Raw genomic sequence first — 135,041 nt, forward strand, 5'->3', positions numbered from 1 at the left:
TTAGCAAACACGGTGGGTTTTTTCTATTATCGAAGTTGTTTAAATTATTAAAAATTATTTTCACCTTTTATTAAGTTGATGTTATTGCAAATCAAATTATTAGAAATGATGGATTACGAATGACTAAAATTAAAATCATAAAGAATAAAAGAACAAATAAATTGAATGCAGGAGATGGATTTAAGAGAAGAATAAAATGTTAACAGTAAACCAAATTATGTCCTTGCCATCCATCATTGCGTCTACATATGGATATTTGTTTTCGTAATAGTCCCAATTAAGTATACCTTGTATGGTGATCTAAATCTATTTTTGAAAAAACATGGTCTAACAACAATAATTATTCAATTACATATATGGTGACTACTAGGCTACTAGCCATGATACAAACTATACAATCAATTAAACTTTATAGTACCAATGAATTGTTTTTTCTTGAATTAAGGAGTGCCTATGTGTACTATAGTTTTTCTGAACCTAAGGAATGTTTGTTACATATGCCTAGATTGAGAAATTATTCTTTTCCCAGTTGAATTCATTATAATTATAACTCAAACATTATGAAGAAAAAAACAATGGTCGTCAACATATGGCAGTATTCAATAAATGAAATTGTGTATAACTAAAGAACTTGATATATAGATCCTATGTATATAACCAATAGTAGCATTTAAAATTTAAAATTTCATAAGTACATTTTAGGACACCAATTTTATATTTACAAAAACATGGACTAGATGATGCATGTATCTATGAACTGATTAATTAAATTGTTGGGGAATATTAATAGTACTGAATTCCATAAAAGTCAATTTATTTTCTCTTATACACTTATTATACCAAAAATGAACGCTGAACTTAACTCCTGTCTCACGTTCGATTTTAATAAATTTAAGCTGTCACCACAATAAAAATAAACGGATAAATGTTGAATTAATTTGGATAAATTTTGTCAATTTAATGGAAGAAATTAAGCCCGTGATTAATGTTCGTGGGCGTGGGGTGTGGGATAACATTATTAGAAATGGAGATAAAATTAAAGAATTAATATGTATCTGACGTGAATAAAAAAATTCGACTTGAATTTGTTAATTGATTGATAAGATTATCAGTAAGATAAAAAATGTAAAGAGTGAAATGATCTTAATCAATAATTGTTTTTCATTCACTCTATGTAATTATGCGGGTATAGAATTTATTAGTTGGAGGATATATATCTTACGAATTTAGTTGTGTTTTATAATCTTTTAATACATGGAACTTACACATATCAAACATGACCTTGTTGTAAGTTTAGATTAATTAGATTCCAAATTGGTCACCCAAAAAAAACCACTACATTTGATTTCAATTAATTAGTTATGAGTAGCTAATTACATTTACTAAGTGTAATAAACTAGCTAATTAATTACTCCTATATAAATCCGTATTGTTAAACTCATTCCCACCTTCACACTTCAAAGCTCATCTCGCGCCATCTCTCTCTCTCTCTCTCTCTCTCTCTCTCTCTCTATCTCTCTCTCTATATATATATATAACCGTCTCTTCCACAACTTCACACACTCATCACGATTGCGAGCACAGATTTATATACATATATACATCATACATACAAACTCTCTCTCTCTCTCTCTCTCTCTCTCTCACACACACACACACACACATATATACATATTTACGTATAACTGCGTATCGAAGGAGAAATGATGGCGAGGAGAATTACTGTTTCGATCGTCGTAGTTTCGGCGGTCATCGTCGCCGTGATTTACATCTCCGGATTATTCTCCGGCGAAGATGACGGATTGCGGAGGTCGTTCTCAGATCCAGAAGCAGAGCTCAAAAAACTTCCGGTAGTTCAGTTGGTCGGAGCTACGCGTAAGCGCGGCGATGAGCCGAGAGCTGTGATTTCTGCTGAAATTGCATCCAGATTCAAGCCGATTTCCAGAGTAAGCGGATTTTCGTCGATGATTTTTGCAAATATGAACATTAGGCATGGATAAACATAAATCAGATGGATGGAAACCTAATTAATTGCATGGTTGAACGCGCAATACACATTAATCTGAAGCGCCTCCATTGATGTTCTTAGATTTTTGCGGATTAAGCTGTCATTTACGCTATTGCAGTGCTATTTTTTCTTCCGTAGTCTATGTAGTTTGCGTTGATCATCTCGTGTTTTTTTTTCTTTTATTTTTACTTTGAATAAGATACATGTTTACTGCGTGTGATTAAAATGAAAAACACGAGAAATGAATCTCCTTTAATTTAATTTACGGCTTGTGATTAGATGAAAACACAAGAAACGATTCTGCTTTATGCCGCAATTTAGAGTTGATTTGGTCAACAGTTCTTCAAAATAAGTTGAATTTATAAAAATGTTAAAAATGCAGAAAAGAGCAAGTGATAAATTGGAGGAAGGATTGGCCAGAGCAAGAGCAGCAGTTAGAAGAGTAGCTTCACTCAGAAACAAATCGGTAATCATCGACAGCAATCATAGTATTTCTTCTTCAATCTATCGAAACCCCAACGCATTTCTCCAGTAAGTGATTCTCCTCTGTTTTTAGCACTTCAAATCCGATCAGTATGTGTAAATATTGTTTTTTTACACCAAAATGCTTAATTAATTGAAATAATGGGTACGGCGGAAAAGCACTCGCACGAGTCAATGCGTTCCATTTTCTACCACTAAATAGCTTGGAATTCCACACACTTACTTTTCATGCGCCATTAATCATTTTTACCCACATTAGACGTATACTTACACAAATTAAACTCATTTTTATCAGTACCTACAAAATGTGAAATGAAATACATTAAATCATGAAATTTCATTTTTTTCAATTGTATCATCCGTGTGTGAAACGAAATCTTTTATTTTTTATTTCTAATGAAACTACGTTATTTTGAGTATTATCAAAAGATGTAGAAAAAATTGATTCTTGTTAATTTAATATTATGCTTTTAAATCTTATAGAACTTACAAAAAATTGATCAATCACAATGACTATATAGTACTAGTATAATTTTGCTAGCAAATTTAGTTGTCGTTACAAAATTTAATAGGCGGTGTGATAATAATTTGGAATTGATGAATTTCATTTTTTTTAATTCCACAGAAAATAATGAGGATCATAAATGAGATTTTGTGTGGTGTGGTTTGAGAGAGGGAGAGGCTTCTCTATGAAGCATATATAAGGGCGATTAGCTAGTCGGCATACTCATTGTTACCCCCACAATCAATTCTCTCTAGTTATATTCAATGCTTAGAAAAGACTGAATTTCGTGCTACTATTACTCATTACCTTTCTGCATCAAACATTGCGCATCATGGCTCTGAATCATCTTTACCTTTACTTTGCCAAGATAGTTAAGCATGATTATGACTCAATTACGAGAGCTTCTTTAATTAACTATAATTAGCTAATCAAAGATTAATTAAAGATGAATCATGGTTGCAGGAGTTACAAGGAGATGGAGAGAAGACTGAAGGTGTATGTATACGAAGAGGGAGAGCTTCCAATAGTGCATGATGGCCCATGCAAAGACATCTACACCAGTGAAGGGAGATTCATCCATGAGATGGAGCATGGAAGCCATAGATTCAAGACAAGCAGACCTGAACAAGCTCATCTCTACTTCATGCCATTCAGTGTGACATGGATGGTGAAGTATCTCTACAGCCCCAACACCTACAACCTCACCCCGCTCCTAGAATTCGTCTCCGATTACGTCAAACTCATCTCCACCAAACACCCCTTCTGGAACAGAACTCAAGGAGCTGACCATTTCATGCTCTCTTGCCATGACTGGGTGAGCACTGATCATCGCCACCTAGTTCAAAGTCCTTGATCATACACAATCTGTTGTTTGTTTGTTTGAACATGGTATCTCTATCCTGCAGGGACCTCGCGCATCAGAAGGAAACGCACGCCTCTACAGCACATCCATCCGCGTCCTGTGCAATGCAAACTCATCCGAGGGATTCAACCCTCAGAAAGATGTGAGCCTGCCCGAGATCCGTCTCTATGGTGGATATGTCGACCCAAAGCTGATCTCTCCTCCTCCTCCCACTGCCCAAAGGCCCCACCTTGCATTCTTTGCTGGTGGCCTCCATGGTCCGGTTAGGCCGGTCCTCCTCCACCACTGGAAGGGCAGGGACCCTGACCTCCACATCTATGAGTACCTCCCTAAAAATCTTAACTATTATGACTACATGCTGAAATCAAAGTTCTGCTTATGCCCAAGTGGTTATGAAGTGGCTAGCCCCAGAATAGTCGAGGCCATCTACGCAGAATGCATCCCTGTGATCTTATCAGACCACTATATCCTCCCATTTAGTGATGTTTTGAGGTGGGAGGCTTTTTCACTGCAGGTGAACGTCTCAGAAATAGCGCGGTTGAAGGAGATTTTGATAGGAGTAAGCGAAGACAAGGTTTTGAGGCTCAAGGAAGGGTTGAGAGGTATAAGGAAGCATTTTGTTCTAAACCAGCCTGCTGAGAGATTTGACATGTTTCACATGATTTTGCACTCTGTTTGGCTTAGGCGGTTAAACCTACGCTTTTGATAAGCAAAAATACTACTATAGTCTATATATATACAGTCTAGTTCTTTTGTAGTACAGCTGAGAATGTGTTAAGCTAGCTATCTGTGTATGTACATGATCATTTGATGGCACGGGAGAGGCGTTCGAAAATGTCCCCAATTGAGAAGTTAGGCCGTTGAGTTGGTCTGGGAATGGATTTTTCGTCATCCATTACTGCCAGATCTATTGCTCCCATCTCTCTCTTCATGGACTTGATGAACTCCAAATCCACATGGTTCCCTGAGATATCCCTCACATAGAATGCATTCACTGATTTTTCTCCTTGTGTCGCGATGTCTGCTCTTACCACTGCTAGCCTGTTCTCCCTAAGCACCCGTGTTATGTGCGAGAGCAGTCCCACCCTGCTGTACGCGCACAGCTCCACACGAAGCTTTTAATGACATAGAAAGGTTTGGCATTTGAACAGTTGAAGTTCAAGCCATACCTCACAGACCCTTCGTTCTATCGCGGCCTCTAAGCATTTTATGACTCTGTCTTTCTCACTCTCCGTGTTGAATGCTCGCCCATACGCGTGTCTCACAAAGTACTCCTGCAGGGCGTTTCTTGTCAAGGATTTGAAATGTGTATAATTGAGAAAAGGAAAGGCATGTGTATGTATACTTGGTATGCAAAGCCTCTGCAAGCATCTACTGAGGCATGAAAGATGACATATTGCATATCAATAAGTGTGCAGACAGTGTCAAACATTAGCCTTCTCCTGTCCTTGCATTGGATGGTGACAATTGAGTAGCCCTTCTCAATGCACCTTTCAATGGACACACTCGTCCTCCTGGAGCTCGTTGGGCTGTCAAAGTCGCGCACGGAGAGCATGAGCTGGTGGAGGCGCCGCTCCACTCTGGTGGTGCTGCTCAGCTCCCCCTTGGGGAGCCCGGCCGCGGGCTTCACCTCCTGGTGGCTGGCAGCTCTATCCTCCTCCGTGGCAGTGGTGGCACGGAGGACTGTGGTCAGGTGGTCCTCGATGGCGTGGAGCCTGTGGTCATCGGTGGGGGTGTCCACAGACTGATCTGATATGTAAGCGATGCAAGCCAGGAGCGCGTTGTGGCTCCACGGGTGTGCCTCAACGATGTTGCACCCCATGTCAGCCAGCGCTGCTGAGATCTCGGAGAACAGCCCTGGCCGGTCCTTACCTGTCATCTCTATCGCTGAGCCTCCCCGCGGCTGACTGCCTTCGGGCTAGAGGCTTTCCCCGCACTCACAGCCTGCACGTTCACCACTCAACTCAATCAAACAACACTAATATCAACAAGAAGGCAAACTCATCAAATCAAGAACTACCTGCTGGATGTAGTTGATCAGTCACCTTGAAGCCCAGTTCATTTTTCACATGAAAAACTGCACAAAACAAGATCAAAACACTCTCTCTCACTTCACAAAGAGAGAAGGATGCATACATACATACCATCCAAGAAACAGCCAGCATCACAAGAGATGTAGCCTTTAGATATGGTGAGGTTCAAATCAGTTAGAGCTTGCACCACATCCAACAAGAGGCTTTGCTTGTGTTCACACAGTCAATCTGTCCATTTCCATCCCATCCATAACCAAATTCTTTCTTTCTCTTCATAAAAATTGCAACTGCACTAAACTAACCTTAACAATTGTGCAATCTTCTAAGCTTTCATTGTCCACATTCACTCTCAAACTGTAACCAACAAACACAAATCCACTTCTTTAAACACACACACACACACACACACACACATATACTCCCTCCACCTACTATTTGAAGTCATACTTTGACTCGTTTTGTAATAAATTGGAGTGTAATGATTTAACAGATTGTGAGGTCCACTTATCCAAAATGGAAAAGAGTAAATGAGACCTTGAATCATGGACATCCCGAAATGGTAAAACGGGACATTATTCGTGGACGGAGGAAGTATATAAATATAGTAGTGACAAAATTTGAAGATCGAGAAACTTAATTACGCTGGCCCATGAATCCTCTGTGGAAGGTTGTGAAAATCAGGATCAAAATAAGGGGAGCAAACTCTGTTCATCCTGCAAACTAATTCAATAAAGATTCATAATTTATTTCAAGAATGCAAGTGATATTTGAGTGAGGTAATTTGTACTTGGGATTTTGTGTTTGTGGCTTCAATTTTTTTTTCAATCAAAAGGAGTTAAATCTCCAGTTCTTGATGAGAGGAGAGGTTTGCATGAAGCAAATGAGCATAGCTCAATCCCATATCACCCACAACAACAACCAATTCCCACATAATGAAACTGCAATCAAATCAACTGCAAAGATTGCTGTTTTCTTTTTTCTTTTCTTTCTAGATAAAATGATTTCAGGATATGTTGCATTTGGAATCGATTAATGAGAGGTTTATATTGATGAATTAGTTAGTAAAAAAAACAAACAAACAGCCTTTTTCATTAATTCTTTTCATCCATAGATGTCTCCTTAAATATTGGGAAGTTGGAATACCTAACAATCTGTCTTAATATTATTACGTGGAGTATTATTCGATTCATAGTGATTCATAATACTATCAAAGTTTAACTACTTTGTCAACCTTTGGCAAAAAATGATTAATTCATACATCTAGAAATTAGAACCTGAAGCTAACAAATACGCATAATATTTTGGACTAAAATAGAAATTTTATTTATACAACAAAGAAAAATAAAGAAGCAAATATATAAAGTGATCTAGCCCTACTGCAAATAACAAATTACTTAAATAAATAGAAGATGACAAGTTTTAATATGTAATGTTATCCTATAGGTAGGCATGCACACGGTTCGTGAACCGCCGGTTCCGGTTCATGAACCGGCGGTTCACGGTTCAAATTTTTGTTGAACCTGAACCGGCCCGCCAAGGTTTCCGGCGGTTCCGGTTCAAAAACTGCCGGTTCCGGCCAAAAACCGGCGGTTCGAATTATTTTTTTTTTGCTTTTTTTTTCTTTATTTATCTATGAAATGTGCGTAAATAAAATTCAAAAAATCACGATGAAAATTGTAATTTTATTGAGAGACTACAAGTTACAATTTACAACAATTACAAATCAAGGAGTTTCGTATAGACTTCTTAAACAACAAATTAAAATACAACGAGACAACTAGTCTACCAATTACAAAAAAGACTTGAAGTTCTAAACAATAAATTTATAAGTACATATATATACTCTTGGTCGGCGAATGAGATGTTTCTACATAACTAAATTGAGGACACCTTTAGCAATTCAACCTTAAATGTTGAGTTTAGTCCAACAATCAACATTTATTGTAGAATTGTCAAAAGTTTCCCGGATTTAGTAGTGTAGAGAAATCTCCTTCGCCGACTAGAGTATATACAAATACAATTATTTAATTGTATTTGCATATTTTTAAATTATAAAGTATAAACAAATGAAAAAAAAAGAAATAAAAGTAAAAGGACTTGAGCTCAACTTAAATTTAAAATTTAAGTTGAGGTGCCTACGTATCCTCAATGCTAATTTGCATTGAGGAATCAAAGTCCACGTAGTTCTCTTACTTTACTTACCTATTTGGCTTGGCCGGCGGTTGACGGTTGGCCTACGCTTCATCCCCGGTGAATTCATCTTGTGATGTCTCCTGACGAACATCCCAATTGAGTTCTTGATCTCTGATGGCAGCTTTGCACCAATCATCAAGTAACATCACGACTTCCATATTTTGCACGGAGAGATTACTTCTTGATTCATCCAACACACGTGCTCCAACACTGAAAGCGGACTCGACGGCGACAGTGGAAGCCGGAACCAAAAAAATCTCCTTGGTCATTGACGCAAGTATGGGAAAATCTTTCTCGTGTGTTCTCCACCAAACGAGGACGTCGATTTGGGCGGGAGTAGGACTTTCATCACTAAAGGAAAAGAGTGAATCGTAATATAAATCTAACTCACTCATCATACCTGAGGTCGACCTCCCGCCGGTGCTGTAGGCATATAGGTCGGCTAATTGGGATTGCGCGTTAGGATCATCATAAACATTTTGAAATGAGAAGGTATGTTGTTGAGAAGGGGGTCTTCTGACTTGGTGGGTACTGTTATACTTGGTTTCATATTCGGTGTAGAGAGCACGCAAGTTATACTCGAAGCTTTGTTGGACAATTGTTCGGTTTGGGAGGTTTATTTCAAATGTTTCGGAGAGGTCTACTCCGAATTCGTCACTAGTATCCGATTGCAATGCTTGAAGTGGACCAAGATCAATAGAACTCAAATTGTTATAGTAAAAGTCTAAAATCCTAGTTGTACCGGCTAATTTCCATTTCGGATCCAAGACCTTTGCAATCAAAAACACTGTTGGAATCTCACTGAAGTACTTAAGTCATTTGTCAATCATATAATATAAAACACACATCAATTCAGGGGAATAAGCCGCATTTTTCATCGCAATTTTAAAAGCAAGTGATATATACATGCAAGGCTCTAAAACACGAACAACAGTGCAATAATAAACACCCGATAATTCAACAATCACATTTTTGAAACATTTGAACAATTTAAATAAACTCATGCTTTGTTCCCAACAACTATCCGACAGATATAAATCAAGAACGAGATAAGTTCTAAAAAAATCACACAACTCTTCTCTGTGCCCCAAAGTAGAATTCAGACAATCATATGTCGAATTTCATCTATGAGACACATCCATGATAAAATTTGTATATCTTACCTTCTTTTGGTGGCAATACTTCTTCCAAGCTTTGCCAATGAGCGGCATTTGATGGATCACTCTAACTGCATTTCTAATATGACTAATATGCTTTTGCCATAAATCAAGCGCATCTTGTACACATAAATTCAAAATATGACATATGCATCTTTGATGAAAATACTTACAGTTAATAACCGGACCACAAGCCGCAATCAATTCACTAATACTTGCAGTATTAGCAGTTGCATTATCAAAAGCAACAGAAAATATTTTGTTGCATAATTGATATTCATTCAAAACTTAAATAATTAAAGAAGCAATTTCGGGTGGAGTGTGTGGTGTGGGAAATTCTCTAAAACCAATTAAACACTTGTTCAAAGACCAACTATTGTCCACAAAATGAACTGTAATCCCCATGTATGAATGTCTGTTAAAACAATCAGTCCATACATCTGAGCAAATGTTCACTTTGTGTCCCAAGTTACCTAGATAACGTGTTAACTCAAACTTTTTCTCTAAAACTTGTCGAACGGTAGATCGTTGAACGGTCATTCGACTTATTTTTTTTACCGCAACGTTAAAAGCACTTTGCATAGTAACCTCATATCTCTTGTCATCATAAACATTAAAAGGAAAATGCTTCATTGCAGTCCATCTAGTTATAGTATGAGACACATTTTTAGGATCATATTTAAAAATTGTAAAATGATTAAAAAAATGAACTTTAATCTTATTTATACAACAAAGAAAAATAAAGAAGCAAATATATAAAGTGATCTAGCCACCAGCCCTACTGCAAATAACAAATTACTTAAATAAATAGAAGATGACAAGTTTTAATATGTAATGTTATCCTATTTCGAAATTATTAAGTACTAGGAGTAGTATATTTGATTTGGATAATCACACAGTATTTAATACCTAAAAAATATTGGTGATATTTGCAATCAGCCAAACGCGATTTGTCCGTGTGATAAAAGGCGCTTATTCCTCGATACGTTTATCTCCGAAATTGTAGGGTCGAATCCGTCGTGGAAAGCATTTTTTCAATATTTTGAATCAGGGCAGGGCAGCACATTCGATTGAGGCAGAGAGAGAGAAGAAGGGGATGGCGATACTTTACGCGCTGGTGGCGCGTGGCTCGGTTGTGCTGGCGGAATTCAGCGCTACTTCCACCACGGCGAATGCGATCGCGCGTCAAATTCTCGAAAAAATCCCCGGCAACAATGATACCAACGCCTCCTACTCGCAGGATCGCTACATTTTTCACGTCAAACGCACCGATGGCCTCACCGTCCTTTGTATGGCCGACGACACCGCCGGAAGTACGTTCACCTCTCTCTCTCTCCACCTTTTTTGTGTGGAGAATTTGATGGCGTGGTGTTGTTTTTTTGTCGATTGAGCTGGAATTCGTACGTGAATATGTTATGTGTTGGTTTTGTGATTAGGATTTTGAATTTTGATATGAATTGATGCTTGCTCGTGTGAATTTTGATATTGGAATTGAAAAAGGTGATTTCAGATTAGCTTCTCTGGATATCGACGTTGGCAGCTGGTTGAATTTTCTACTCTCTTTTTTGATCTTTTTCGCTTTTTTCATGTGGATCTGAAAAGCTACCTTTATGAGTTGCAGCTTATAATTCTGTTTAATTTGTTACTTTTAATGGTGTTTATTTAGATTGAGGTAAGTGTCTTTTTGTTGATCGTGAGGAGAATTTATAAGCTGTTTTTAGTCAATGAAGAATCTTCTTATCTGAAGTAATGTTGGAATCCCTAAGTGTAGCAGCAATACCTGTTCATCAATTAATATTATCTTTTGGAGGCAATTTGTATTTATTGGATAAACGGTTTGATGTGTCGAAATTCGGGTTTATATGGGACTCGTAGCACCATCATTTCGCATTCTGTGTTCGTGGTTCGTTATTCTTGATGTATAAAGAATCATAGATTGTAGTGTTTGAGGGATGTCTTTCCTTCTCTGTTTTTAATCCTCTTATGGCTTTCATATCCCTTCTTGTGTGGTTGAGGGAGATCATGGTATTGGTATGCCCTTCCTTCAAGTATCATGTCTTCACGTGCTTAACTCGAAAAAATTCCTGTTCTTTCATATTCGCACAGGGAGAATTCCTTTTGCATTTCTTGAAGAAATTCATCAGAGATTCGTCCGGACATATGGTCGAGCTGTATTGTCCGCGCAGCCATATGCTATGAATGATGATTTTTCAAGGGTCCTCAGCCAACAAATTGAGTATTTCTCAAGTGATCCTAATGCTGACAGGATAAACCGGCTTAAAGGTGAAATGAGCCAGGTAATTATCTCTTTGCTAACCGTTTGGTCTCTTGGTGTTGCTTTGGTTAATTTTACTTTTGCTACCAAATTCTGTATGAACTGTCAGCTATTAGGATGTCGCCTTGTTGTGTTTAAATTGCGTGCCTTGAGTTTTAGGCTGTGAATTGTGAAATGCATTAGATTTTTGGCTTGATATGGAATCACAATTATTGCTAACCGTTACGGTTGATCTAATTTGAATATATTGCACTGCTATTTTTCTACTGAAAAATACTACTCCGTAAGTATGCTGTCTATTGGTTGTTGTTGCAGGTTCGGAATGTCATGATTGAGAACATTGATAAAGTTTTGGATAGAGGTGATCGGCTAGAATTATTGGTTGATAAAACTGCCACTATGCAAGGGAACACTTTACGCTTCAGGAAGCAAGCTCGCCGTTTTAGAAACACTGTATGGTGGAGAAATGTCAAGCTTACGTAAGTTTCATCTTTGCATCTATTTACCTGTAACTCATGGAAAACTCTGGTCAAAATAAAACTTGTTTTACCGTATGCTAGTTCAGTTTGTATCTCTTTGTGTGGTATTGCTGTGCTTGAAAGACCATCTTCTCCTTCTATAGTAATTTATGAGATCTATTTGGTAGTACGTATTAAATTTTGCAGTACAGTAGAATAGTCTGTCATGTTACATCTGCATTATATCATACATATTTGTTTCTAACCAAGTGATGCTGGGGTATTGTGCAGGATTGCATTGATATTCCTCCTCCTGGTAATAATCTATGTCGTTTTGGCTTTTGTTTGTCATGGCCCCACTCTTCCGTCTTGCCTGTAATGAGGTCTGGCCGAGTGACATCTGGATGCTATTTCTCTTTTCTCTTTCTTCGGTTAAGTGTATGCTCAATTCTTCCGCTTCATATCTCCTTGATATGCCTGAAGAAGTTGTTGCTTTTATGGTCTTGATTCCCTGGTTTGAGATTTAGTCATGTGTAAAGCTTTCTCTGTAGGACTCCAGCTCTATCTAGATGTTTTGGATTCCACAAGGTATTTTAAAAAATATTTGAAATGGTTGGTTTGTTTTGTAATCGACATTTGTGGATATATATAAGTCATGAGTGTTGTTCGTTTGAGATATTGCCATTTGTCTTCTGCATACATTTTCTTTGCTAACTAGTAATAAATTTCGTGAATTCTAATCACGTCGTTGCTGTGCTATTAGAGCATGCCAGAGCTACCCTCTCCATCTGGTCCGGATGACAATCCTGGTACTACACAGAGGTAACTTCATGCCCTAACCCTCGAACGATATTTTCACTTTAACGATAAATGCCAGCTCGACTATGAAACTGAATCTATGTGCGTTACTGTTGGATCATTGGCCACTCGTAGTGGTATCAGAAATCCATCCTAGAGGTGGAATTGATTTTAGACCCCAGAAAACGAGTGAAATAGGTGCATTTCTGTACTCTACCTTTTGGATTCTTTCCATTTGACTGTCATTCTAATCTTGATAGATAGAATAATTTAAACTGGATTCTTTCCATTTGATTGTCGCTCTAATCTTAATAGATAGAATAATTTAAACAAGAAATCAAAAGCAGTCACATGTTGTTGAATGATCGGTCCAGATTTGCCTCCTTTAGCATGTGTTTTCCAGATTGAGGGGCCCTTTCATGTCTTAACCAAAACATAACATCCCATAGTTTATAGTATTGTACCTTTCATTATTAGCATAATATTTGCCAAAATTGTCTTTATTTTACCTATTTGTGTCTGTTAATTAGTACTAAAAGTATTTTGTACCATTTGTGAACTTCAAGTCCGCAAGCTTACAAAAATCCAACTTGCTTGTATGCCCCATCTCTCTATCTCTCTTCCACTCAATTCCTCTCCCATCACCAACCTCACTTCCCCTTCTATATAACAAGGAGATTTGCACTCACCCTTTCTCACACTACTCTCTCTTAACTCTCAACCCTAATACACCACCATGGCCGCAGCCTGAGCTGTCGTGATCCTCTCATTCCTCCTCCTCATCTCGGCCTCCTTCACCTCTGGGTGTGGCACGTGCCCAAGGCTCCCCCGGTGAACCCGTTCTGCCCCAGGGACACGTTGAAGCTCGGCGTCTGTGCTGACCTCCTTGGCCTGGTGAATGTGGTCATCGGGGAGCCCCCGTCGGGCGACTAGTGCTGCCCGCTGCTCGAGGGGGTGGCGGCATGCCTCTGCACTGCCATCAAGGCGAACGTGCTCGGCATAAACCTAGACGTACTGGCGGCGCTCAGCGTCTTGCTCAGCGCTTGCCAGAAAACGGTTCCTCCCGGTTTCAAATGTGATTGAATGCAGTGAGAACTGAGAAATTCATTGAAACTTGAGATTGATGTGTACTGTGTCCCTCTTCTTTGTGTGTGTGTGTGTTCTCTCCCTCTCTCTCTCTCTCTATTTAGGTTTGAATGATTTAATTTCATGCAATAGGCTAGGCAAGAATGTTTGCCTTTAGCGTACTAATAATGCCTTGCACTATTTGTTACCAATCTGCAGTAGAGTATTATTGTGACGATTTGATGCTGCATGTGTCCAAAATTATCAAATTGCTGGATTTATTTCACATTATATACACAATTAGTCTCAATTCATTCTTTAATTGTTATTACTTATTACTTTCGTATGGTAGATTTAAGTTTTAGTCCGTACACACATACATGCTTTGTTTTAACCTAGACGACAACAAATGGTACAGCTCAGTATTTTGCATTTTCTTGAAAAAAAAAACTATCACACTAATTCTTGTGTATTAAAAAAAGTCATTTCGAATTTCTTGTCACGTTCACATCATGGACTCTCCATTTAAATTTACCAATAACTTCGGTGCTAACACATAACAATATGACATGGCCTAGACCTATAATAAGATTGTTAACCAATTTCTTGCCAAATTATGCTTTAATCTTGTCTATATTACTGAAAGGTAGTGCTTATATTATACCAATTATTGATATGAGGAAATTAATTTCATTTCATGTGAGGTGCTAAAACTAATAGATTTTCAACTTTTATAGACATTAATCAATTTCCTTGAACTTCCAATTTCTCATATGATGGATCAGGTTTTTAATTTGTCGTCACTTTAATTGCCAGCGAGGAATTGTTTCTTCTAAAAGAGAGAAAGTATATTGGGATAAAAAATGGAGTCGTAAATAAATGGGGAATGCCTTCTATGCACAAAAGAGGTTGTGCTTCAAAACACAACACTTTAGGAATAAAACGCAGGCATGCTTCTTTATACCCTTTTTCTTTTCTTTTATTTAATTGTGTGCGTGGAAATGGCACAACACCTGATATACACAGAAGGAGATCTATTTCCTAAATAAATAAAGGATAAAAGACATAAATTGTCAACGATGATGAAGGTGGTGGCTGAAGCTGTCAATGACGATGGTGGTACAACTGAAGGGTTTGGGATAGAGATGAAACCCTAATTTTAAAAATAAATTTGAGAATGTCAAATATATGTTGATTTATTGTTCTAGATAATCCGTACTAATGTTTGTGCATTTATTAATAGTAAGAGTATTGAAATCTTGAAAAGAAGTGATGCCACATGCATATCATCACCAATGTGTGATATCTTCATAACAAGCATTAGAAGGGTTCTATTTATTAAAATATATAGTTGCATATATAGCACATAGAATGTGCATAATATTGTGATCATATATTAATGATTTGTATATAAATTTTTTAATTTTTCAGAACCATAAATGTAATTAATGCATACTTTAATTCAAATTTGAAAAAACAATATAGAGGCATTCAAATATTTAAAAAAATTAAAAATGAGGTCGGAGACTAATCAAGTCTTTTAATTTATCCACTAACTATATTTATTATTTTAATATATAATTAATATATCAAATTATTAATTGTATAAATTTTTTTGATTATATAAATTTTGTCACTCTATTAAAAAATCGAATCTTTTAAATACTCATACTCCTATGTTAGTAGACAAAACTGTAAAATATCATTCTCTCTTTAAACAAAAAACTGAAAAGCAAACCTAAAAAGTTAAAAGACGCTTATTCCTTGTAGCGTTTATCTCCGAAATTGTAGGGACGAATCCGTCGTGAATTGCATTTCTCTTGAATCAGATCAGTCAAGGAAGAGAGAGGGAGAGAGAAAGGGGATGGCGATACTTTACGCGCTGGTGGCGCGTGGCTCGGTTGTGCTGGCGGAATACAGCGCTACTTCCACCACGGCGAACGCGATCGCGCGTCAAATTCTCGAAAAAATCCCCGGTAACAATGATACCAACGCCTCCTACTCGCAGGATCGCTACATTTTTCACGTCAAACGCACCGATGGCCTCACCGTCCTTTGTATGGCCGACGACACTGCCGGAAGTACGTTCACCTCTCTCTCTCTCTACCTTTTTTTGTGTGGAGAATTTGATAGCGTCGTGTTGTTTTTTGGTCGTTGGACGCCAGTTGAGCTGGAATTCAGACATGAGTGTGATTATGTGTAGGTTTCGTGATTAGGATTTTGAATTTTGATATGAAATGGTGCGTTTGCTCTTGAGAAATTAGAAATGATGTTTGAATTTGTAGGAGACCTAGGAATTTAAAATGTGATTTCAGATTAGCTTCTTTTGGATATTGACGTTGGCAGCTGGTTGAATTTTGCTCACTTTTTTGACCTTGTCGTTTTTTTTCCTTCTGAAAAGGTACCTTTATGAGGAGTTAGCTTATAATTCGGTTTAGCTAGGTTTGATTTGATACTTTTAATGGTGGAGTAGTTTTTTAAGATTGAGAAACTCGTGTTTTTCAATTGTGAGGAGAATATTATAAGGTGGTTTGTTTGTTAATGAGGAATCTCCTTATGTGAAGTGATGTTGGAATCCTCTGGGAAAAATAACTGATCATCAATTATTGTTATTATCTTTTGGATGTCGTCCACTGTATATGGAGGCATTTGTATTTATTGGATCAACAGTTTGATGTATCAAAATTCGGGATTATATTGGACTCGCGGCACCATCGTTTTGCATCCTGTGTTCATGGTTCGTTATTCATGATGTATCAAGACTCATAGATCGAGTTATTGAGGGATGCCTTTCATTCTGTGTTATCCACCCTCCTATGATTTGCCCTTTCTTCAAGTATCATGTCTGTAAGTGCTTAACTTGAAAAGTTCCCTGTTCTTTCAAATCCACACAGGGAGAATTCCTTTTGCATTTCTGGAAGAAATTCATCAGAGATTTGTGCGAACCTATGGTCGAGCTGTATTGTCTGCACAGCCATATGCAATGAATGATGAATTTTCAAGGGTCCTTAGCCAACAAATCGAGTATTTCTCAAGTGATCCTAATGCTGACAGGATAAACCGGCTTAAAGGTGAAATGAGCCAGGTAATTATCACTTTGATAACTGTTTGGTCTCTTGGTGTTGCTTCTGTTATATTGCTTCCAAATTATGTGTTGACTTTCGGCAGTGAGGATGTCACCTTGTTTTTGGCTTAATATGTTTGGAATGAGTGCCTTTGAGTTTCTGGCTGTGAAATGCATTGGATTTTTGGCTTGATATGGAATCACAATTATTGCTAACCGTACAGTTGATCTAATTTGAACATTTTGCACTGCTATTTGTCTACTAATAAATTGTAAGTAAACTGTCTATTGTTTGTCGTTGTAGGTTCGGAATGTCATGATTGAGAACATTGATAAAGTTTTGGATAGAGGTGACCGGCTAGAATTATTGGTTGATAAAACTGCCACTATGCAAGGGAACACTTTTCGCTTCAGAAAGCAAGCTCGCCGTTTTAGAAACACTGTATGGTGGAGAAATGTCAAGCTTACGTAAGTTTGAACTTGACATGTACTTACTTGCAAATTACGGAAAACTCTGGTTAAAATAAAACTTGATTGAACTTAGAGGCAAGAACTTAGAAGAGTACTGTATATTGAACACTCAGTTTTTACCGTTTGCTAGTTTAATTTTTTTCTCTTTGAGGTGTCAAGCTTATGTAAGTTTGAACTTGACATTTACTTGATTGTAAATTACGGAAAACTCTGGTTAAAATAAAACTTGATTGAACTTATAGTCAAGAACTTAGAAGTGTACTGTATCTTAAACACTCAGTTTTACCGTTTGCTAGTTTAATTTGTATCTCTTTGAGGGGTATTACTGTGATAAAATGACCATTAAGAGATCTATATGATCTTAAACTTGCAATACAGTAGAATAGTCTATATCATGTTTACATCTGCATTAGATCGTATTTGTTTCTACTTTCTAAATAAGCGATGCTTGGTCTTGTGCAGGATTGCATTGATATTCCTTCTCCTGGTAATAATCTATGTCGTTTTGGCTTTTGTTTGCCACGGACCCACTCTTCCATCTTGCCTGTAATGAGGTCTGCTCGTGACATCTGGATGCTATTTCTCTTTCTCTTTCTCTTTCTCTTTCTTCTATTAAGTCAAAGTGTACGCCCAGTTCTTTCACTTCATATCTCCTTGAGATGTCTGAAGAAGTTGTTGGTTTTATGGTTTTATACTTTTATTCTTGGTTTGAGATTTAGTCATGTGTAAAGCTGTCTCTGTAGGGCACCAGCTCTATCTAGATATTGCACTAGGTATTTTCAAGCAAATTCGAAATGGTTTGTTTGTTTTGTAATCGACATTTCTGGATATATAAGTCATGATTTTTAATTGAGTGTTGTTCATTTGAGACATTATCATTTTTTCCCGGGTACATTTTCTTTGCTAACTACTCGATGAAATTTCTTGAATTCTGACCACACTGTTGCTTCTGTGCTGTTAGAGCATGCCAGAACTTCCCTCTCCATCTGCTCTGGAACTGGAAGACAGTCCTGGTACTACCCTAAGGTAATTGCTGTAACTTCACGCCCTAACCCTCGAATGATATTTTCACTGCTGCTTTCACTTCAATGATAAAATGCCAGCTGGATCGACTATGAAACTGAATCTATGTGCGTTACTGTTGGATCATTGGCCACTCATAGTGGTATCAAATATCCTTCCTAGAGGTGGAATAGATTTTAGACCCCACATAAACGAGTGAAATAGGTGCATTTCTATACTCTAGCTTTTGGATTCTTTCCATTTGATTGTTACTCTAATCTTGATAAATATAAGAATATACACTAGAAATAAAAAACAGTCACATGCTGTTGAATCATTGGTCCAGATTTGCCTCCTTTAGCATGTGTTTTCCAGATTGAGGGGCCCATCATGTCTTAACCAAAACATAACATCCCATGCTTTATAGTATTGTACATTTCGTCATTAGCATAATACTTGCCAAAATTGTCCTAATTTACCTATTTATGATTCTGCTAATTACTGTATATTCTGTACCATTTGGTGAGCTTCTCCACAAGCTTACAAAAATCCAACTTGATTGTATGCCATCCCTCTCTCTCTCTTCCACTCAATTCCTCTCCAATCACCAACCTCACTTCCCCTCTATATAACAAGGAGATTTCCTCTCACCCCTTCTCACACTTCTCTCTCTTAAGTCCTAACCCTAGTTCACCTTCATGGCCGCTGCCCGAGCCGTCGTAATCCTCTCATTCCTCCTCCTCTCTGCTGCCTTCACCTCCGGGTGCGGCACGTGCAAGCCACACCCAGCTCCCAAGGTGCCCCCGCCGAACCCGTTCTGCCCCAGGGACACGTTGAAGCTCGGTGTCTGCGCCGACCTCCTCGGCCTGGTGAATGTGGTGGTCGGGGCGCCCCCTTCGGGTGACAAGTGCTGCCCACTGCTCGAGGGGCTGGCTGACTTGGAGGTGGCGGCGTGCCTTTGCACTGCCATCAAGGCGAACGTGCTCGGCATCAACCTGGACATCCCGGTGGCGCTCAGCGTTTTGCTTAGCGCTTGCCAGAAAACGGTCCCTCCCGGTTTCAAATGTGTTTGAATGCAGTGAGAACTGAGAAGTTCAATAAACTTGAGATTGATTTGTATTTGTATTTGTATTGTGTTCCTCTTCTTAGTTTGTGTGTGTTCTCTCTCTCTCTGTAGGTTTGAATGATTTAATTTTATGCAATAGACTAGGCAAGAATGTTTGCCTGTAGTCTAATAATGCATCATTGTATCTGCAGTAATATTTACTGTTATTCTTGTGACGATTTGATGCATGTGTCCAAAATTATCGAATTGCTGGATTTATTTCACATTATATACACAATTCGTCTCACTTTAATTTTATTATTATTGCTATTGTCTTTTTTGTATTGTAGATTCGACTTTTAGTCCATACACACACGTCTTGGTTTTAACTTTAACGACAACAAATGTACAACACAGAATTTTGCATTTTCTTGAAAAACAACAATCAGTTCACGTACATATATTTTGTGGATTAAAAGAAAGTCATTTTGAATTTCTCGTAAGGCCTCAATTGAAATTTACTACTACTACCACCACTACATTTGCTACCTGGCCTAGCCAAAAATTAGGCTTTAGTTTTGTTATATTCCTAAAAGAAAATAAATTACAATTGACAATTATCGATAGGAGGAAATTGATTACATATTATTTGGGAATTAAAACTAGTAGATCTTTAACTATTACAGACATTAATCATTTTCCTCGAAAATTTCCAATTTTTCATGTTAAAACCAGGATTAGATTTTTAGTTTGCTGCCATTAGGTAATTGTCAGCGATGAATTTGATTATTCTTGAAGAGAGAGCAAATATTTTGGGATTCAAAAAAAAAGAGAGACAAAATAAAGACAAAAACGGTGGAGAAAATCGAAGCAGCGCACCACCTGCGCTTTGTAGCCACCTCCCACTTTCTCCTTCTCTAATTCTGGTCTCAATTTCTCAAAACCCTAATTGCACTCTAATTCCAAATTCGTTTTGATGCCCTATTAATCAGGGTCGCGTTAATAGGGTCGCGTTGAGATTGCTGCTGGGTTTTAGTGACTTAGTTACATTGTAGTCATTAAAATATCCAAGTGATCGATCGTTTTGTTGAATTACGACTGTGTGAAGTGATCGGATTCCAGACTTGTGGAGATGCAGCTGCCGAGTCCACCGAAGCATCGCCACGATGGGACTTCGCCTTTGCCGCTGGGAATGGATTGGAGCCCTCCGCCTCGAATTTGGGTATGATTCTGCTCTTAATATTCTGGATATCGATTAATTTACTGGAATTTGAATACGCTTACATGGATGCTTTGATCGATTTCGATAGCTATCAGTTTGATTTTTTAGCGAATTTAGCTGTGTGATCAGCTCGTTAGGTACACTGTAAAGTTTGGGTTTTATGCATTGCTTATTCGATACTGTTAAGCTCAGTACTAAAATTGGTTAAATAGTTTAAATTAGTTAAAATTATGTTGTAAATTTGTAATCCTAAGAAAGAAATTATTTGCTATTAGATCAAGATGTGGTTTAAGAGGAAGTTTGTTTTTAAGCAGAAAAAAGTATTAACTTTCTACTATAAAATTTGCTATAACTGGTAGTTTCCTGAAATGTTGATGTGTGCATAAGCCTTGGTGCTATGACTGGTAGCTTGATTTTATACTTTTAGTTGATAAACCTTATTCATTTTCATTACTTAGACATGACTATTGTTACTTAGAGGGCAATGTTAATGTACTTTGCAGGCAGGGAGAGAAAGTGTTTGGCCTCATGATCCTCAGACAGGATGGAGTTACTGCATCACTCTACCTTCATGGATTGTACTTGCAAAGTCGAGAGATTCTGACCCAACAGTGGTATTGGTCTAATGTTTCTTTGTATGCTCATTACATGATAGTATGATTTATAAACTATACACAGTTATGACTACACGAAAATTGAATATTAGTTAAAAGAAATTGCTTCACTTCTATCATGTTGATGTAGGCCGTGCCCTTGCTTTAAAACCTTTTAAGATTTTCTATGATGAACTTGTCAGTTTCTCCCAGCAACTGGTTGGTGGTACGAAAGCTAGGTCTTATGCAGTTAAGCCAATATATTATATATCTATGCAAGTTATGGCAAGAAGGTTGATGAAAAATTTGTTATGATTTGTATATTCTTACAATATATCACCTTTTTCCATTGTAATTGTCCCCTCTTTTTCCTACGCATGTGTGAAAGGATGAACCTCTTCTCCTCCTTCGATTATAATTGATATCCAGTGTCAGTCGAGGTCCTTTTTTGGTGAATGTTATGTTCCTTGTGACCTTTTCTCGTATTGGTTTTTTACTTGCTAGTGGTTCCAGAATTAACAATTGTAAGGTGCAGTTTTACAGGGTTCAGGTTGGCATACAATCACCAGAGGGGATTACAACCACAAGAACTGTATTGAGGAGATTCAATGATTTCCTAAAATTACATGCTGCTGTAAGCTCAAATATTTTAGATAGGGTTGTGGCATCACATACTTAAACTTGTATGGAGAATATGTATTGCTATTTGTTTCCCTGACTGAGCATTTGCATGTTTTTGTGATAAAGTTGTAGTAATATATTGATTCTGGTATTGTTTTCAACTTTCTCCTGTAGCTCAAAAGAGCCTTTCCTCAGAAAAGCATTCCACCAACTCCACCAAAGGGGCTCTTGCGGATGAAAACAAGGGCAATGCTGGAAGCGGTAAAGATTGTTTATAGCTTTGATTATTATAGTCATAAGATTGCATTGCAAACACTTTTCTTTTTTGAGGGGGTGGGATGAGTCTTGCACATTTTTATGGTTGCTCTTGAGGCCTTATTATTTTATCTCTAAAGCCCAAGCTTATCTCTGAAACAACATAAATAAAAAGTTCAAGAATGGAGATTGTAGATATGTTTTGGAGACTGGAGCTCTCGTTTGTTTTCTACTTCTCTATTTTCAGTTAACTGTTATGATTACTAGAGGCTTCTGTTTTATTACAGAGAAGGAGTTCTTTGGAGGAATGGATGGCAAACTTACTTTCAGATATTGATTTGTCAAGAAGCATTGTCGTCGCATCCTTTCTTGAACTAGAAGCTGCTGCTAGGTCATGTGAGTATGCTGTAATTTGATATTCTATGCTAGTAATTTTTCTTTACATCAATTTTTGTTAAATCTATGGGGTCTGGATCTTCATACTAGAGCTACTTATAAATTCTGTAACGTTACATTTTTTTCTCCAGCATTCCAAGAAGACGGCCTGCAGAGTCCCCCTGATTCACATAATTCTGTAACTACGACAGACTCATCTCATCATGTTCACCCTAATTTAAGCATGTTGGCAGCCGGTACTTCATCCGTGGCATCAGATTATGGCAGTGATACAGCCTATGAGATATCTGATATTGGTTCACATAGCCTTGGAAGGGATAACAACTCAGAAGTTGGAATTGAGGATCTATCATTTTATGATGATGCAACGAGTACAGTGGATAAATTTGTCAAGTATGGCATGTCAAACATCGACGAGGGCTTGTCGATGGGGAATGCTATTCTAGAGAAGCTCGAGAATTTTCCTAAACATAAGCTGAATGCCAGAGGAAAACATGACTCAGAGCAGAACCTGAGTAATGGAAGTTCTTTGAAAGCCTCTCATCACACAGAAGATATGTCAGAGCATCTGGCTGAAAATAGTTCATTGGTTCATCATGGCCGAAAGCTGTCGACTGATAGCATTGGAAGCGACAGGAGCTCTTTACGAGGCAGTGAGTCATCAAGTTTAGCATTTCCAAATTCAAATGGACATGGGGCTTTTGATTTTGGGAGTGCAGCTGAGGTTGGACGAACCACTGGAACTGTTGGAAACTCTGATTATCATCTCCCAGATGATATACACCTGTTGGTCCCAGTGGATCAGCGCCTGAAGATGAATAGAGTACTTATGACAATGCAGCGGCGGTTGATTACTGCCAAGACTGATATGGAAGATCTTATATCGAGATTGAATCAAGAAATTGCCGTGAAGGACTATCTTGCAACAAAGGTATCTGAATGCTGACAGTTTGAACCCATATTATGTTTTGGCATCAGGTCTGTTGAGGAAAGGTTACAAATGTCTATTGGTAACACTGTTTTACAATTTGAGTCCTAATTGTTATCTTTGGCATTTGGTATTAGACTCGAACACGAAAAAAATAATTCTGACGCGTGTGAAATTAGCATTAGTGACACATCTTTTTTTGGCCAAACTTAAATATTCATGAGTTCTCATTTATACCCAGGTGAAGGATTTGGAAGCGGAGCTTGAAACTACTAAACAAAAAAGTAAAGAAAATCTTGAGCAGGCTATACTAATTGAAAGAGAAAGAGTTACTCAAATGCAGTGGGATATGGAAGAACTTAGGCGGAGGTCTATGGAACTAGAACTACAGTTGAATCAGCAACAGGTTCTGTATCCTGTTCATTGACTTCACTGTGGTAGTTTATGTAATCTTGAAAGATCTATAATGACAAAAGCCTATTCCAGTATCAGAGCACAGATGCTCAGCCTTCTGTTTCACCAGGAAATCAGCAGACGGATACGTTGCGCCAGGAGTTGGACTCTTCACAACAGCAGTTTGAGGATTTGTTGAAGCGGCATCAAGAGCTGGAAGTAAAATCAAAAGCTGATATTAAAGTTCTTGTCAAGGAAGTAAGATCATTAAGAAGTTCCCAATCAGAATTAACGCAACAGCTCAAGCAGTCTCTCAGAGAAAATTTTGAAATGGAGGTATACTTAGTTGGACTACTATATTGACTTGTAATATCCAAAACAATTATCATCTCTCGGTCACTCTGCCTACATAACATGGTTCCAACTCTAACGTTCTCATGTCGAGTCTTGAGAAGCAACATGCGAATCTGAACAAACTTCGTTAAATCAAGATGTTGATCTTCTGTTACTTTTTGAACTGCTTCTGGGATTCACAGGAACTTCTTCAGGAAGAAAGAGAGAGAAATGAGCAGGTGAGATCCTCTTGTAGGAAGTTGCTGGACAGATGCAAGATTCTTCAGGATCAGCCTCAGGAGTGCAATATCGACAATTTAACAAACACAAAAGGTGACACAGCTGACAGCCTCCCGTCATTATTGGATCAGTTGGATTTTGTTGGCACATCCGAAAACCAGATAGACCTTCTCATTGCTGAGGTACACTCCTAGCTTTTGGTTTGTATCAATAATTGATCACTATTTCCAAAACATCGATTTAATAATAGAACTTATGTATCCTTGTGGTGATGATGGGAGTTTCATCTTCTAAATGTAATAAGTTTGAGCAGTTATTAGCTGAGGATGGTGATAAGCACACAACTTCCATAGACGAGGAATTGAGGCAGACACTAACGAGTCTCCTAGCCGATAATGGTGCGTTGAGAAAGCAGGTGAACTCCCTTATAGTAAACAGCCTCAAGATGGCGAAATCTAAGGAGAAAGGTGAAACATCAGATGTAAATGTAGGAAGTGAGGTCCAACATAGCAGCAGCTAACTCATGGACATATGTAAATTCAGAAATGCCAATTATGTGTAGAGTTGGATATATACGACATGGGGAGTTTCCCATGTTTGCGGTTTTACCAGCAGGAACGCGTTGGTGTCGATTTTTTTGGTCTCTCGCGGTGCTGTATGCAACAGTGTACATATATATTGATAGTTCGATTTGTATACATAATTCAGAGTCGAGAAAAACATGTGGAATTTGCTAGTTTTTGTTGGATAAATTATCACTTGCTGCGCTGTTGTATTCTATAATTGTGTGATCTGGTCTTCATATATTTTGAAGTATTTTTTAAATTTCAAACTCTAAATAAGGAAAAGCAAATGCTCCTGTTTACCAGCCAATATGGCACAATAATGTAAAGGCTTTACATTAAAGCAAGAAATAATTAACGAGAGAAATGCCATAAATCTATTTACACAAAGAAAGTCGAGTTTCCTATTTTGATATTTCATTGTAAGAAAATTGATGTACATCTACTAGTACTACTATGCAGATTTCACAGTTGTTTTTTTGGTAAAGAAACCACCACCTGAATGGCTGAACATGTTAGCCACCTTGGGCGGCCGCCACGCCGCGTTCCCATCTCTGGCGCCGCCTCTTTTCCGAACATCGTTTCAGTACAGAAGATGATGCTTTCCCTTCAATCTCCCTCTCCCCACTTTCTTCCCAACAAAAAGTCCCATTATTATGGCAGTTACAACCCCCAGAGCAATCAACAGTGGCCTCACAGCCCAGTGGAAGTCCTCTAGATGCTGATACTTCTTCACCAAGCCAGGTAAACAAGCTCGACTTCAGCTGGATTGGCGAGGAAACTCACGTCCTCGCTCCCCATGCTCAGCTGGCCGGGGGAACTTGACAACGAGGCACCCATTTGGCAGCACTTGACAAATCCGGCCAGTGGCCCAATCACCCCCTCTTCCACGAGGCCAGTCGAACCGCAGGCTGAAGACGCTCGACTTGAGCTTCACGAACTGCCCTGCACAGTAAGGCTTAGCCATCTCAAACTGTGAATACATGCCCTTTGATAGGGTCTCCAGTCCTATAAACGCAACAGCTACACTTCCATCGCGGTTACTGAGTGGAGGATGCCAATGGGCTAGTGCTTCTTCTCTTCTTTCTTCAGGCGAACCCAGTCCGCCTGCAGCCAAGCCGAACGTGACTCGTTCCAATGTGGAAACATGAACTCGTAGTGGATCATGAACTCCATGCACCCTAACCAGAACATATCCATCTTGATCCGTATCTCGTTCTAGACCCACCACAGACCCCTCGGGCACATCCATATTTTTGGGGCTGCACGTGTTCGCTTTCCTAGACCGGACCACATCCCCGACTTGCAGGTGATCCTTAGCAAGGAACCACTGTGTATACCCACCGCCCCCTGGTTTGTCTCTGATCATTCTACTTCCTAGACCTGTCCAGCTTCCGTCTTGACAAACTGCACTCTGCGAACTGCAAATTCGTATAAAAGTTCAGTGAAACACAATAAAATAGCAGAGATGTATCTGAAACATGAAACTTGCATCAAGGATCAAGAAAATGATACCTCTTGAAAGCATGTAAAATATCTGCCATCACAGGGCGGCTCTTAAAGTCGTACTCAAAACATCCGATAATAACATTCTCAACTGCAGGGGGGAGGCCTCTGGGAATATGAGGTTTTTCTTGCTTTGTTACAACTAGCTTGTATATCTCCTCAACCGATTTACCACTCCACGGCTGTATCCCGGTTAGCATCTCTAATATGCTGCAACCAAATCCCCACGAATCAGTCTCAACAGATATTGGACATCTCACTTCTGGCTGCCTTTGCTCGGGGCTATATAGGTTGGACTCCTCAACCGATTTACCACTCCACGGCTGTATCCCGGTTAGCATCTCTAATATGCTGCAACCAAATCCCCACGAATCAGTCTCAACAGATATAGGACATCTCACTTCTGGCTGCCTTTGCTCGGGGCTATATAGGTTGGACTCCCAAGTCTTTGATCCATGTGTGTACTAGGCAATGGGATTTCTAACAACACGTAAGGGATACCAATATCCCAATAATTGCCCCGCCGTTTCTATTCAACAAGAAATTATAAGGTTTGAGGTTGAGAATAATGATCCCTTTTGCATGGAGGTCCATAATTCCCTGAGCTATATCTACTCCATACCTGTAATCATCACACTCAAAGTAAGTACTAAAAAATGAGCCCAAACCCCGAAACCAACAACGAACATCACCTAAGAACATCTCCAAGCGACAGCTTCCCCCCATTGAGACGAGCCATTTTGTCCCCGACTGAGCCCTTGTAGAATTGCATAACAATGCATATCTACAAGAACAAAGCAATATAACACTTCAGATTTCTACATCATCATCACCCATTTCCACAACAAATCTGAACAATGCAACAAAAGGCCAATCAGAAAACTCACTCTCTTTTTTATAACCGAAAGCCCGTAGAGCAAACAAACTGTATCTAACCCTTGACACTTAAAAATCAAATCACCCAGTCTATTCAAGACATCCCTAATGTTATCCTCTTTCACCGGGTGCAACATTTTCACAGCAACTTCATGATACTCGTCATGGTCTTGAGACGAACGGTGATGTATGGCTAACCAAACATCACCAAACGCCCCTCTCCCGATCCGGTGCCTGAGCTTAATCCTCGTTGGATCAATCCAGGGGGTCATCCAGTGAGATGATGCACCTAAGGTGGTGTTCACCAGACACTCCATCAACCATCACAAAATCAAACAAAGGCGCAGGCCGATTAGCAACAGCTTGTCCTGCCATTTTCCCTAAATGATCCTATAACAAAGTTATTCACAGAGACCATTCAGCCACAAAATGTGCATAAAATTATCATCATTCCACAACAAAATTCACACAATGCTTTCATAACCTACCACAAAATCCATCAGTTTCTGAAAAAAGAAATCTACGAGATGCTAAAAATGGAATTTCCTAGTGAGAGAGACAAACATCCCCAATTCCTCAATCTAAAATTCCTATCCCGCTAGAAAAACATCATAATCACTAATCACACTCTTTTCATCTCTGGAAACGCCAAAAATCCAATGTCGACACGAACAAATTCTCCAATAGTAGTTTTTTTCCACACACAAATTATATTCATAATTATACAATCACTATCCAACAACATACAAAAACAAAACGAATAAACAGTTTTTCATCCCTTAGCCAAATCAGCTCAGTACCGAGCAGTATGGAGAAGAAAAAAAGTTACTAGTATAAAACAAACACAAAAATCACACAAAATCGTAAGCAAAAAACAGAAAACTTACTGATCAATAGTAGAGATGAAGATAAATTATGTAGCTCAGAAAATATTGATTGAGGAAGAAGCGAACACAGTAATCTCGACGAATTCAATTACGTATCAGTATTGAGGGATCATTTCATAGCTGCGGTTACGAGCTATGAAAGAGTAATAAAGAGTGAAGAAATTGAAACAGAACTAAATAGAGAGAGAGAGAGAGAGAGAGAGGAGTCATGTTGTTTGCGCTTTCAATATTTTATACTTTTATTCCTTTTGATAATAATTCTTGATGTAAAAATAAATATTTTACTATACTTCCAATTCAAAAGTCTTAACATTCTTATAGTTTCTATAATAAAAAATTTCGATTATTATTTATAAAGTTATTCAATTTAATATTTGACTACTTTTGGTATTATTATTATTTATAAAGCTTAATAGTATTCGTGTAGCTTTTGTAGAGTTGCACATTTAAATAGTGAAGAAAGGTACAAAAGCAAGCATGATTTCTCCCTTTATTCGTTATAAATAAAGTTTGCTAATTTGTTGCTTACTACTATTGCCTAATTATTCATTTATTTGTCGCGTTTGCAATATAGAAATAATTTTATTAAATCATTAGCACAAATATGATAAGTGATAACTCAATACCTTGACTGCTGATAATATAAACTAAGTAGTAATAAATTCAAATAAAATGGATTATATCTCAAATAAATCAACCAAAATCAAAATGCATTTCTCAATAAATTCTTATTCAACAAAGACCAGTTCCATTGTTCAACACACGAATTCGCTAATTCCACAAAACTTTCCTAAATCATAATCTGATTAACATGTAACAAATATGAATAAGGAAGCATCAACCATATTATTTCTGCAACTGATCTCTCGTGCTTCAATACCTTTAAAACTACAAGAGTTTTCACTTGATTTTCCAACTCAACCTCCGGGATTCATTCTTTCTGCCCGAACGTCTCAAGCAATTCTTGAAACTTCCCAGCACGTTGCGCGAAGATCTAGAAGAGCAGCCTCTATCTGCAAGCCTCATCCGGGAGTTGGAGCTCGAGCTCGAGCTACTGAACTTGCGATATGGAAACCACCCTTTTATTAAGTGACTTAACCGGTGATCGCGTTTTGACCCAACATCATCTCTTAAATCCCAATGAGCAGCATCTTCCTTAGTCTCCTCTGATATCTCTTCATGAATGCTGTCTTCTTTCTCAACATTTCTGTGTTCAACCTTTCTGTAAATTGAATTGACATGGTTATATAAGTTGTTTTTTGAACCACTATTCATGGCTTCAAAATCACTATTTCTCAACAACTTACTTGTGGGATTCATCATCATCACTAGTGTATGCTGCCTTTGATTTTATCTTTATGAAATTATTGGTACTCGAAGCACGATGAATGAACTGCAGCTGAAAGTGCAAACAAAAATGAAAATTGCCAAGCATAAGACAAAGTGAAACATCAAATTTTCACTACAAAATGTAACCAAAATAAAGATAGTCACTTCTTCCTTTTCAAATTCCTGAAACTTCACTGTTTTCTCAAAGCCCGCCATTCCTTTCGAAGACCTAGGATGTTCTCTCTCTCACTACCACAATCAAGCCGAAAGGGTAAACAGCTTTGTTCATATGGAGTTCACTTTTGGTTCCCTCTTATGTAGGGCTAATTTCTAGTACTAAACGAACTGCAAGATCTTCCGTTTGCTCAATACCACATGAATCTAGCTATCTATCTTCAGAAATCTTGAACTTCATATAGAGTTTAATTTATGTAAGGCTAATTACTAGTACTAAACCATCTGCAAGATTTTTCATTTGCACAATACGACAAGAATCTCTCTATCTTCTGAAATATCGAACTTCTTTTAAATACCCAAAACGTCTACGCAGAGGAAACAGTCATATGATACAAAACTAGAACTAACCTGATCACCATCCTTTATGCCAACCATGCTGATATAATCTCGGTCATTCAACAACATCTCGCCTTCGTGACTAAGGCAAAACTGTCCCCATACATGTTCCCTTCATAAAAGTTCAAATTATAAGCTTAGCTACACCAGTTCATGTTGAAGAAGTTAAGGTCCAATCCAACAAACATACTGTTAAAGTCCAAAGAGATTCAATTTAGCATTCTATTAATTAAATATTTTGAGGACATAAGAGTGCCATAGAATTAAACAAGCAACAATGCCACTAGAGCTAAACAGACATCAATAGCAATGCAAATCTTCAGCTGCTAACAGAAGATATTTTGAAGGTAAAAACTCATTACCATGAAACTCTGTCAGGCCCCTCCTTTGGCAGATGATCAAAAGCCGATTCGACAGCCCGCTTCAGCCCCCCAACGGTTCCCATCTTACTCACCTCAACTCCTTCACAACAAAAAATTCCACAAATTTCATTCAATTCTCATACAGCATTATCACAAACACCCAATCTACATTCTCACACACTCAAATTAATCAAAGGCACACATCAATTTCTACAAAACCTAACAAAACACAGATAACCGCTTGAACAGATCTACATCCACAACATCAAATTCAAAACTTACCAAAAGAGGATCCGTCCAATTTGAGAACCGTAATTCGGAGAGGCGGCTGCTGAAGCCTGTTGTAAGAAGAAGCGCTCCGCCTCGGGACGCCAACGTACGCCGTTGGGGGAAACAAGCGCACAACCGATCCATTCGAGAATCGAGGCTTGTAACGATCGATCTCCACAATCTGCATCATCGCGGAATGCCGCAAAATCGGTAACGAAGAAATCGAATATCGTCAATCATGAGGCCTCCATTTATACGTCTCCTCGTCGCAGATCTCGAAATTGAGCAGGTTGTTAGCAGATTCGGAGGTAGGGTATGGCTTGTGTCGAGAGAGATTCTAGAGAGAGAAATGAGATTGCGAATTTTGGCATTCGCTCTTCTTTTCGTGTTTCCATTTTGCTTTTTCTCTCTCTACGAAGAGTGAATGGCAGTTAATACGGTTAATACCCGCCTTTTCCATTTGTATTTGGGCCTTATTTTGAAGCCCAATTAAATATTTTCAGCCCAAATAAAGGCCCGTTAAAGGTTTTTATTGGGCCTTTACCAACAAATTATATCTTTTTCTTTTGGATAATGGGCTGATAATAACATAGCTGATAGGAAAAATGAGATTTGTTTAATAGGCCGAGAGTAAGTTGAGGTTCCAGTTATTACAATAGTGATAAATGGAGAAATCATTATTTATCTTGAAAATTTTGTTTTCCAAATGTTTATGTTGTTAAATTAGGACTGAATGTTTGTAGTGATTATGCAAAATTTGAAATTTTTATATCATATTTAACAAAATTGACAAAATATTTGTAATCCGAGTAATGAAATCATACCAAATTGAAAAATTAAATTTGGTCAGATTTTTCAGATTTCTTTTTTTTTGAAATTTCGAATTTTCGATTCAATTTGGATTGATTTTTAGAAACAGAAAAAATGTTAAAATCTGAATTACTAATATACAAAATTTTATTTTTCATTTTTGGATTTTTTTGGGATAGATTATTAGTTGTAAAAATTTTGGATATTTTGAATGAGTCCGGATTTATATTATCTCAAAATTTGAATTTGGTATAATTCCAACCAAAAATTCAAATGATCGCTCCTATCCCAACTCGTCCTTTCCTTCGGGGTCGAAACAATTTTGCCGGCTCGCGTATCTCAATTAATGTCATTCAACAAACATAGTACAATTTTCATATTGCAGGTCTCAAATTACTATTGTTCCATTGTCGTATAAAAAGTATGTAGCATAAAAGTATGATATGTCTTGTTCGAAAGCAATGGTCATGAAAGGAACAAGAGGAAAGAAAAGCCTTGAGGAACACACACATGCCTACGTACTACACAATTAGTGCATAAAAACAAGTAATCTTTGAGTCCACAATCCACATCATCTCTCACTTTAAGAATGTATTGATGATTGATTGATGAGCAACTATTTTGGTTCATGAACCTTATCTTACTTTGATTAAAAGATCAAATCACAAGATAATTGTTATTATGATTTATGAATGACAACATATTCATTTCTTTTAGAAGATAATAGTAATTTAAATTATGAAATTTGTTTAAATTCTAATCAATCTTGTATGGTTTAAAAACATAATACTATTAAATTTATACTTTTTAATTTCTTTATTCGTGTACAAAAACGTCTTTTGCTAATGCTCAAGTGAATAGTTTCATTAAATGGAGAAAAAGGGTGAAAAAAAATGCTTCACTTTTTAGCGAAACGATAATATTAGATAATCAGAAGCAAAAGAAGACCAGTTCACTAATTGTATGTCGACACTAAATATGAGACTCGATGGATGAAAGAAAATTCATAACACCAAAATATCTAACCTATATAGGACCAAGTTGGTTTTCAAAATCATACGATTTTTTATGATAAAATCCATCAATAATTCAAAAATGTAAACATATATATGTGTCTTGCAAGAAGATGATAAATAATTTGAATATGGCCACACTCATTACATCAACTTGTAATTTCTAGGATTATTGGGACCTCCCAAACCCTATCCATGTCTATGAATAGACAACATCACTTGGACCCTTTCATTTAGATAGTTGCTCAAATTATTAAATGTATGTAGTACATAATCTAATATATTTCAAAAATTGTGGACATATCAAACTAAGCTTCAAAAATTTCTTTAAAATTTGTTAAATTCATCAAGGTAGTTAGTGTGAATCAGGTGCGGATGCAAGAAAAATGTTGATTTAAGATCTCTCTCATTAAACCTATTTTCTAACTCATCTTTTCCGGTCAAGTTCTTCGTTCTCTCTTTCTTTCAGCAATTTCAATAAATTTAACCATAAAGAAAATAAGGAGGTATTTTTAATATGGTCAATAGTGGTTTTTCATTGAGCTTGTGATGATTCAAACCACCGACCTAATAGATAAAGGAGAAACGTTTTACCAACTAAATTGCAGTATATCATGAAAATAAATGAGTTTGAAGCCCCTACCCTCTTATAGCCACATCACTAGTTCAAATCGCCAGAAAATTGTCTTTTCGAGATCCTGAATTAACAATTTAGAAAATTCAACCTTTTCCACTAGGGTTTTTATGTACGTGCAATATATTGATTGGAGTATGGATTAGACTAAACCTAGAATATATGGGATCAATATGTTTTGTATGTATATGTCATATGTGCATGTGTTTTTGGATAACTGGGACTACTTTGTCGTTCTGCCACCACGAGATCACTTTAATTCTTATTTTTGAAATTTCATACTGTAATTGATTTATTCTAATGATTGCTAATGCTTTAATAAATCTTGAGTTGAATTGCTAAGCTATATATATAGATAAATAGTAGGACTAATTTATTTAAACAATGTGGTACGTATATAATTATAGAAAACATTAAAAACATATATAATTAAATACATTATATTATACAAAATATTAGTAGTAATTTTCATTTTTTAGTGATAAAATATAGTACTACCAATTATTTAACATAAAGAATACGATTTAGAATAGGAAATATGAAAAAAGCCAAACATGTTCTTAAATACTACTCCCTAGAACATAATTATTTCTCAATTGTCGAATCACTACCCCTCTTTTGGCCTACCAAAAACTTTATTGTTATTATGTCCCTCCATCATTTTTATTTATGTTTCCAACCCCACCATATTTAGCTCTCTTTCGATCTAGGGTTTACTTAGAAATTAAAAGTAATGCGTGACATGTATCCTATATTACTATATATATAGAGCATAACATTCAAATCGAAATTGTGAAACTTAGATCTATATTTCATTCTATTTGATTAGTTGTACAATCGAAAGGCATTGATGGAACTTGAACTCGGACTTGCTCTTTCCAACCACAACGCGAATAATAATGGATTCAAGACCAGAAACAACAAGGAATATAGACAGAAACGGTTGTTTCTCGAAGATCAAAGCGCCACCGGAGTTGGGGGTACGACTTTATCGTTGCTCTCATGGAGTGGCGTTGCAGAGATGGAGGACAGCATCGGCCGCCCTCCAAAGTATAGGAAATCCCACGAGTAAGGCTAATATTTTGTAACCGAGCTAAGTGATGCATATCTTTAAATAAAATAATTTTGATATTTACCCCTCTCTCTTTTTTCTTCTTTTTATGAGTAGTGATAGTGGTCACCGAAGATTCGAGGGGTGGCCACCGACGTACTCGCCGCCCCATCACCGTCGGTCACACTTGATAGTGACAGAGCAAGTTGAGAGAAAGTCGATGCACGTGAAGGTGAAGATGGAGGGCATCGCCATAGGGCGAAAAGTTGATATTAGGGATTTCGAATCCTATCACGATTTAACAAACACATTGATGGATATGTTTGCTAAATGTATGTCTTGATATTTCTTTTCTACCAACCGTCGTTTTTCACTCAAAATCCGTGGCAATGTCAACATTGCTATGAATTTTGGTCACCAAATGTCAAATTTGGGATTGTGGTGGAATTTTGTTAGTTGGTTATAATGTGTTTTCGTGCGATTTGACAGTTTTCTTGTGTACAAATATGCAGATAGTAAAATTGAGAGTAGGGAAGAGTACACTTTATTGTACTTGGACAAAAAGGGAGATTGGATGTTAGTTGGAGATTTGGCCTGGGAGTGAGTATATAATTAGTGTACTAGTTAATACTATAATTTTCATAAATTTTCTTACAACAACATACTTAATTTTTTTTTAATATTAATTGCAGGGAATTTGTTGAATCTGTTAGACGTGTCGAGATACTAAAGAATGACAGCAAAATGGGCTTTCGATTATTGTTGTCTAGAAATTAATACCATACGATGTGTATTTGTAATTGTATTTGTGAAGTATTTCATCAAAAAAATTGTATTTAAGAATTCAACTGTACAAGCGTAAAGAAATTGTATTTAAGAATTGTGTAATTACAAGCCACATCCATAGATTATGAAGGAATTGAATCGAACTTCAATTTATTGGTCCGTAATCAGTTAATTTAGCCCTCAGTAAACTGACACGTGTATAGACCAATTGACAGAGGTTAGAGGATACACATGGCTAAAATTAAAGAACTGAAGAGAAATGAGTGCACAAGATTGGTTTGAGAAAAAAATTTAATAAACAATTACTACTTTATACTATAAATAGTTTTAAATTAGATTAGTGCATGATGCTGGTTTTAACATATACTAACTAATAAATATACTTTCAAATTCCTACAAATATTTTTTTCCGCATTCTTCCTAACAACGAGGATGATACTAACAAGAGATATTGTATAGTTTGATAAGGCACATTTGCATGTATAATACTAATAATTTATAAATGGACAAATTGTCATTTATTTTTGAAGTTATAGGCCCAAGTGGAAGATAGAAAATAGCTTAGGGCTTTATAAGAAATTAAACATTTACAATCTTCACCTAATTTTGAGTATTACTGTGCGAATCGTCTATGATCTACGTGAACAGCATGGATCCATATGATCGACATTGGAGTGTCATAGTCATTTGGCAATTTTTTTTTTTTAATTCAATTTGTTGATTCAACAAAATATAAAATATTTTTTTAATCCAATCTCTTGATTCAATAAAATTTAAAATAGTGTCATGTGATACCATGTCAGTAGAAGGCTAATCCCGTGTGGTGCCCTGTAATTGGGATTTGGAAAGGAGGCTAAGAGCATCATCATCCATATTCTTGTCAAAAAGTATCGAAGTGAGTCTGAACCCACTTTTATTTTTTTTTTATTTCATGTTCTTTGACAAGAGCACAACACCCACATCCATGCTCTTCCGCAAAAGCATGCTCAAGGGTCCCACCATTCCATTATTCAATTTAAATACTTCAATTACTAAAAATATATTCACAATATTAGAATGCATTAAAAATACCCGATATCATTACAAATTACTAAAAAAATTTAAAATTACATAATTAGAATCCTAAAAATTAAAAATTACATAATTAAAATCCTAAAATTGAGATTGAGAGAGTTGTTTGGTATAATGTCTTTTTTTTGTGTCTGACATGAGAATATTTATAGATGAAAGTATGAATTTTGAGGTAAAAAATGAACAAATAAATTAAAAGTGTGGAAAAACTGGATATATTTTATTAGGAAGTGTGAAAATATTTTTTTTATTAAATCTGAGCTTTTCATATTTTTTTAAAAAAATAATAATAAAAAATAATAAACCAACGGTCAACCAGAGCATGTCACGTCGTCTGCTCGTGCTCTTGCCGTTGGCACGGACGTGCTCTATGCATCAGGCACGGCCATGCCGTCAGCAAGAGCACAGCGGCGAGCAGGGGTCTGCTCTTGTGGACGGCACGGACGTGTCCTTGCGCAAGAGCACCGATAGACATTCTCTAAGGGCGCAGTAGGAATGCTTGAGCCTGCAAAGCGTGTTTTGGCGTTTGAGCCCACCAGCTAGTGCTCAATGCCTTTTTTTTGTTTGACCACACGTATACCAAACCCAACTAATCTTGCTCGACTGAGTTGCGGATTAAGACCAAAAGTCTATCAACGAATGGCAGGGTTCGAAATAGTTTCACACTCCCAACTGCGCTCCCAACAATTGGTAGTGCTCAATGCCCTTCCTTTAATATTCACTAGTTTGTGCGAGAAAGGCAATTCCTCTCACAGTTTGATGACTTGATCAATAATCATACTAACCTAAATGTTGACTAGCAAACAGCCCACACGTCAAAATTAATTCCACCAAAACAGACTCAGCCTCTCACCAAAATTAAATTCACCAATTCAACTCAACGACAACGATGTTGCACTCTACAACTCCAACCTGGAAGCAACTACTACCACCACCTTTTTCTCAAATCAATTTCCAATTTTCCATTATTTCCAAATTTTCACCTCAAGATAAGGTAATCCAACTTTTGTGAATCTAGTCAACTCTGATGCAGAAATCAATTTACAACAAGATTGGTAAAATATGAAAGGAAAAATGATTCTGAAGCTAGTAAAATAAATCCAATGAGTAAGACCAGACATGAAGCATAAATAAAGATTAGTCTGATAACCAGAAAAGAAGTATAGAGTCATGACGAGATCATATATCTTCAACTTAGCTCGATTCTTTAGATGCTTGCCTTCCAGAAATGAGAGAATCTACATGAATGAAAATTTATCTAGAAACCCCTAATATTCCATACCCAGATTTGGATTTAGCACACTTGGTTACTAAACAACCAAAATCCACTCAAGACAGACAAACTTGCAAGTGATGTCAGATGCAAATGGTTCTAAACAATATTAGTAGCCCTACAAGCAGAAATAAGCCTCATCCAACATCTAGATACACAAAATTATCATATTAGAAAGAAAAGAATAGGATTAGTTGTTCTAGAACAAGCACCTGCAATCCCAAATAAAAATAATATTACAAAACAGAAATGCACAAATGCCAGCAAAATCACCTCAAATACATTGAATATCACAAGATTTAAAATCTAACGTATAGAAAAATTTACCAAGAAATCAGTAGGGTGCATAGTAGTAACCAGCAGGTGGCACTCCGACTCCGTTCACTGGTGGCATACCATACGGCATTGGAGGCTGTACGCCGGGAGCATGATATCCGCCTGCACCGATCTTGGCCAGGCTCATCTGGCCTTGCATCCCGTCTCTGTGATACTGCTGCCACACCATCTGCTCCTGCACCAGCAGTTGCTGCTTCTTCTCCATGTCGGCCATCTGCACGTATGAAGGAGGCGCAATGCTTAAAGACGCAGCAAATGGATCCTGTCCCACGGTCTGGACTGTTCCATCGGGCGCAGGGAGTGCCAGGACTGGTGTTTTACTTGCTCCAGGACCTGGCAGCGCAACACTGCTGGAACTGCCACCACTCAAGTGAGAAGTGCTCACATGCTGCTTAACCATTCCCTGATCATACATGCCATTCAACAGCAACGGATCAAGTCCACCGCCCATTGAAGCCTTTTGCTGAGACAAATGGCTAGCAGTTTCGACAAGAGCCAATTCCCAATCAGCCTTGCCCGACTCTGCAGCTGGATTTTGCCAGGCGGAAGTCACCTCCGATTCCCCATTCGAATGGAATGCTTCCCACGAGCCATTCCCGTTGTTGGCCACCGGTGCAGCAAACAGTGCCAGAGCAAACTTATTACCCTGATCATCAGCAGTCACTCCCTCATCCCTTAGATCCAGCAGATCACCTTGAATGGCAGGCTTAGGAGGCTCAGGCTCAGGTTGTGGTGCGGGGGTATGGTCCTCAGGAGGCGGCAGCGCCTTAGTCTCTTGCACCGGCTCTTCCTCCACAGGAGGAGCTGGTAGTGCCTCCACCTTCCTCTCTGGGCTCTTCGTCACCTTAGCCCTGTCCCTCACAAATTCCTCCAAAGTCTCCAACAATTTTCCAGTAATTTTCTGAACTTCTGGAAACTCAGAAGACCTCGACACACCAATGTCCTTGCACCAGTTATAGACTCCGATCAATTCGTCTATCTGCTTTGCTGAGCTAGCATAAGCATCAAATGCCTTGACACAATCTTGATACTCCATATCAAAGAACTTGTCAAGAAGGACAGCCAAAACCTCACAGATATCAGCATACAGCTTGAAGCTCTCCTTAACAATAGTATACATTGCAACCAGAATCATCCTCTCATTCTTTGCCAAACCCGTAGGCCGGCAAGACAAAAACCGATCCAACAGCCTCTGCAAATGACTCATCTTCCCAAAGATCCTCTCGGGCGCCATCTCCCTAAGAGGAGTAGCATCTTTCTTCGCCTGTGTCGACTCTCTCACATCACCAGACGACCTAGATCTGCGCATCCCATAGGGCTCCTCCCGATACTCGTGACTATACTCATATCCATTACCCCTGTTTGATCCCGGTGGTGATCTATAGTTATACCTATCATCTCTGGCCCCAGATCTCTCAATCTCACCACCATTCCCACTCTGTTTCCGCTCATAAATCATCATCTCCAGCCTCTGATCCAAGTAAAGCGCATAAGTCCTCACAAAAGCCGAATGATCCCAAGAACTCGAGTGCGCCTCATCACGAAAATCAGACATATTCAACAACCTAGTCCCCCTTCTAGTAGCAAACATGATTTCCTGCTGGAAGACAGCATCTCCTTCATTGAGCAATCGATGAATAAGCATCAAACACTTGAGAGCCACAATCCAATCACGCGTTTTCCCCAACCTTCTAGACACAGCGACTACACAGGCGCTAACATACCCTTGGGAAAACGAGGTCAACTGGAGAATCTCCCTCAAATACTTCTCCGACGCCGGATCGTCGTCGTGGCTGGTGGCTTTGACTATGGCGACCTCCAACTCCGGCGCCATGTTGCTCGCGACCTTAGCGATCCCGATACTGGTCTGATCCTTCACCGCCCCGATCGCTTTCCGAATCGTGCTCGGCGCCATCGCTCTACCCGATCTCGTCTATACCCTACGCTAACAACACCAAAAACACAAATTCAACGCAAAATCATACCCTACATCACTCGGTACACTCGATTCAGCTAAGAATCACAAAATTCCAACAACTTAACCAACCAATTTCAATCAAAAAAATATATAAAAAGTAACAGTCAGCTCCATTTCAACGAAAACACAAACTTCCGGCGATTAAATTACAAAAATCAAACAAATGGAGCCTTCAATTCATTCACCTTCCTGAAAATTGAGGAACTGGAGGCGCTGGAGCTGCAGTAGAGTGTGTGATGTGTGAAATCGGGGGTATGTGGTGTAGGATGCGACGATTCTCTCTCTAGATTTGCTGCGAACTTGGGGAGAGAGAGAGGTATGAAAACGGAATGGAGGGTAAACACAATAAAAAATAGGAAAAAGAAAAAGAAAATGAAAAAGGAGAATAGAAAGGTGGATTGAAATGGTGCGGTGAGATCCGGGAGAATCACGGCCGTCGATTATGATCGGAAAATATATATTGAAGGAGGCGGTGGTACAGTTGGTGTGAGTTGCTGCTCGGTTGTCTCGCTCTCGTCTACAACTTTAATTCTGGATGTGTTGTTTATTTTTAGAAATAATTTTGTAAATTAAGGTAATTTAATTATAATTAATTTCAAGTATGGTCAATATTTTTTACAGTAGATCTACATATTTTAATACAAGATTTGTTGAATTTGTTAATGGAAAATTTTATGTAATCTATTGTTTACCTAAGATTATACTGTAGTATTGTTAACTTTCCTACTACGATATTGGTATATTAATTGTATAACAACATATAAATGTATATAAATTGTACTACATTATATTCTTAAACTTTTAAATTTAAGTGAATTTAATTAAAAATTAATTTTAATATTTATTGTATTATATATAGCAATAAGAAAGAAATTATATAGAAAAATTATGTCGAATCGTAATATGATTTTGAGCTTGATTCGAATTAATTATAAAAAATTTCTTAATAAAATATTATTTTTGCTCTAATATACAAATGTTAAGTTTTTTTTTGAACTGTTGCAAGATGATTAGTATGAAATTTATTTTAAATTAATAATGTTTATAAAACGATTTTCAATGTAAAATATTAAAAAAAAAAGTTTGATTATATATACAATTATATATATTTATCACTATCATATTTTGATAATATATATTTTGAAATTATTATCATTAATATTGTAGATATTTGACCATGTAAATTTTGGATAATATGTCACGTCGTCGTCGATGATATGACATTTAAGGGTTGATTCATTAATTTTTATTTAATCTAATGCAAAACAACTAGGACCATTAGCAGTGGGGCGTCCTATGACGCGCCACGTCATCAGTTTTATCCTCCTACCACCACCTGCAGTGGAGCGTCATAAAGCGCGCCCTATGCATTTTCTTTTATTTGAATATTTAAATAACTACAAAAATTGAGAAAAAACTCCATTTCATTTATAAAAATTAATGTTAATACATTTATAAAAATTAATGTTCATATGCTTATGAGTTAGTCAAGAGTAGAGTCACATTATTAGTAATGTAATTGAATTTAAAATTAGAAAAATTCATGTTATAAAAATTACATACATTTTATAAAAATTAATTTTTATCACATTTTCATCTTAATAAATGTATAAAACAATTTAGTTTTCAAGATATCTCAACTAGTGTGTGTAGCCCAATGGTCAGGATTATTGCCTTCCAAGCAATAGACCCGGATTTGAACCCTGGCAAATGCATTTTTTAAGTAAAATGCGTGCCATCGTCCGCGCCCGAGGACGATGGACGCCATCGGGGGCCCCATTGTGGGTGCTCTAAGTACTACTTCTAATAACATATAATTGTCTGACATCGTGTCAAGAGAAAATTGAAACTAGTATATAAATCTCATGTGCCACTCCTTCTACCTACAATTGGTTTTAAGATTGAACCCATGAATTTTTATTAGGCAAAAATATCTTTTCAATTGATTAGTATTCATTAGAAAAATGTAGTTTCGATCGCAACGAATACACACATATAGAATTTATTTAGTGGTTAAAAACGATGCTATAATTTATGACTACATGGAGTTATTGCACTATACCCACAAAAAACTTCTGCCTAAGTTAAAGGAAAACCGCATTAAAACTCCCATGTTAAGATTAGAACCTTCAAATTAATTTAGATTTATTTTAGAGTAAAAGGCAATCGGGCTTCTTTTACATTTAGTTGAGTTTTTAAACTTCATATTAATTATGATTAACTAATCAAGCATATGTATTTCGAAATGTAGTTATTAAATCATGGACCATCTTTAACAACGGCCCATATCTTGGTTCTAGACATTATATTCAGATATTATTCTTACCATAACTTTTCATTGGCCCAATCAAACAAAACTTATGAAACCCAACTTTCTATCTCGAAACAAATTTTAATTTCTATACATAGTCAAAGATTTAACCCCTATTTCTAAAGTAGTAGTAGTATTAACCTTCTATAATCATAATTCATAAACACTTTAACCCCTTTTTCTAAAGTACAATTTCTTTAACATAAAACTATCCCCACTAAATGGCCAAAAAGAATCAATCTAGCAAAATTTGAGAGAATGGAGAGGGAAAGATTGGTTGGAAACAAAAGCACGGGTTTTTCCCGCCTTTTCGCTTCATTCACTTCATTTCACACTGTACTTTATATTCTCCTACACTTTATTACTATATCATCATTACAAAAAAAACAAAAATCAATCTTTAAAAATAACATCGTTCGCAATCTCCAACAATCGGTGCAGTGCACCGGGCGAGAACTTCCTCGCAAACAGAAACGGATCGTGCCTCCTCCTCCTCTCCACCACAACCGTCACAGACGAATTAGAGCCGTCCGATCTCACTTCCTCGTCACCGTATCTGGGCCTACTCCTGCGAAGGGCCCTGATCAGCTCGGGGCCCACCTCATCCGCCACGTAGGTCCGCGGATGCCCCCCTCCAGTCCACGTGCGTGAGGGTGCAGGGCGTGCACCCCCGCAGGTCCACCATGCTCAACAGCGTAGGGAAGTAGTGCTCCTCCGGGTAACACGTGTCGTCTCATATCTTTTGTACTACTAACCAATTTTTTTAAAAAAAATCTTCACCCCAGTAATTCATTTTTTTAACCAAAGAAATATCACAAGTTTGAATATCACCAACAAAAATATGCATTCATCCAAACGAAGAAATATCATGAGTTCGAATTTCACCAACTAATCCGAGAGCATGATGCTTTGGTTTAGGGTGAGATACGGGGAAGCTGGCATCTGACTCTGTGGGTGGGGGACACACACCACTGCTTCACTTCTTCCAAATTAATGGTTATCTAAAACTTTATATAAAACTCATGATAAAAAGATTCAATTTTCATGCCAAACAAATGAATAAAAAAGGGTCCTTGGCCAGAATATCTCCATCAACTTTTATTTTTTAATTTTACAATATTTTGGGGGTGGTGGGGTGGGTCACTCTTTGAACCCAGTGTTTTTTTTCTCCACCTATCTAAATGCATCCATTTTCTCTTCCCCAAATGCAGCAAAAGAAACCCCTCTTTTTGTAGGTGTTTTCTCCTCACCATCATCATCAACAACTCATCTTTGTCTCTCTTGATTCCCTGGAAGGATGCCAAGACCCTATGAGTGTGTGAGAAGGGCTTGGCACAGTGATAGGCACCACCCCATCAGGGGCTCTCTCATTCAAGAAATTTTCAGGTACTTTCACTCTGTGTGTGTGTGTTTTGGAGGTGTTCTTGAAGTGGGATGTGTTTTTGTAGGATTGTGAATGAGGTCCATTGTTTAGCTACTAAGAAGAATAGGGAGTGGCAAGAAAAACTCCCCATTGTTGTGTTGAAAGCTGAAGAAATCATGTATTCTAAAGCAAACTCTAAGGTAGGTTTATGGCTTAGCTGAAAAACTCCCTTAATTTCATCCATATTTAATAGTATTTCTTTTATATTATGCTCCCACTTCATTTTTTGATCTTTGGATAGGCTGAGTATTCTGATCTTGAAACACTTTGGGAAAGAGTAAATGAGGCCATTAACACCATAATCAGAAGAGATGAGACCTCTGAAACTGGAGAATTCTTGCACTCTTGTATTGAAGGTGTGTGTGCTAACTAACATTCTCTTTCTATGTATGGTGATTTTGTAGATCTTAACTTGGGTATTCGAGAAATCTTGCTAAAAATGTACTCATATATTTGTTTGTCTCTATTATGACTAGCTGCATTGCATTTGGGTTGCACTCCTAGGAGATCATCAAGAAGCCAACGTAACGATTCGCCTAGATGCTACCTAAGGCCGGATAATGTAGAGGGTGGTTTTGTTTCTCACAGCAATTTGAGCTTTGAGATTTATAGGAAATTTGCTAAGATTAGCCCTCTCATCCTCCATTGCCCACGCTACTCAACACTCGCCGCCAAGAATTCCTCACCTTCGTGCATCAAGAGTCACGGTTGTAGTTTTCAAGCAAGAAATCCCAGTCATGTCAAAAAAACTGTCATGCTGCCCAACAATTTTGTTCTGGGTGATGACCAAGCTTCTAATTCGTTGAACCCTTGGCATGTGTTTCCTTTGCACTATGGTGATGATCTTGAGCCTTCGAGAGCTTCTTTTCCCAATCCCCAACTCGTGGATAGTGATAAAATTGGTCCCCAACTAAGTTCTCCCGCCCAAACTTTGGACGCTCGTTGTCCATCCAATCATGAAGAAATAGAGCAGCAGGCCGACTGCGACTTAACATTGCGGCTGGGTTCTCTAGTAGCTCCCCATGCTAATATTGAGAATAGTTGTCCTCTACGAGTGCAATATGGCAATAGGAGCCATCTCAAGGATTGAACCACGATCAGTCAAGCAGGCTTGTTTGATGGAGAATAATATGCTGACATTTTACCATGGGAATGGTTTGCTATTATCATACCTTTTTGTAGATGATGATCTCCGATGCTTTTGTAACTATATATCTGCGTTCATCAGGTACACTCTAGGTTGTTAGTTTGTGCATCAAAATACGTGTCATAGTTATAACTGCGTTCATAGTTATTTCTAATTAGAGGGATTCACTCAGATTGATTGTTAGTTTCTGTCAGCTGGCATAGAAAAGCTTGTAGATTTGCCAAAAAAGCTCGATTTTGTAACTTATATGACTAATGAAGTGCAGAATCTCCAATACTTTTTTGCTCTGCCTTGAATGGACATCTTTTATAAGCAGGCTACACGAAGAGCCTAAGACATTCCATTCGTTTCATTAAGAGCCGAGTTTAGTCAACATTGCATTTATATTCTAAATTATGCTTTATTAGGTTATGAAGTGGCTTTTGAAAGAATGGATAGCATTTCCATTATCCTCATTTTCACTTATATGAGTGATTATAAATCATGCTTTCATTATTTTGTGTGGATCATGTTGACAGAAGTGGATACATTGTGGGCCTCCTGTCCACGAAATTTACTAATCATTGTTCTTGTTTATCATTTTATTTGGGAATGAGAGAGCGATAGGTCGTAATCCTTTGACCCTATCGCTCTTTGGATGTTCCCGGAGGGACTAAAACGACCCTTTTCGAGTTCCACTAGAGAAAAAGGTTGTATTTGCCATCATTTAAAGTCTGTCACTTTGTCTATAGCTTTTGCAGCACTGGTTATGAGTTTGTAGGTCCATAGCATCTTTTTTTGCTAGTGACTGCTCGGCTTCTATCGATGTTCGATTGAACAAATCGTCTTCAAACTTTAAGACATGACTCCTTTATTGCTCTCTTGATGAGTATTACATGAGTATGTTTTATTGTAAACATGGATTTACAGTCAATCGGAGAAAGGAGACGATGCCGATGTGGTTAGGGAAGACAGGGGAGACGGCGTCGAGGAGGATGAGGTGGGAGAGATCAAGCAGCTGTAGTTGAACTCTATCTGCAGCCGTTGATGGAGACAAAAGTAAGAGACGGTGCTCTTCTTCTCCTCCTCCTCGAGCTCCGTCAACGGTATGGCTGCGAGAAATCTCTTTATGAACTCTCTGCAACATTCTTTCCCACTGCATATCACCTCGACTTTGCCCATGCTTTGCTTGCTCTCCGCTGTTTTGGCCGCCGGCTTATGCACCTGAATCACAGCCTTTTCATCGAACCTTATCATGTATGCTTGGTTGCACCCCTCATAGAGCCGCTCCCCCAGCGTGTCGATGATGTAATACGCGTCTGCCTCGACTTTCAGCACGAAGAAATGGTCGTTCCAGCTCACGATGTATATCCTCGGCGCCGTGTCGCCGCGGATCTCGTCCCATAAGACATCGAACGACATGGCCCCCTTCAGCGAGTCAAACGTCTCGGCCCCGAAGAACCCAACGAACGACTCATTGCGGGAGATGGACACCGGTCGGATGTCGGCCCTGAGGACGGTCTCGAGGTCGAAGTGCTTGTTGGGAAAGTCCTTGACATAGGCGGCGTTCTCGCACAGATTCCGCCACTCTGACGAGCCCTGCATTATGAGGTCGTCCAGCTCCAACCGCCCTGGCATGGCGTTCGGGTTCGAGTGGAGCCAGTGGGATATCACGGCCACTAGGGCTGTGCAGGCGCTCGCCCCGGCCGCCTTGTCGCTCCGTTGGTCAAACGAGGCGAAGAAAAACGAAGCCTTGAGCTGTGCTTGACCATCTCTGCTCATCAACTCCTTGTCTTCCCATTTACAAACTGCTTTGTCTTTGTTTGCTGTTTCTGAACTGCCATCTTCTTTCTGGAAAAAAAATATATGCAAGTTAAAATTCAAACCAAGAAAAGTACATTCAATTAATATTCTTTCATCCCACTACAATGACATATTTCTGAAAAAAATACTATTTTCTTTATTTTATTATCTGTTCATTTAACACACTATGTGTTGAATAAGAAATGGTCGCTTTGACTTAAAATACGATGGATAAAATACTATTTTGAGACCACACACTGTTCATTTGCTTAAAAGTCAATACTCTTACATAGAAAAGGTCAAAATCAGACAATGTGGATTTAATCAAACAAATTATATAATATCAAGTGAAACAAGATCAAGATCAGACAAGAAGTCTACGATATTTTTACCAAGTCATACACAAAATTTTGATTTTTTTAAACTCAAATACACTAAGACACATAAATCTATTTGAATGTCAACAAACTACAACATTTTTAATAATGAAAACTTAGAAGAAAGTATAGAAATATTAAACCTGCAATGAGTTTGTTGAAGAAAGGCTAGCTGATTGAACCCTGGTCTCCTCTTTAGTCTTAGCTCGTTTGAAACTAAATCGTCGGCTCTTCCAACTAAACCATCGGTCTTTTTTGTCGGGCTCCAAGGTCCTCGATTCCGGCACACCCGGCTCGTCCAAACATGCCTCTTCTAGGCTCAATGATCTCCTCCTTGACTTGTCTCTTATCTCATCCACCGATGAGCATTTCGAATCGATGGATTTCGATCGGCTTGGTGCTGCCGAATTATGGGATTCTCTGATTTCAACACATTTGAACACCATCTAACACATGGATAATATTACAGTAATTACAATTTTAGTGAAATATCTAATCTCATCTAGCTAGGTAGGTAATAACTCAGATCATTTAATAATTCCACACCTTTTCAAACTAGGATGTTAGTACTCGTGTAACAAAATCTAAACTGGTGGATATTTCTAAAGTGTTCATAACAAAGACTAGTTAACTGCTCACCCAATTTAAAATAATTTCTTAAGCATTCAAAACAAGTGGTCTAATCAACCAATTATTTTATTTTATATTAAAAATTACTCCTATTAATAAGTATCATAATCAATTCCATCAAACCAAAATTTTTATATCTAGTAGTACACCATGTTCACATGCAACACAAGTTTGGCTCATTTCCATTATTTACATTAAATTCTTCACCAAATTGTTAGTTAAATGACAACAAAATTGATCATTACATATTTGTGGCCGCAACATTACTTAATACGCACGTTTTTAGATAACTCGATCAATAAAATATGATAAATTACCAAAAAAATCATGAAATTTCACTATTAAACGATGTTTACCGTGAGGGCAGCTTCTCTAGCAATTCCATCAATTTGCAAATTTAGATGAAGCTTCTCCTCAATGGAAGAACTCTCCATTTTCGAAACTATTTCAGTTATGTTAATCGAAACTCCTCCGATCACCGCCATTTTTGCCTTCGAATCTGCCTTCTCCCCCTGTTCCAATTAAAATTGTCATTTTTTTATATTCTAATCAATAGCTTGCAAACCACACACGAAATAAATAATCAAACAACTTACGCATATAACACTATAGGTGACCTCCCACGGCCCGAATTTCTTATCCGAGACAATTGAGAAACAACACGTGTTCTCGAACCACAAATCCTCGTCCCATTCAACTATTCCTCCGCCTTTCTTCATGCCCCGATTGCTCGACCGCTCGACTTTTTTCCGGGGCTGAAACGGCGACATCAACGGCAAAAACTTCGGCTCGCCTTTCCATTTGATTTTGATCGCCACGAATTTCTGCACCGCCGCGCCATCGCCGCCGTCTTCGTCATCGCCGCCGCCGTCTTCCGCCATGACCTCGAGCCTCATTAGCCTCATCGCCACCGCGAACTTCCTCGCCGGGGGCCACGGCGACCACTTCCTCATCTTCACCGCCATCACGAATTCTTTCTCTCTCTAGAAAACAAATAATTGAATGATTTGTCGATTACTCTGATTGATTTATTCTCTACGATTTATTTTTAAGGAAATGAAGGAAACAGAAATGTTTATTTATTTCAGGAAATGGGGATTTTACGAAGAAAAAAAGAGAGCGGAGCAACCGTTTACAAAATTTGAAGGCGACGATGGAGCCAATGAGGAGGCGCCACGTCGAAAGTCGTACGAACAGGGTATGACGTGGCGTGAGGTGGTTGGCCGGGTGTCGAGATACAGTTGTACTTGTATTTGGCGCAGAGTTTGTCGGGATCCTTCGGGGAGCCAATGGTGTCACGCCAAGTGGACGCGGGGGGGAAGGAATTTCGGCACGTGGTGTAGGCGTGAAATACGGGTAAATATAGATACGCGTATTTGACGGTACAATGTACGTATTTTCTTTAGAGTAAGAGAAATTTAATTTTTTAGTTAACTTTCTAAGAAAGGAAGTTGTAAAGGGAAAAGAGTTGGTATGGTATCAAAATACATATTTTTGAAAGGAAGTAGTAAAGGGAAAAGAGTTGGTATGGTATCAAAATACATATTTTTGAGAGTCCAATATTTTGGATTTGTATGACAACATAAAATTTTTTTAGGTAGATTCCGTGTAATATGCTTAACAGGTATTGTGAAATAAATCTATTCAAAAAAGAATATAGCTTAGCGTAGATGAATTGTATGTACAAAATCCAATACATAATATAGGAAATCTTATCCTAATTTTCATATCAAATTGTTAGTACATAAACTCATAATTATATTGCTGCGTAATTCGCAAATCCAATGCATAATATATCAATTATCTTAATTGATCTCATATTAGTATTTATACTCCCTCCATCACTAAAGAATATGTACTTTGTGTTCGGCCTAAATTTTAATATAAAATTAATAAAATAAGAGAGATGTAGAGATAAAAAAAATTAAAGTATTGTTATTAAAAAATGAGTCTCACCTCATTTGAAAGAAAATATTTTTTAAAATAAAAAAAAAATTCTTATGAAACGGACAAAAAAGGAAAAGTGCATGAATTATTAACACCAAATTGCAAATTCTACAAATCCATAACATAATATATCCACCATCTTATTTGATTTCAAGAATTTCAAAGTAAACCAAAACGGCCCATCAACAAATGGGCTAGATCAGCCCAATAACTAATTATTAAGTATTTATTTTAAAATTGATAAGAATAAAAAAAAACCAAAAAATCAGTTGGATAAGAGGCATTAACGGTTCCGAGCTGTGAGCTTAACAACCTACTAAAAATGAACTGCACAACAACCACCGCGGCGGCCACCGCCGATCTGGCACTGCTGAGCTCAGCAGCATCTGTTTCCGCCGGTAGAGAGCTCAAGCTCTCTTCGAGAAGCTCGCCAGTGGTTAAGTTCGCCGCGAAAAGGCTCACAGTGTCCTGTGTTGCGGCATCTTCACCTCCTCATTTGGGGAGGCGAGGGCTAATGTATTTAGCTGCGACGTCGTTTCTGATTCCTCTCCCCAAATCAGCTGCTGCTGCTGAGTGAGTTCATTAATGTCTTTCATTTTATTTGCTTACTTGGCATGGAATATCAGTGGCTTTTTAGGTATATGTGTTATGCTGATTCGGTTTAGATTGTTTGAATTTGGATCAAGCTTATGTTAATTTTTGAATTTGTTTGTGAGCTGATTAGGTTTTTTTAGAACTTAGAAGTCAACATTGTGTATATTAGACACATTGATTTAGTTGTGCCTAGCAGGGAATGGAGTATTAGTGTCATTTTAGGTTATAGTATGTTTTTGCTGATTTGGATTAGATTGTTGAAATTTGAAACAAGCAGATGTTAATTTGTGAATTTGTTTATGAGCTGAGCAGGTATTGTTAGAAGTTAACATTGTGTATTCTTATTGTTCATTATTAGACAGATGAACTTATTTGTGCTTAGAGAGTTGATGAACTAATTGGTATTATTGCAGCTGTATCAATGTTATCAATCTCGTATGGCAGCTTATGGCGGTTCGCCTAAAAACCGCCACGGGGATATGGCATATTAGTATGGCGGATATGTCGGTCAATAATTAAATAAATAAAATAATACTTATATATTTATATATAATTCAGAAAATAGAAAATAATTAAAATATAACATTTAAAACACTTTAAACAATTAATTAAGTATAAAATACAACTCTAACCTCCATGTTTCTTGCATAATGCCACATTCCTAAATACAGTACACATGCAATGTTGTCAAATGTTGGATATGGCGGTGCTATGGCAGCGACATGGTACTATGGCGTTTCCACCACTGAGCGCCATGCCATAGCGCCATGGCGCCGCTATATCCGCTATTTGATAACATTGAGCTGTATATAGTACACACACACACACACACACATACATACATACATACATACATACATACATACATACATACATACATACATACATACATACATACATACATACATGCATGTATCTATGCATATACTATGTCGATGCTTGTTAGTAGTTACAATAATGAGCTATTTTTATGGTTAAAAATGGCTTATTGATGCTAAGGTTTTAAATTCAGTGAAACCTCCCTGCTGCAAGAAGAGATCAGGAAGGTAATGACCAAGAATAAGGCTCCTGGTTTCCTTCGTTTAGTTTTTCATGATGCTGGAACTTTCGACGAGGGTGATAAAACAGGTATCACGTGACTATAATAATATGTGATGTTTAAGTGTGTGAGATCTGAATATGTGATGTTTTATTAATGAAAATGATCTCTTCCAGTTGAAACGCATCTCATTCTTGAAAATTATGAGTTGCATTGAGAGTCATGTATATATCCTGTAATGTATCACTGGTGATTTATATAGAAATTTGGTTTTTTAGCTGATCTTCTCATGTTGTTTTAGGTGGCATGAATGGATCAATAGTTTATGAACTCGACAGACCTGAAAATGCAGGTCTTCAAAAGACTGTGAAGGCAAGCTCCCCATTTATCTGCTTTTGCAACCTTTGCATAAAGTTTAGTCAGCTAACTCCTGATGGATGCATTGTTTTTAGATTCTGGAAAAAGTAAAAGATGAGATGGAATCAGTACGACCAGGTACTTTACGCGAAAAGAATCCTAAGGGTTTGCTTGTTCTAGCAACAATCATGTGCCAGACTAATTCCTTTTTATTTGTGTTTTCTAGTATCCTGGGCAGATCTGATAGCTGTGGCTGGAGCAGAGGCTGTTTTGATATGTGGAGGTCCAGAGATCCCTGTTCGACTGGGAAGAATAGAGGCAACGTAAATTTATATTCTATTTTCCAACAAGAATGCGCTCAACTATGATAGCAATTAGTCTCTCACAAGTTGTATATTCGAATATTGGTTCTCAGGGTACCTGATCCTACTGGGAGGCTCCCTGAAGAGACGCTCGATGCGAAGAACATGAAGCAAAGTTTTCAAAACAAAGGCTTCTCGTGAGTATCGAAATCTGAATTGCAGATTTTCTTTATTTTGTTGTACATTCCACTAGAGCTGAATCTCACATAAAGTTCAGCAGGCTTATTTATTGACAGCATCACTGACAACAGAAGTATATTTCTTTAACATATCTCATATTTAAAACTTAAGTCTTTCACCAAATAAGATCACATTAGTATGAAAGTGTGAATCTATGGCCTATTTCTTGAAGTTAACTATATGTACAGTGATACCCATGTGGATTGATATTCATTCATTTTTCAATCGATAGAGCCCAGGAACTCGTTGCTCTATCCGGAGCTCATACTATAGGAGGCAAAGGATTTGGAAGTCCAGTAGTGTTCGACAACTCCTATTACAAAATCCTTGCAAAGAAACCAGGGTCATCTTCAGGTACTTTAACCCTTTTCTCCTTTGCCATCTTAATCAACTTCTTTCCCTTTTAGTCAGTGATCATCATTTCTCTCTCTCATACACGCAGGCGGCATGTCCAGCATGATTGGCCTTCCCTCGGACAAGGCACTAGCTGCCGATGATGAATGCTACGGGTATGCCATTCTCTGAGTCTTATGTATCTATGTCTGCTTGATGAACACAAACACAAAAAACTGGTCCATTCTAATGTTATGTGTGTCAATACTGATTCAGTAACTTTGCTCTCTTCTTTTTCTATTCAAACAGGTGGATCTCAAAGTATGCAGAGGATCAAAACCTCTTTTTCGAGGATTTCAAGAAAGCCTACACCAAGCTAGTGGACACCGGTGCAAAATGGAGCTCTGCGTGAGCTGAGACGAGCACTGTTTTGTTATCGCTTCTAGTTTAGCTTGTAGCATTGTGTTTGTATTGTAGTATCAACATAAAGTAGACAAAATAAACGAGTTCATGTCCCACCAACGTGCAGTAGAGATGCCGGCTACTAGCAGATAAGTGAGCCGGGCTCGACACCATCTCTCTTTTCAATGAATAAGTTTAGATGAGCATGAGCAGACCCCCACCCTCAAAGGATGGTTGAAACATCATCTTGAGGGCCCTTGTTCCCCTCTCTGTCTAGACAGTTGCATTTAAGTCTTAGAAATGATTTGTGTTTTGGACCACTGTGAGAGAAAGAGTGTGTGTGTTGTCTGTGTTTTCCTTCCACTGTATGTGGTGAAGTTGCTGTGAGATACTCAGAATTTAACTCTATGTTGAGTCAAATCGGGTATGAATAATAATACCATGTAATAATAATTCAATGACAGTAGCATACTACTCCATGTGAAGACAAATATTTGTCTATTATTGAAATGCCATTTTTTTTTATACTCCTATGTTTTTGGGAATGTTTCTGGTTAATTTGATACTCCTATGTTGAAAGAAGGGCATTTTTCTCGTTACTAAAATAGGCTACAGATGTTCAATTTGGGAATGTTCAATTTCTTTGAGTTTAGATTCCTCAGTGTTCATGTGTCGCATTATTGTTGCTAAAGGTGGAATCTTGATTTATATTCTTGATAAAGATGGATTAGAATGTTGGGCTTTTGAGTTAGATTCCTCAGTGTTCATTTGTTGCATTGTTCTTGCTAAAGATGGAATCTTGATTTATATTCATGAGAAAGATGATTTAGAATGTTTGGCCTTTTGAGTTAGATTCCTCAGTGTTCATGTGTTGCATTGTTGTTGCTAAAGATGGAATCTTGATTTACATTCGTGAGAAAGATGGATTAGAATGTTGGGCTTTTGATTTAGATTCCTCAGTGTTCATTAGTTGCATTATTGTTGCTAAAGATGTAATCTTGATTTATATTAAGAGTAAGAAAGATGAATTAGAATGTTGGGATTTAGAGTTAGTTTCTCAATGTTCATTTGTTGCATTCTTGTCTTGTTGATAAAATGGAATTTCGACTAATATAAATAAGAGAGTTAATTAGAATGTTGGGATTTTGAGTTAGATTCCGCAGTGTTCATTTGCTGCTAAAGATGGAATCTTGATTTTGTATCATTCAGTTTCAAGAAAGGGAAGACCTTGTTATGTTGTAACTGTTGTTATGATTTAAAGGGAAAATTTTGGTGGAGGCTTTGCACATTATGTCCAAGATTTTTGATGTTAATTTCAACAGATTGTTAGGTTGAATGGAAGAGATGGACACTGAGAGTGCCGTTCCAGTTGCTGGGAATGGGGACGGATTTGAAAAAGCTGTTCCTGTACGCATCCCCGTCTCTCCAAGTGTAAACGGGGCTCCCAATGGCAGCCTAGAAGTCGAGGGACTCAGTGATAGTCTTGACAATGCTGTCAAGTTGGACCCTGCTGTCAAGCCAGTGGTAGGCGTTTTAAAACGTGTTGTTTGGTTGTTTAGCAAGACAGCAAGTGCTCTAACAAACTAGTATACTTGTAGGAACTTGAGGTTAAAGAGACCACCGTCTTCAAGAACTTGAAACCACTCAAGATCGGTAAAGCATCGAGCCCCAAAAATGGCGCAGCAACAGTTTCAGGCAAGAGCAAGAACAGAAAAGAGGCTAGCAAACCTTACGTTGCTTCAAATGGTAGCGATGCTTCAGAATCAAGCCAGAGCCGGACTTCTGCTATAAGATCAAAGATTTAACCGTCTAATGAGAAGCAATGCTCGGTAAACTCAAAAGCATCACCTGCCCAAGATTGCTCTAAGGTTATAAATTTTAAAAAAAATGTATGCATTGGTACATGTATGGATATTTTTTTCGGGTTTCTTACTTCTTTTCTGATGTTTAGGAGCAACATGGCCTCCCCGATGCAACATCATCTTCCACGAGTGGAGAACAGGCCGAAGAACTTCTGTATGCTCTTTCACACTGTCATATTTGATGGCTATTTCGTTTCTAGAATCTCTCTAGCAAGAAAACTGTGACTGATGTTGAATCTCTTACGTTTCCATAAAAAACGCTCCGTTCCTTTTAATTCCACAGTATTATGAATTTCGTATTCCTGACTATAGGGAGAAGACAAAGCTGAAGGCTCTTGTGGAAAGCCTTTCTAGTAAAATCGAAGAAATCTCACAGTCATCATCGTATCCTTTGTATATGTTGCATTTGCATCCTTTCTCTTGATATCAGAAGGGGTTTGTTTATAGTATCATTTTCTTAATCGTGACATAAATGTTGTGTTTGGTACTTTGGTTTATCCTTAAGCGCGTTGTGGAAGCCCTACTGCCGAAGATGCCATGGCCCGCAGATCGGGTGCTCTACCAACCTACGGTTTCAGCTTCAAATGCGATGAAAGGGCTGAGAAACGAAGAGAGGTTAGCCTTTCCTAATTCATCCTACCATCTGCCTTAATTTGAACAATCTCGCACGTGATATGGTAGCAACGGTTTTTTCCTTTGTCTCGTTCCAATAGTTTTACTCCAAACTCGAGGAGAAGATTCAGGCAAAGGAAGCAGAGAAGACCAATCTGCAGGCGAAGAGTAAGGTAGACCCTCGTATCATATCATGTCATCGGTCTATAGCTTTAGATGGTTGAGTATGGCAACGAGCCGGATTTACCGTTTTCTGTTGTATAGGAATCTCAGGATGCTGAGATCAAAATGCTGAGAAAAACTCTTGGATTCAAAGCCATGCCTATGCCAAGCTTCTATCAAGAACCTCCACCTCCAAAGGTGGAGCTAAAGAAGGTAACTTCACTTATAATTTCGTCTAATCCGTCGTATACTCTGATGGATCGAACAATTTTGAACTCGATGATGTAGATTCCTACTACAAGGCCAAAATCTCCGAAGCTTGGCCGGAAGAAGGCTTCGCCAAGTGCGGAATCCAAAGAAAACGGGGCTCGCCCAGCTAGGCTAAGCCTGGACACGCTCGCCAAAATGCCAAGCCACGACCACGTGAAGAAGCCGATGAGGAAGTCTCTTCCCAGGTTGCCGTCTGAGTTGAAAAAGTTAGTTAAAATGATGACCTGTTTCATGGGTTTTGATGTAAAAGACGATCACATGAGACTTTGTAATAATATGTTCAAATTCTCTTACGATCTCACATCGGACTCGTTTCATGTATTTTGATCCATAAGACATCCCATATCGAACTTGTTTTATGTATTTTGATCCATAAGATGGTCTCACATCGAACTTGTTTTATGTATATTGATTTGTAAGATGATCTCTCATACGATTTCGAATAAATTTTCGATTATGTGCGCATTCATTCAAAACGCCGTCGTAATGAGAACAGAACATAATCCAAAGAGGCTTTTATTAACAAAACATAGAAGACAAAGTGGAAGGAACATAACAAGGTTGCAGAAGTCACATCTCACAACAAGAGAAACCTGCAAAACTAGGGCTTTGGAAAAACTTAAAAACAATCCCTTTCCTCAACAACTGAAGAAGAGATCGTCATGACGGCGGCCTCGAAAACCACATCGCCGCCACGGCCAAAGCCCACGAAAACAGGTCGACAGACGCCATAAAGCAACCGAGAAACAACATCAAACATCGACACAAGACGCAATAAACCCTAACCGGAACCACAGCTGCAAGCTTCCACCCGAGCAACACACTGCTCGGCCGAAAACCTAAAAAGGTCCGAAAGATCCAGCACCCGATGTCCGAATTCTCAGCAACGACCAACGGCCACAAAACAGAAGCCACTTCCGTTAACCGGAAGAGACAACCTTAAAAAACAGCATGAGACGCTGCGAAAAAGCGTGGCCGTGGTTTTGCTGGAAAAATGAAGCGGACACCGGTCCGGACCCCTCGATGACGTATCATGATGGACCGAAAAACCTTCTAATAATAATATCTTTGCTAGATAGAAAATGCTCTTAAAAATCAAGAAATCCAAATTCTTGATTTTTCTGCATTTTAAGAAAGTATGTCACATCTCCACAGCTGCTCCAGAAGCATAGTAACAGCAGCAGAGCTGATTCCGTGGCAGAGCTGGATGTTCAGCCCCAAAAGAGTCGCGCCGAGCATTTTCAACGACAACAAGCTCCTGTCCGACACCAAGGAGCAGCCCACGAGGGAGAGCACCTGCAATCTCAGCTGCTCGGCCCTAGCCAAGAGGGCGACACCCAAATCCGTTACCCTGCAGCCGGAGACGTCCAGCTCACGAAGAACAGAGCAGTTCGTTGCGATCGACATCAAGCTCACATCGCTGATGCCGCTGCATCTTTCGAGATTCAGAACCTCCAGAGTCTCCCCGTGGAGGCTAGCGATCTTGGCAACCACGTTATCGGTTAGGTTAACGCATCCGCTCAGATTAACCTTCGCCAGACCAGCCTCCGGCGTCTGCACAAGAGGCAGGAGGCCCGCATCAGTCACTCCTTCAACGCCGCGGAGTTCGACGTGGGTTAACTTAGTGCACAGCCGGCCCAACATGCTCAAGCCGGAATCACCGAACCCCGGGCAGTTATGGATGGCCAGTGATCGTAGAGACGTGCAGAGAGAATTCAATGGGAATCCAAAGTGCGAGTCTTTGAGCCCTAAGCAGTTGGACAGAGCAAGGGCCTTCAATTTCCCCCCACAGCTAGCAAGGATGCCGAAAACCCCACACTGAGTGATCCTGTGGGTCTCGTCGAGCTTAAGGCTCTCAAGCGACGAAGCAGCTCTGGCAAACGACACGACTCCATTGTCGGACACAAGAGCACTTCTCCGGAGGCCAAAGACCTTCAAATCCGGGCTGCCTTTACCAATAGCTTCAAGGCCCGCGTCAGTAACTCCTTGGCACGAAGCAATCGATAAAGATCTCAGCTTTTTCAAACCTTGGCCCTTACCCATCACCCAAAAGCCTCTCTCATTCACGTTGTGTAGGCCAACGAGAGAAAGATCGGTCATTGCACTCCCATAGTGCCCGATTACAGCAAGAGACACGTCAGTGATATTGAGCCCCTGAAGATTAGCTTTGGTTAGGATGTGGCCGGCTGAAGAAAACAGCCCAGCAATCCCCTGGTCGCCAACAAGTGCGCAGTTTTTAAGCGTGATCGACTCTAGGTTGGGGCAGTATCGGCCCAAAGCTTTCAAGCTCTCATCACCAATGTATGCGCACGATTCTACAGTAACAGATCTCAGATTAGGGCAGTTCATTGCAACCGCAATCATGGCCTTATCGGTGATAGCCGGGCAATGAGAGAGATCTATCTTCTCGAGAGAACGACAACCGGTTGCAATTGCAGACAGCCCTTCGTCACCAACAGAGGATACGTTCCACAGAGAAAGAGTCCTCAAAGAAGGGCAACCACGTGACACAGCCTTCAATCCAGCGTCTGTCAACCTACGAGTGCAAGAATTTCCTCGGATGGATAGCTTTCCAAGACCTCCACGGCTTGCAGTCCCAACAGAAATCGCAGCCAATCTCACATCCGTGGCCTTCTTCCCTTCCAGGCACCTCGACAGACAACCCTGAGGGTCAACATCTACACACTCCTCATCATTCAGATCAACGGATTCAGCCTTCTCTTTAGGCTTAGCAGACTCATCAGCCTTGGTGCAACAGGATACGATCTCAGGTTCCACGGCCTGAGCAACAGAGCTGCAGATCTCATCCGCGCAGATGCTGCTCAAAAGCATGAGCCAACGCTTGGATACAAAGGCGCACACGCTCCTCTCCTCGTCTCCAGGAAGCCGTCTGAAGATCTCGAACAGGCACTCATCAGGAAGAACCTCAATAGAAGGATGTTCCTTCGGATCTTCACTAACAACGAAGGGAGCTGTGACACGAGATCTCTTCCGTGGAGGAAAGTAAACATCGACATGACCCCCAAGAGACAAAAAGGGGCTAGATTCTTTAGGGTTTTGGAACATGAACCCATTATTACCTGAAAAGGCACAGATTTTGGGAACCAAGTCAGCAAATATCATCTTTAACTTTAGATTTTCATCAACAGTGATCAAATCTCACATCTCAACCAAATTCTTAGCATTTTTAGCAAATCAAGAACATAATAAGCTTTCAATCAACCATAGGATAGTGTTGAAGTGCAATTTGCAGCTAAATCTAAAGACTTATGCAAGATATAGGGATGATCTCCATACTATGATACACAAACATTCATCACTATCTAAAAAAGGAAATTCAATTCAATAAAAGGACCAAATATCCTCAACCAGCTAACAAAATAGGGAGATTCAACAAAACAGCACCAAGCACAAAAAGCTAAGGAAAGACTCAATTTTTATCCTTTATAACACACAAAACTAACATACATATTATGATACAAAAACATTCATCAATATCTCAAAAAAAAAGAAAACTATATTCAGCAAATGGACTAAATATCTTCAACCAGCTAACAAAATAGAGAGATTCAACAAAACAGAACCAAACACCAAGACTCAATATTTATCCTTTAAAACACACAAAAACTCAAGAAACTGATCAAAACCCACAAAAGCTGAGAGTCCATACCACTGAAATCAAAGACTTTCGACATGAGATTGTTGTGAAAGCTCCAAAGAGGTCAAATTGAAGCCCAGAAACGATCAGATCAATCAACAAAAAGGATATCAACAGAGCCCCAATCAACACTGAATGCATCAGAGGGAAAAAAAAGTTCAAAGATTGTGAAGAAACCCTATTGATAGGGCAAAAAGGAGCAGAGAAGGAGATGAGAGATTGGTGGATGGTACTAGGAAATGGAAAATTGCAAATGCATATATTAATGTATTGTGCATACGCATATCTTTTGTTGTCAATGTGTGGGGCCTCTTGATTAGCAAATAAAGAAAACTGCAACTAGGTGAGGTGAGGGGTACATACATTGAACCAAATTTCTTGTAACGTTCAATGTTTCTTCTGTTCATTCATTCATTTCATTTTTTTTTTTTTCAAGATTGTATCAAATCCAGGAAATAGACAACTTTCTTTAAATTTTTTTATAGTATTTTACTTATTTCGTTTGTTGCACGTTACACCATAGTAAGTCCAGTGGTTTCACTCATAAGCTTTATTAGTAGTAGTACAATTTATTTACTTTATCCGTTAGAAATCTCCATATGTTTTCTAAAAGAAAACTTGTTAATAAAAAAATTAATAAAATATAAAATAGAGAGAGAAAAAACATTGAACTAATATTAGTAAATAGTGGAACTCACCATTGAATATTGTAAATATAAAAAGTGAACTAATTTTATGGGACGAACTAAAAAAAAGTCATTTTAGGATGTAGAGAATATATATTATGGGGACTATATAAATTTTAATGTGAAATTATTGAAGTAAGAGAGGAAGAGAAAATATAAAGTAATGTAAGTAGATAGTAAGACTTTTTTATAAGGTATCATTTGGTTGAAAAACATAATCAATGTGTTACATATAGATGACCAAATTTTTTCATCACAAAATAATTGCAAATAAATATATACTATTTCATAATTTTTCCGGATAACTTTAAAGCTGGGAGATCAACCAAAATTGATTGAATTTTATAATTTTGCCGACAAATTAATCTTTAAATAGCTCTATTTACACCGTTGATTTATTTGAGCTATTGATTGATGCTTTAAGTTAGAGGGGTTTTCAATTTAGATACAAACGCAGGGACGTCATATTTAATTATTTGTAGGTTGGGACAATAATGTTTAATTGAATAATTATATTAGGCAATCAATACATAGGAAAAGAAAAGGAAATAAATGAGGGAAAAAAAGTGGTCCAAACAAAGAACCTAACCATAACAACATCACATTCAATGAACAATATAAGAATAATAAATAGAGCTTTTGGTTTGGGAAAAATTAGGGCTGACAATTTTCGACACGACACGATAATCCGACACGAATCCGCACGAAATTATTGGGTTGGGGTCAAGTCTTATTGGATCCGTGTCCTTATCGGGTTGACCCATTAAGAACCCGATAATTTCGGGTTGGGTTCGGGTCGGATGCGGGTCGGATACGGGTAACCCATTAAGAAATAATATTATTATTTTTATTATTATTTAAAAAATATATATTACTTTAATTTTTTAATTTCTTATAAATTAGGTTTAAATAGTATAAAATGAATTTTAATTGTGTAAATTAGGTTAAAAATTAAGGTTTAATCGTGTAATATTAGGTTTTAATCGTGTAATATCAGGTTCGGGTTGTTATCGTGTCGTGTCAACCCATATTATATCGTGTCGATAACGGGTTCGTGTCGGGTGCGGGTCGTGTTCGGATTTGAAGGTAGCAGGTCGGGTTCGTGTTCGGATTTACAGTTTCCTTAACAGGTCGGGTTCAGGTTAAACCTTATTGGGTTGGGTCATTATCAGGTTGACCCGATAACGACCCAATCCGCACGATTTGCCAGCCCTAGGAAAAATCACGTGGATTTCTTTTTCTCCTCTATTAAGTTTTCCAATTTTGAATCGTTACCTACAAATACTATAGTATTATTGTAGACTACATTTATTCTGGGATACTTTTCTCATGAAGTATCAAAATTTCATCATCTTCAGTTTTAAAATATGTATATAAATTATAGAACTATTTATTTATTCTTAGTGGGTAAAAAAACTATTTAATTTTTTCTTATTTTGTAAATAAGCGATTGATTTATTCTGATTTAATAAAATCATTCAAAATTACGGTGCTATATAATTTGATGACTTACTTAAATACTGTGACATCATCGTATGTTAACCAAAGCGATATCACGTTTTAAGAACGACATTATATTATATTAAATTTAATAATCTTTATTTGTTGAATTAAGGTTTATATTAAGGTATATTAGCACAAAAACTTTAATTGGTTTCAAAATCAACGAAGGAAACTTACAAAATAACAATAATGTTAATATAAAAAAATTATTGTAAAAATATGATACGAACCACATTTTATAACGTAGACATGAAAGTTGAAACAAGTCAAACTATGAAACCCGAAACACGTTTTCACATTGCCTAACAAATAAGCCAGTCAAAAATATATCAATCATATATTGAAAAAACAAAATAAAAGTACGATTGAGTGTTAACGGTGTTGCCTAAGTCAATTGTGGTAGTAAAAGTGACAATCGTGTATGAAAGATTAGAGACATTGACTACCAATTTTTCCTAACGCGCCATCACATTATTTTAATTTGTCACAATTCGAATGTCATTATCCATCACAATTACATTTCACAATGTATAATAATTTAATATTGACTTTCATTCATTGACCCTAAATCAATTTTATTTACTTCGTGGAATACATGAGAGGATTGAGGAAAGGAAAATAAAAATGTACTTCCCCCGTCCCACAAAAATATGGGCAGATTAGGGCTGACAATTTTCGATACGACACGATAATCTGACACGAATCCGCACGAAATTATTGGATTGGGTCAAGTCTTATTGGATCCGTGTCCTTATCGGGTTGACCCATTAAGAACCCGATAATTTCGGGTTGGGTTCGGGTCGGATGCGGGTCGGATACGGGTAACCCATTAAGAAATAATATTATTATTTTTATTATTATTTTAAAAAATACATATTACTTTAATTTTTAAATTTCTTATAAATTAGGTTTAAATAGTATAAAACGAATTTTAATTGTGTAAATTAGGTTAAAAATTAAGGTTTAATCGTGTAATATTAGGTTTTAATCGTGTAATATCAGGTTCGGGTTGTTATCGTGTCGCGTCAACCCATATTATATCGTGTCGATAACGGGTTCGTGTCGGGTGCGGGTCGTGTTCGGATTTGAAGGTAGCAGGTCGGGTTCGTGTTTGGATTTACAGTTTCCTTAACAGGTCGGGTTCAGGTTAGGCCTTATTGGGTTGGGTCATTATCAGGTTGACCCGATAACGACCCAATCCGCACGATTTGCCAACCCTACACAAAACCAACAATAGTAGTAATGAATATTGAAAATGGGTTTGCCACGAAACTGGCCACAGATATTTTCCATGACCAAAACTTGAATTTTAATACTACTATAGTAGTAGAATATTATTATTGTTAGTTTAGTGATTGTTCAAAAAAATATTACTACTACATTATTTTAGAGTTTAGGTCATCCACGTCCCTGTTTCAATACCCTCGCATCCTTTAATTATTTATGGGCCCCACTACACTTTTTACCCCATCTATTAACTAAGAGACAGTACTTGCAACCATCCATCTCTTAATCATCTCATCCCTTAACTATTCATTCAATTTCATTTTTTATTTTTATTTCCAACAAATTCAATTAATAAAAACACACTTCATTAAATAAAAGAAAATTACAATTTAAAATCCTAAAAAAACAAAAAAAACACATAATTAAAATCTAAAAAAATAAAAAAAGACATAATTTAAAATTTAGAAATTAAAAATTGCACGCTTAAATTATAAAAACTACACCGCCGGGGAATCATCCCCCAAAGGCGGTGGCGGTGCACCCGTTTGAGGCGGAATACCAAGTTGTCTTGCCAAATACGCAATGCCGGCAAAATGGGCTTGATATTGGTAAGGCGTCATGCGGGAAGTGTCAGTCATCGTGGCAGTGAAGTACATGGACATTAGGGAGGGCGGCGGCGTGCCTAGGCAGCCCGCCTGGCTTGATTCACCTCGGCCCCTCCCTGCGCGAGCTCTAGCCGCCTTCGTCGCCTTGTTCCCTTGCAGCCGACGTCGAGTACCAGAGGAGCCCCCTGCATCGGATGTCGGGAACTCAACCTCTTGTGAGGCGTTGCCTTCCCCGCCCTCACTAGACGAGTATTGGCCACTCGCCATGTGCTTCGTGCGTTTCGAGCTCGAGCCCGTGCTAGACTGGACAACGCCAGCCCACCTGTCAAGCTGATATGATATGTTAGTGATGATAAGAAAAAAAGATGAGAGATAGTGTGTTTGTGTGTAAATGAAAGAGGTAATGAGAGTATTTATAGAATAAAAAAGAAAAAAAATATAAATTCAAACGGTAATATTACCGTTTTAAAATTTTAATATTTTTAAAAAAATTAACTGAAAATCGACTTTTTTAAAAAAAATTATTTATTTCGTCAGCATGACGACGCCCACTCGCGGACCGGCGAGTGGGCGTCACGCCTCACGCCAGAGCTCGCCAGCTTCATCAAGGAGGAGGGACACGCGACGCGACGGAAGGGCTGCATCGCTATCTCGATGCTAGCTCGTCTCGCCGAGACGAGTCTGAGCCCGCATCGAGATAGCCATGTGGATGCTCTTAAAATTTAAAATTGAGCTATCTTGATATTTCCTATGTTCTACTTACTACTTTTAGGGTTTGGATCCCCTCTTGTGGGTGATAACTAAGAAGGGACCGTTGTTCCACTTATACCAATATTTTATTTATACATTATAATATTAAAATATTAATTTTTTTTATTATCAAATAATTTGATGTGTGTGCATAAGGCCATTCGTAATGCTGTCACTAAATCGTCCTTTAAATTACTATTCATTGGCCCACTGTACTTTTTTCATCATCTCTTAACTAAGGGACAGAACCTGCAACCATCCATCTCTTATCCGTCCCTTAAATTACTATTCATTCATTTTTATTTTTTATTTTTATTTCCAACAAATTCAATTAATAAAAAACACACTTCATTAAATAAAATAAAAATACAACTTAACATACTAAAAAAAATACATAATTAAATTCGCGAAAAAAAAGATATAATTTAAAATACAATTTAAAACTAATTATAAAAACTACTCCGTCGACGAATCATCCCCCGAAGGCGATGGCAGCGCACTGAAGCCACCTGGAGACGGAATACCAAGTTGTCTTGCCATAAAATGAATTCCGGCAAGTCAGGCTTCGTATTGGGGAGGCGTAATTTGGGAAGTGTCTGTCATTGTGGCGGTCATGTACATGGACACCAGGGAGTTCGAGGGTGCCCCCGAGCCCGAGCTCGCCTGGCATTTTGTGATGAAAGGTTAGATGCAAATTGGAGAGGAAATGAAGATGATTTGAGAAAAATAGATGTGTATTTGTGTGTGAAATGAGGATGAAATATGAGTATTTATAGAGTAAAAAAAATTAAAAAAATTGAAAAGGTAAAAAAACGGTAATATTGCCTTTTTTTAATTTTTTTTATTAAATTTGAAATTATTTTAAAAAAATAAATTATTGCATCAGCGTGACAGGTGGCGCCGGAGCGCGCCACGTCGCGCAAGCGCGTGGCGAGCCAGCTCGCCGGCCGTCACGTTGGCGCGGGCATCTCGCCGAGACCAGGACGAGACGGGGCGCTCCAACGCGTTACGCCGGAACGGAATACGAGCCACCCGCATGACGCATTGCGGGTGGCCTAATAGCAGGGATCCTTTCCCCTACTTTTATGTAGTACTCCCTCCGTTCCGGACTACTCGCACATTTCCTTTTTGGCACGGAGATTAAGGAATGAGTGTATAGCAAAGTCAACAATTGCGGCTGTAGGTGATAATTTTTACTAAAAATGGAAAGAGTACAAATAACTTGGGACGCCCAGAAAGAAAATAAGTGTAAATAGTCCGGGACGGAGGGAGTACAAATTTAAGCAACGAAAAAAGTAGAAAAAGGATTAAATTATTGTCGCATTATTGGAAGCGACAGCATAATCTCTTCAAATCTTTCACACCTTTCTAAAAATAATAATAATATACTAATCTTTTTTCCCGATTAAATACAAACCAATAGAATGAGATCCAAAATTCCAAATCATGAACCAACCAAAGAAAAAATAACCTATCTTATTAGGCGATCCACAACGCCGTTCCTGTACCGTTCCTAAACCGTTCCTTAAATCACTATTTGAGGACCCCACTGTACTTATTTACTCCATTCCTTAATTAAGGAACGGAACCTGCAACCCTCCGTTTCTTATCCGTTCCTTAACTGTTCCTTAAATTACTATTCATTCAATTTCATTTTATATTTTTATTTCTAACCCAATTCAATTTAAATAAACACACTTTAATAAAAAACAAACACACTTTATTAAAAAACACACAACATTAAAAAAAATTACAACTTAAACTTAAAAAAAATAAAACACACACAATAATAAACACACAATTAAACGTGGGAAAATAAAAAACTACTCCGCCGGCTAATCATCCTCCGGAGGCGGTCGAGGTTGAGGGGGAGTCGGAAGGCCAAGTTGTGCTGCCACATGCACAATTCCGTTCCACCAGGCCGCGAATTGGGCGTACGAGAAGCGGGAAGTGTCCGCCATTGTGGCGGTCATGTACGCCACCATAAGTGTGTCCGAGCCTCCCCGCGAGTCCGATCCCGAGGCCGACTGGCTTGATTCGCCTCGGCTCTTCCTCGCTCTAGCCGCCTTCGCCGCCTTCGTCCCTTGAGGCCGACGGGGCCCACGGCTGGATCCCCCGTATTCGTCGGGCGTTGGATCCCCCGTACCCCCAAACACCTGCGGTTCACCCTCGCTGGCCTCACCGGTGTCACCAGACGAGTAGTTGCTGGTCGCCATGTGCTTCGTGCGCTTTGAGGTTGAGCCCGAGCTCGAGCGGACACCGCCTGCCCACCTTTCCTCGTCCTTGACGAGCTGCCAAATATGAAAATTGGAGAGGAAATGATGTTGGTTATATGTGAAATGAGAATGAAGTAGGTGTATTTATAGAATAAGAAAATAAAATAAAAATAAAAAAAGTAAAAAAAACGGTAATATTGACGTTATAAAAAAAATTAAAATTTTTTTTTTAAATAATTATTGCCTCAGCAGGTGACGTGTCCCACTCGCGGGCCGGCGAGTGGGACTCACGCACGCCGCGGGGAGCGCCACGTCGCCGAAGCGCGTGGCGGCACAGATCGTGCCGCGTTTCGTTCCGTCGGCACCCGACACGGAATGGGAACGGAACCGGGACGAAACCATGCGCCGCAACGCGTTCCGCAGCGAAACCGTTCCGGCGGAACGGCACGCGGAACGCCGGCGGCCCGCGTTGCGGGTGCTCTTAGCTATTCTTTATCCGTCCCTTAACTGAACCCCACAAAAAAAATCTTCCGATTTCTTACTTGGAAAACAAAACTCATAACCCACAATTTATTTATTTCTTATTTCTTTTTATTTATACATATTTTAATTAAATTAAACTGACAAATTAATTAAATGCAAAACTCATTAAAATTTAAAAAGCACATACTAAAATGCCAAAAAAATATTTATAGCATTAAAATTCCAAAAAAGTTTAAAATTACGTAATTATAAATCCAGATGTTTTATGGAATTTGGCAATAATCTTGTCGTATATCTCCGGATGTTGCGAGATCATAGTACTCGTGTCTACTAACAAGGCTTCGCACAACGCATTATACATGACCACTCTATCCGCCACTTGAATATCGGCATCAGTGACCTAAGTGATTAATCATAAAAGCCCATCTTGCTCCCACACATCAACTAGGAAATCCACCATTTCCTGTTTAATTTCAACCCCCCAACCATTTCACACAACCAAGAATCATACACAATCAACTTTTTCTCTCTAGATTCGAAAAACTAACCGTCAACGGGATTGGTTGGGGGAACGGCTTGTTGCTCCCAAGCAAACCCTCATATATCGTGTTGAAACTGCACAATCATCACATTCGTATACATTAACCACCTTTCTTTTTTAAGCCAACAAACACAACTCCTTACCTCAATTTCGCCTCTTGTGCTTCTTGCCCCGACTTTTGGGGTCCTTTATTTCCCACCCACTGCTGCCTCGTTTGGTTCCAAAGAAGAAGCCCTTCAACAGAGACAATGGAAATATGACAAATCAGTTTGGAACCAAAGTACTTGACACTAACGAATTCGGAGGAGGTGAAAAAGTACTTGCCATGATTAACGAATTCGGAGGAGTTGCTTGGGCCGCCTGTGCTACCGTTAGTGTCAAGTGTTTGGTTCGAAGTGCTGATTGACGAGGCACTTCTATGAGATGGCAATCCACTATTATCCATATCACCCGAACTGGGGCTCCAGAAGTCCTCTGTTAAACTATGTTTCTTCAGGCGTTGGCCTTGAATCTCAAGCCCCTTAGATGGCTCATCCACGGAAATCACAAGCAGTGGCTTCGTACAACATCCAAGACAACCTCTGCTCTGTTACAAATTAGGTTTGTCACCATACATGTGATTAGTGTATCAGTGGAAACGAGAAATAAGAGATAAAACTAAAAAGTTTTTTTCAACACATGGTAGCCTGAAATTGGTTTCCGTGCACCCATACTTCCCCTTGGCAAAAACTAAATAACACAAATACATATTGGAATGCTGATCGATTCATATTAATGTTTCGGATCACGAACAATATACACATGTAGCATTACGCCACATTTCAGATCCAAGTCATTTGCATTGTAGACAAAAGTTCAAAATTCAAATGAGTGAACTTTATATTCAAGGAACTGCACGGTTAGAGACCGTCAGCAAAAGCAATGTTAGGCTCAATAAACCATTTGAAAGCACCACTTCATACAAAACTACAATAATCTGATCACTGCGAATTATAATATCTCAAAATTATGATGGTATCCTTAGTATCATTAGGCATGAGTGACTGAAAAGTGAAGAAAAACACGAAGATGGCAATCAATCCAACAAACCAGCACATGACGTGGGTGGCAGTTATCATATATCCAAGACAACAAGATGCAAAACAGCCATTAAGCTCAATTTAAGTAAAGGAAAGCAAAATATTCAAGGAAAAATTTCACTCCAACGATTAAAGCAAACTAAGCAATCTAATGAAAGCAAATGATCAAAATAAAAACTTGAAAACTCATTGCACCCTCTCACAAAGTAAAATTCTTTGCATTTATTCTTCTAACTTCCCATACTTCGCCCAAAGAATGCTTCAAAGTAGTAGTAGTAGTAGTAATTTTTAGAACACTGCGAGAGAGAATAAAGGCCACTCCACATAAGTTCCCATCTCTACAAGCAACAAGCACCCATCAGACATAATTGCCAATGTTCTCTAATCGCACTCGTTCCCCATTCACAATGCCTTGTCATGCTATAGCTAATACCAAAAATCGACATACTTACGAATTACTTATGCAAACCTAACAAAGCATGATGCACCAGAAAGAGACAAACCAGAACATTTTGCTGGACACACTACTGTTGCTTGCTAATGAAGAAGCAAAACTAAGATTTCAGACCACAAAAGACATTAAACCCAAAATCTCAAGAAAAAAGTGACTACAAATTCTGATTTAAAACATCTTTTTTTATCTCTCAAGCTGGTCTATATACTCCAAAAGGTGAATTTCCCAGATAGAAATGAACACTCCCTTTCTTGAGCCATTGTACTCAATATTTTAGCTTGATAAAACTATCATCATTTTTCAGCTACTCACCATATTTACACTCAAGAGAACATAAATAACCACCTAAATAAACCAATCATTCCTCAAAAATCAATCATTTTAGGATTTTCTACTAGAACAAATTGATCAATCATTCAATAACACAGTACTACAAAAGTACCTCTCTCTCTCTCACAAAAACACACACACACACACACACACAAATTGACAAACAGATAGGGAGGGGGGCTAAAAGAACTGACCCCATGCAAGTAATCAGCTAAGAAATCTAAGAGGGAATTGGTCTACACCAAAAGTCGGAATTAGCGATCCTTTCCTTAAGCTCAGATCTTAACATCCACCCAATTACAGAGTCCACTAATCTGCAGTCCAAACACACACACAAAATATAAAAAAGTAAAAAATTGATCAATCAATCAACAATTGCAATTGAGAATTAACAAAAACCATAAGCATGACTGCTTACCCTCTTGATCTGATCAACCAGCGTAGAGAGAGAGAGAGAGTTGCTTTGCGCTGGGTGTGTTTAGGGTTTGGGTAAGGACGTATTTAAAACTGAATTGAACTTGAACTTTATCTATTTCAAATAATTCTCGTTATTAAATTAGATTACTAATTTAATTACAAAAACATATTCATTTCTTTAAAATAAAAAAATTACTACTGTATATTAAATTTCTAAACTTGATTAAGATTTTAAAACTTCAAACTTGCGTAATTTTCTTGCTTACTTTGTTTGCATAGATAAAAGAAACTGAGAAATTGTTAAAAAGGCCATTCGTTGGTGTCCGAATGGTAAAATGAAAAAAAAATTAATATTTGATCTTCTTTTTTATTTTAAAAAGATAGTTTTATGTATGTGCCATTTCATAGTGAACGATACATAAAACTATTCGTATTCACTTTAAGTGTGTGTTTAGCCGGCATTGCAGATGCCCTAAATGAACGGCCAATGTGAGATTGACTCATGGTTTATTGAATTCTTTCTCCAATATAAATTGAACTTTAGAAAAGTTTGATTATAAGTTCCGTTAATAGGTGTGCTTAAATAAATATCTCTAGGTAAGATTTCACTTAAGCTTAGAGTTGGAGACCTAATTTTCAGTTATTTATTTTAAACAATAAATAATAAAAATATACTCCCTCCATCCTCAAAGAGTATGAACTTTGGGTTCGACACGTGTTTTAATAAATGAGGGGAAAAGTAAGAGAGTGAACGAGAAATGGTAGTTGAAATAATGTTAGTAGAGGGTGGGGTCCATATTATTATAATGATAAAAGTATTAATGGTAAATGTATAAGTTGTAAATAAAATGGTGTGTAGGGGTTGTATTTTGTTTGAATTTTTTAAAATTAGAAAGTTCATAACTCTTTAGGGACGGATGAAAAAAAATAGTTCATATTCTTTGGGGACGGATGAAGTATATTAATGGTGTGGTTAGACTTTGGAATTATAATGGTGCAATATGGTTGTTAACGAATGGTTAAAGATGGGTTATATATATATGCTTTATTATTTAATAGTATTGGATATATGTTGTATGAAACCTCATTGACTTTAAAAAGAATAGTATACAAATGAAACTAATTATAACGGGAAAATTTATACATTTGGGCCTAAATGAGAACTAATTAAACAACTTTATATGGGCCTTAGCCCAATAGGCTACGAACGGAGTAGTTCATGATGATTCTTTAATATTGGATCTTCAACATTGTGGAAAGAGAGGTTTAATTAGAAAACAATGTGGTAAAATTTATTTAATAGCTATTGATTTAGTATTGTTTAATTAATGGATCAAAAATCAATGTTCCGTATAAGTACAAGTTGATAAATTAAGGAATAATTGTCGTAAAATCACAAAATATGGTCCACTGACTCCATATGTGACTTCTTTGTCTATACATTAAGTTTAAATTTTCTCTAATTTTAATCAAATGAGATAATTGGAATTTTTTGAACTTTATTATTTAAATTTTAAAAGGTTTGAATGTTGAAACGAACCAGTTATGACTTGATTTTGTAGGAAAGTAAGCTAACAAGCCCACAAATTAAAGGATAATTGTGGGAATGATTGTTTAATTAAACTTTAATTAGGGTTGTGGAGAAAGCAGCTCTAAATAACTCACAAATCTTGAATGGCGATATAATAATATTAGTACCACACATTTAATAATGAGAGATAATAATTGAACTTTGAGTTCTAAGATATTTTTCTTCAAAACCCTAACCTAAATCCAAAGTAAGGTGTAGGGAACATTATATAGCAATGGACACTAATTAGCATAGGAGTTGAAACTTGGAAGAAGCATAAATATGGTTAGCATTCATGTCTAAAGAAATTTTGAGCACTACTGTACAATGTGACTAGCTGTAAGATATGTAATTTGGAATTGTGTACCAACTAAAATTTATGATTCAATGTATTTTAAAATTATAATAGTATATCCTAATTATGATAGCTTTTCCAGTACTAATATTAGATCAGATTATTTTTCCAAAAATAGATCAATTAATACTATGATTGTAATAGGATGATTTTGAAAACCATAGTCTAATCGTGTTGCAATAATTCAGTTTCAGTTCATTATAGGAGTATAAGTTTTACGCAAAGAGAGAGATGCCGAATTATTTTCTTATTTCTATATGGCTTGAACCAAAATAAGAGTGTTATTTGTACTAAATATAATTTCTATTAACTAATTTCACGTTATATAAAAAATATGATATATATTCTTGAAACTCAATCGGAAAAATATGGCTTAGACAAAATTAGTAGTAGTATTATTTGAAGTCATTTGCATTTGACCTAATATGTTGGGATTAGCCATCAAGTCATTTGAGTTTCAATAGGTAGTACATAAAAAAGGGACATGGTATAGTCTCAACTTTTTATCCCATCAAGTTAGGTTTTCAAGAAAGTCCAATTTCATTAAACGCACATCAATGATATTGTCTTTACAGAAATATCTAGGTTATATCATTTCCCTTCACCATAGACTCATACCACAACAAGAAACTCACACAAAAGGATAAAAAATACCCCTTTGACGTGCTCAATTAAATATTTTTTAATCTTATAAAACCCCATTTCATTTTGTTTCATACTAACTTATAACAAACACTATTAAATCAGGTAAATTGTGAGAAAAATCATAGTTGAAATTTAATCAAATTCTCATTCTTGTTTCATGATAAAAGAATTACATTCGCCTACGTATAATAATATAATAGAACGACACAATTTTGTTCATGAATATAACATACATCCTTTAACTCACTTGCCAATTATATCTACATATGATTTCTTGACTTTTACATCAGATAGAATTAACAATTTCATCCATCAGATAATTGAGAACAACTTTAAATTTAATGGTCATTTTAAAATTGCAGGACAAACTAGAATTACGCCGAATTTCATGATTTTTTTGGGGTATTTGTCGTATTTAATTTACCCACATTAAAAGCACATCTCTATCTGTTTCTGACCGGCCCTCCTCAAAAAAAGGGTGACATGTCATTTACTGGAGCACAACACTCTCTTTCAAAGACCTAAAGGTAGCAAGAAAGAGAAGTGATCATGTTCTTGCAAGACCATTGGAGTAATTAAAACAAAGTAGTTATGAATCTCTCATGGTTTGGTGGAAGACTTTATTGCAACCACAAAAAAAAACTAAGTACTTTGCCACTTTCTTCCTACACTTTCCACCACCGACACCTCCCATTTAAACACCCTCTCCTTATACTCAATCTTCACTTACCCAACTTATGCATCTCTTTCTCTCTCTCAGTAATTAACAACCTACCTGGGAGAATCATGGTACAACCAAACAAGTTCAGAGGTGTCAGGCAGCGGCAATGGGGCTCGTGGGTGTCAGAGATCCGCCACCCTCTGCTGTAAGGGCATGTGACAGCAACAGCTCAATCGTTTCTTGAGATTTCTTGGTGTACTTGTTATTTAACAAACACGAGCATGTTCGTGTTTGTTAACAAACACGTACACCAAACATGATCATTTAGTGTTCGTTAACGAGCACTAGCCCTTTAGGGATCAAGTGTGCTTGTTAGCGAACTAATATGATCGTGCATGTGTTCATTATCGAGCACTAGCCCTTTCGGGTTCATGTGTGTTTCTTTTTCTGACAAACATGATCATGTAATTGTTCGTTAACGAGCACTAGCCCTTTTGGGTTCGAGTGTGCTTGTTCTCTGACAAACATGATCATGTACGTGTTCAGGCGTGTATGAGATGACTGCGTCATTGTGTACTTGCTTGTTCGTGTGTATGTAGGAAGAAGAGGATATGGCTGGGGACTTTCGAGACAGCAGAGGCCGCAGCAAGGGCGTATGATCAAGCAGCCATTTTGATGAACGGCCACAATGCCAAGACAAACTTTCCAGCCACGAGCAACACCCCCGAGCAAAACACAAATGCGCCTACGTCTCAGGCGGCCACACTGTCGGAGATGCTGGCAGCCAAGCTGAAGAAATGCTGCAAGAATCCGGCTCCTTCCATCACCTGTTTGAGGATCGACAACGACAACTCCAACATCGGGGTGTGGCAGAAGCGGGCAGGGAGGGGCTCAGGCAGCCAGTGGGTGATGAAGGTCGAGCTCAAGAAGACGATGATGCCGTGCCAGAGCTCCTCCTCGTCCCAGTCATCATGGTCGACTTCATCCGAGGTCGACGAGGTCAGCGACGCAATGGATGAGGAGAACAGAGTGGCGTTGCAGATGGTCGAAGAGCTGCTGTATTGGAATGGCTCAACACCTGCACTTTCAAATGAGCAAAATGAAGGCGAAGACAAATAATCTTGGGGTATCAATGTTGCTAATATCATCATCTCTTAAGACAAATTTATGCACATATATGTTCAACTTAGGATGTGTAAATCAGATCTCAATTTGCGGCTAAGATATATTGAAATAAGACAGTGTGCTAAGTCACAAACATACTCTTCCATGGCAGAAACAGAGTGTTAAACCACGAAACCGATGCAAACGAGCTGATGCTACTGCAGTGGAGCTCAAGTAAAACCAGACGAGAAATGTGGGATTTTGATGTGAAATCTCGTGATAAATCGAGGTTTTTCAAAGTAGTCATGTGATGAGTTAGGTGGCGACGAACAAATACAAGAAAATGTTTACAGCGCTGAAATGAAGCCACCTTAATCAGTAAAAAGAAAGGCACATTTCTAACAATCAGTAACTGTTTATCAAACCATGAGAACTCAAGAATTGAGTTTTGTTGAATGATCATTATATTGATCAAGCAATTCAGATTGTCAAACAGTAAAATAATTATGATTACAAATCAAGGCATATAAATTTGTTTATAGAAATAGGCAAAAGATCATGCTTAGGTTGTTTTAAGTTACAGCATTTAGGAACAATAATTTTCTGGCCTAACTGATACTATTCCAAATCAGCTGCCAGCAAATAAATCAAGGATTATAAGTTTGTTTATTGCAAAAACTTCAAACTCATAATCTAAGCCTAATTTCCTCACGTAAAATTCTAGTAAAATGTATTTGCAATCTAATCAGTCACACACATCAGATGAAACAGATCAACAGCCTTTTTACATGAACAAAGACACGCAAAAAATGCATGAATGTGTGTAGCTTTGTAGGGAAGTGAGTAAGTGTTTAAAACCTCAATCAGAGCTACAAATGAAGCGATCATTGCGCAGTGAATGCTGGAGGGCCCATTGAGGGCAGAGCCATCAGTGCAGCAGCTAGCTTGCTTCGACTTCTTGAATGTGCAGCTCATTGTTAGGATCTCTGCATTGATCCACACGATTGCAACAGATATGAGCAGATTCGCCTCTTCAGCTTTCAAAACAAGTTCTGGTAGGCTCACTTCAAGCATTTAGCTATCTACAAACAAGTTAGTATTGTCTCAAGGTTCATGTCTTAACAGGGCAAAAACTATCAAGATTCCTTAAAAAATGACAAAAATAGTAGTAATTAATTTCACTGTGGGAAACCAAGGTAGTAGAGTCACCAAATCCAGTAAAAGTAACCGGAGGAACGGTCGAATTTTGTTTACCAGAGGCACATGTTCATGTCCAACAACCAGAGGAATTCAGCCTAAAAAGCATGAAAACAATACACAGAGATATAAATGCAAGCACACATGATGAAAGAAACATCAACATCCACTGTCTTCTCTTCCAATGAGGCAAGAGGGTTGACAGGAAAGACTTTTCCGAAAAAAAAATGTTCATGCCCCACTCAGCCAAGGACTCAAGGTTGACTTTAAAGATTTAAAAAGCCAAAAATGTCGAAAAAAATTAAGGGATTTCAAATTCCGTGAGGAGAAAATGGTCCATGAGACTACTTATATTGGTGTACACATCATAAATCAAACCACTGCCCACCAACTGACACATACTCAAAGTGATTGGAAGTTTGATCTTAAATGTTGATGACAACTAGTAAGGAACATTCAAGACGGGTAGATGGAACAGATGATGGAACAACAAGTGCATTCACATACTTTAGTGGTAGTAAATGGGTTCTTCAATTGATTGTCCATGCACACCGTGCATCTGTACACTCTCTGTTAGCTGCACAGGTAACAGAGTAGGATACCGACACATACTAATAGTACTGAAAGAAACTTTTCTTTTTCCGTTTCTTTGAAGAGCTTGGCAGAATTATAGAGGAACAGTAGTGCGTTCATGAGAAACACCATATGTAAAGCACCTGTTCTACAATTAATCGAGATATTGGAAAGGTTAAGAGCGTGTAATAAGCCAACAAGGTGCATGTTATAATCAAAATCCAGTGACAGAATCATAAACATAAGCCTTGAGAAATATTACAAATCCATTGTATTGGGCAAATCCATATAACAAGAGCAACTTCAAATAACTAGCTTTGAAGAAACAAAAGCAAAACAGTAGAGGAGGATAGTTTGCCCGTGGGGCTTTGTGCAGGGCAGATACTAACTTCCATAAGCGGCAGAGTGGCCTTAGAGCCATATGATTAAGAAACAAGAACGTCGAGATATGCTAATAGAACCTGAATCAGATTTTATCAGCCAGGTACCTGCCCAAAGAATCGATGGGCTTGTTGGAGATTGCACTTTCCATCTTTCTGCGCCTGATTTTCATCCGAGCAAGATAGTCAGCCGCTATCCAAGCGAAGCTCAACAAAACTGTCTTCCCGGAATCATCCACCTCCTGAACCTCCTTGGACTTTTTCACCCAACTATCGTGGTATGTAACCTCATACCACGCAGACGCCTTACGCTCATAAAGAGCATTCTTCTCATGACTGGGGAGCTGGTCAAATTCAGGGCCCATGCACTCAAAAATTTTTCTATAGTCCTTCCTGAGGGCACTATAGGCATGCTTCAGTCTTTCCTTCAGCTCCCCTTGTTTTTTACTACTGAACTTGGGCATGGACCATATGTGTCCAGTGACGACCTCATCTTCACTATTCACTTTGTACTGTCCTAAGAGGCCAATCAACTGCCCATCATAAGAACACTTGCAGCTCCATGCATCAGCAATAAAATCTTTTGAACCTGCAACTTCAAGTTCTTGATCATAGAAGATGTGCTCTGCAGGGTATGTCAGTTGGGAAGAAGCTTCGTAATCTAGGTCATAAGCATCTCTGGCTCTACGGTAGAGCTTGCCTAAGATCTTAGCTGATTTGTACGACTGAAGCTCTTCTTTCCCCATGAAGTCTGGATACATCTGTGGCCTCAGATCTGGAGGCATAGACACGATCTTTCCTGTTTTGGGGAAGTCAACAGCAATGGCTGCAAGCTCAGCCAACTTAATGCACTTCTCATCCAATGCCCCATACTCACTTAGATCAGCATGAACCACGTGAGCATTGCAGATGGTACCCAGACTTTCGTTCACCATGTTCTTCGTGAAAAACTCAATGATGTCCTGCATAGGCAAATCATTTTAAAACATATACCTCTAAAAACACAGGAATAAGTATTCGGTTCTACAGATTTTGCAACGTAAAGAAATAATAATAAGAAGAATGATACTGAACAAGCAATCAATAGTCACCACATTATTTAAGACAAACCAAATGAATTTCGCATGTGAACACAACTAACCAAGTCTGCCTCATGAAATAATACATCTCTATCATAATATCATCACAGAACAGAAAGACTGTTTGCATACATCACATTGCAGCAGAACCATTACTACCTACCTAGGTGGAGATAAAATCATACAAATATATGTACATGTATAAATTTTTTAAAGGAAAGTGAATTACCGAGTGCGTCACTTCGCGCGGCTTGCGCTTTACTTCCCCAGGCTCATAGTCCATTGGCGTCCAGCTTCTCTTGCTCGGAGGAATAAGAGTATCATCCCACGTAACAAAATAGAGATCTCCATCCAGATCACTCCCGGATGCTTCATTTGTATGCGGTCTCTCTCCCTTCTGAGGGAAGACAAGACAATCATAAAGATGGTGGAGCCCAGGAACATCAACTGCTTCCAGAATCCGCACATCTCCAGGGTGCAGACACGGGTTCTTAGCAATCACTACAAGGCCCATGATCACTTCTAGGTCTTTCTTGGTCTCAGAAAACTCTGATCCATGATTCGCAAAACAATCTTCTAAAGATGGCTTTGAGACCTGAATGAAGCACTGACCATATTCAAGAGCACCAAGCTCATCTAAACATCCCATCAACCACCTCCCGGAGTGGACGAAAATTCTGGACTTCTCCCTAAGGTCACCAAGCTGGGAAACCCTAATGCTATTCAGCATCCCTCGTAGGTGAGGTTCACTATGAGGCCTGAAGCCAGCAGCTAACATTAACGCTGCTGTATTCCCTTGATCAGTGCATGAAGCTGTAAGCACGTCAAATGCCATGTCTGGGTCTTCGAGGATGCGATCAAGTCTTGATACCATTAATTCTTGCATCCTCCAAAAATTTTCATCGTGGACTTCTAAAGCAGACAGTAGGGTGACAATTTGACGATTCAGAAAACCAGGCTGGAATCGCGTCCAAGAACAAATCTCAAGTGTTGTATGAGTTGAGTCGAATTTCTTCATACTTGGACGGAGTTGCAAGCGTGGTCCATTGTTTTTAGCAGGCCAACATGCAACAACACCTTTGAAGCCTGCATACCTTATCTGATAAGCACAGGGTTGTTTCGTATTCAGCTGCAATTTTTCTGCAACTTCTTTTGCAAGATCAGCAGATATCATGCCTATTCCATCAGAGAATACATACTCATTTCTCTCAACGTCAGGAAGCCTTGAGTTAATTTGTGCAAAAGGAACTTCAACTGTAGCATAAGTTGAAGAGAAACACTGTCCCATTCTAGCTGCACATTTCGCAACATTGCGATCAGTGAATTTCCCCATCCATTTTTTGATGAGGTCAACACTAGTGTAGCTGTCTTCAGCAAAGAACCAGGCCGAACGGTCCCTTAGTTGATTTGAGGAAAAGGCCAGAAAAGAGTATCTTCGACCACACAAATGGAACCCATTGTCTAAAATATCCCTCACCCGTTTGAACATAGTGGTCCTTTGCGGGTTGAGATTTTTGGTGATTTCCCTAACAATTTGAGCAGCGTAGTACGTGAGCACATTTTTGTTAAGGGTCTGCATTGCTTCATCCATGAAAGTTACTCGTAGGAACCGATCAGAGATATTTTTGTAGTTTCTTAATACTCTGTTCGACAGTTCAACCGCAGGTGGGAGACAATAGGCTTTCGAAGGAGTTATGACCAATCTTCTAACTTCAACAATATCATCCATCTGCTCTGGCCTCTGAAGGAGTTTAGGATTTTTAATCAGCCATTTTCTCACAGAATCCAAGGCCCTGTAAGCATCATAAATGGGACGCTTGTAGGAATACATGTGCTTAAGGGCAACCAAATTGAGCTCCTCTGATTGACTTCTCAACAGGTCAAAGAACTCCTTTGACATCTGATGTTGATTGATTATGCCTTTGTGCATAACAGCATTCACCATAAACATGACCTTGAAATTCAGACCTTCCTTGAACTCAAAGCAAAAAAATGGATCTGACATTGGCACCCCAAAATCAGGCTCATCCTGCACTCGGAAGCGCTCTTGTGGACTGCTATTCACAATCGGCACTCTGCAGTTTTGTAGATATCCCAATGCATTCTCAAGTTGTTTAAGACTTCTAGGTCGGGCAGAAATTCGGTAAGTGTTACACCTACCAATTGCCCCACTGGGAACAAAATCTGTTGTGCGTATCCATGGATCATCATCATCCAACAAATCAAACGGCATTGATTCTTCAATGTCATCATCTGCAGTTCTATAGTAGAGCTGAGGTGATGAAGCCAGCTGAAATAAAACTACCAAGGAAGAAAAATCTTTGTAGCGCTTGATTTCATTTATTTCCCTTGGTACGAATTCAATCTTGAAATTGCATTTTATTACAGCTGGCCTGGCTTCACCTCTCAGGGAGAATGCAGTATCCTTTGTAAAAAGAATCTGGCACGTCCCATTGAATGGATCAACAAGAAAATCAACACCTGTACGAGGCCCCCTCCAACCAACAAGAAACTCATCCCGGCTCTTCATAGCCCCAATCTCAATGCTGACATTTGGTACCTTATAGGGCGCTGTAGTTCTTCTCCTCTCTCTCAAACGGAAAGGATTTTGTGGGCCCATACTAACCTTCAAAGTATTTCTGCCCAATCTAAGGTCTCCAGAACCTGATAATTTCATTGCCAATGCTGGCGAATGTGCAGCTGCAAAATGCACAAAAGCATGAGGCTCAACCTTCTCGTATTCAATTTTTCTTTGCACCCTCTCAGTATCAATCTCGTAACTTGGATACGAGTCCTGGGGAGTTGAGGAAGTCTTGACTCGACACCTCCAGACAAGTCCAACATTATCTTCAAGGTAGTCCGAAAGCATCTTAGCTGTGACATTACTCTCTTGCCCTCCAAGGCTAATTTGAGTGATACACATGTCTTTATCACCCACCTTTTCCATTGTCTTTTATGTAATAGTCAGGCGTAGCACAAAATCTGCAGGAATTACAACATTCATCATCAAACGACATGGATGTAGAGCCTAAAAATATGAATAGCTGCAATGTGAATTAGCATCGAGAAAAACAGTTACGGAGATAACACGATCTGTGATAATCAATTGAGTATGCACATCACAAGTATTCCAGAGATGTAAAAAGCAACTGGAGAAGGGAAAGGCTGACAGGAAAACCCTTAAAATAGGAAACAACATACACGATTACATACAAACAGATACACTTGGACGGCTATGAGTCTCTGTATCTATCCAAATTCAATTGATCTGTAGTCCAGAACAGTCAAGAATCTGCCACCTTCCCCATAAAACAAGTACCCATATTTGTAGCGAGCCTCACATAGTTTGAGTAAATTAGTTAAATTAAATGTCCTCTGACAAACATATCCAGATTCCGAAATAAAACCCCTAAAATAGAAAGAAAGCACACATAAACAATCAACCTTCTTACCAGCAAATTTCAGAAGCAAACAAGGATTTCAAAGTCCTCCTTAAAACAAATCATCACTCAAAATTCATTCAAATAAACCATTGTTTCATTCACAGATACAATCAACATCACCAAACCGTTTCAAACATGAGTCACATTACGCGTCAAGTAAACATGACCTACACGGCATAAGACAACACAGGAAAGGCCCAAACCTACTGAACGAGCTTAGAGCCAACTCCACCAAACCAATCACTGATACCACTAATCCTTCCAATCACTGAAACGGGACGAGAAACACAAAAGAGACTGAAACGTTTCTCTTCAATGAAAGATAGAATGCACATAAACTGATACATTAACAAACAAACCAATAAAATAGCCACATTTATGTTATTATGTATACGTCAGTTTTCAAATTTCGGGAAAAAAATAAAAAGAAAGACGAGACATTCTTGGCAAAGCATAATCATCAAAAGAAGAAATACACACCCAAACAGACTTTTCAAGTCAATCGCCAAATAAAGCAACAATTCATTTACTACTCAAACTAAAGCCATCCACCAATTGCACCGAACATCATTTAATTTTTACGAATACTCCATGACTGAGAATGCCCATACCGTAAAAGCATAACAAAAATAAATTAAAAATAAACCACTAGCTAGCATTGAAGCAAGCTCATTGTCTCGATCGATCGATCAATTGCTGCATATCATCAAATCACCCAACAAAAACACTAAACTCACAATTTGGCGATTTGGATTGAGCTCACTTACCCTAACGCACAAGCTAGCCGATCAGCACAGTTTTCTCACAGTGTGCGCCAATTAACTGGGGAATGAGTGAGGAGTGAGAGAGGGAAATCAACCAGGAGTATCTTAAAAATGAAGTCTTCAGTGAAGTTTGGGAGAAGTTTCTGAAAAGTTTTTTTCTTTTCTTTTCTTTTCTTTTCTTTTCTTTTTCTAGTAAATTATAAGTGCCAATCACCTTTTTACTGTTTATGTGACAGCGATGTGATTGACGCGGGAACTATTTGTCCTTGCATAAGCACAAATTATACTTTTCTTTTTAAAAAGCACGAAATTTAAATAAATTTCATTAAATGAGTTAATTAAATAAATAATTTAATTAAAAACTATGCATAATACATACTATTAAATACTACAATCTTACAAACAAAACAGCTTCTATATAATCATATTTTTCATTTTAATCTATCTATAGTTATTATAGTCTTCTTTTATTTTGTCGTAAGTTACACTCTCAAACGAAATAAGCTTCATTCTCCATAGACCATATATTCTTTTGATTAATCTCAAATTTTACCAATTCTTTATTATAATACGAGGTGGTCACTACCATGATTTTTGATATTGGAGAAAATTTTTCTCCGTCCAATAGAAAGGAAGTTTTGATTTGGCAGGGGATTTGGTAGAGTATACTTTTATATAGTAATTAAATGTGAGTGATATAAAGTTAGTGGAATATATGGTCCATTACTTAAAATCATCTTAACTAAATCCCCCTTAAAATGTCCCTAATCGTCGAGGCGCTAGGCTTCCTCCAAGTCTTCTCCGACGGCACCGTCGTCCGCACTGCCCACCGAGCCGCCGCCTGCTCCGCCACCTCCAAGGATGTCACCATCGACCCCTCTAAGCCCATCACCGCCAGAGTCTTCCTCCCCTCTGCTGCTGCGTCGCCGTCACCGCTCCCGGTGCTCCTCTACTTCCACGGCGGCGGCTTTTGCATCGGCTCCACCACCTGGCTCGGCTACCACATCTTCCTTGAAAACCTCTCGGCCGCTGCCGAAGCCATCATCCTCTCTGTCGACTACCGCCTCGCCCCCGAAAACAAGCTCCCAGCCGCCCCAGTGGGTATGCTCAGGCATCGAGCCGTGGCTTGACGCTGCCGACCTATCCCGTGTTTTCCTTGCCAGCGACAGTGCTGGCGGCAACATTGCCCACCACGTCGCCATAAAATTCGTTGGAGAAAAAAATACCAAGATTTCAATCAAAGGGATTATACCGATCCACCCGTATTTTGGCAGCGAGGCGAGGACAGAGCTGGAGGCCGAAGCAGGCTCAGTGGAAGAGGTCAAGATGAACGACATGTTTTGGAAGCTAAGCTTGCCAGACAGGGCGGATCGGGATTTTCAAAGTTGCAATTTCGAGAAGGCAGAGGTGGAGTGGGGGTTGTTTCCGGCGACAGCAGTGTTCGTTGCCGGAATGGATTTTTTGAAAGAGAAGGGAGTTATGTGATGGGGTACGTACTCAACAAGCCCAACAGCAGTAAAGCCCATCAGCCTAAAGCCCAAGAAAGAGTATCAGTTCGGCATGACTAAAGAGTATCAGAGTTCAGTTCGGCATAACCAAAGAGTTCGGCCCCAGCCTACAGCTCGGTAAAAGCCAACCAATCAAACTCTGCTCTCAGGTCGGCATCAAGCTCTACTCTCAGATCGGCAAAAGCTGCTCGGCCATAATTCAGCAGTTCGGTCTCAGTATTCGACCGAACTGGGAGATAGCGGACTCATGCATGACCTCCACGACATCCACGACATAATTACTGATGATGTAAGCCACTGCCTAGTTAGTGGCCACGCAGGATCTCATGACCTCCACGACATCCACGACATAATTACTGATGATGTAAGCCACTGCCTAGTTAGTGGCCATGCAGGATCTCATGACCTCCATGACCTCCACGACTTAGGGTGGTGATGCAAGCCACAATCTCAGTTCAATATATAAATAGAACTTAGATCTGACAGAGGAGGACTCTCACTCTTTCGTTCTCTAGAGACAGAATAGATTATATAGCAAGTGTGTATTGTAAGCTGTAATCCCAGATCAAGCAATACAACTCTGCCCTCTTTTCTTCCCGTGGACGTAGATTTACTTCAGTAAATCGAACCACGTAAATTCATTGTGTCGTGATCTTTATTCTCTACCAACATTTACAAACATCAGAAATTCGCGGCTACATCACTGGCGCCGTCTGTGGGAAACAGAGAACCAAATCTGTGATAAAGCGAATTTTTGACCCTTTTTTCACCACAAAAAAATGCATGCCAGATCACATAACTCCCGTGCCTCCGTCCGTGATGACCATGAGGAAGCTAATCCAGCAGCCCATAGGCCTGGAAAGCAGCCTCGTGAGAAGTCTGTCTCCAGTTCTCACGGTGAAGGAACAAGCCGCTCAAAAGGTCCACATACCGAGTCTTCCCAGCAGCCTGATTTGAATGAGGCTGTCAAGTTGTTCTTGGCTGAGAAGCAGGAGGAGTTCTTAGCTTTCCTGCAAAAGAGCCAACAGCCGAAGACGAAAACGGTAGATTCTCCTTCCTCATCCAGACATGAAAGTCACTACCGCAGTAGTGCCGTGTCCTCCAGGAAGAAGAATCCTCAACCCCGACATGTTCCTGTTTCTCCTCGGCACCGGAATCACAGGAGAACTCCTTCTCCTCCGTACCGAAGAGATGTCGGGTTCGCCATGTACGGAGCATTAAAGACTCCGTTCTCGGACGATATCATCCGAACTCCTTTGCCGCGGAACTACCGGACACCGTCAATGACTTATGACGGGCTAGTGGATCCTCATGACTTCTTGGGATGCTATCAATATAATATGGCGAACCAGGGTCTCAATGAGGTCCATATGTGCAAGCTGTTCCCCGAGCTGCTCATCGGGAACGCCAGAAGGTGGTTCGACAGCCTTCCTCAAGACAGCATTCGATCCTACCGAGATCTAATGGATGCTTTCCATAGGAGGTTCTTTCAGAAAGCGGAAGCCCGAATTACCTCGGCTCAGCTGCTTTCTATACGTCAAGGTCGCGACGAAAAGATCAGCGACTTCCTGACGAGATTCCACAGGGAATGCCTACAAGTAGATAATCTCAATGATCTACTTGTCATTTCGGCATTCCAAAATGGAATCCTGCCCGGAGCTCTCTACAGAAAGCTCGTGGAGTGCGGCCCGCAAACAGCTCAAGAAATGTGGGACATTGCGGACCAGTTTTCCCGTGCGGATGAGGCAGACCGTCGAAAACGGTCTTTAGACAGCTCATCCCAAGAAGAGAAAAAGAAGCCCGATCAAAGCGGCCAGGTGCTTCCTCGCCGAACTCCTTTTGAAAGAATTCAAAGGGCACCGGTACAAGGCAGATTGGGGCCACGGCTCAATCCTGAGAAGCCGCCCGCTCAGTTCGTACCATTAAACAAGTCAAGAACGGAAATTTTCGAACTACATTCCGATATGTTCGAAAAACCAAAGCGGATGACGAAATCAGCCGCGCGGCGACCTCAGGATCAATATTGCTCCTTCCATCAAGCCCACGGTCATGATACCGAGGAGTGCCGAAATTTGGCTGCAGGTATTGATGTTCTTGTGAAAACAGGAACGTTAAAAAAATACCAAAGCAAGCAGCCGAAAAAGAACAAAAAGCAGAGAGGTGCGAACTGCAATCCTCAGGATCCGAAAAGGCGTGAAGATCCCGAAGACGACGACGAGCCGCAATATGATGGAGTAATCCAGACTATTGATGCTCTCCCTGCCGGGAAGACTAAGTCGTCCCTAAAAGCAGAACGCAGAGGTTCCAATCAAGAGGAGCCGACACATAAAAGGCTGAAGAAAGACGAAGTGATTACATTTTCAGATGCCGATCCCGTCCCAGCCATCTCTCCTCACCAAGACGCTATTGTCATTCAAGCCGGAGTGGCAAACAAACTGATCCACAGAGTATTTGTGGATACAGGAGCGTCAGTCAGCGTTCTTTTTAAAGAATGTTTTGATAAAATGGAAGTGGATCCAGCTCGGCTCAGTCCGGCTCCACTTCCTCTGAAAAGTTTCGCCCAGGAGGACACCCGCCCTGAAGGTATTATCAGCCTTCCGATCACGGTGGGGAAAGCGCCTACAAGCTCCAATACGATGATCGAGTTCTTTGTGGTAAGAGCTCGGTCCCCGTACAACATCATCCTGGGGAGAGACTGGCTCAACACAGTTCGGGCCGTTTGCTCTACTTATCACCTCACCATCAAGATCCCCACTAAAGGTGGGATAGCGGTCATCCGAGGTGATCAAAAGAGAGCAAAAGAATGTCTGCAGATTGCGCTTAAAAGTGCCGAGCAATCAGTTCGGCACCATCAAGCATAGCAATCACAGCAACCGGAGTCACAGGCAAGCGAGATGACCGAAGTCACTTCAGAGCCGAACTCAATGACCGTTCGGTTATGCGAAGACGATCCATCCAGAACGGTCAAGATCGGCTTCGCAGGAACGCCTCTACTCCGAAAAAAAGACCATTCAGCTCCTCAAGGAGTACAAAGATGTCTTTGCATGGTCTTCGTTGGACATGACCGGAGTGCCCCCCGAGGTAATCACTCATCGGTTAAATATTGATCCTTCAATCCGGCCAGTAAAACAGAAGCAAAGACTCTTTGCGGCAGAAAGAAGCCAAGTCATTCATGACGAAGTCCGCCAATTACTAAAAGCGGATGTACTATTCGAGGTGAAATATCCTTCTTGGGTGGCCAATCCTGTGATGGTCAAGAAAAAAGGAGGAGGATGGCGGATGTGCATAGATTTTACCGATCTAAACAAGCACTGTCCTAAAGATTGCTATCCCCTTCCGAATATAGATAAAAAAGTAGAAGCTTTGATCGGCTTCGAAATTTTCTGTTTTCTTGATTTATACAAAGGATATCACCAAGTGTTGATGGATGAGAGTGACGCTCCGAAAACAGCTTTCGTTACCGATTTCGGCATTTTCGCTTATAAAAAGATGCCATTCGGTTTAAAGAATGCCGGAGCCACTTATCAAAGGATGGTAGACAAGCTTTTTCGGCACCTAATCGGAAAACAGGTTGAAGTGTATGTCGACGACATAGTTGTCAAAAGCAAAAACACTTCGGAGTACGAAGACAACCTCAAATCCACTCTCGACGTGCTCCGAAAAGCCAACCTCAAACTCAACCCCCAAAAATGTACCTTTTTGGTAGATTCGGGAAAATTTCTGGGTTGTTGGGTTTCAAAGGACGGACTCAAGGCAAACCCTTCAAAAGTTCAAGTTATTCAGAACATGGCGATGCCGAAGTCCATACACGATGTGCAAAGACTAACTGGATGTCTAGCCGCATTGAATAGATTCCTTTCCCAAGCAGCCGAAAAGCAACTGCCGTTCTTCAAAGTGTTAAAAAAGGCACCAAAGTTTGAGTGGGGAGCCGAGCAGAAAAAGGCTTTTGACGAGCTCAAAAGTTATTTAGCCGAGCTTCCAATTCTCTCTGCTCCAACAGATGCCGAAGTGATTTTCTTATACTTAGCGGCATCCGATCAAACCATTAGTGCGGTGCTTGTACGAGAAGAAGGCCTAAAGCAGTTTCCCATCTACTTTACAAGCCGAGCATTAAGAGGTCCAGAAACAAGGTATCAACCTCTGGAAAAAATTGCTCTGGCATTAGTGAATGCAGCAAGGAGACTGCGGCCATACTTCTATGCTCACAAGGTATGCGTCTTAACCGATCTGCCTCTTCGGCAAGTTTTGACCAAGCCAGAAGCATCAGGCAGAATCGCCAAATGGGCCATAGAGCTGGGAGAACACTCAATCGAGTACCTACCTCGGAAAGCCATCAAGGGACAAGCCTTGGCAGATTTTCTTGCAGAGGCCAAGTTCGATCAAGCAATCCCTGTCATCGCCGAACAGAAAAATTCTGCCAATGCCGAACTAGCACAGCCCTTGGAATCCGAAGAAGAGCCGCCGGACTGCTGGAGCGGATTCGTAGATGGAGCTTCGAATAAAACGGGAAGTAGAGCTGGTATTCTGCTTATCGCTCCCGATGGACACGAGGTAACCTATTCACTTCGGTTCTCATTCCCAACCACTAATAACGAAGCCGAATACGAAGCCCTCCTTGCCGGACTCCAGCTAGCGCAAAGTCTATGTATCAAGTCTCTCAAAATCCATTGTGATTCACAAATCATAGTGAATCACATGTTGGGTACAAGTGAAGCCCGAGATGAGAGGATGAGGAAATATTTAGACAAAGCGCAAAGCATTAGCCGAAGTTTCTCTTATTTTCGGATAGTCCGCATTCCCAGAGCAGGAAACAGCCGAGCAGATACTTTAAGTAAGTTAGCCGCATGTCCAAGCTCAAAGGTGGAGGAATTGATGCATCGAAGCATTGACGAAGCTGAGGTACATTCAGTAACCAGCTCGCCGAACTGGATGACGCCAATCTTACAGTATCTAGATCAAGGACAATTGCCCGAGGATAAGAGAGAAGCTCGGAAGATCACATGCCGAGCACTTCGGTACGAACTTCATGAAGGAGTCCTCTTTAGAAAGTCTTACCTCCAGCCATTATTGCGGTGCGTAGGACCAGAAGAGACGGACTACATCCTCAGAGAAGTTCATGAAGGATCGTACGGTAGCCACATCGGAGCTAGAGCTTTAGCTAAAAAAGTTCTAAGATGGGGATATTATTGGCCAACCTTGGTACAAGAAGCAGTGCAGCTCGTCAAGACATGCCCGAAGTGCCAAATCCATGCAAATATCCCAAGGATGCCGCAGACCGATCTATCCACTATGCAAAGCCCTTGGCCTTTTATGCAATGGGGTATAGACATAGTAGGACCACTACCACAAGCTCCTCGGCAAATGAAATTCCTTATCGTTGCCGTGGACTACTTTACGAAGTGGGTGGAAGCTGAACCATTAGCTACGATAACGAGCTCGAAGGCATTGGATTTCGTCTGGAAGAACATAGTGTGCCGATTCGGCATACCCCACATCCTCATCTCGGATAACGGGACTCAGTTCACCGACAAGACGTTCAAGAATTGGTGCCAAGAGCTGAATATTCAACAACGGTTCACTTCGGTCTCTCATCCACAAGCAAACGGACAAACGGAGGTAACAAATCGTATCCTGGTGAAAGGGTTAAAAGCTCGGTTAGAACAAGCCAAAGGACAATGGGTAGAAAATCTCCCTCAAGTCCTATGGTCCTACCGAACTACACCCACAACCTCCAACGGTGAAACTCCGTACAGTCTTGTGTACGGCACTGAAGCCGTGATTCCGGTGGAGATCGGCATACCCAGTCCCCGAACTCTAAATTTCTCGGCAGAAATGAATGACGACGGACTGAGAGCCGAGCTAGATCTTACCGAAGAAAGAAGAGACTTGGCATGCATAAAAGCAGCCAAGTACAAGGAGCAAGTAGCCCGGTATTACAACCAAAGGGTGAAGAAGCTGCAATTTCAAGTGGGAGATCTCGTCTTGAGAAACAACGAAGTAAGCCGAGCAGAAAAGCTGGGCAAGCTCGAACCCACATGGGAAGGTCCGTATCGGGTGTCAGAAGTCCTCGGCAAAGGGTCTTACAAATTGGCTCACATGTCAGGAGAACAGGTACCCCGAACATGGCACATTTCCAACCTCAAAAAGTTCCATTTGTAAGAGACAGTCCGGTCAGTCAGTCTTGAGTCCTGTTCGGTCAATGTGCTTTCTTTGGTTTGCTTGGTCTTCGTTTGTCTATGTGCGTTGTGTCTGTCTATGTGCGTTGTGTCTGTCTATGTGCGTGTCGTCTCTTACAAATGTTACTGAGGTATCTTGTTCTTCAAAGGCTGATCCCCTTTTTAGAACATATATAAGCTAACGATTGTGAGTCAAAGCTTCTAAAGAGGATACAAGACCACAATTCAGCTTAAACAAGCAGTTCGTCTGAAACGAGCTGCAATAAGCCAACGATTGTGAAGTCCAAGCTTCTAAAGAGGATACAAGACCACAATTCAGCTTAAGAATCAAGCACTTCGTCTGAAACGAACTGCAACGAAAGTCTGATTCACGCGATAAAACTTGCCTGAATTAAGACAAGGGAAAGTCCGATCCACGCGATAAAGCTCGCCGAATTAGGACAAGGGAAAGTCCGATCCCCAAATTAGGACAACGGAAAGTTCGATCCCAGCGATAAAACTCGCCAAATTAGGACGCAAACCAAGTCCAGTCAAAGAAGAGTTCACTTCGCTTTCCGGGGGGGGTAATGATGGGGTACGTACTCAACAAGCCCAACAGCAGTAAAGCCCATCAGCCTAAAGCCCAAGAAAGAGTATCAGTTCGGCATGACTAAAGAGTATCAGAGTTCAGTTCGGCATAACCAAAGAGTTCGGCCCCAGCCTACAGCTCGGTAAAAGCCAACCAATCAAACTCTGCTCTCAGGTCGGCATCAAGCTCTACTCTCAGATCGGCAAAAGCTGCTCGGCCATAATTCAGCAGTTCGGTCTCAGTATTCGACCGAACTGGGAGATAGCGGACTCATGCATGACCTCCACGACATCCACGACATAATTACTGATGATGTAAGCCACTGCCTAGTTAGTGGCCACGCAGGATCTCATGACCTCCACGACATCCACGACATAATTACTGATGATGTAAGCCACTGCCTAGTTAGTGGCCATGCAGGATCTCATGACCTCCATGACCTCCACGACTTAGGGTGGTGATGCAAGCCACAATCTCAGTTCAATATATAAATAGAACTTAGATCTGACAGAGGAGGACTCTCACTCTTTCGTTCTCTAGAGACAGAATAGATTATATAGCAAGTGTGTATTGTAAGCTGTAATCCCAGATCAAGCAATACAACTCTGCCCTCTTTTCTTCCCGTGGACGTAGATTTACTTCAGTAAATCGAACCACGTAAATTCATTGTGTCGTGATCTTTATTCTCTACCAACATTTACAAACATCAGAAATTCGCGGCTACATCATTATGTATGTGGATTTTCTGAAGAAGAAAGGTGTGAAAAACGTGCTTTTACATGAGGCCGAGGAAGAAAAGCAACGTTTTTCAGATATGGAATCCGAACTCAGATGCTGCTGTTTTGCTCCAAAACCAGATAAAAAATTTCATGCAAAGCTTCTGATTATGATTATAAAAGAGACATTGGTGCTTTTAAACACGAATCTTAATTGGCAAAACAAATGTAAACATTGTTCTTGGTTGAATTCAAAATACTTGTTCAGTCGCCGTCTTCTGCATCAAAATCCTTAACCTTTACATCTGCATCAAAATCCTTAACCTTTACATCTGCATCTTCCCCAAACTGAATAGACATGTCAATTTGTGACAGAATATACTGAATGCTGCATCAACAAAATGTAATATTAGTTCCACAACTTCTTTTCACATTCGTATTATTCATGTCACAAGCTAAACTACACGCAAGATAGACGGACCATTGCGAGAATAGTAGAAAATGTTTGCTACATTTTATATATTCGTTCCAAAAGAAACGTCTCAAATGTAATGGGCGGAGGGAGTGTAAAATATCATGCCACAAGACGCATAATTAGATATTATACCTGCTTTCTTTACAATTTCAAGTATATTAATATATGTTCATATATAATATTTAATTACATGATATTTTAAAGTATTTCATATATAAAAATGAAATATACAAATATTTATTACATCATAGTTACTCCAATTTATAAAATTTTTAATATGCATATGCATATATATATATATATATATATATATGGATGTATTCATTTCCTTTTCCTATATTTCCTCCTTTTTCCTTCTTAATATCAGCCATTAGATTAGAGAAATGGACGGTCAAGATCAACATTGGGTAATTAATCCCGTGTTGCATTATTTGTCCTATTTTGTGCATTATGAGGGTACAATAGTAATCTAATAATGGCTGAAAACCGCTACGAATAATGCACCACATGGTCACGAGTAATGCATATAATTGCCTATATAATGCACAATATCTTAACTGCAATGCATACGAACAAGATGTGTTGTGTTATGATGTTTGACACACGTTTCTTGTTTCCCCTAAGGGTTTAATAAGCTTAGGGGATAGGGTATAGTACGTAGACATGTATGTAATCTTCACATGGTAACGAGTAATGGATATAATTGACTATATAATGCACAATTTGTGAACTGCAATGCATACGAACAAGATGTGCTGTGTTATGATGTTTGACACACGTTTCTTGTTTCCCCTAAGGGTTTAATAAGCTTAGGGGCTAGGGTATAGTACGTACGCATTAATAACAAATTATAAAACGATACGAATAATTCACCAAATTGTCACGAGTAATGGATGTTATTAACTATATAATGCACAATATGTGAACTGCAATGCATACGAATAAGATGTACCATGTTATGATGTTTGACACACGTTTCTTGTTTCCCCTAAGGGTTTAATAAGCTTAGTGGCTAGGGTATAGTACGTAGACATTACTAAATGCACGTATGTAATCTTCAATCCGTTGATTAACCCATATACACAATACCTCTAATAATGCATAATATACTGAGATAATGACAATTAACAGCTACATAATGCACTACCTAAACCAAATAATGCACATACGTATATTCCAATAACAACAATTTGTTAGTAATGTCTACGTACTATACCCTAGCCCCTAAGCTTATTAAACCCTTAGGGGAAACAAGAAACGTGTGTCAAACATCATAACATGGTACATCTTATTCGTATGCATTGCAGTTCACATATTGTGCATTATATAGTTAATAACATCCATTACTCGTGACAATTTGGTGAATTATTCGTATCGTTTTATAATTTGTTATTAATGCGTACGTACTATACCCTAGCCCCTAAGCTTATTAAACCCTTAGGGGAAACAAGAAACGTGTGTCAAACATCATAACACAGCACATCTTGTTCGTATGCATTGCAGTTCACAAATTGTGCATTATATAGTCAATTATATCCATTACTCGTTACCATGTGAAGATTACATACGTGTCTACGTACTATACCTTAGCCCCTAAGCTTATTAAACCCTTAGGGGAAACAAGAAACGTGTGTCCAAACATCATAACATGGTACATCTTATTCGTATGCATTGCAGTTCACATATTGTGCATTATATAGTCAATTATATGCATTACTCGTGACCATGTGGTGCATTATTCGCAGATACCAAAATGTGGCAGTTACTTTTCCGTCAAATGTCAATAATAACCCTGTAATGCATACAACCACCTTCTATAATGCAACACGGAACCAGTTTTATAGAATCAATCTGATCCGTTGATGCCTTAGATCTAACACGTAATATTAAGAAGGAAAAAGGATCTAAGATGTGAAAAGGAGAATAACGCTCCCCTATATATATATATATACATAATTCATAATATTTTTAGTATTTAAATAAAAGAAATATGCAAACTAAAAATAATATTTTGCATTATAACAAGAAAGAGGGGTATGTATATAGCATGCAGTACGTGTGCTTTATATCTATTTTACATAAGGTTGTATATGGCCCACCGCCCACAGTAAATTAAATAAAGAATTGAGTTAATAAGATTGATGCGTTTCACGTGCATTGCTGTGCGTTTTAACCAAAGCAGCCTCCGCTATGTTTTTTAACACGGAGAGGATCCATCCCCAATGAAATACTTCCTCCGTCCATGAAAAATATGACACATTGTGAATGGTACGAGTTTTAATGTGGAATTAGTAAAGTAAGAGATAAGTAATGTTAGTGGAATGTGAGGTCCATATTATTAGTAAGAAAGAAGAGAAAACGTAAGAGAAAAGAGAAAAAGTAAGAGAAAAGAGAAAAAGTGGAATGTGAAGTCCATATTATAAGTAAGAGATAATGAAAAAAAGTAAGTGAGAAGTTGTTGGAAACTTTCATTTTTTAAATATGCTTTATTTTTCGTGGACAATTAAAAATGGCAAATGTGCTCTATTTTCATGGATGGAGGCAGCGTTGTTTAAAAAAAAGAGAAATGTTTTCAAAACAAATCATTATAAGTTAGACAAGTTCCATCTGGATTTAATCTTTTGTGGGAGCAAATGGAGGAAGAGGATAAAAGGCCCAATTTTATTAATTAGCAATCACCAAAGTGTAAGTGGTACTCCTTCGTATTTAATAAGTAATTACTTAATACATTACGTGTCATAATGCCTTACATTTGATGGTTAATACACACCAAGAGTCCACTTTAATTTGAAATGGAATAATAGATAAATAAAAATAATATTTTATCCATCCGGATTAAAATATCAAACTTATGAGGTGATATGAAATTTTAGTACTGTAGTTGTTATTTAATGTGTTCAAGAAGAAAGAGAAAAATTTAATGAAGGAAAAAAATATATATAATTGGACTATTAGCGGGAAAGAGATTAAAGATAATAAAATATAATACTAATGATTTAGTTTTTTTGAGTTGATTATATTTATACGGATCAATCATCGCTCTACTTTATCCCGCACTAGCGCAAACCACCTTTCAAATTTAGAAATAGAAATAGATTTAGCAATATAGACTATAGTGATAGATAATAATGGTGGTACTACAACATTTTCATTTTCATTTAATATCACAAAATTTAGTCAAACTAATTAAAAAGAAACTGACATCCATTATTTATACTTTTCTATTGATCTTTTTCTGTCACTCTCTCCCACTCACCTAATTTTCTCATGCCACCTACCAAAATATTTTTTTATTGTAGATAAAATGAATGTATAATTTTAACAACCCATTTTTAAAAATCAATTTTCAACGTTCTTTTTCATCGCAGCCTCACCTTTGTCTCCCTATCATTTTCAATACATATAATAATCATTTGAACTACAAAAAATTAATTCAATTTTGATCAATTTCATAAAATTTAAATACAAAATTTGAAATCATAAATTTTAGTTTTTCTTGATTATTTCATGCAGGTATAAAACGACATACTATTTGGTAATGTTTAAATTTTAAAACATTATTTTTTATTTTAATTAAACAATACTATTATTTTTACTATCACCAAAGACACCGTTTATATACGTACGAGACAATTGAAAAAAAATAAAATTTAATGATTAAATATTCTACATCCAACCTTGTGAAGCTAACTAAATTTTTGATCAAAATTCATGATTTAAATGATTATCTCTTTTTGATACTATGCATGATTTTAATATTTTGCATTCTAATCACATATATCTCAATCCGATGAAATTAACTATTTCCAAATAAAATAATGGTTCTAATTAGTACTAGTATATGACATTATATACGACAATATATAAAAAGAAAAAAGGGGAAAGTGAAAAATCAATGATTGCATTTAAACTATGGGCCTAATCTCAGCAGTCAGCATATCCTGGTTTGATACTAACTATTTAGATTCATTTTCATTTTCATTTTGTTTTTTAAAAAATCTCCTATTCCATTATAATGTAAGTTTGGTCATCACTTAATATTTCTCCAAAACTAATAAATGTGACATTATTATTGAAAAAAGTCTTTAACGTTTTGAAGAGACAATTAATTTTTCAGAATTGACTTTGCTTATTATGCTTCATTTGCCAGACCAAGTAGTCGAAAAATCCACATTTATACTAGTAGTACTTTTCTAATTTCTTCCCCACAAATCTCTTTCCTCGACTGAAATCCCAACTCATAAAAAACCCAAATTTCAACCCTAATTTATGTCCTTTTAATTTATGAACATTCATTTTCTTTGTCCTTTGAATTTATGAAGACCCATTCTGAAAAAAAAAATGAAATTTTACGTTGCTCGTGATATTATAAAAGAAATACCGATAGTCAGTTAAACCACGAAACATAGTCAAATTTGAGTCAGTTTTGAAAATAAGTGTATTAAATTATAAAATTTCAATTTATTATATATGATCTTTATATTTGAGCTAAAAAGTAAAAATAATGTTGTTTCACTATAATAAGCAACGAAAAAGAAAAGAAAGGAAAATAAAGAAAAAATACTCATGTATTTTACTGAAACAACATCGTTTTGAGGATCTGTATAGGGTTGAAACAATCGAAAAGAAAAGAATTTTCAAAAATTAATATTTCATTTTCAAACTTACTTAACTAGCCATAATTTAACCATATTTTAGCATTTTAAGCCGTTATTCCCCCTTTTATAAGCCACCATATTTACAAAATGGTAAATGTAGAGTGAATCAGTGATACTAAATTTATAATTGTGTTATTTCCCCTTTTATAAGCCACCATATTTACAAAATGGTAAATATAGAGTGAATCGGTGATACTAAATTTATAATTGTGTTAATAAGTAGTAGTTGGCTTTACACAATTATAAACCATAAAAGAATCAAGGTTAGTTAATCCAAGAAAAATATTATGTTAACTTCATTAGATCTCTGTCGAAGTAAAATTACAACCACACCCCTCCCACGTCCTCAAAATCCCTAATTTCAACCCCAATTCGAACCCACTCAAATCCAACTCCACACTCCAGAGCTGCCCTACTCTCTCTCTCTAGAATCCCTAAACCCCCAAATCTCCACCGCCGCCGCCGGAAGCAATGGGGAAAGGCGGCGCCCTCTCCGACGGCGTGGTGAAGAAGATCATGCTCTCCTACATGTACGTCGCGATCTGGATCTTCCTCTCCTTCACCGTCATCGTCTACAACAAGTACATCCTGGATCGGAAGTTGTACAATTGGCCCTTCCCCATCTCCCTCACCATGATCCATATGGCCTTCTGCTCCTCCCTCGCCTTCGCCGCCGTCCGCGTCTTCCGCCTCGTCGAGCCCGCCGCCCTCTCCCGCCGCACCTACCTCTCCTCCGTCGTCCCCATCGGCGCCCTCTACTCCCTCTCCCTCTGGCTCTCTAACTCCGCCTACATCTTCCTCTCCGTCTCCTTCATCCAGATGCTCAAGGCGCTGATGCCCGTCGCCGTCTACTCCATCGGAATCCTCCTGAAAAAGGACGCCTACAAGTCCACCACCATGTCCAACATGCTCGCCATCTCCGTCGGCGTCGCAATCGCCGCCTACGGCGAGGCGAAATACGATTCCTGGGGAGTTTTCCTCCAATTAGGCGCCGTCGTCTTCGAGGCCACGCGGCTGGTCATGATTCAGATCCTTCTCACCTCCAAAGGCATCAATCTCAACCCAATCACATCTCTCTACTACGTCGCGCCGAGCTGCTTTCTCTTCCTCTCGATCCCCTGGCTAATCGTCGAATTCCCCTTGCTGAGGCAGCAAACCGCCGCTTTCCACTTCGATTTCCTCATCTTCGGCACGAATTGCCTCTGCGCCTTCGCGCTAAACCTCGCCGTGTTCCTCCTCGTAGGGAAGACATCCGCGCTGACCATGAACGTCGCCGGAGTTGTCAAGGATTGGCTCCTAATCGCGTTCTCGTGGTCGGTGATTAAGGACACCGTCACGCCGGTGAATCTGATCGGGTATGGATTGGCGTTTTTAGGCGTCGCGTACTACAATCACTCGAAATTGCAGGCGCTGAAGGCGAAGGAGGCGCAGAAGAAGACGGCGGCGGCTGATGAGGAGGCGGCGAAGCTGATAACGGAGAGAGAAGGGGATGGGAAGAAGGGAGATTCGCAGGCTTGATTTGGGGATATTTTGTGTAAATTAGGTGACGGATTAGCAGAGTTTTCTTGGAATAAATGTGAAGGAGAAATTTGGGGATTTATTCAATCTTGGTGATTTCTGCTTGAATTTTCCTTCTTTTCATACACTTCATTTATATCTGTAACATAATTAGCATAAAAAAGGTGTTCGGATGGATTTTTCATTCCAAATTTCCCCTTTTTTCATGTTAATTTTCTTCAATTTGTTCTAATTCTATTGACAGTTTTGCAAATTCGCTTATTGAATTTAATGAATTTGTGTCCATTTTGTGGCATTCATTCCTCCCAAGTTATTTTCTCTTTTAATAAAAATCAATAATTTTTCCCTAGCTCTTTCTGATGTTGAAATAAAATATCTCAATTAACTTTGAAGTTGGAACTAAGTTGGCATAAATGCATTATATATTTGCTTTGAAATATCAAGAAACAGGATAATAGTTAATTACTACAGTATATCACTACTTTACTCACTCAATGTTAAATCAATTAGAGGTTTTAGCTCTTATATCCACCAATTTTGTTTTCCTATAATAGTGTATGGAAAACTAATTTGTCATGATAAGAAAATGCCAAGAAAAGGAAAATGCATTAATGTAATTAGCTGACTTAATACTTTGACAATTCACTTCAATTGTGAGGTTACTAACTATAGTTCGTTAAAACAACTTAAAGGAAAATGTAAATTGGAAGATAAAAAAGAACTTTATATTCACCTTTTTCAGAAAAAACAAGTATCCAATAGGAAAAGATGACGTATTCTATAATATGGAGTATTTATATTATTTTGCATTCTCATTTACATTTTTTCCTAAGTATTCCTAATTCGTTAAAGGCTAAAACATACAGTTTTACACTTTTGAATGGGCTAAGTAATACTCCATCCGTCTCATTTTAGGAGTTTTAGTTTTTTATTTTAGTCTAACTCATATTACGAGCCTCGGTTAGAATATTTTATAAATAGTAATACGATTCACATTTTATTAACTTTATTTCATTCGCATTTTATTACTATAAAATTATATAAAAGTGAGAGCCACATTCCACTATTTTTTCACTAATTTTTCTTTATATTTCTTAAAATTTGTGTCGGATGAGACTCCTAAAATGGACAGTTGGAGTATACAGTAATAGTAGTAGTATATTAAATGATGCTTTTAATGGTCTAAGGGGTTTATTTTGTGAGATTATAAAAGTTCTTTATGTAGGTAGAAAGTAAACCTCAAGATAGCTTTTATAATTGTTTATAAATAGGGATGTATTAAGATGACAACACTCTTTATTGTGACACCATACCATCATTTTAGGTCATTGGATCTGAAAATCGTGTGTTTGTCAAGCTGCCATGTGGCAAATCAATTAAAAACGCGGAGGGGTAAAATAGGAAATTTCTAATTTTACATTACCTGATTGCAGTGTTATTCATTGAATATTGCAGTCTTACCACAACAATATTGCAGTTTACCACGCCAGCAATATCTAATACATTGGACTGCAATATCCAATACGCTAGACTGCAATCTGTAGATTGCAGTTTAGCGTTCATACTATTGCAGTGTAACGTTTATTATATTGCAGAATACGTGATGTCACAGTGTCACTTTGAAAAGTGTTGTCATTTTAACGCATCCATATGAACATAAATATTAAAATTATTTTGGTGTACTTCCTCAAATAAAATATTCATAAGATAATTTGAGAGGCCAAGAATTAAAGGGTGACGATTTTGAAAAGGCAAATCTCATAGTTGGAAGTACAAGCTACATATATGGGATTATTCTTGATTTAATTTGGTTAGTTGAAAGTATAATTAAATTAGGTAGTACTTTAATATTCTGGATAGTTGACTTTTGCATATGGGATTTGAATAAATTGCTGTACAATTAAAGAAATAAACATTGCCTAGCACGATCCACATGCTTATAGCTATTGAAATTCTAACTTGCATGGATTGAAAAGTGACAAGATCTCAATGAAGAGTTAGGTTTGTGCATAAGATGTGATTAAATGTTAATTGAGTTTGTCGACTAATGTGTGTTGTGTTTTTTTTTAATCTTTAGTGATCGTGAAGTTAACTGTTTCTTCTCTTTCGTATTATGTGTTGTTGATGATAATAGATGTGTCTTGATTTTGCTATTGATTATTGTTTTTTCGTGTGCCTTAAGCAATTGTTGTTCTAATGTTTTGTTGCTCGTTATTCTTCTTTTGACCAGATTAAATATGGTACTGATTTTGTTTACCACTTGTTGTCATTCGAGCCTGATGTAAAATCACATTACATTTGAACCGTTAGATAATCCATCGCATGATTATTCATTCTTAGTAATGTAGAAAAGGAGTATGATTTATTTCCCTGTAACTACAATCATAACTTAATTCAGTCACAATCTTCACCGTTAGTGTTGATTTATTTTATTTTCTAAAAGGTTTGTTAAACCTTGAAGGGTTTCCCTACTCTTTCATACATTAACTTTTTTTGTTTGGTTGTGTAGAAAATTTTTGATGCTGACATTCTTGAATTTCATATACCGTGGAAAGTTTTTCTCACCTAACTTAGACATTGATGGCTGCTAATCTCTCTATACATATTAATATTGGATAGTTTTTTAAAAAAGAAAGCGGATTTTGAAGAAGACATCAATGCGTCAAAAAAGAAAGGCCAAAGGAGAAAGACACCTCATGAATCTGATTTGGATTCTTGACTGGGAATCTAATTCCAATCCATAATTAACTAAAAAAATATATAACTGTTTAATTAATTCTATAACAAACTTTTTAGTACTAATCCTCTATATTAGTGTTAAATGAATGACGAGAAGACCCATTGTACCATATATACTTATCACCAAAGCCCATTTCTCTTAACTTCTCAGGTACAGGCCCAATTTTCATACTTGAATTATTACAAATCACCTAAACCTCAAAAGCGTCGAAAGATCACAAGAATTTTTCAGAACAAAAACAAAACTCAACACAAAATGTCCAAATTCTATAGAAAGACTTAAACTGGGCTGGGATGCATGCATGCCCAATTTATGCAGAGTGAGAGCTCTATTCAGCAATATACAGGATGCCCGGTGAAACCGGTCGGACATGATAAATTTTTATCATGTCCGACTCAAAAACAAACAAACGAATCTATCACAAATCTACGTTGTGCAATAGAATTTGATCAATCCTTGATTTCCATCCTAGGCAGAAAACAGAACCAAGAATTCTCTTTCTTCGTCATCAATCGAATCACTGTCCACGATCCATAACAAATATACATCGTGCAATAGAATTTGATCAATCCCTTTTTCCATCACGAGTCTGAGAATAGAACCAAGAATTCTCTTTCTTCATCATCAATCGAATCCCAGTTCGCGACCCATCATCCTATTTTACCATCAATCCATGCTCGTTCCAAGTTCGAAGCACCATTCGCACAAACAAGAAGCCCCTTGGCCACACGATTTCTTCTTCATATAGAAAACTAAGAACTCATCTCTGCAAATCTCCTCCTCGCAACAGCAGCATGCTCCACCTCCCCAACCCCAACCAACCCCTCCACCACCCTCTGCCTCGCCCTTATAAACGGTATAAACCCCCTCCCACACATCGCCGCCGCGACCTTCCCCGCCAACACAAACCTCTTCTCCTCCAAACACCCCTCCAAAACCCCCTCATACACCCCAAACCCCACCCCCACCCCCTCCCCCTCCAGCATCTCCACCATCTCCGCCGCCCTCCCCGCCTCCCGATTCCCCCTCATCGCCCCCACCACCTTCGCCACCGTCTCCTCCCTCGGCCTCACCCCCTCCTTACACACCATCTCCCTCACCACCTCCGCCGCCGCGTCCACCTTCCTCGCCTCGCTCAGCTCAGCAATCAATCCCCCGTAGCTGTCCCAATCGGGGACGCACCCCGCCCTCCCCATCCCTCTCAACACCTCCATCGCTTCCCCAAATTGATCGATTTTCGAAAGAGACAGAATTAGGTAATTGCAGGTGCCGCAATCGGGGGTGTACCCGATCGATTTCATCTCCGACAAAATTAGCGACGGCGACGCCTTCCGGCGCCGCCGCAGCCACGATTTTGAGAGGAGGAGGTGGAACTGCGGCGGGGGGAGGCAGCCGGAGCGGAGGGTGCGCTGGACGACGGCGAGGGCGAGGGGGAGATGGTCGATGGAGGGGTCGAGGGTGAGGGAGAGGAGGGAGGAGTAGGCCTTCCGCGGGTGGGAGCGCGGCCGGATTGGGATGAAGGATTGGAGGATTTCGTCGATGGTTTCGTTTCGGCGCCGCTCGGGGAATTTGGAGAGGAATGTGAAGGGGTTAGGGTTGCGGCAAGGCTCCGTTGATGCGTTGAGGATTTGGGGGATTTGGCGGTATGCTTTTGCTTCGACTGCTGCTCGGATGGATTCTTCGAGATTCAATTTTGGAGAAGATGAATGGGAGAGAGCTCGGATTTGGTGGCGGGAGATTGATGAACTGAATCTCGTAGCTGCCAACGCCATTTCTGGAACGGAATTTGGAAATTGAGCAAGATCTTCAAGTTGGAGTTGGTTGGGGAATTTGGTCGAACAGATTTAGTTTGGAGGATTTGGTCGAAATTATTTGAAATTTGATTATTATCAGAAGATGAATTTTGAGGAGCCCATTGGGCCTTGTACATGTTTAAGCCCATCGTCCAAATACAAAAATAGAGTAGTACTCATTAGATTAGGAAACACATAATCTATGATTTAGTAAGAGTCATTTACTGATACACCTCGGAGCTTACATGTTTAGTCCAAAATCCGAACACAAAATACATTAGATATGAAACACATAATCTTGTAAAATTCATATACTCTAGTAATATTACTTAAAATAAGCTACACCTCCAAATTAAATAAAGCTAGAGTTACTTTCTCCACAGCAAACACGCAATGCCCATATTTGATGTCAAATCCTGCAAAATAAAAATACAAATAAAAAGCATAAACATTTATCAATCCTCATGCACAAAACATATGACATCCTAATTCCACAATTATATTCAATTTCAAACTTACTGGATAAATTCGATGTTGATTTTAGCATCGGGGGATTTGGAGACGGCGGCGAAGGCGTCGGTCGACATCACTATAGTCGAAGGGCATGGCCGGCGGGTGCAAAAATCGACCACCCTCACGTCCACCGTGCCCCCCTTGCAAGGCCGGTTGTTGCCGCTAAGGCACCGGAGCCTGTATCGGCGGCCGCAGGCGGCGCCGTTGTCCCACAACCCTTCACTCACTTGCACAAACAAGTTTCCTGATGGGAATTGGTCGGCTCTATTGCCATTGCACCTTGTAGCTGCACAACAATATTTTGGTATGTATGTATACCATATTAGCCTACTAGGAATAATAAAATTAATAAACCTGTGACACTGAGATGCATGGTTAAACCGGAAACATCGATTCGACCCAAAATCAGACTAGTAGTTTCATGTTTCAAAACTGGTATACCAATTATACTAATTCGATTCCGGTTCAAGAATTTTAGAACCTTGAACCGGCGACATTCCTACATGTAAAAACGTAACAAAAATAGCGGACTCACGTGTGTACGGAGGGTTGTAGGAAGTAGCGGTCCCGATGTCGCCGGAAACAATTTGGTTGAATGAAATGGTTAGCAATATTGTAATGGCAAAGGCTAGTTTTAAAGTCATAGTCATTGAGAAAATGATTTAAGGACTACTATATGTATGAAAGTTTGTAAGGGATATATATTTGATGATTTTGGTTGAAAAGGGTTATGGATTGAAGTGAAGAAATATAGATTTGATAAGTGCGATTGAAATAGTTAATGAAACGAGCCAATTTATGGTGAAGGAAATAGATTTGATAATTGTGGTTGAAAAATGGTTATGGATTGAGGCAAATTTATAGTTGTGGAATGCACAATTTTGTAAATGAGATTATACTTATTTGGGCATAAGTTGGCGCACGTGTAATTTAAATATAAAAATATATTGGCATATCATTGGTCAAAATATACTATATAGTAGGCTTTAGTGCTTCTTTACAAGTTCAAGCTTTATATATTTTCAATTGTAGTGGAGGATAATATATGTCTCTATCTTAATATTGGCCTCTTTAGGAATTGAGGATATCCAGTTGAAGTAATTCAAAAGTAACCTAATATAAAAATTCACAATCTAGAATAATCCAAAATATATATACTATGTTAATTTCAACACACAAACTAATTTAGTATGCAATGAGAAGTCTCTTTTAGGTTTATTTAGATAATTTTGAGAACAAGAGTATGAATTTTCTTTGGCTAGCTGTTCCATCCATTGGGTTGTCTACAAATTAGCGCATGAAATAATCAATAGACCTGCCGATAGATACCCTTGGTAATTATAAAAAAAAATCTATGAATTTATGTCGATCCTCCCACGTTTTGACATATAATAATATAGGTTACGTATGACAATTCTTGACTTATTTAAACTGAAAAACAAGTGTGTTATTTTATTTTATCAATTGATGGGGTGTCATATAATTTACTAGTAGGTATGATTATAATGGTCGTTTATAAAATCCACTATATTGGTGCAATATAATTAGTGATAGTTAGCAATTCTATGCTGAATTCTCCACCAAATATATATTGGTCGATTTTCACACTTTAGACGTCTCCATTTCATTCTTTTAATCAGTTTGGAAATTTCATTATTGCCATACCTTAATTATATCATTCTAATTAATTTGATATACTTGTTATTATAATATAAAATTTCAGTACGAAATTTACATCGTATATAAATGTTTGTTTTTACATGGATTAACACAAATCACAATAACTATGTTTTTAATCGTATGTGATTGTGAATTTGGGATTGAAAATTTAGTAGTAGTATGTATGGCAACTTTATCAACTCAAAACTATAAGAAAACAAGTGAAGGTAGTACATGTAAAGTCAAGTAAAATAAGTGGATTCAATTATAAAGTGGACAATTATTTATAATACTACTATTGTCTTCTTTTGAAAAATTTGGACTTATAATATCTTTCTAGAAATGAAGTGACCATATGCATAATGCATATCCATCATCACTAACTCGAAATATAATTATTGGAATTGACCATCAAATTAATGATTGGTTTGACCCCTTTCGAAATTTGTCAACTAAAAACCGAAGAATTCGATCATAAATTTGAAACCACCAATCTTAGTCTTTTTGTGTTTTTATCATTTTAAATGGGTTTAATAAAAAATGCATGTGAATATGTGATGTAATTATGCTACAAGATAATCTTTAAAATTTGCATGAACTATACTTTTTTGGCATGATAAGTATTGAATCAGCAACTTATGGCTGCTAAAAAAGAATTAATTAAGATTATTATCTTGTTATAGGTAAAATAATTTATACGATTAACAAAGCCACCTAGCATATTGGAAGGTGACATTGAACTAATAATGTAAAATGTAAATGGATCAAAATCTTGAAAGTATATATCGTATGGGTCGGTTCAAGATTGGTATATATCTTATCTAAAGGAATGAGAATCCACTTTGTGTAATTTAATTGTAGCCACAATTTAGTATATTTATTTATTATGGTGGCTTATACCTTTGCCCACTTAAGGTATGATGTATAACGATGTCTTTTCTTAAGACATAATAATATGTACACGTTTTAATTAATTTATAAGGTAGACTATAAATTTTGGAATGTATAAGCATAGAAAAAATATTTTATATTTGGAGTATTTTCATTTTAATTTATAGTATCGAATTTATTTCATATAGTATAAACTTGTAGTATAATAATAATAATAATATTCTTAATTGATTTGTGTTTGTTGTGCCATACTTTACATATTTTACTAAGAGGAGAAGGAAAAATATGGTTGTAAATAAACGTAGCTACTCGTGAGCTGCTTGAAACTAGGCTCGGACCTAAAATAGCTTATTTAGAGCTCGATTCGATAAACGAGCCAGGCTTGAGCCCGATGTTACTTAGTTCAAGAGCTTGTTTGTGATTTGTGAATAAATGAATCACATATATATTGTGAATAATTGGGTGACTCGAGCTCGAACTAGAAAACAGAAACTCGAGTCAAGCTTGAACACCTAAATATTTAAACGAATCGAGCTCCGACCCTACTATGCAGATATATATTGTATAACCAATGTCATCGCACATATTTCGTTCAATAAATAACATAATGATCGAATTTGTATCTACAACATAATCGATAACAACATTAACACACTAGGGAAGTAACAAAAACATTATGTGAATTTGTATATATAATCTTTCTTTTATTTTTTGAAATTACTATCAACTAATCTTGTTCAGCACATGAAATAGTCATGGAATTTGACTAGCAACCAAAAAAAGATCTAAATCTATTACTTACATGGAATGATGGGAAGTTGATTACATTTTGTGATCCAAGTGTAGTTGAATGCTGCCATTGTTAATACTACTACTCTAATACATTACTTAAGTGTGAAATTTTTTAATTATAGATTGAAAACTCAATTAAACCAATAAAATACATCAAGTGCTACTACTGAACTGAACTATTACTATAAAGTTTGAATTCCGTTAACTTTTGTTGGTAATAAAATAAATAAATTAATGTCTATAATGCAAAATTTGTAATTGGCACACAACTACATGTACATAATAGATATAATAGTTAGATAAATTATGATTTTATAAAGTTGTGTGTATCTTGTTCCATAATTTTTGTAATTATGATGTCTATAAATTACTATAGTTAGCCCATTAGTAGCTTAACCTAAGTTCTTAGTCCATATAATTTGTAATGGGCCTTGGCTATTGACACAACAATTTTGTGGAACTATATAGTACTAATAATCTTGATAATGGATAAAAAAAATTAACATTCAGTCCATAAAATAAAAGAGAATCACAAAAATATAATTAAAATATTATTAGTGAATAATAAAATCGGTCTTATTAAATATCGATCTTACTTAGAATGAAAAAAAAAATCATTTCTATAGATGAATCAAAATAAATAAAAATGACTATCAGTCGTTGAATGAATAACTGCTATATATTTTTGCTGAAGTTATACTTTGAAGTGATTATATATTGGTTCAATATCTAGATACGTAGTTTCTCAACATGTGTGGATGCCTTTTAAATTATGATGTGCAAAAGGAAATTGAAAATAATAATCCCATTTTATAATTTTTGAAATATCTATGATTTGAAGGCTCAACTAATTTTTTTTTTCTTGATCAACGTACCCTCACGCCTCACTAAATAGTACACTCGCATACACATTTTCTTATAAAATTGAATATATATAAAAAATAAAGCAAACATTTTTCTTAAATTTGTATCAAGCTAAAACGAGGCTATGTAATACTACTATCTAACACTATTATAACTAGAGGATGGAAGTATATATTTATCAGAAAAATCCCACTACTTTTTAGGATATCCAAACATTGAATTCAAAATTAATAAGTGTGACACCGCCGTTTCAATTAGTAGTATGATTTATTTAAAAAGTACTTAAAAACATATTAGGGATATAAATTAGGTATACTCCTAAATTTGCAGTACCAAAATGGAGTACATGTTATGTGTGAAGTATTTTGACTATTTTCCTATTTTCAAACTGAGCTATTCCATGTTAATGCAGTACAATAATACAATTAATTTTTTTACTTTATTATATGGGGATATAAGTTATGTTAGGTTCAATGAATCTAACCCATAATTTGAAAGGGTGACTATTTAAAATCTCCATATCTACAACTTTTTTATGAGAAATATTTAAATTGCTTTGACTCTTTAGTAAACAAGATCTTGTGACCTATGTATATATATGGCATCTTAGAATCAATAATAATAGTAATAATAAGTGCAAATAATAAAATTTATACTACTTTGAATTAATATGATAAAAAAAATAGTATGATTTTTTAAGTAATTCTCGGCTATTAAGTTAATAATATTAATAATAATTCTGTCATTATCCATATTTAATTGTCTTTATGTGAAAAACGTGTCCCTAAAAATATAAAGGGCAAAAGAAACAGTATCTTTCTATTGATATATTGAAACATTAAATAAAATTTGCTTGAAAAGGGTTGAGAAAGAAAGAACGGCGGCGCATCTTCTCCGCCACCCTCTCTCTCTTAAACAAGCCCCTTGAACCCTCCGCCTCCATCGAAATTTCAAGCCTAAGCTCAGCTCCTAATTAGACTATTTATTTGCATTGTTTTACAATAGTGAGGGATTAAATAATCTCTCTTTCCCAAATGTTTTGATTTGCTTGCAAATTTACTCTCTCCCTCTCTCTCACCTACCCTTGGAATTGGAGTTTTCATCTTCAAGCATTCATTTTTAACCATTCCAAGAAATTGTATTGAGTTCTAGAGAGAAAAAGGTGGTGCTATTGTATTGAGTTTTGGATAGAGAGAGGCGAGGAGGAGTAGTTCTTGAGGAGGTTTGTGTTGAATATGAGTGTAAAAATGCAATCTTTGGATTCCAATAGAAAAGGGCTTTCCTCATCGAGTTCCAATTTAGGGCTTCAATGGAATCTCCAAGATTCCAATTTTTACCCCGGTGGTGGCTTATTTGCCTCTGTTTCTCAAATGGGAAACGGTGATAATGGGGGTTTCAAATTGCCCTATGCTGATTTGCTGGTTAAGTATGTTTCATTGCCTGAGGGTTTCAAGAATCTAGGTTTGTCGGAGGAGGAGAGTGAGTTGGCGGATAGGAAGAAGAAGAGGGGGCTTAAGCTTAAGATTAAGGTTTCTAACCCCTCTTTGAGGAGGTTGATCAGCGGGGGGATTGCGGGGGCTGTCTCTAGGACTGCAGTGGCTCCGTTGGAGACGATTAGGACTCATTTAATGGTTGGGAGCAGTGGGAATTCGAGCTCCGAGGTGTTCCAGAATATTATGCAGAGTGAGGGGTGGAAAGGGCTGTTTAGGGGGAATTTTGTCAATGTGATTCGCGTTGCGCCTAGCAAAGCCATAGAGGTATAATAAGATTGAAATGGGTGTTTTTGTCTATGTATATTGCTTTCTAGTGTTGATTGTATGCGTGTGTATAGTTTCTAATGTGAGTTTATTGAGCTGTAATGGCTAGTTTTACATTTGATTGGGTTTACGTTGAATCATTCTCTTGGATGTGTATTGGCAATTGAGTTGCATCACATGCTGATTCAAGTTTGGATTTGGTAGAATGTCTATGCTCTACATATACTGGTTTGCTGTGAATGTGCTTGAGAAAAAATCCATGTGACGATTTCCACCCTTTTTATTTGTCTTAGACTTATACCTACCTTTGTTTTATTCTAACGGTTTGCGTTGATGTTTGATTTCAGTTGCTCAATACCACCTATTCTATTCTAACTGTTTACATTGAAACATTGTGTTGTTAGTGTGTACTGGAAATTGCGTTGTATCACATGCTGATTAGAGTTTGGATTTGGTAGAATGTATATTTTCTATATTTGCTGGTTTGATGTGAATACGAGCATGAGAAAGAATCCGAAAGGATTGCCATTTTCTTTGTGATGATTTCCACATTTTTATATGCCTAAGACTTATTTCCACCTTTGTTCTGTTCTAACTGTTTCCATTGATGTTCATTGTTATGTTTGATTCCAGTTGCTCGTTACCACTGTGTTGTGTCTGCTAAGCAGACTTAACCCTTGACCAAATCTAGTTTCCTGTTATATCACAAGAGGTGTTTCTATCAAACAGAGATCTGATCTTAGGATTGAGACGAACACATTGCTTGTCATTATTACATCATCTAAGTTTTTCATTTGTTTTGGATTATGTTTTTAGGCATCAATGAGTAGTTCATGACACTATCATCTTGCCTAGTTGATTGTTATCTTTTGATAAACGGATCAGTTAGCGAAATGATTTTTGACCAAGATAGGGATTCGATAACACTATAAAGAAGACCATCCTTCTTATTTGTATACAAACAGTAGTTACGCCTATTTGATTCCTCGTCTTGTAAGTTTTTGATAAAAAAGTATAGTTTTTCTCGTAATTGTTCAAATCTGTATTTTACATCTTGATGTTTCAATACATGTTCATATCCGTTCCTAAGAACTGTTTGTTTTCTGCAGTTATTCGTATACGACACTGTTAACAAAAATCTCTCTCCAAAACCCGGTGAACAACCAAAACTACGCGTTCCCCCTTCGTTGGTTGCGGGGGCTTGTGCTGGCGTCAGCTCGACTTTAGTCACGTACCCCCTCGAGTTAGTCAAGACCCGACTAACCATACAGGTAAAATATCACCAACACACGGCAACACCTACCCGTTTCATCGAGTTTTTACCTTCATTGCACTGCCTTCCCTTTCACAGAGGGAAGCTTACAATGGATTGCTTGACGCCTTCGTTAAAATATTCCAAGAGGGCGGCTTACCGGAGCTCTACAGAGGCCTCACTCCCAGTCTCATCGGAGTGATCCCTTACGCTGCAGCCAACTACTGTGCATACGACACTCTGCGGAAAGCCTACCGGAAAGTCTTCAAGCAGGAGATCGGCAACATCGAGACCCTCCTCATCGGCTCCGCTGCCGGCGCCATTTCCAGCACCGCCACATTTCCGCTGGAGGTAGCTCGGAAGCATATGCAGGTCGGGGCCGTGAGCGGGAGGCACGTGTACAAGAACGTGCTCCACGCTCTCGCAAACATTCTCGAACGGGAGGGGCTCGAAGGCCTGTACAGAGGGCTTGGGCCGAGCTGCTTGAAGCTCGTGCCGGCTGCTGGCATCTCTTTCATGTGCTATGAGGCGTGCAAGAAGATTTTGGTAGAGAAAGAAGGAGAGGAAGAGTAGAGAGAGATTGACCGAGAGAACAAGAATAAGAAAAAAAAATTCAAAGATAGGATACAAAGTTTTTTTTGGCATTTGACTGTTTGCATACCTTTTTTTTTTCTCATTTGAAAGTCTTTTTTTTATTGAATTTTCTTTCATGGAGTTTTTAGAGATAGATTCTAGCTGAATTTCATTGAACATGTTTGGAATCTATAGAGGTTGAATCTCAATTTTTTATGTCAATTCAAATGAGTTTATTTTTATCCCACTATTTTTCCAATTTGATTCGTCTTAATTCCTTCCATGTTATGGAAATATCTTTAGGTTGCGTTCATTTTATTGGTAAAAATATTTTAAATGTTGTTTTTTTTTTCTACTTTATCAATTTTACATTAGAATTCAGATTGTTCATCCAATGACAAATCTATTGGTAATAGACACAATACTTTAACAAATTTTCTCTTTATTTGGCAAACATTGTTAATTTTCCATTAAAACTCACGCCGTTTACTAGTAAGACTATTGATTATTGGTAATGGTCCTAATGGACAAGAGAGAATTTTAAAAGTCTGTACTTTGTCATGGATGTTTGATTCAGTAGAATCTAGGACAATAGGATCAAAATGAAATAAATCAAAGAAATGCAATCTTGAAATAAATTGAAATGAGATAGATTCTTAGAAATATAACAGGGCATTATGGAACCGAAAAAGGGGAATACTATAAGTCTTAAGAGGAGTAGGTTTTTGCCATAAACACTAAATACAAATGCTTGCTTGAAACAACAATGTATACAAAAAAAAATAATTATAGTTTGAATAGAAATTGGCCAAAAATCTTCAGACCTAATGTAGAAAAGATTGATACATCACAACTTTGCTTTCTCCCCAAAATGATGTTGTTTCTACTTTCATGTCTTCTGTCTATATACACAAGCGACCTTAACAGTTGACACCACACTGCCCTTGCGCGGCCAGCTTCGAAGCGTCCGATGTGAAGGGGTCGATGCGGACCCACAGCAGCGAGAAGATGGAGGCAAGGAGGATCGACCAGACGATGACGATGGTCGGGGTGCGGTTCTGCCGCCCGAGGAGACCCTTGAGGAAGGGGTACAAGTGGACAATCACCCATATGGCGAAGAAGAGCTTCCCGAAGAGCGGGCCCCACGACTGGTACCCACTGTTGATTGCGTATGAGACACCAGCCACGATCCCGACGATGTTGAACATGAGGACCGTGGTTGGAGGGATGAGGAGGGCCGTCCACTTGAACACGTAGAGCTCCGCGAAGTCACCGTCCTCGTCGGACGCCTTCGACGTGACCGTGAAGTTGGTGTCGATGCCGGCCAGCACCTTCAGGAGACCTTGGAACACAGCGAAGAGATGCGCGGACGTCCCACCAATGACCCAGAACTGCTCGTTTCTCCACCAGTCCTCGATGCTGACGCCGCTCCACCTCATTTCGAGTATGCCAGTGGCGAAAATCGAGATGAAGAGGAGAATAAACCACATGCTAGCAAAGTTGCTTATCTACATAAGGATATCAACCGGTCAATATTCATGCTCACGAGACGAAAAAACCGATCATATCATGTTCGTAACTAACCTCGGGAATGATAAATTTGTTGGTGAGAAGACATATGGCAGGAAGAACACAGTAGGCGAGCAACGGGATCGAGGTGAGCGGGTACACGATGGTGTTGATGTACGCGAGCCTCTCCAAGAGCTGCAGTTTCCCGTTGTAGCCATACCATATCGGGCAATGCCTGCTAAGCATAATCTCGATGGAGCCCAGAGCCCACCGAAGCACCTGGTTGAGACGATCAGACAGATTGATAGGAGCCGAACCCTTGAATGCTGGACGAGGAGGCATGCAGTAGATGGAAATCCATCCACGTGCGTGCATCTTAAAGCCGGTCAAAATATCCTCCGTGACGGAACCATAAATCCACCCGATCTAAAATATTATGCCCAACCCAGTTAATGCCTCAAACTTCATTTCAAGAAACCACACCAAAAAACCACATAGATGGACTCGAAACACATATAAAGTACAACGGTATACCTCTTTGCCCCACTCAGTTTTATCCTCATATCCACAACTAATGACGTGGATAGCTTCTTTCAATAAAGTAGCAGGATTTGTCGAGGGCGGTATGCCTCCCATTTCCATAAAGGTGGCAGCAATGAAGACAGGAGATTGACCAAATCGCTTCTCCAAGCTCTTTTGAGACATGAGAAGTGACTTCTCGTCGTCATATCCTGTAAGAAAGCAATTGCATCAATTTCTACAATTTCTGAAGTTTTCAGTTTGGTCCTATTTTACGAGAACCTACCTTCTACACCCTCTTCTATGTCCTCCATGTTAAAGATTGGGATGGTCGATTCAGTCCTTTTAGCTGCTCTCTTCTTATCAACGTATTTCTTGTTGGCATGCCTCCCTTTCTTCCTCGACCCACAACAGCTCTTGACGATAATGTTTGGCTGCAGATCCTCTTCCGTCAGGACAGGGTCGTAACCATACAACGCTTGTCGGTTGAAGCAGCAACCGGTTCCCACATAGACGGGACCCTGAAGGCCATCCAACCCTTTCAAGTTGATCTGCAGAGACGGAAAATTAAGATGACACGTGGATCAGTGGATCAGAAAGATATCACGGATAAAAAAGTAACTGTTCCTACAAGTCAAGGGCACGTACATCGAAAAAGACAATGTTGCGGTTAGCATATCTATCGTGCAAGTCAATGCCATCGAAACGCTGTGGAAACTGAACGTAGCAGGTCTTCCTTCCGTAAGCCGGATCCATCATAAAGCACATGGCTTCTTTACAAGCTTTACTGTTGTTGAAGTAGTGATCACAATCGACGTTCAAAATATATGCTCCATTAGTAAGGACAGCGGACACGCGAATCTGAAGCAAATAACAGAACAACAGGTCACAAGTCAGTTACTACAGCCAAGAGAATGTTGAAGAAAATATAGCTAGGCTCCCACTTCAAAATGCAATGCAATTACGAATCACCTACCAAAGCATTCATAGCTCCAGCTTTCTTGTGGTGCTGGAATCCAGGACGCTTCTCACGAGAAACATAAACCAATCGAGGTAGCTCATTTCCATCAGTATCAAAACCTCCACTATGCCCCAGAAAAACCTGATAACGAGAGGCAGGAGAAAGAGTTATAAGAACGGCGATAAACTGGTAAGCATCATATACTCGATGGGTAAAAATAAACCTGAATCATTCCTGGATGATCCCGTGTGCTGTTCCCAGGCCAAGCAGTTCCATCTTGCATCGTCCACCCTTCTTCAGGCATCTTCTGAGCCTTTGCAACGAGAGCATTTATTCGGACCTTAAATTCTTCGTATTCTCTCTGCAGGAATCATGTTAAGTAATACAATTACATCTCATTGTCAACTAGTTTCCTGCCTTAGTATACAATACAACAAGAGACTCATGATTCACCTTCATTGCTCTGCGTTCTTTGACGAAAGAAGGTTGAATCTTGTCCTTCAGGTAATCTATCTTCTGTTGAAAATAGAACTCAGGTGCCCTAGGTTCGATATGATGCTTCTTGCAGAAAGGTACCCACTTCTTGGCAAACTCGGCCGTTTCAGAGAGGGCTTCAAAGGTAAGCATTGCTGCACCATCATCTGAAACATAGCATGAGACTTTGTCGACAGGGTAGTCCACGGCCAGGATGGATAAGACCGTGTTGGCAGTTACAAGAGGAGGCTCTTTCATGGGATCCACAGTACTGACGAACACATCAATAGGTGCTAACTGGGAAGGCTCGCCCTCTCTGTCGTATCTGTGAACATCAAAGAGAAAAGTTAGGACAGTATCACATTTCACAATCCTCTCATCTATGGAGCTTAACATGAAAACCTTTGACTAACCTCAGTGCAAGTCTTTCAAGAAAGGTCTCACGACTAACTGGATACCATTTCGGAAACTGGTCGAGAAGCCAAGACAAAGCAAACCAAACTTCGCAGATAACAGATGTCAGCCACAGAGGATAAGCATCCTTCACCGGATGGGTGCAACGGTATTGCAAGAAAAATCCCAAGATGATTAGCCGAAGAATGATCACGACACGATAGGGGGTAAGATGAGAAGAGGAAATAGGCTGCACGCGGCTCATAGGCTGGCGAGCATCATCAGCCCTGTCATCAATGCAACTATTAGCATCTCTCTATAGGAAATCTAGAATTTCTAGAGGGAAATTATGCTCGGAAAAAAAATTACATTTGCAATTCTTCTCCGTTTGATCCAGTGCCTTCAATATCTCCTTTCCCTTCACTGTATCGGCTGTTCATGTTTACCATGTTTTTCTCCTGTTTTAGTTTCCAACCTTCGACCCTCTCCTTCCAGTCAACATTTCCAAGTCCATAAGAATTCAAGTCTTTAGAAGGGTCGACTATTCTCACCGGAACTGTAGAATATAACAGCATTGTAAACTGCTCGCATGAAACAAAGATGAACGACATAATATCTGCTTATATTTAACAACTAATTACCCGGCTGTCGTGGATCAACATAAGGGAGGGAGTGAACACGGTCTCCAGGACCCAAAGGACCAGATGTACTTCTAACAGAATGAGTATCTTGTATGGAAGGAGGAATCTCACCAGAGACCTATCAATTATTAATAACACACAACACAATCGAATTACACTTTGTCCACGGAATTAGAGATGAAGACAAATGCATCACAAGGCAAGAGCCAAACACATAGGATGTAACATAGATGTACATAAACAACAGCAACCGTTGTGATTTTGATCAGACTCAAATCAAGTTCTATATGCATATATTTATTAAGAATCTGTTTGCTCGACTTACTGGCTGTCCATTGGTAAGAAGCGGGATTGGTTGCTGAGAGTCATGTCTAGACGATGCAGAGAGCTCCACCTCATCAGCCTGCCATTGAGATCTAGCCTTCATTTTCCCCTGAGAATAACTAAACTCATTCTCCAAGTCATCATCGTCATCCTCATCGTCATCCCCATCAACTCTCGGACTCCCTATGACAGAACAAATTAGTCCATAAGCCTCCATTTTGCTTAAAAACACATTAAACAAAGAATCTCCATGTAAATCATACAAAGCCAACTAACCTTTGTGTCTCCTGTAACGAGTCTTGCACTGTGGGCATGCTTGATTCCCATCTTTCCGCTCATATTCATAACAAGCACGACAAACCGGGAATGCGCACTCGTTGCAAGCAACAAAGACATCACCAGTGACAGTCACTCCAACAGTATCTCCACAAATCTGGCATATCTGCCCATTCGGATTCTTCACCGGTTTCGACTGAATACACACAAGCATTGCAATGATCAGTACACAGTCGAAACAAAAATCAATCCATACAATCAGATTCTTTTCTTTGCAAGATCAGAGTATCAAATCGAGTAAATTAAAGAGTATGAAAGATCACTAAATTGAATCTGAGCACAAATTGAACATTTAATCTTAGCTCAAAAATCCACACAAACAACAACACTGAATCACTTTCAATAACAACTCAGCTTCATCCCACATATAGATCCAACCACAGCATTATGCAGACTATTTTCAACCAAATCCAATCAACACTTCAGAAACAAAAGAAATCTAAAACCCATTTCCAAATTCATTCCAAGATCCAAACTTTAGCCGTCTTAATCACTCCTGGACTACTAACGGTCAGATCCAAACCCAAATTATAACGGAAAAAAGGTTAATTCAACGACTAGAAGAAAAATGCAGTGTGACCTAAGATTGAAGAAAAAACAGCATACCCCACTATCAGATTCATGGCGAATTCTAACTAGCTCATTCCGCTTGTGTGATCCAGCCACCATTCCCCCAGTCGCCTCCATTTTCCTCTGATTTAAGCAGGAAATGCTGAATTTCGATCGGTGTGCTTCCTTTTGAATTGAAGCACTCAACACTCGATTCGAGCTGAGAAGAAGAAGCGCATCGAAATCGACTAAATCACTCAGCCATCTCTCTCTTTCTGTGTCTCCTTTTCTCTCGCTACTCACCTTTGTTCCGAACACCTCTCCATTATCTTTTTTTTGGGAATTATTTAAGAGATTTTATTTCTCTTTTTTCTGCTTGTAAAAATATAACGAACTTTTACCTGCTTAGCAAGTAGCCAGTTCACGTCTGTCTTAAATCATAAATGGGTCTTTTACTTTTTTTGAATATTTTTTTATTTTATTTCCACTTTTAATGTTAACAATGGATCAGAATATAAATGCGTATTTATAGATTTTAATTATAAAAGGGAACCATATTTTTTAACTTTGCGCCGTAAATTCTCATTAAATATTCTCTAATACCAAATCCTTTGAAATGATTCTGCCGACACATTACTACTAACAAAAAAAAAAAATACTGCAGTGAAACATTTTTTTTAATAATTACCAAGGGTATACATCAGCGGGCCTAGTGACTATTCTATGCACTGATTTGTAGGCACCTCAATGGTTTTAATCAATCTTAAACAATTTTATGCTAAATTATTATTAATTAGTTAATTCATTTTTAATTTCATTCTATTGTAATTGAATCAATTTGTCTAGTATTTAAGTGAAATTGAGATACATAGCGGGAGTGTAAAAAAGAAGTGAAGCAAGGTCGTGCGTAGACTTGCCCACGGTTCGAAAACCGGCGGTTCCGGTTCGGAACCGCCGGTTCCGGTTTTGGCGGAAGCGGAACCGGAACCGGACCGTGAGGCTATTTCACGGTTCCGGTTCCGGTTCCGGTTCGAAAACCGGGCGGTTCCGGTTCAGGTTCGGAACCGCCGGTTTTCCGGCGGTTTTGGCGGTTCCGGTTTTTGAACCGGCGGTTTCGCCGGTTCAATTATTTTTTATTTTATTTTTTTTTAAATTTGAAATTTGGCTTTATACAACAAATCGGAACAAGACAATGCATAATTCAAGCACAAATAAGACGAATAAGGAGAAAATGAAATAAATTTTATTGATTTTGAGTTGTAACGGACAACGATACATTACAATTTACAATACATAAGTATACAATACAACAACATACAACAATGTAATATAATTTACAAGTATCGTTGGCTCGTCGCCTCGTCGGACTCGGAAGGTAAATTAAAAAAAATATGAAATGGGGGGGAAAAAGGAAAAATTGAAAAGGGCTTGAGATCAACTTAAACTTTCAAAGTTAAACTTTTCAAATTTAAGTTGAGTTGCCTACGTATCCACAATTTTATTGAGGAATCAAAGCCCACGTAGTTCTCTTACCTTGGGATCAACCCTTTTTTTTTGTTTTAGTAATTGAGAAAGAAAGACAACTTATAGAACTACGGGAATAAGTATAACTGTATAAGTGTATAACAATGCGTAATAAGAGTAGCACTTGCGTAATTAAATGGAAGCACAATAGCACAAATGAGAAATTGGAGACAAAGAGAGAGAATTGGGAGATTGAAGAGAGAAACTCTTATTAACACAAGAGTGGGGTGAATGTAAATGAGGATAGAGGGGGGTATTTATAGAAAAAAATGAGGGGGAAAATGGAAGAATTCGAATTTGAAATTTAAAAAAAAAAATTGAAATTTCACAAAACCGGCGGTTTTGGCGGAAAACCGCCGGAACCGCCGGTTTCCGGGCCAAAACCGCCGGTTTCCGAAATAAAACCGCCGGTTCGGTCAACGAACCGTCTGCAAAAGCTGCTCCATTGTCGCCTCGTGCTCCGCGCCGCCTCGAAAGCCACTAAACCGGCGGTTAACCGCCGGTTTTTCCGGTTAACCGCCGAAAAACCGACGGTTCCGACCGGTTTGGAAGATCAGCACCAGCCCCCATCCATCTGCCTCGATTTAAGCGCCGGAACCGGCGGTTCCACGGTTAACCGCCGGTTCCGAACCGTCCCGAACCGCCGGTTCGGTGACGGTTCCGGTTCGAAATATCTTGAACCTGAACCGGACCGCGAACCGAATTGCAGCGGTTCCGGTTCGGGAATATTGCGCCGGTTCCGGTTCGGCGGTTAACCGCCGGAACCGGAACCGGTGGGCATGTCTAGTCGTGCGGGATTGACTTATTCCGTTGGGCAATGAGTATCTATATTAAAGTTAATCTTTCAAAATTGCTTTTACTCGTTTTTTTAACCATGTAAACAAATCAAAATAAGGGCATTGAATTATTATCTCTTTCACTTAACACACCCACCCACAACTACTAAAATGGAAAATGATAGATACTATTGATTGTTGAATCTTATATTAGTAGGCAGTAAAGTGTAAGTTTTGCCACACGGGCCACGTAGTCATATATTTACAATAATTTAGATGACATATTTTTTCTTAAAAATAAATGGTAGTTTTTTTAATTCCACACACCTACTATATTGTTGATTTTTTCAATAAACATCGTTTAACTCATTGCTGGTGATATCCATATATGATTTTTTTAGTTTCGATATTAGACAAAAAAATTACCAGAATCAAAAGAAAATTCAATTGAATTTAAAATTAGGTCACATACCAATGTTTTTACCAAATTTTAAGGTTATTTCATCAATTAACCCTAATCTTCAATTAAACTGCTGTGGACAGGCTGTATTTAAGTGTGACCGATTGTTGGCAGTTGCTTCTCTCCAATTGAAATAAATATAATAAGCTGTCGGTGGTCTCAATTTCATTTATATTGCCTCGTTGTTACACTCAATCCGAAATTACTATTACACCCTTGTGTTTTAGTTTCCTAATTAATCATTCAATTCATACTAATTGCTAATTAAATGGAGTTGAACCGACAAAACTGTTCATATACTTGCACACAGACTGGTGTGTGATAATTTATTTTCCCTTCAGAAAGTTTGTTTTGTTCAATTTTTGTGTATTGCAGGATCCATTATTTAAATTTTTTAGATATATGTATCAAAAGTAAGTTGAATATTTCGTCAGACAAAGTGGGATTTAGAAAAAAAATAATATTGGAGTGGAAATGGGTGTAGGTTAGTTTCTGCCTAAAGAAATCTGTATGTTGATATTTTATCATATATTATATACATATAAAACAATGTCATTATTAATGGTGTTTGAATCAGTAATATTTGGACAGATAGAACATCACATCGAAAGGTGTCCATATCATTATTTACTAGTATAAAATTTTAGTTTGAAAAATAATTGTTGATGAACTTTTTTTATTGGAATGAAAAAATGTAATGTTAATGGGATAACGATTTTGTAACACACAAATCTTGCAAGTATTACGACTTTCCAACGCCAATAAACTTTTATAATACCCAGCGGCGGACCCAGGTGGGGGTTCGCGTGGGGTCGACCGACCCCACCAGCGGTCCACTGAGTGCTGCAGGAATACTTCATTTTCGACCTTTGACCCAGCCCAGCTCCGTCTCCAATCCCATGGTAGCTTCAAATCCACCCGAAACCTTCTGCCTATTTTCTAAAAATAAGAGGAGAGATGAGAGGTATAGAGAGGGGTTGCAGAAAACTGATGTTGGAAGGATGACGGAGACGATCTAAAATGTTAAATGATTGAAATAATTTGGGCCTATTTTGTGCAAATAAGTTGGGCCAACTAAAATGTTAGTTGGCAACTAATTAAATAGACTTGGCTCATTGTGGATTTATTAAGCATTAACTATTTTTATTATTTTTGTTTCAAGTTTCGTTATATTTATATTTTATTTACTAATATTTTAAAACTATTACTATAAAAATGTTTGGTGTTAACAATTTTAAAATCGCTGTTTTACACTTTTACATCCGGATATTCTGAAAAATTAACTATCCCTCGCAGAAAAGGACTATTTAAAATATATTCTATCCGTCCGCGAAATGTTGTCCAGTTTTGTCATTTTGGTCCGTCCATGAAAAATTGTCGACTTTGCTTTTATTCTACTTTTGGTAAATGGACTCCACTTTCCACTAAATTTTTACGTTCGCATTCTATTATGGAGTAAAACTTATATATAAATGTGGGATTCTCGTTCCAATCATTTTTTCAACTCACTTTTTCTTCACATTTCTTAAAACGCGTGCCAAGTCAAACATGGACAATATTTCATAGACGGATGGAGTAATATTTTTAAATAATTATTTAAATATTATATTTATTATTAAATTTTTAACAATATCTGACCCCCACTAGCTTCATTTTCTGGATCTGCCATTGATAATACCCCACCTAGCCTAGGTAGTTGATGGAGTACGTACTAAACAAGCCCATCAGCCTAAAGCCCAAGAAAGAGTATCAGTTCGGCATGACTAAAGAGTATCAGTCCGGCATGACTAAAGAGTTCAGTTCGGCACAACCAAAGAGTTCGGCCCCAGCCTACAGCTCGGTAAAAGCCAACCAATCAAACTCTGCTCTCAGGTCGGCATCAAGCTCTACTCTCAGATCGGCAAAAGCTGCTCGGCAATAATTCAGCAGTTCGGTCTCAGTATTCGACCGAACTAGGAGATAGTGGACTCATGCAGGATTTCCACCTCCACTACGCCCACGATCTATTTAGTGGTGTCAAGCAGTCATTAACTCATGCAGGATAGTGGACCCATGCAAGATCGCCACGATCTCCACGACATCCACTACCTAGTAAATGGTGCTGCATGCCACGATCTTGGTTCAATGTATAAATAGAACCTAGATCAGATAGATAGAAAAAGTTCTGTTAAGCTCTCTAGAGATAAAAGATCAAATAGCAAGTCTGTATTGTAAGCTGTAGAAAACAGATCAAGCAATACAACTCTGCCCTCTTTTCTTCCCGTGGACGTAGATTTACCTCAGTAAATCGAACCACGTAAATCTCTGTGTCGTGATCTGTATTTTCCAGCATTCATCACCATCAAAAATTCGCCAACCCATCACTGGCGCCGTCTGTGGGAAACAGAGAACCAAATTTGTGATAAAGCGAATTTTTGACCCTTTTTCCACCCCAAAAAAAAAAAAAAAATGCATACCAGATCACATAACACCCATAATACCGTTCGTGATAACCGTGAGGAAGCTAGTCCAGCTCGCAGGTCTGAAAAACGGCCTCGGGAGACATCTACCTCCGGTTCTCACGAAGAAGGAACAAGCCACTCCAGGAGAGATCGCACCGAGTCTTCCCAGCAGCCCGATTTAAATGAAGCTGTCAAGCTGTTCTTGGCCGAGAAGCAGGAGGAGTTCTTAACCTTCCTGCAGAAGAGCCAACAGCCGGAGAAGACAACGGCGGATTCTCCCTCCTCATCCAGACATGAAAGTCACTACCGCAGTAGTGACGTGTCTTCCAGGAGAAAGAATCCTCAACCCCGACATGTTCCTGTTCCTCCTCGGTACCGGAACCACAGGAGAACTCCATCTCCTCCGTACCGAAGAAATATCGGGTTCGCCATGTACGGAGCATTAAAGACTCCGTTCTCGGACGATATCACCCGAACTCCTTTGCCGCGGAACTACCGGACACCGTCAATGACTTATGACGGGCTAGTGGATCCTCATGACTTCTTGGGACGCTATCAGTATAATATGGCGAACCAGGGTCTCAATGAGGTCCATATGTGCAAGCTGTTCCCCGAGCTTCTTATCGGGAACGCGAGAAGGTGGTTCGATAGCCTCCCCCAAGGCAGCATTAGATCTTACCGAGATCTAATGGATGATTTCCACAGGAGGTTCTTTCAGAAAGCGGAAGCCCGGATCACTTCGGCTCAGCTGCTTTCTATACGTCAAGGTCGCGACGAAAAGATCAGCGACTTCATGACGAGATTCCACAAGGAATGCCTACAAGTAGATGATCTCAACGATCTACTTGTCATTTCGGCATTCCAAAATGGAATCCTGCCCGGAGCTCTCTACAGAAAGCTCGTGGAGTGCGGTCCGCAAACAGCTCAAGAAATGTGGGACATTGCGGACCAGTTTTCCCGTGCGGATGAGGCAGACCGTCGAAAACGGTCTTTAGACAGCTCATCCCGAGAAGAGAAAAAGAAGCCCGATCAAAGCGGCCAGGTGCTTCCTCGCCGAACTCCTTTTGAAAGAATTCAAAGGGCACCGGTACAAGGCAGATTGGGGCCACGTCTCAATCCTGAGAAGCCGCCCGCTCAGTTCGTACCATTAAACAAGTCAAGAGCGGAAATTTTCGAACTACATTCCGATATGTTCGAAAAACCAAAGCGGATGACGAAATCAGCCGCGCGGCGACCTCAGGATCAATATTGCTCCTTCCATCAAGCCCACGGTCACGATACCGAGGAGTGCCGAAATTTGGCTGCAGGTATTGATGTTCTTGTGAAAACAGGAACGTTAAAAAAATACCAAAGCAAGCAGCCGAAAAAGAACAAAAGGCAGAGAGGTGCGAACTGCAATCCTCAGGATCCGAAAAGGCATGAGGATCCCGAAGACGACGACGAGCCGCAATATGATGGAGTAATCCAGACTATTGATGCTCTCCCTGCCGGGAAGACTAAGTCGTCCCTAAAAGCAGAACGCAGAGGTTCCAATCAAGAGGAGCCAACACATAAAAGGCTGAAGAAAGACGAAGTGATTACATTTTCAGATGCCGATCCCGTCCCAGCCATCTCTCCTCACCAAGACGCTATTGTCATTCAAGCCGGAGTGGCAAACAAACTGATCCACAGAGTATTTGTGGATACAGGAGCGTCAGTCAGCATTCTTTTTAAAGAATGTTTCGATAAAATGGAAGTGGATCCAGCTCGGCTCAGTCCGGCTCCACTTCCTCTGAAAAGTTTCGCCCAGGAGGACACCCGCCCTGAAGGTATTATCAGCCTTCCGATCACGGTGGGAAAAGCGCCTACAAGCTCCAATACGATGATCGAGTTCTTTGTGGTGAAAGCTCGGTCCCCGTACAACATCATCCTGGGGAGAGACTGGCTCAACACAGTTCGGGCCGTTTGCTCTACTTATCACCTCACCATCAAGATCCCCACTAAAGGTGGGATAGCGGTCATCCGAGGTGATCAAAAGAGAGCAAAAGAATGTCTGCAGATTGCGCTTAAAAGTGCCGAGCAATCAGTTCGGCACCATCAAGCATAGCAATCACAGCAACCGGAGTCAGAGGCAAGCGAGATGACCGAAGTCACTTCAGAGCCGAACTCAATGACCGTTCAGTTATACGAAGATGATCCATCCAGAACGGTCAAGATCGGCTTCGCAGGAACGCCTCTACTCCGGGAAAAGACCATTCAGCTCCTCAAGGAGTACAAAGATGTCTTTGCATGGTCTCCGTTGGACATGACCGGAGTGCCCCCCGAGGTAATCACTCATCGGTTAAATATTGATCCTTCAATCCGGCCAGTAAAACAGAAGCAAAGACTCTTTGCGGCAGAAAGAAGCCAAGTCATCCATGACGAAGTCCGCCAATTACTAAAAGCGGATGTACTATTCGAGGTGAAATATCCTTCTTGGGTGGCCAATCCGGTGATGATCAAGAAAAAAGAAGGAGGATGGCGGATGTGCATAGATTTTACCGATCTAAACAAGCACTGTCCTAAAGATTGCTATCCCCTTCCGAATATAGATAAAAAAGTAGAAGCTTTGATCGGCTTCGAAATTTTCTGTTTTCTTGATTTATACAAAGGATATCACCAAGTGTTGATGGATGAGAGTGACGCTCCGAAAACAGCTTTCATTACCGATTTCGGCATTTTCGCTTATAAAAAGATGCCATTCGGTTTAAAGAATGCCGGAGCCACTTATCAAAGGATGGTAGACAAGCTTTTTCGGCACCTAATCGGAAAACAGGTTGAAGTGTATGTCGACGACATAGTTGTCAAAAGCAAAAGCACTTCGGAGTACGAAGACAACCTCAAATCCACTCTCGACGTGCTCCGAAAAGCCAACCTCAAACTCAACCCCCAAAAATGTACCTTTTTGGTAGATTCGGGAAAATTTCTGGGTTGTTGGGTTTCAAAGGACGGACTCAAGGCAAATCCCTCAAAAGTTCAAGTTATTCAGAACATGGCGATGCCGAAGTCCATACACGATGTGCAAAGACTAACTGGATGTCTAGCCGCATTGAATAGATTCCTTTCCCAAGCAGCCGAAAAGCAACTGCCGTTCTTCAAAGTGTTAAAAAAGGCACCAAAGTTTGAGTGGGGAGCCGAGCAGAAAAAGGCTTTTGACGAGCTCAAAAGTTATTTAGCCGAGCTTCCAATTCTCTCTGCTCCAACAGATGCCGAAGTGATTTTCTTATACCTAGCGGCATCCGATCAAACCATTAGCGCGGTTGCTTGTACGAGAAGAAGGCCTAAAGCAGTTTCCCATCTACTTTACAAGCCGAGCATTAAGAGGTCCAGAAACAAGGTATCAACCTCTGGAAAAAATTGCTCTGGCGTTAGTAAATGCAGCAAGGAGACTGCGGCCATACTTCTATGCTCACAAGGTATGCGTCTTAACCGATCTGCCTCTTCGGCAAGTTTTGACCAAGCCAGAAGCATCAGGCAGAATCGCCAAATGGGCCATAGAGCTGGGAGAACACTCAATCGAGTACCTACCTCGAAAAGCCATCAAGGGACAAGCCTTGGCAGATTTTCTTGCAGAGGCCAAGTTCGATCAAGCAATCCCTGTCATTGCCGAACAGAAAAATTCTGCCAATGCCGAACTAGCACAGCCCTTGGAATCCGAAGAAGAGCCGCCGGACTGCTGGAGCGGATTCGTAGATGGAGCTTCGAATAAAACGGGAAGTGGAGCTGGTATTCTGCTTATCGCTCCCGATGGACACGAGGTAACCTATTCACTTCGGTTCTCATTCCCAACCACTAATAACGAAGCCGAATACGAAGCCCTCCTTGCCGGACTCCAGCTAGCGCAAAGTCTATGTATCAAGTCTCTCAAAATCCATTGTGATTCACAAGTCATAGTGAATCACATGTTGGGTACAAGTGAAGCCCGTGATGAGAGGATGAGGAAATATTTAGACAAAGCGCAAAGCATTAGCCGAAGTTTCTCTTATTTTCGGATAATCCGCATTCCCAGAGCAGAAAACAGCCGAGCAGATACTTTAAGTAAGTTAGCCGCATGTCCAAGCTCAAAGGTGGAGGAATTGATGCATCGAAGCATTGATGAAGCTGAGGTACATTCAGTAACCAGCTCGCCGAACTGGATGACGCCGATCTTACAGTATCTAGATCAAGGACAACTGCCCGAGGATAAGAGAGAAGCTCGGAAAATCACATGCCGAGCACTTCGGTACGAACTTCATGGAGGAGTCTTATACAGAAAGTCCTACCTTCAGCCGTTATTACGATGTATAGGGCCAGAAGAGACGGACAACATCCTCAGAGAAGTTCATGAAGGATCGTGCGGCAGCCACATCGGAGCTAGAGCTTTAGCTAAAAAAGTTCTAAGATGGGGATATTATTGGCCAACCTTGGTACAAGAAGCAGTGCAGCTCGTCAAGACATGCCCGAAGTGCCAAATCCATGCAAATATCCCAAGGATGCCGCAGACCGATCTATCCACTATGCAAAGCCCTTGGCCTTTTATGCAATGGGGTATAGACATAGTAGGGCCACTACCACAAGCTCCTCGGCAAATAAAATTCCTAATCGTTGCCGTGGACTACTTTACGAAGTGGGTGGAAGCTGAACCATTAGCTATGATAACGAGCTCGAAGGCATTGGATTTCGTCTGGAAGAACATAGTGTGCCGATTTGGCATACCCCACATCCTCATCTCGGATAACGGGACTCAGTTCACCGACAAGACGTTCAAGAATTGGTGCCAAGAGCTGAATATTCAACAGCGGTTCACTTCGGTCTCTCATCCACAAGCAAACGGACAAACGGAGGTAACAAATCGTATCCTGGTGAAAGGGTTAAAAGCTCGGTTAGAACAAGCCAAAGGACAATGGGTAGAAAATCTCCCTCAAGTCCTATGGTCCTACCGAACTACACCCACAACCTCCAACGGTGAAACTCCGTACAGTCTTGTGTACGGCACTGAAGCCGTGATTCCGGTGGAGATCGGCATACCCAGTCCCCGAACTCTAAACTTCTCAGCAGAAATGAATGACGACGGACTGAGAGCCGAGCTAGATCTTGCCGAAGAAAGAAGAGAATTGGCATGCATAAAAGCAGCCAAGTACAAGGAGCAAGTAGCCCGGTATTACAACCAAAGGGTGAAGAAGCTGCAATTTCAAGTGGGAGATCTCGTCTTGAGAAACAACGAAGTAAGCCGAGCAGAAAAGCTGGGCAAGCTCGAACCCACATGGGAAGGTCCGTATCGGGTGTCAGAAGTCCTCGGCAAAGGGTCTTACAAATTGGCTCACATGTCAGGAGAACAGGTACCCCGAACATGGCACATTTCCAACCTCAAGAAGTTCCATTTGTAAGAGACAGTCCGGTCAGTCAGTCTTGAGTCCTGTTCGGTCAATGTGCTTTCTTTGGTTTGCTTGGTCTTTGTGCTTTCTTTGGTTTGCTTGGTCTTTGTTTGTCTCTGTGCGTTTTGTCTGTGTGTTTTGTCTGTCTCTGTGCGTGTCGTCTCTTACAAATGTTACTGAGGTATCTTGTTCTTCGAAGGCTGATCCCCTTCTTAGAACATATACAAGCCAACGATTGTGAGTCAAATCTTCTAAAGAGGATACAAGACCACAATTCAGCTTAAACAAGCAGTTCGTCTAAAACGAGCTGCAATAAGCCAACGATTGTGAGTCAAAGCTTCTAAAGAGGATACAAGACCACAATTCAGCTTAAGAATCAAGCACTTCGTCTGAAACGAACTGCAACAAAAGTCCGATTCACGCGATAAAACTTGCCTGAATTAGGACAAGGGAAAGTCCGATCCACGCGATAAAACTCGCCGAATTAGGACAAGGGAAAGTCCGATCCCCAAATTAGGACAACGGAAAGTCCGATCCGAGCGATAAAACTCGCCAAATTAGGACACAAACCAAGTCCGGTCAAAGAAGAGTTCACTTCATAAGACCGAGGACAAACATCAACTTACCCCGTACCTTTATCCAGAATGCCGAAGTAATTCACTTCACTTTTCGGGGGGGGTAGTGATGGAGTACGTACTAAACAAGCCCATCAGCCTAAAGCCCAAGAAAGAGTATCAGTTCGGCATGACTAAAGAGTATCAGTCCGGCATGACTAAAGAGTTCAGTTCGGCACAACCAAAGAGTTCGGCCCCAGCCTACAGCTCGGTAAAAGCCAACCAATCAAACTCTGCTCTCAGGTCGGCATCAAGCTCTACTCTCAGATCGGCAAAAGCTGCTCGGCAATAATTCAGCAGTTCGGTCTCAGTATTCGACCGAACTAGGAGATAGTGGACTCATGCAGGATTTCCACCTCCACTACGCCCACGATCTATTTAGTGGTGTCAAGCAGTCATTAACTCATGCAGGATAGTGGACCCATGCAAGATCGCCACGATCTCCACGACATCCACTACCTAGTAAATGGTGCTGCATGCCACGATCTTGGTTCAATGTATAAATAGAACCTAGATCAGATAGATAGAAAAAGTTCTGTTAAGCTCTCTAGAGATAAAAGATCAAATAGCAAGTCTGTATTGTAAGCTGTAGAAAACAGATCAAGCAATACAACTCTGCCCTCTTTTCTTCCCGTGGACGTAGATTTACCTCAGTAAATCGAACCACGTAAATCTCTGTGTCGTGATCTGTATTTTCCAGCATTCATCACCATCAAAAATTCGCCAACCCATCAGTAGTCCATGTTTAAAGGTCCTTTTTGGTCATACCCCAAACACATCAAAACTCGTTTTTTTTTCATTCATCAGCTGTGATTTCCATATTCTATTGTGTCAAGCCTTTCAAAATAGTAATAATGCCGACTAAATATGAAAATTTATCCCAATAAACTGCAGAAACAGAAACTTATTTGTATCTAAAATATAAGCATCGTCGTATCTATTGCTTTCACAATCATCATGGATACTCCCCTTTTATATTAGGCACATGGAATTCATGAAAATAAATAAAAAAAGTAGAGATGAAATCATTAAAATTAGTTAATTAGCATTACAATTAATTCATAGTACAGTCGTAAAGATCCAAGTAGTACATAGACTCCACAAAAAGAGTCATTTGTTTCCCTCCTGTGCACCCTTGGTCGTATTCTTGAGTATCTGCAATTTAAGAGATGGTAATTAAATTCACAAATCTGAGGGGAAGTCGTTAAATGAGAGGAAATCAATCTAAATCTAACCTTTCGAAGCATTTGATTCTCATTTTGAAAAGTGGAAAGGCGCTCTTCAAGCTCAGCGTTTTTAGATTCCAAATTTTTAACTCTAACTTCCAAATCACCCACATACGCTTTCTTCCTCTCCCTTGCTGCTTGTGCCGAAACCCGATTCCTCAACAACCTATTATCAATATCATCATCACACGCCAACAATATACTAATATTTATCCCTTATTAAACAATTTTTTAAGTTTGTGAACAAAATTCAAAACATGTATGTACTATACTATACTATACTATACTATACTATACTATACATCGTGCCTCACCTTTTCAACCTTTTCTTCTCTTTATCACCCGGGCTTCTCCCTCTCCCTTTACAACCACCGGATGAAGGCTGGACAGCCCCGCCCACGGACCCTATTGCGCCACCCATCTCCGGCACTCTTCTTATTTCATCATCACTCTCCATACCTTCATTAACTAACAAACCACTAATTTAATCATCATGTAAATCAAGCAAATCTTAGAAAAACAAGACTAAATTCTATGCAATTCCGGCTTCCCCTTTTCCGAGCAAAATCACGCGAATTCCGAATTAACCAACCTCAACATTCTCACAAATCTCGCACACTTCAGTGATCAATTACTACAAAGCTAACAACATTCTAAAATAAAATTAAAAGAGAAATCTAACACAGGAGCTGCACGGATCATGATCTAGTACAAACAAATTAACAATGGAGAATCGTACATTTTTCATTCGAGATTCGCCAAAATCCAATTTAAATGATGCAATTTTACAAAAAAATAAATAAATTAATTAAACCTTCTTTTGCTTCAATGTTGAGAGCTGAGCTCGAAGATCTCTCACTGCTCGAAGGCAGAGAGCTCGCTGCAATTGAGCTCGTCGTCATAGTAGGCTCCTGCATTTCTTCTCTTGCAATCAGCATAATCAACAAACAAAAAATTTAGAGAGAGAGAGAGAGAAATGGATTAGATATTTAGGAAAAAGAGCGGGACGTAAACATCAGTGCCGCAGACACACAAGAGAGAAAAGGGAAGAAAATCTGAGCTACAGCAACCATTGGATTAGATTTAATCGGACGATCAAAACTAATGATCGTGGCTGCTTCGTAGCCATAAGGCGGTGGATTACTCAAAGGTGGATGGGTTGCAAACGCGGTGTAATATCTGCCGTTGGATTGAGATGTGATCGACGGTTAGGCACAGTTATACGTATCCCTATTCTCTAATATTTGCTTTTGCTAGAAAAAGGAAGGTTCTAATTTCAATATACTCCATCATCCATATTCCACCCTCAATTAGTTTTATTTTTCTAATATTTTATATTAATGGAGTATTTTTTTATTTTTAAAAATTCAAAATTAATTGAGTCATTAATATTTTTAATAACAAGTAATTCTCTCTTTTACTTTTTTAGTTTAACCACAGGTGTACCGAATCCACATTTTGACGAAATCCGACTAATTCTGCTCGACCGGGCTTGCGGATTAAGGCCGAAAGTCTTCCAGCGGGTGGCAGAGTTTGAACTCGTGACCTCAAGGTCACCACAGCTCCGCGCTACGATCCGTTGGTCTTCATTTCTCTTACTTTATTCTCTCAAGCTTTATTCACCCTCATTTAACATACTATTCTTAAATTTCATGCCAAAAAAATATTTTTATTACCAAGGAACAGAGGGAGTACTAATTAAAGTCTCTTTAGTTCTTTTTTGGAATTCGTTAAACAAAAACTTAAAACATAAACAATAAACAAGAAAACAAAAAAATAAAATAAAAGTACAGTATTTATTGAGAGAGAGATTAGAAGCTTGTGTGTTTATCATTTGAATGAATTCTATTATGCAAGTCTGCATATAAAAAAGCAAAAACAATTGGTTCAAAAAAAAATTGGGTTACCTTTTTCACCTGTGCAGAAAATTCCCTACATTTTCCTCCCATTTACACACCACAAAAATTCCATTTTCCCCCAAACTATTTCAAAGTGTAAAAAATTCACCTAAACCTTGATGGTTCAGTATATCACAACCCTAAGGAGCCCAGGCCGCGGCTCGGAGTAGTTGAGGCCCTCCACCTCCAGTAGGTAGCGTTGTACAGCAGCCGGAAGTCTAGCAGCCGTGGGCGAGCCCCATGTGTGATGACCAGCCCCCACACCAATCAAGACGAGCACTCGTTGGTCTACTGACCTTGCTGCATTCCTTAGAACAGCAAGCTCGCATTTGAGCACAAAAATGGCCTCGCTCACGTTTAGACCATGTAGGTCGATCATTTGCTCTGCACCGTTCGTGATATTCGAATTCCTGACAATATGTATATCAGTAGAATCATCATCAAAGATTCAAAGCTGTATACAGACAGAGGAGAGGAGCATACCTTTGATGATAGTAGATCGATTTTTGAGCTTCAACGTTGGCTGCTTTCACCTGCACACCATGCAGCTGTCCGATCATGCTCAATTCCTTGGCTAGGGTGTTGTTACCAGCGAGGTATGCTTGTCGTGCCTGATCTTATTTAGTTATTAGTCATACATGATATGAATGAATGATGTATGAAGTCAAACATGATTCAATCCATTCATCTTCCAGCAGTTACCTGCTCGATATATGCATTATGCACACGTGCATGATCACAAGCTTCCTCCCGCTTCTCACGATACATGTTCGCTGCCATCTCAACAAAGTTAAAGCAAGTATACGGCCAAAATGTATTTCTTCACAATCAAAATCGAGTTAAATTATTGCTTCATAGATATTACCAAATGATATTCCGGTGTCAAGCCTGGCTGGAGACGTAAGAGGTGATCCCCGACTTTGCAGCCTATCGCCATAAATGCTCTTCGCCAGAACTTGTCTAGCATCTGATAACCCGTTTCTGTCATATTTCCAGATGCTAGACTCTGTAGCAGCTAGTGATGGGATGTTCAAGAAAGATCTTATAAGACGAGAACTATTATTGACAGGAGGCCAATTAGGCCTAACATTTTGCTGATATTCACCAGCAGGCTTTCTTGAACCACTATGACCATTTGGGACACGGGGAGGAGGAAGGCTCGAGGCGCTGAGATTAGGAGTGGAGAAAGCCTTTGGACTAAGAGTTGAGCCTCTGTTAACTCGGAGCTGCATATTACAGATTAAGGTGAAAACAACGAGCAAAAAAGATCACAAGATAAACGAACCACCCCAGAAAAAGAGATCAGTCAGGCAGATATAAATAGACAGGCGATGAAAACGAAAACGAACACACTATCTTAAACGAGAAATAACTGTTCTTATCGAATCTCGATATATAAGCCACGCTAAGATTGCTAGAGCTCACACTGCAAACCTGCATAATTCCTACCAAACACGACACCGCAACAGATGAGGCCTACCTCGAGCTGAGTAAGCACGTTGATTGTGAGGTTCAGATCACCTCCACTAGACAAGTACGCATCGGCAATGCTTTCAGCAGAAAAAGATGGAAATTGTGAGGCTAAAAACTCAAGACGGCACAAGTCCGCATTGTTCAACAATAACTGCTCATTCGACATTTCAGCCACGAAAGCTTGATTCGTGCTGCCATCAGTGCCACTGAGAATTTTCCTGTCCCAAGACGTCTGAAGACACTCTCCAATGGATGAGACAGGATATCTCAGCTTTTCAGCACGAGCATTACCATCCAAGGGATAAACTGGAAAAGCTTGCTGATCTTTCAATGTAAAGCCACAATTTGTTAGAGACATATATCTTGAGTCTATGTTGGCATCGTTATCTATCCCCATCAGCTTAAAGTCGGGAGTGATGTCGTCTGGGAGCTGGTGACACCAGTACTGCTGTGCCTCTTCTTCAGAGTTGGAGGTATTTGAAACTGATGGCTCTGACCTATCTAACACAGATTTTCCCGATGCGGTAAGTTTTGGAGACGTCTCTAGAATTTTCATGTTTGTAGCCGGTGACCTTAGAGCAAACGGGACAAACTCTGCAGCATTCGGATTCAAAGCTGCTTCAGCACCGAGCTTCTTGTTAGCTACAGAATCAGCCTCTGCTGCTGACAAGTTCATTGTACCACTCTTCTTCTCCCTTAATGAAACTCTACTTAAAAAAGGGTAAATCCTTCAAAAAAAAATTCCAAAGTCACACATATTGATTCCCATTCCAACGGCCAACGGCCTAGTCGAACATTACAACGATCAATAGTGGTAAATTTTGTGTTCGTGTTAAATAAATCATCAACTACCTCTTTCTTTTTTTTTTCTTTTTTTTCCCTTTCCCTCATCTAAATCATCAACTGCAAAGGTTATGAAATCAAAATTTTGCAATATTTAAACAGCAAACACATCAGTCATCACTACAAGAGATTATCCAGCTACCTCAACTAGTCAACTGCAAAGATCATAAAACCATAATCAAACAATAATTAACCAACAAACACATTGTAAAAGTTCCTAATTATAATCCATAATCAGTAACCAGTAAAAAAACATGACATCTATAACTAAACAAGAACTCATCAAGAGCAATAAATGTAAACTACTATAAGCAAAACAAGTAAAGTAAGATCTTTCAATGAAAATCTGGAAATTCAGTAACACAAGAGAAACAAACCCACACAAAAGCTACAATTCTGCACTTAGATCTCCGAAATTCTAGCAGAAAAACAAAGTACATAGCTAAAAATCAAAATTTAGGGATTATAAAGAAATATATGATGATAAATATGTGTTCAGTAGCAAACCTGTCAAAAACAAGTTAAATTCATCCAATAACAGCAAAATGGGGTTTTGAAATTGAAACCAAACAGGATAGGATTCAGATAGTAAAGAGTGATTGGGCTATTGAGTGAGTGAATCTGTACAAAATCACAGAAAAATGTGAAAATTCTCTCGATGCATTTCTACTTGTACTTAATATTTCTTGAGTTCAGAGCTGAGGGTTCCTCTCTCTCTCTCTCTCTCTCTCTCTCTCTCTCTCTCTCTCTCTCATTATTTTTCTTTATCTATTTTCCTCTAATCTATGGATAATCAAGTTTAAGGGAAATATGACTACCAGAATAGATATAAATTTATTAAGCTAACTATTAATATAATTAATCAAATCATAAATTGATTATTTTGATATAAGAGTCACATATATTTTTATTTTTAATTTATGTACTCAAACTCGAAATTAATTATTCATACTTTGGTCCATTTTTACAAAAATTACACCTCTATGATAATAGGCAATGCTTTAATTATCCAATTGTTAGTAGTATTTTATTACTACAATTTTGTGAAATTATTGATTACGATACGATCTATTATTAGGCTTATAAAATGCAGTTATTTCTTCATTTGGGTAAATAACGGCAACACAGCAAACCGACTCTAAATCTGAGGTTAAATATTACTCCATATAATGATATTAGCATTATTTTAGTTTACGTTTCTCAATGTTTATAAGAAAATAACGAGATCGATGACATAGAATAATAGTGTAGTGTCAAAAATTATATTTAATTCAATAGGGTTAAGTGATAAAGATCAAGCAACTGAAATAATGTAAAAACCATTATATAATTCACAAAATGATGAGATTCTTGAATTGGTGTGATCAACAACTCGATGTCTATCGTTATATTAAACCAAGAAATTAATGATGCTTAATGACATTATTGTTACGTAATCCAGCTATTTCACTATACATTTTTTATCTGTTTAAAAAAAAACTAATTTTATACTGGAGTTCTATTTAACTAGCTTAGTCTAGATCGTTCATTGATAAAATTATTTAAGATTTTAATGAGGGGCGGACACAATTAATGGGAGTGGAAAAGAGTTTTAAAAAAGATTAAAAGTAAAGAAAATGATTATAAAACACAATAAAATAAGTGTAATACATCAACATTTTTTTCAACCAGATTATTTCAAAACCATTATCTCACCACTATATCATTTCCACTAGCTTGCGTTTACCAATTTTCTACAAATTTTGAACCAACTCTATATAGAAGTATTATCCTACACGTAATATATGTGGCTATATTACAAGAGGTGAAGTGTTAAACTGCATTTTCAACTAAACAAGGCAATGAATGCAATTTATGAACATGGTTTATATAACCATTTATTGTATTTCAATTTCGTATTTTATTTCATCGAAATATATATATATATATATATAGGGTTTTGATCTATGCAAAACCAAATTTAAATACAGAAACGCAAAACAGTGTCATGCCAAGCACATTTTTAGGTCATAGTTAGTTTATTTTTAGGTCATACTAACGAAGTATGACCTAAAATGATCTTAACATGACATTAAACTCAAATCTTATAATATGACATAAAACTGCTTAATTATGACCTTCCGTGTTTTGTGTTAATTATTGACCATTAGATCATCTAATCCTATGGCTGAGATTTGGGCTGCATTTCTGGATTTAAACACATACTTATTTTGATCATCTCCCTATATATATATATATATATATATATATATATATATATATATATAGGGAGATGATCAAAATAAGTATGTGTTTAAATCCAGAAATGCAGACCAAATCTTGGCCCTAGGATTAGATGATCTAATGGTCAATAATTAACCAAAAACACGGAAGGTCATAATTAAGCAATTTTAGGTCATATTATAATATTTGGGTTTAATGTCATGCTAATATCGTTTTAGGTCATGCTTTGTTAGCATGACCTAAAAATTACCTAATTATGACCTAAAAGTGACCTAATTATGATATTGTTCTGCGTTTCTGTATTTAAATCTAGTTTTGCATAGATCAAAACCCTATATATATATATATATATATATATATATATATATATATATATATATATATATATATATATATATATATACACGTAGTGTCGGTAATAGTAAGGCTATATATATATTGACGATATTGAAAAAACTAAACAAAAATAGCAACTTGTTTCCTCCAATTCCATTAAATACAGCAAAGTAGTACAAATGAATTATATTTATTTTCCCGAATTTAAATTTTATGATTTTTAAATAAATCGATGAAGTTTTGTTTTTTGACTTCCATTACGATCAAAATAATTTGATCAAATTTTCCACTAACCAAGATTATGAATATGATTACAATTTGCCTATATAGTTTCTTCAAAACAATTACTACGCAAAATATTGTAAAACTTGGAGAAATAACACTACAAATTTAAAATAATTTTTATAAAAAGTAACAAATACAATATTTAAAGGCCAATTAATTAAAATTTACTAGCATTTTCAGACT

General features: G+C 38.7%; 23 protein-coding genes, 1 long non-coding RNA gene and 3 pseudogenes across 38 annotated transcripts; 13 read left to right on the forward strand and 14 right to left on the reverse strand.

The window, feature by feature from the left end:
• The first annotated feature begins 1,469 nt into the window (after positions 1 to 1,469).
• LOC121750539 (probable glycosyltransferase At5g25310) lies at positions 1,470 to 4,564 on the forward strand. Its single transcript, XM_042145087.1, has 4 exons — positions 1,470 to 1,946; positions 2,391 to 2,539; positions 3,459 to 3,810; positions 3,902 to 4,564. The coding sequence occupies exons 1-4, from the start codon at positions 1,704 to 1,706 to the stop codon at positions 4,562 to 4,564; spliced, it is 1,407 nt and encodes a 468-aa protein (XP_042001021.1). The 5' UTR covers positions 1,470 to 1,703.
• On the reverse strand, positions 4,547 to 6,603 carry LOC121751764 (annotated as a pseudogene).
• A 3,657-nt stretch (positions 6,604 to 10,260) lies between these two features.
• LOC121751532 (vesicle-associated membrane protein 711-like) lies at positions 10,261 to 12,652 on the forward strand. Its single transcript, XM_042146285.1, has 4 exons — positions 10,261 to 10,554; positions 11,348 to 11,538; positions 11,832 to 11,995; positions 12,266 to 12,652. The coding sequence occupies exons 1-4, from the start codon at positions 10,338 to 10,340 to the stop codon at positions 12,351 to 12,353; spliced, it is 660 nt and encodes a 219-aa protein (XP_042002219.1). The 5' UTR covers positions 10,261 to 10,337; the 3' UTR covers positions 12,354 to 12,652.
• Positions 12,653 to 12,756: 104 nt separating this feature from the next.
• On the forward strand, positions 12,757 to 18,489 carry LOC121751530 (vesicle-associated membrane protein 711-like). Of its 4 annotated transcripts, none has more exons than XM_042146282.1 (6): positions 12,757 to 12,796; positions 15,667 to 15,918; positions 16,732 to 16,922; positions 17,206 to 17,369; positions 17,835 to 17,926; positions 18,334 to 18,489. In XM_042146282.1, the coding sequence occupies exons 1-5, from the start codon at positions 12,772 to 12,774 to the stop codon at positions 17,920 to 17,922; spliced, it is 720 nt and encodes a 239-aa protein (XP_042002216.1). In that variant the 5' UTR covers positions 12,757 to 12,771; the 3' UTR covers positions 17,923 to 17,926; positions 18,334 to 18,489. The 4 variants fall into 4 exon arrangements, with proteins under 4 accessions (XP_042002216.1, XP_042002217.1, XP_042002215.1 ...); XM_042146283.1 differs by having other exon boundaries at positions 18,344 to 18,489; XM_042146281.1 differs by lacking the exon at positions 18,334 to 18,489 and having other exon boundaries at positions 17,835 to 18,221.
• A 557-nt stretch (positions 18,490 to 19,046) lies between these two features.
• LOC121751533 (14 kDa proline-rich protein DC2.15-like) lies at positions 19,047 to 19,712 on the forward strand. The gene has a single exon (XM_042146287.1). The coding sequence runs from the start codon at positions 19,073 to 19,075 to the stop codon at positions 19,445 to 19,447; it is 375 nt and encodes a 124-aa protein (XP_042002221.1). The 5' UTR covers positions 19,047 to 19,072; the 3' UTR covers positions 19,448 to 19,712.
• A 349-nt stretch (positions 19,713 to 20,061) lies between these two features.
• LOC121751529 (PX domain-containing protein EREL1-like) lies at positions 20,062 to 25,177 on the forward strand. Of its 3 annotated transcripts, none has more exons than XM_042146279.1 (10): positions 20,062 to 20,641; positions 21,145 to 21,255; positions 21,770 to 21,868; positions 22,030 to 22,116; positions 22,398 to 22,506; positions 22,638 to 23,437; positions 23,676 to 23,840; positions 23,927 to 24,163; positions 24,364 to 24,582; positions 24,705 to 25,177. In XM_042146279.1, exons 1-10 carry the CDS (start codon positions 20,552 to 20,554, stop codon positions 24,918 to 24,920), a joined length of 2,133 nt encoding a protein of 710 aa, XP_042002213.1. In that variant the 5' UTR covers positions 20,062 to 20,551; the 3' UTR covers positions 24,921 to 25,177. The 3 variants fall into 3 exon arrangements, with proteins under 3 accessions (XP_042002213.1, XP_042002212.1, XP_042002214.1); XM_042146278.1 differs by having other exon boundaries at positions 20,065 to 20,641; positions 23,921 to 24,163; XM_042146280.1 differs by having other exon boundaries at positions 20,072 to 20,641; positions 23,921 to 24,163; positions 24,714 to 25,177.
• A 98-nt stretch (positions 25,178 to 25,275) lies between these two features.
• On the reverse strand, positions 25,276 to 27,720 carry LOC121751534 (annotated as a pseudogene).
• A 1,333-nt stretch (positions 27,721 to 29,053) lies between these two features.
• LOC121751245 lies at positions 29,054 to 31,154 on the reverse strand. Its single transcript, XM_042145957.1, has 5 exons — positions 30,779 to 31,154; positions 30,497 to 30,596; positions 30,147 to 30,246; positions 29,540 to 29,631; positions 29,054 to 29,454 (listed from the first exon to the last, which is right to left on the reverse strand). The coding sequence occupies exons 1-5, from the start codon at positions 30,954 to 30,956 to the stop codon at positions 29,133 to 29,135; spliced, it is 792 nt and encodes a 263-aa protein (XP_042001891.1). The 5' UTR covers positions 30,957 to 31,154; the 3' UTR covers positions 29,054 to 29,132.
• Positions 31,155 to 34,038: 2,884 nt separating this feature from the next.
• On the forward strand, positions 34,039 to 35,193 carry LOC121751442 (auxin-responsive protein IAA28-like). The gene is made up of 4 exons (XM_042146191.1): positions 34,039 to 34,291; positions 34,392 to 34,606; positions 34,787 to 34,874; positions 34,967 to 35,193. The coding sequence occupies exons 1-4, from the start codon at positions 34,074 to 34,076 to the stop codon at positions 35,049 to 35,051; spliced, it is 606 nt and encodes a 201-aa protein (XP_042002125.1). The 5' UTR covers positions 34,039 to 34,073; the 3' UTR covers positions 35,052 to 35,193.
• Positions 35,194 to 37,557: 2,364 nt separating this feature from the next.
• Positions 37,558 to 40,245, reverse strand: LOC121752252 (probable clathrin assembly protein At4g32285). 2 transcript variants are annotated; one of them, XM_042147227.1, is made up of 3 exons: positions 39,904 to 40,245; positions 37,732 to 39,685; positions 37,558 to 37,616 (listed from the first exon to the last, which is right to left on the reverse strand). In XM_042147227.1, exon 2 carries the CDS (start codon positions 39,653 to 39,655, stop codon positions 37,739 to 37,741), a length of 1,917 nt encoding a protein of 638 aa, XP_042003161.1. In that variant the 5' UTR covers positions 39,656 to 39,685; positions 39,904 to 40,245; the 3' UTR covers positions 37,558 to 37,616; positions 37,732 to 37,738. The 2 variants fall into 2 exon arrangements, with proteins under 2 accessions (XP_042003161.1, XP_042003159.1); XM_042147225.1 differs by having other exon boundaries at positions 37,558 to 39,680.
• Positions 40,246 to 43,180: 2,935 nt separating this feature from the next.
• On the forward strand, positions 43,181 to 44,895 carry LOC121750083. Its single transcript, XM_042144538.1, has 4 exons — positions 43,181 to 43,415; positions 43,478 to 43,592; positions 43,694 to 43,808; positions 43,929 to 44,895. Exons 1-4 carry the CDS (start codon positions 43,327 to 43,329, stop codon positions 44,540 to 44,542), a joined length of 933 nt encoding a protein of 310 aa, XP_042000472.1. The 5' UTR covers positions 43,181 to 43,326; the 3' UTR covers positions 44,543 to 44,895.
• Positions 44,896 to 45,411: 516 nt separating this feature from the next.
• LOC121750082 lies at positions 45,412 to 48,900 on the reverse strand. Its single transcript, XM_042144537.1, has 4 exons — positions 47,985 to 48,900; positions 47,745 to 47,900; positions 46,902 to 47,204; positions 45,412 to 46,429 (listed from the first exon to the last, which is right to left on the reverse strand). Exons 1-4 carry the CDS (start codon positions 48,351 to 48,353, stop codon positions 45,509 to 45,511), a joined length of 1,749 nt encoding a protein of 582 aa, XP_042000471.1. The 5' UTR covers positions 48,354 to 48,900; the 3' UTR covers positions 45,412 to 45,508.
• Positions 48,901 to 49,608: 708 nt separating this feature from the next.
• Positions 49,609 to 53,129, forward strand: LOC121750417 (putative L-ascorbate peroxidase 6). The gene is made up of 9 exons (XM_042144951.1): positions 49,609 to 49,908; positions 50,942 to 51,057; positions 51,270 to 51,340; positions 51,421 to 51,463; positions 51,552 to 51,648; positions 51,741 to 51,824; positions 52,100 to 52,221; positions 52,310 to 52,376; positions 52,510 to 53,129. Exons 1-9 carry the CDS (start codon positions 49,658 to 49,660, stop codon positions 52,610 to 52,612), a joined length of 954 nt encoding a protein of 317 aa, XP_042000885.1. The 5' UTR covers positions 49,609 to 49,657; the 3' UTR covers positions 52,613 to 53,129.
• Positions 53,130 to 53,248: 119 nt separating this feature from the next.
• Positions 53,249 to 55,927, forward strand: LOC121750418 (protein WVD2-like 5). Of its 2 annotated transcripts, none has more exons than XM_042144952.1 (8): positions 53,249 to 54,126; positions 54,201 to 54,470; positions 54,554 to 54,618; positions 54,777 to 54,848; positions 54,980 to 55,079; positions 55,178 to 55,249; positions 55,341 to 55,451; positions 55,527 to 55,927. In XM_042144952.1, the coding sequence occupies exons 5-8, from the start codon at positions 55,002 to 55,004 to the stop codon at positions 55,833 to 55,835; spliced, it is 570 nt and encodes a 189-aa protein (XP_042000886.1). In that variant the 5' UTR covers positions 53,249 to 54,126; positions 54,201 to 54,470; positions 54,554 to 54,618; positions 54,777 to 54,848; positions 54,980 to 55,001; the 3' UTR covers positions 55,836 to 55,927. The 2 variants fall into 2 exon arrangements, with proteins under 2 accessions (XP_042000886.1, XP_042000887.1); XM_042144953.1 differs by having other exon boundaries at positions 54,983 to 55,079.
• Positions 55,928 to 56,008: 81 nt separating this feature from the next.
• On the reverse strand, positions 56,009 to 59,432 carry LOC121750415 (EIN3-binding F-box protein 1-like). The gene is made up of 2 exons (XM_042144950.1): positions 59,179 to 59,432; positions 56,009 to 58,588 (listed from the first exon to the last, which is right to left on the reverse strand). The coding sequence occupies exons 1-2, from the start codon at positions 59,201 to 59,203 to the stop codon at positions 56,637 to 56,639; spliced, it is 1,977 nt and encodes a 658-aa protein (XP_042000884.1). The 5' UTR covers positions 59,204 to 59,432; the 3' UTR covers positions 56,009 to 56,636.
• A 7,396-nt stretch (positions 59,433 to 66,828) lies between these two features.
• Positions 66,829 to 69,594, reverse strand: LOC121752310. 2 transcript variants are annotated; one of them, XM_042147305.1, is made up of 6 exons: positions 69,459 to 69,594; positions 69,235 to 69,354; positions 67,502 to 67,758; positions 67,321 to 67,411; positions 67,185 to 67,251; positions 66,829 to 67,099 (listed from the first exon to the last, which is right to left on the reverse strand). In XM_042147305.1, the coding sequence occupies exons 2-6, from the start codon at positions 69,237 to 69,239 to the stop codon at positions 67,049 to 67,051; spliced, it is 471 nt and encodes a 156-aa protein (XP_042003239.1). In that variant the 5' UTR covers positions 69,240 to 69,354; positions 69,459 to 69,594; the 3' UTR covers positions 66,829 to 67,048. The 2 variants fall into 2 exon arrangements, with proteins under 2 accessions (XP_042003239.1, XP_042003240.1); XM_042147306.1 differs by having other exon boundaries at positions 67,502 to 67,763; positions 69,459 to 69,593.
• A 2,731-nt stretch (positions 69,595 to 72,325) lies between these two features.
• LOC121751295 (ethylene-responsive transcription factor SHINE 2-like) lies at positions 72,326 to 74,290 on the forward strand. 2 transcript variants are annotated; one of them, XM_042146013.1, is made up of 3 exons: positions 72,326 to 72,893; positions 73,288 to 73,814; positions 73,965 to 74,290. In XM_042146013.1, exons 1-2 carry the CDS (start codon positions 72,619 to 72,621, stop codon positions 73,805 to 73,807), a joined length of 795 nt encoding a protein of 264 aa, XP_042001947.1. In that variant the 5' UTR covers positions 72,326 to 72,618; the 3' UTR covers positions 73,808 to 73,814; positions 73,965 to 74,290. The 2 variants fall into 2 exon arrangements, with proteins under 2 accessions (XP_042001947.1, XP_042001946.1); XM_042146012.1 differs by lacking the exon at positions 73,965 to 74,290 and having other exon boundaries at positions 72,332 to 72,893; positions 73,288 to 73,950.
• Positions 73,632 to 75,452, reverse strand: LOC121751296. 2 transcript variants are annotated; one of them, XR_006040052.1, is made up of 3 exons: positions 75,047 to 75,452; positions 74,651 to 74,874; positions 73,632 to 73,766 (listed from the first exon to the last, which is right to left on the reverse strand). It is a non-coding gene; the product is annotated as an uncharacterized LOC121751296 (long non-coding RNA). The 2 variants fall into 2 exon arrangements; XR_006040051.1 differs by having other exon boundaries at positions 75,002 to 75,452.
• Positions 75,453 to 75,751: 299 nt separating this feature from the next.
• LOC121751294 (RNA-dependent RNA polymerase 6-like) lies at positions 75,752 to 81,381 on the reverse strand. 2 transcript variants are annotated; one of them, XM_042146009.1, is made up of 3 exons: positions 81,232 to 81,381; positions 77,251 to 80,003; positions 75,752 to 76,904 (listed from the first exon to the last, which is right to left on the reverse strand). In XM_042146009.1, the coding sequence occupies exons 2-3, from the start codon at positions 79,966 to 79,968 to the stop codon at positions 76,029 to 76,031; spliced, it is 3,594 nt and encodes a 1,197-aa protein (XP_042001943.1). In that variant the 5' UTR covers positions 79,969 to 80,003; positions 81,232 to 81,381; the 3' UTR covers positions 75,752 to 76,028. The 2 variants fall into 2 exon arrangements, with proteins under 2 accessions (XP_042001943.1, XP_042001944.1); XM_042146010.1 differs by lacking the exon at positions 81,232 to 81,381 and adding an exon at positions 80,668 to 81,060.
• Positions 81,382 to 81,986: 605 nt separating this feature from the next.
• LOC121751765 lies at positions 81,987 to 90,364 on the forward strand (annotated as a pseudogene).
• A 5,336-nt stretch (positions 90,365 to 95,700) lies between these two features.
• Positions 95,701 to 96,955, forward strand: LOC121752315 (probable sugar phosphate/phosphate translocator At2g25520). Its single transcript, XM_042147312.1, has one exon. It carries the CDS (start codon positions 95,801 to 95,803, stop codon positions 96,845 to 96,847), a length of 1,047 nt encoding a protein of 348 aa, XP_042003246.1. The 5' UTR covers positions 95,701 to 95,800; the 3' UTR covers positions 96,848 to 96,955.
• Positions 96,956 to 99,691: 2,736 nt separating this feature from the next.
• On the reverse strand, positions 99,692 to 102,041 carry LOC121750559 (pentatricopeptide repeat-containing protein At1g06270-like). Its single transcript, XM_042145117.1, has 2 exons — positions 101,900 to 102,041; positions 99,692 to 101,796 (listed from the first exon to the last, which is right to left on the reverse strand). Exon 2 carries the CDS (start codon positions 101,357 to 101,359, stop codon positions 100,340 to 100,342), a length of 1,020 nt encoding a protein of 339 aa, XP_042001051.1. The 5' UTR covers positions 101,360 to 101,796; positions 101,900 to 102,041; the 3' UTR covers positions 99,692 to 100,339.
• On the reverse strand, positions 101,896 to 102,737 carry LOC121750560 (EG45-like domain containing protein 2). Its single transcript, XM_042145118.1, has 2 exons — positions 102,429 to 102,737; positions 101,896 to 102,179 (listed from the first exon to the last, which is right to left on the reverse strand). Exons 1-2 carry the CDS (start codon positions 102,541 to 102,543, stop codon positions 101,896 to 101,898), a joined length of 399 nt encoding a protein of 132 aa, XP_042001052.1. The 5' UTR covers positions 102,544 to 102,737.
• Positions 102,738 to 106,947: 4,210 nt separating this feature from the next.
• On the forward strand, positions 106,948 to 109,923 carry LOC121753011 (adenine nucleotide transporter BT1, chloroplastic/mitochondrial-like). The gene is made up of 3 exons (XM_042148141.1): positions 106,948 to 107,856; positions 108,966 to 109,127; positions 109,208 to 109,923. Exons 1-3 carry the CDS (start codon positions 107,335 to 107,337, stop codon positions 109,679 to 109,681), a joined length of 1,158 nt encoding a protein of 385 aa, XP_042004075.1. The 5' UTR covers positions 106,948 to 107,334; the 3' UTR covers positions 109,682 to 109,923.
• Positions 109,924 to 110,359: 436 nt separating this feature from the next.
• On the reverse strand, positions 110,360 to 115,720 carry LOC121753010 (cellulose synthase A catalytic subunit 1 [UDP-forming]). The gene is made up of 14 exons (XM_042148140.1): positions 115,445 to 115,720; positions 114,779 to 114,974; positions 114,504 to 114,685; positions 114,179 to 114,296; positions 113,907 to 114,093; positions 113,558 to 113,824; positions 113,124 to 113,469; positions 112,894 to 113,031; positions 112,686 to 112,811; positions 112,358 to 112,570; positions 111,996 to 112,260; positions 111,725 to 111,921; positions 111,266 to 111,616; positions 110,360 to 111,189 (listed from the first exon to the last, which is right to left on the reverse strand). The coding sequence occupies exons 1-14, from the start codon at positions 115,523 to 115,525 to the stop codon at positions 110,602 to 110,604; spliced, it is 3,255 nt and encodes a 1,084-aa protein (XP_042004074.1). The 5' UTR covers positions 115,526 to 115,720; the 3' UTR covers positions 110,360 to 110,601.
• Positions 115,721 to 127,575: 11,855 nt separating this feature from the next.
• LOC121750465 (transcription factor HY5-like) lies at positions 127,576 to 128,838 on the reverse strand. 2 transcript variants are annotated; one of them, XM_042145002.1, is made up of 4 exons: positions 128,615 to 128,838; positions 128,115 to 128,259; positions 127,810 to 127,966; positions 127,576 to 127,729 (listed from the first exon to the last, which is right to left on the reverse strand). In XM_042145002.1, the coding sequence occupies exons 1-4, from the start codon at positions 128,736 to 128,738 to the stop codon at positions 127,685 to 127,687; spliced, it is 471 nt and encodes a 156-aa protein (XP_042000936.1). In that variant the 5' UTR covers positions 128,739 to 128,838; the 3' UTR covers positions 127,576 to 127,684. The 2 variants fall into 2 exon arrangements, with proteins under 2 accessions (XP_042000936.1, XP_042000935.1); XM_042145001.1 differs by having other exon boundaries at positions 128,115 to 128,268; positions 128,615 to 128,836.
• A 739-nt stretch (positions 128,839 to 129,577) lies between these two features.
• LOC121752968 (polyadenylate-binding protein-interacting protein 7-like) lies at positions 129,578 to 132,787 on the reverse strand. 3 transcript variants are annotated; one of them, XM_042148079.1, is made up of 7 exons: positions 132,522 to 132,787; positions 132,024 to 132,074; positions 131,179 to 131,899; positions 130,564 to 130,924; positions 130,401 to 130,471; positions 130,182 to 130,309; positions 129,578 to 130,108 (listed from the first exon to the last, which is right to left on the reverse strand). In XM_042148079.1, the coding sequence occupies exons 3-7, from the start codon at positions 131,845 to 131,847 to the stop codon at positions 129,823 to 129,825; spliced, it is 1,515 nt and encodes a 504-aa protein (XP_042004013.1). In that variant the 5' UTR covers positions 131,848 to 131,899; positions 132,024 to 132,074; positions 132,522 to 132,787; the 3' UTR covers positions 129,578 to 129,822. The 3 variants fall into 3 exon arrangements, with proteins under 3 accessions (XP_042004013.1, XP_042004010.1, XP_042004012.1); XM_042148076.1 differs by lacking the exon at positions 132,024 to 132,074; XM_042148078.1 differs by having other exon boundaries at positions 131,179 to 132,074.
• Between the last annotated feature and the right edge of the window lie 2,254 nt (positions 132,788 to 135,041).

Source organism: Salvia splendens, chromosome 10 (assembly GCF_004379255.2).
Source record: "Salvia splendens isolate huo1 chromosome 10, SspV2, whole genome shotgun sequence".
NCBI classification, from domain to species: Eukaryota; Viridiplantae; Streptophyta; class Magnoliopsida; order Lamiales; family Lamiaceae; genus Salvia; species Salvia splendens.

Coding starts and splice junctions, on each gene's coding strand:
- LOC121750539 (XM_042145087.1), top strand. CDS start 1,704: ATGATGGCGAGGAGAATTACTGTTTCGATCGTCGTAGTTTCGGCGGTC. Junction 2,540..3,458: donor AACCCCAACGCATTTCTCCA/GTAAGTGATTCT, acceptor TCATGGTTGCAG/GAGTTACAAGGAGATGGAGA. Junction 3,811..3,901: donor TGCTCTCTTGCCATGACTGG/GTGAGCACTGAT, acceptor TCTATCCTGCAG/GGACCTCGCGCATCAGAAGG.
- LOC121751532 (XM_042146285.1), top strand. CDS start 10,338: ATGGCGATACTTTACGCGCTGGTGGCGCGTGGCTCGGTTGTGCTGGCG. Junction 11,539..11,831: donor TTAAAGGTGAAATGAGCCAG/GTAATTATCTCT, acceptor TTGTTGTTGCAG/GTTCGGAATGTCATGATTGA. Junction 11,996..12,265: donor TGGAGAAATGTCAAGCTTAC/GTAAGTTTCATC, acceptor GGTATTGTGCAG/GATTGCATTGATATTCCTCC.
- LOC121751530 (XM_042146282.1), top strand. CDS start 12,772: ATGACAATCCTGGTACTACACAGAG. Junction 15,919..16,731: donor GGCCGACGACACTGCCGGAA/GTACGTTCACCT, acceptor AAATCCACACAG/GGAGAATTCCTTTTGCATTT. Junction 17,370..17,834: donor TGGAGAAATGTCAAGCTTAC/GTAAGTTTGAAC, acceptor GGTCTTGTGCAG/GATTGCATTGATATTCCTTC.
- LOC121751533 (XM_042146287.1), top strand. CDS start 19,073: ATGGCCGCTGCCCGAGCCGTCGTAATCCTCTCATTCCTCCTCCTCTCT.
- LOC121751529 (XM_042146278.1), top strand. CDS start 20,552: ATGCAGCTGCCGAGTCCACCGAAGCATCGCCACGATGGGACTTCGCCT. Junction 20,642..21,144: donor GCCCTCCGCCTCGAATTTGG/GTATGATTCTGC, acceptor TGTACTTTGCAG/GCAGGGAGAGAAAGTGTTTG. Junction 24,583..24,704: donor TAGACCTTCTCATTGCTGAG/GTACACTCCTAG, acceptor AAATGTAATAAG/TTTGAGCAGTTATTAGCTGA.
- LOC121751245 (XM_042145957.1), bottom strand. CDS start 30,956: ATGATGCAGATTGTGGAGATCGATCGTTACAAGCCTCGATTCTCGAAT. Junction 29,632..30,146: donor GCATAAAGGATGGTGATCAG/GTTAGTTCTAGT, acceptor TTGCACTTTCAG/CTGCAGTTCATTCATCGTGC. Junction 29,455..29,539: donor GATGATGATGAATCCCACAA/GTAAGTTGTTGA, acceptor TTCAATTTACAG/AAAGGTTGAACACAGAAATG.
- LOC121751442 (XM_042146191.1), top strand. CDS start 34,074: ATGGAACTTGAACTCGGACTTGCTCTTTCCAACCACAACGCGAATAAT. Junction 34,292..34,391: donor AAGTATAGGAAATCCCACGA/GTAAGGCTAATA, acceptor TTTTATGAGTAG/TGATAGTGGTCACCGAAGAT. Junction 34,875..34,966: donor GTTGGAGATTTGGCCTGGGA/GTGAGTATATAA, acceptor TATTAATTGCAG/GGAATTTGTTGAATCTGTTA.
- LOC121752252 (XM_042147225.1), bottom strand. CDS start 39,655: ATGGCGCCGAGCACGATTCGGAAAGCGATCGGGGCGGTGAAGGATCAG.
- LOC121750083 (XM_042144538.1), top strand. CDS start 43,327: ATGCCAAGACCCTATGAGTGTGTGAGAAGGGCTTGGCACAGTGATAGG. Junction 43,416..43,477: donor CTCATTCAAGAAATTTTCAG/GTACTTTCACTC, acceptor GTGTTTTTGTAG/GATTGTGAATGAGGTCCATT. Junction 43,809..43,928: donor CTTGCACTCTTGTATTGAAG/GTGTGTGTGCTA, acceptor TATTATGACTAG/CTGCATTGCATTTGGGTTGC.
- LOC121750082 (XM_042144537.1), bottom strand. CDS start 48,353: ATGGCGGTGAAGATGAGGAAGTGGTCGCCGTGGCCCCCGGCGAGGAAG. Junction 47,901..47,984: donor TCACCTATAGTGTTATATGC/GTAAGTTGTTTG, acceptor TAATTGGAACAG/GGGGAGAAGGCAGATTCGAA. Junction 46,430..46,901: donor CTTCAACAAACTCATTGCAG/GTTTAATATTTC, acceptor TTTTTTTTCCAG/AAAGAAGATGGCAGTTCAGA.
- LOC121750417 (XM_042144951.1), top strand. CDS start 49,658: ATGAACTGCACAACAACCACCGCGGCGGCCACCGCCGATCTGGCACTG. Junction 51,464..51,551: donor GATGGAATCAGTACGACCAG/GTACTTTACGCG, acceptor TGTGTTTTCTAG/TATCCTGGGCAGATCTGATA. Junction 52,377..52,509: donor GCCGATGATGAATGCTACGG/GTATGCCATTCT, acceptor CTATTCAAACAG/GTGGATCTCAAAGTATGCAG.
- LOC121750418 (XM_042144952.1), top strand. CDS start 55,002: ATGGCCCGCAGATCGGGTGCTCTACCAACCTACGGTTTCAGCTTCAAA. Junction 55,250..55,340: donor ATCTGCAGGCGAAGAGTAAG/GTAGACCCTCGT, acceptor TCTGTTGTATAG/GAATCTCAGGATGCTGAGAT. Junction 55,452..55,526: donor CAAAGGTGGAGCTAAAGAAG/GTAACTTCACTT, acceptor TCGATGATGTAG/ATTCCTACTACAAGGCCAAA.
- LOC121750415 (XM_042144950.1), bottom strand. CDS start 59,203: ATGTCGAAAGTCTTTGATTTCAGTG. Junction 58,589..59,178: donor GAAAGTCTTTGATTTCAGTG/GTATGGACTCTC, acceptor GTGCCTTTTCAG/GTAATAATGGGTTCATGTTC.
- LOC121752310 (XM_042147305.1), bottom strand. Junction 67,412..67,501: donor CTCCGAATTCGTTAATCATG/GCAAGTACTTTT, acceptor TCTCTGTTGAAG/GGCTTCTTCTTTGGAACCAA. Junction 67,252..67,320: donor GCACAAGAGGCGAAATTGAG/GTAAGGAGTTGT, acceptor ATGATTGTGCAG/TTTCAACACGATATATGAGG.
- LOC121751295 (XM_042146013.1), top strand. CDS start 72,619: ATGAATCTCTCATGGTTTGGTGGAAGACTTTATTGCAACCACAAAAAA. Junction 72,894..73,287: donor GAGATCCGCCACCCTCTGCT/GTAAGGGCATGT, acceptor GTGTGTATGTAG/GAAGAAGAGGATATGGCTGG.
- LOC121751294 (XM_042146009.1), bottom strand. CDS start 79,968: ATGGAAAAGGTGGGTGATAAAGACATGTGTATCACTCAAATTAGCCTT. Junction 76,905..77,250: donor CGCGCGAAGTGACGCACTCG/GTAATTCACTTT, acceptor TTGCCTATGCAG/GACATCATTGAGTTTTTCAC.
- LOC121752315 (XM_042147312.1), top strand. CDS start 95,801: ATGGGGAAAGGCGGCGCCCTCTCCGACGGCGTGGTGAAGAAGATCATG.
- LOC121750559 (XM_042145117.1), bottom strand. CDS start 101,359: ATGGCGTTGGCAGCTACGAGATTCAGTTCATCAATCTCCCGCCACCAA.
- LOC121750560 (XM_042145118.1), bottom strand. CDS start 102,543: ATGACTATGACTTTAAAACTAGCCTTTGCCATTACAATATTGCTAACC. Junction 102,180..102,428: donor CTACAACCCTCCGTACACAC/GTGAGTCCGCTA, acceptor ATTGTTGTGCAG/CTACAAGGTGCAATGGCAAT.
- LOC121753011 (XM_042148141.1), top strand. CDS start 107,335: ATGAGTGTAAAAATGCAATCTTTGGATTCCAATAGAAAAGGGCTTTCC. Junction 107,857..108,965: donor CGCCTAGCAAAGCCATAGAG/GTATAATAAGAT, acceptor TGTTTTCTGCAG/TTATTCGTATACGACACTGT. Junction 109,128..109,207: donor AGACCCGACTAACCATACAG/GTAAAATATCAC, acceptor TCCCTTTCACAG/AGGGAAGCTTACAATGGATT.
- LOC121753010 (XM_042148140.1), bottom strand. CDS start 115,525: ATGGAGGCGACTGGGGGAATGGTGGCTGGATCACACAAGCGGAATGAG. Junction 112,812..112,893: donor ATCATCCAGGAATGATTCAG/GTTTATTTTTAC, acceptor TCTCGTTATCAG/GTTTTTCTGGGGCATAGTGG. Junction 112,261..112,357: donor GCAACATTGTCTTTTTCGAT/GTACGTGCCCTT, acceptor CCGTCTCTGCAG/ATCAACTTGAAAGGGTTGGA.
- LOC121750465 (XM_042145001.1), bottom strand. CDS start 128,738: ATGCTGATTGCAAGAGAAGAAATGCAGGAGCCTACTATGACGACGAGC. Junction 128,269..128,614: donor CAACATTGAAGCAAAAGAAG/GTTTAATTAATT, acceptor GTGGTTTGTTAG/TTAATGAAGGTATGGAGAGT. Junction 127,967..128,114: donor GAGAAGAAAAGGTTGAAAAG/GTGAGGCACGAT, acceptor TATTGATAATAG/GTTGTTGAGGAATCGGGTTT.
- LOC121752968 (XM_042148076.1), bottom strand. CDS start 131,847: ATGAACTTGTCAGCAGCAGAGGCTGATTCTGTAGCTAACAAGAAGCTC. Junction 130,925..131,178: donor ACGTGCTTACTCAGCTCGAG/GTAGGCCTCATC, acceptor TGTAATATGCAG/CTCCGAGTTAACAGAGGCTC. Junction 130,109..130,181: donor TCGATCTACTATCATCAAAG/GTATGCTCCTCT, acceptor ACATATTGTCAG/GAATTCGAATATCACGAACG.